General features: G+C 33.4%; 3 protein-coding genes and 2 pseudogenes across 4 annotated transcripts; 1 reads left to right on the top strand and 4 right to left on the bottom strand.

Moving 5' to 3' along the window:
* Positions 1 to 11,457: 11,457 nt before the first annotated feature.
* Positions 11,458 to 34,406, bottom strand: LOC120201030 (annotated as a pseudogene).
* A 9,053-nt stretch (positions 34,407 to 43,459) lies between these two features.
* LOC120201018 (signal peptide peptidase-like 3) lies at positions 43,460 to 46,808 on the bottom strand. Its single transcript, XM_039201716.1, has 5 exons — positions 46,803 to 46,808; positions 44,800 to 44,853; positions 44,633 to 44,725; positions 43,879 to 44,021; positions 43,460 to 43,638 (listed from the first exon to the last, which is right to left on the bottom strand). The coding sequence occupies exons 2-5, from the start codon at positions 44,839 to 44,841 to the stop codon at positions 43,539 to 43,541; spliced, it is 378 nt and encodes a 125-aa protein (XP_039057647.1). The 5' UTR covers positions 44,842 to 44,853; positions 46,803 to 46,808; the 3' UTR covers positions 43,460 to 43,538.
* A 15,355-nt stretch (positions 46,809 to 62,163) lies between these two features.
* LOC120201053 lies at positions 62,164 to 67,855 on the top strand (annotated as a pseudogene).
* An 11,068-nt stretch (positions 67,856 to 78,923) lies between these two features.
* Positions 78,924 to 86,215, bottom strand: LOC120201052 (protein FAR1-RELATED SEQUENCE 12-like). Of its 2 annotated transcripts, XM_039201740.1 has the most exons (3): positions 86,162 to 86,215; positions 84,593 to 85,137; positions 78,924 to 79,175 (listed from the first exon to the last, which is right to left on the bottom strand). In XM_039201740.1, coding segments are annotated over exons 1-3 (741 nt in total). In that variant the 5' UTR covers positions 86,163 to 86,215; the 3' UTR covers positions 78,924 to 78,980. The 2 variants fall into 2 exon arrangements, with proteins under 2 accessions (XP_039057671.1, XP_039057672.1); XM_039201741.1 differs by lacking the exon at positions 86,162 to 86,215 and having other exon boundaries at positions 84,593 to 85,155.
* Positions 86,216 to 122,968: 36,753 nt separating this feature from the next.
* LOC120201020 (60S ribosomal protein L38-like) lies at positions 122,969 to 124,681 on the bottom strand. The gene is made up of 3 exons (XM_039201717.1): positions 124,549 to 124,681; positions 123,143 to 123,327; positions 122,969 to 122,992 (listed from the first exon to the last, which is right to left on the bottom strand). Coding segments are annotated over exons 1-3 (210 nt in total). The 5' UTR covers positions 124,551 to 124,681; the 3' UTR covers position 122,969.
* Between the last annotated feature and the right edge of the window lie 19,498 nt (positions 124,682 to 144,179).

Consider the following 144,179-nt stretch of genomic DNA (forward strand, 5'->3'; position numbering starts at 1 on the left):
CAAACAATACAACTTGCGCTTATAATGAAATCTATCATTTTCTATAATAACTATACTTAATTATTTTCTAACCCAACACATCCTTCAACTCATTTACCTCTAAGATTGTTATGCACCCTTTGAGGCATGTCTAGCTTCGACCTTTCTGAAAGATAATTATTGATTCAATTAATTTATCATGTCAGCCTAATTCAATTCACCTTTCAACCCTTCATCGTAAATTAACTTGATATTGTCCTTGCTCGGGGATGTATCACCTATTGGACAATGAAAGATTCTGACAAGGTACAATTGTATCCAGGCCTTCAGGTTATCCCCGTCATAAGCTCCGCTTTTAATTTCCTCCTCAAGTCTAGCATATATCACCTTGGGCTTTAAATCATATTTTTCTTGGCAAGTGCTTTCCAGTTCTTTGTCTTAATAACTTCTTCAATACTATTGCCTTTATCTTCTAGCCTTACAACACATGAGACCCCCAGAGGAAATGAATAATCACCATATTGAACTCTATATTTTTGTAACACCCCAATTTAGGGGCTAAATTTTAGGAATTATAAAGTGGTGAATTTAATTTGGTATTTTGGAAGAAAATTAAGGATTAAATTGTAAAATCGTAAAGTTGGTAGACCATTTTAAGAAGTGTAGGAAGTTCAATGACTAAACTCATGGTTTCCCTATTTTTTATAGGATGAATTATAACCCCCATTTCTCGTATGTTTATTCAGAAATTCCCAGTTTCCTTCCCCCTTCAACCCTTCTTTCAACTCCGATCTACTCGCCGTCTGACCTCTGATCGACGAACCTAAACCACCATCGTGTTTGTTGTCGACCAATGAACAAAACCCCTCAAACCTTTCATTGTGAATCATCGTCGTTCTTCGTTAATTTCAGTTGGAAGTATCATCGGTTTTAACTCGATTTCAATTGGTTTTTCGTTGATTCACGACGATCCGGTCATCCATTTTCGACAGTTCCGAGTCCACCGATGTCCTCCGTTTCTCCGTCGTCGCCGACACGTGGAGGGGTGAGAAAATCAAAGTTTTCGATGTTTCAGAATCGATCTCTCTGCCGTTTAAAATTGTGAACCAAGCTCGGTATTATTAGGAATTTTTCCGAGAATTTTTGACACCGTATCACTGTTCACGCCGCCACTACGCGTAGGGGTGTTAGTTTTGTAATTAATTTTTGTTAGGGTGATATTTGTGTAAAATTCGAGTGTTAGTTTTGTAAATATTTGTAGAAGGTGGCTAATTTTATAATTAATTTCTGTTAGGATGATATTTGTGTAAAATGGTCGACTGTTGACCTGCGTTGAACGTTGACCACTGTTGACCAGAACTTTGACCGGCGTTGACCGGGCATTAAACGACCTTTCACTTTGACCGGGTATACCTATCTAACGTTTTTCGACGTTTTGAGTCCGATTTCGCAGTCCGTTTTTCAAAATTCAAGGCCTTGAAATTGCCAGTCAAACCCATTGACTTTGCCTTTGACCGAAAAGTCAAAATTTTTTAAAGTCATATTTTATATTTTCAACGTCCTGAATCTATTTTTGGGGTCTGTTTCGCTAAATTCGAATCCAGTAAGTTGGTTTTCACTGATTAATCACCCGATTCGATCCATTTTTCAGAATTAAGCCCCGCTTTTTGATGAAAAGTTTATTGTTATGTATCTGAGGAATTACTAGAAGATGATTTCAAGATCAAGGGTGTTTGAATGGAATTTAATGGTCGATCAGTATGGCACAAAAATTGAGGTAATACATTACTACCTCTTTATGCTTTATAGAACATGTTAGTATTGGTAAATGCATGAATGAAAATGTTTGGTCTCATATGTGTAATTAATGAAGTTCTACACTCGATATGAATGCGATAGAAAGTAGGTAACTGAATATGGCTCAGATGACTATTATAAGAATTGGAGGACAGTTGGAATTAAATTACAAGTTCTGTAATTAAGTGATAAAGGAATCAACCATGGATATGTAGATTATAATTTATCTCATTAAAGGTACTTGGATGATAAATTATGAGAATATTTCTATTAAGTAAAATTATGAAAATACCCCTATGTTGTAAAATTATAAGAATTATTCCTGGAAGTTGATTAATAACTCTGAAAAGACTTATTGATCTGAGAAAACTACAGATGTGTATAAGAAATGCTAGTTTGCTTAGAAAATTTGGATAATCAGTTTTAACCCCATGAGGGTTTGTGCAAGATGCTAGAAGTCTGTTAAGGGAATCATTTCAAGATCAGAGAATGTTCAGAAAGTAATTAACCATAAGATCTTTAAATTATAGTTATTTTGTAAAGAGTTAATACCGAAACTATTTGGTTAAGAAATTACGAAAATGCCCTTGAAAGGTAAAAATAGTCCGAGTTGACCCGAATGAGAAAGTACTTTGAGGATTTGTACTTAACTCGATAAATTACGGATTTAATTGTTATGATCCTGTCTTTATACAGAAAAATTCATGATATTCCGTTTGTAAAATCTGAGAAGGCACTTGACCCGAAAATATTCGAGTTATGAGTAAATACCTGAGGAACAATTTATCAGGGTTGTTCTTTTGTCAGAATGGTTAGAAATGACTGAAATAAATGATAAGATTGAATTTAATAGTAAGATCGGACGGAAGGAAAGGATTGAAATACACTAAATTTATAAAATGACCAAAATACCCCTGGAATAGAAATGACTCAAGAATATCACCAAACCCAGGAATGAATGAACATCCTCAAGCTTTGAAATGAATGGAAAAATATTGAGCATCAAAATGACCAAAATACCCTTATGACCTATACTAAGTAGATGTCTTGGATTAATTAAGGAATTCAAATGAACATGGGTGTTGTACAACCCTTAAAAGTTATGGAACTCAACTTAAGTGAGTTGACCAACGCTAATGCTATTTCAATACCTGAATAACATACATACCACTTGAATGCTTGTTCGTTTCCTCAAGTTTGGATTGATGATAATTATTGTAGTACTCGGCTCAGCTCAACACTAGAGCACCTTCGATATTAAGAAGTGGATATTCGTGAGATAAATCAACCACGAATACCAAAATGATTTTATTATATGACCAAAGTGAACTGAACAGAAGTACAACATGTATCCGAAACTCAGAAGCGTCTGAATTACTCGGGAATACTCTGAAGTAAATGAGATAGATTTGACTACTAAATGAACTAAGTAACCTTAATGATGGAGAATTTAGTAAGTGATTGGAAGAGTCTGGGAACACCAATGAATTTGTATGATTTACGGTCCATATGGGTTATGAACCAAGAAATCAAATACATCGATAATTCTTGATATTGTTGCAATGTGGAAAGGAAGTAAAAAATATTGGGATATCTGTTCGATTCCTTAAGGTATATTTAGCGATGATTCTGAAGATGATATATGGACAATAATTTTGGTATTAAAGAGTGAATACCCTGGAAGGGCAAGGAATTGACCAGTTAATAAACATCAGTTTTGGGAGTTGTTCGATAATCCAATCGATAAATAATAAATGGTGAATGTCCTGAATCTTCGTTCTTCCCTTATCAGCTCAAATCACTTTCAGTAAATTTGAATTTAGAATTATTCTGTATAAATGTTCTTGAACACTTTCTTGGTGCACATTAATCATAGTGTGATTCTAAAGTATCAACCTTAAATGTCGGATTAGATCAGTTAGCAATCGATTCCCTTCAATAGAACCTCGTTCCTGAAATCCGATCAAATTTCATCAGTTTCATGTTATCCATTATGATAACTATCAAATGTCTCTGAGAAATACTTGGATATCCTATTGTGTTTCACATGTACTATATGACGATGTTATACGTTTTTAAATGAGTTTCACCGAAATTGATTTATTTATTGGTTTATGAACCATGGAAACATGTTATATGTTTTTCGATTACGATTTTCATCTAAAAATATGAATTATTCCTGATCTACGACATCATGGAATCTATTGGTTTTATGATCTATGGTTACCTGAAATATGTTATCAGGTTTCCTATTTTCACTTGAATATGTGATTTTGATAAAGCACATACTGAATATTTTTATGAGACAATAACCGATGTTCTGAATACAGTTTATTTTGATATCTGATTTACCACATATTTCTGATATGGTTTCTAGTTACGGTATTTTTGTACATGATTTCTAAATATTGAACATTTTCATATTTTAATGGATTAATTACCGTTAGAGTAGGTCCCTTTGCTGTGTCCAAGGGTAAGCCTTACAGTTTACCCCAGGTCCATTTGTTGTGTGCAAGGGTAAGCCTTACAGTTTCCCCAGGTCCCTTTGCTGTGTGCAAGGATAAGCCTTACAGTTTCCCTCAGTTCCCTTTGCATTGTGCAAGGATAAGCCTTACAGTTTTCCCCAGGTCCCTTTGTTGTGTGCAAGGATAAGCCTTACAGTTTCCCCCAAGTCCCTTTGTTGTGTGCAAGGATAAGCCTTACAGTTTCCCCCAAGTCCCTTTGTTGTGTGCAAGGGTAAGCCTTACAGTTTCCCCAGGCTCTTTTGCTATGTGCAAGGAAAGACCTTATCGTTTTTGCATGCTCATCTGCTTTGTGCACATGGTAAATATGTTTTAAACTGCTACTGTTTTAAAAGATATGTATCTTTTCACTGTTTTACGAGAACACACTAGATAACTTATTTTGATCTCCTGAACTCAGTCATTCAAAATATTTATCTAAACTGAAAGCTCATTGTCCGTTACCATCTGAAATATCAGTAGGATCTCCGATCAGCATAAAAATCTGTAGATGTTCAAAACAATAAGGAAATATATGTTTATCTGTATCTGCACGTTCTTCAGCATCATCTGGTAGTTTGTGTTATTGAGCTTTCCGAAGCTCACTCTATTACTCACCATTGTAGGTTAAAAGAATTGTACCAGTGCAGTTAATAACATCAAAAAGGAAGTTCTTCCGGCGTTGTTGCAAGTATGGTACATGTGATTAGGGGGCATGTAATTGTATTTTGTTTTATATACGATTCTGAAAATCTGTTTTATTTATGTATACTGATAAATCATTTTATAAGTTACATGTTTGATAAAAAGTTTAAAATTTTCGCTATTTTTACAGTGGGTCGCTCCGGTGGCCCAAATGTGTAACTCCAGATCGGATCGGGTTACCCGCATCCGTCTGAGGGGGTTACAATTTTTCTACATCAAATTCCTCAATCAACGATCAACACAATTCCCTATGAATCGGTCAATCCCTCACTCCTATCAAAGATCCAAACCCCATTTCTTCCAGCACATGAACTTTATTATTCTCCTTTAAGTGTTCAATTATAGAGTTCACTCTTTTGATGCTACATCACTTCCTACATTTTTAAAAATATATAATGCTAGTGTTTTTATATATCGTTTATCATAGTATTTACAAGTTTAATGAATATCTTCTTTTTATGTGCTTTCCTCCAAGCTTTATATTGTTGTCTATCCTTTTTGGACAGTTCACATACAGTTCCTTCTCAGCATCACTCATTGGCTTCCATTTCTCCAACACCTCATGTTTCACATGAAATTAAGCATAAACTTTTCTTAATTAATAAATTAACACTATTAATACTCAATGTCAATTTCAGTTTACATACCGAATCGATGTTATAATTACCAGCTTCTTTCATCCTTTGGCATTCAGTCATACTGTCAAGATTTACAATTTGTAATCAATTTAAAGTTCTTAAATACTTTAATCTAATTACCATTTCAACAACAATTACACAAATGTATTTATACTTACTATAAGTACATATATCCACCAGTGGTTGCTTTCAATTTTCTTCATTGTTGATACTCTCGGCCTCTATTTCAATGTCATCTTTGCGAATAACAATTGCAAGATCCATTGACTTCATTTTTCCTTCATATATCAGTTTATGAACATTCAAGAATTAAATTAAATCAAATCAAATCAAATACAAGTTACATACAATTTATTCAATATACAAGTATCGATAATTAATCCTATAGTAATCGAGTTTCCTTCAAAGGAATGGGAATACTCTCTACTATAAGCATCAGTATCTTTTATACAACCTACAATATCAATTTCTACCTATAATATTATATAAAAGTATTGATATTTATTTTCTATCTAGAATATCACTTTCAATTTGTAATCAGTCACAAATCCTTCTTTACTTCGAAACCCCTAAACCCATAAATCTAACCCCTATTTCTAAATATTGTAATACTAAAAAACTAGGGTTTTGAAAACATACTTTCGATTCAATTGAAGAAACAAACAAACAACTACTCTTTCAAAAACACCTTGTTTCTATTTTATAGCAACTAATACGCTTCGATTTCAAAAACTACGACCATTTTTATCTATTTCTCTGTTAGCAACGCCTTTGATATTTTAACTGGTTATGTTATTTATATTTAATCGATACCATTACCCAAGTCTCGATACTTTTGTGTAAGGTATCGATACTTTTGTGTAAGGTATCGATACTTTCGAGACATTTTCTTTTTTTAATTTCTTTTTAATTCCTAAAGTATCGATCCTATGGTACATATACTTATAAAAATATCGATACCGTCAACATATCCGGTAGCTCTTTACCGGTTTTGTCAAATTTAAACATGTTATATTATCATGTATTGATACATTTGTTTAAGGTATCGATACTTTATAGCTGATATTATTGCAATTCTTTTAAATTCCTAAAGTACGATACTTTGGTGCATATACTTATAAAAGTATCGATACAAATGTCAACTATTCCGATATCTCTTTACCGATTTTGTCAAATTGAAATCGATTTTGTCAAATTTCAACATGTTATTTTGTCATGTATCGATACATGTGTGTAAGGTATCGATACTTTCGAGATATTTTCCTTTTTTCATTTCTTTTAAATTTCTACAGTATTGATAGTTTGGTACATATACCTATAAACATATCGATACAAATTTCAACAATTCCAGTATCTCTTTAACGATTTTCTCAAATTGAAACTGGTTTTGTCAATTTTTAATCGGTTTAGTCAAATTCGTTACTTGTTTTGTCAAATTGTTATAGTATTTGTCAAATTTCAACCTGTTATATTGTCATGTATCGATACATGTGTGTAAGGTATCGATACTTTGTAGGCACTTTTATTGCAATTCTTTTAAATTATTAAAGTACCAATACTTCTATGCATATTATTATAAAGGTATCGATACATGTATACTTTTAACCGGTTTTCATCACTTTCTTATATATTACTATATATATCGATACTTCTGTGCACGATATCGATACCTACCGATAATCTAAGTTTGTCAGTTACCAAATTTTTTAATTTTCTTCATGTTTTCCACCTACAACATTATTATTAGTCAACATTTCCGGTAGCGCTTAACAGACTTTGTTAAGTATCTTATTAAATTTTCGGTCACACCGTTTCTTAGTTGTATATTTGTCCACCTTTCCTGAGACAAACCGTAAGATAGTGAGGAAGAATATGAGATGTAAAGAGAGAATAACCCATTTTTCTGATATATAAGGATTAAAAAATCTTTTAATTTTGACATGTCATAACCCTTTAAAAAATTAATGACGGGTGAACAAAAAATTCAATGTATAAAATTTAATGATTAAATTAAAAAAGATTAAAACTACAGTGAATAAAATATGAGAGAGAATAAAATTTAATTACTAAATTTGTAATTTACCCAAAAAAATCATTATGGTATTTTTTATATTTTTTCTTTGTATAAATAGGTGTTGTTAGTTTGAGGTTATAAGAAGAGAAAAAATTGTGAGAGATTACACACATATATATATATATATATATATATATATATATATATATAGAAGAAATAGATCCAAGACAACAATTTGTTTATGTACAATTTAATATTAGTTTCAACTTTACATTTTACGGTTGTTTTAATTCATTCTATGTGTTGTTTAATTTATTTAAATTTCATGTTTGTATAACTTAATCTTAATTATTAGTTTATAATACTTTTTCTATATATTTAGATATGATTATTATAATGTCTATTTATATTTCTTCAATTACATAACTATAACCTAAGGTTATGGTTATAAGACTATGACTAGAAGCATATAATATATATCTATAAGTATATATATATATATATATATATATGATACAATTACAATTAGATGTTTGTGAAATGTGGAAATAATTTACTTGAAAATGATATTACCTGAACTGAATTTTATTCGTTAAATATGTGACTCGATATGAACAAGACTTGACCAGAAGTTCATCTGAACCTGAATCAACTGATATTTAAATGATTCAGACCTCATCCATTTTGATCTGAATTGATATTGACTCGACCTGAAATTAACTCGATTGAACTCGAACTGAGTCTAATTTGAAATCAACCTGACAATAAAACAAACCCGAGTCAATCGGGATCCGATCTGACTTGATTTAATCTGATTGGCATGACTTAACTTGAAATCTTAACTATTACTTGATTTCACATCCTTAACAATGATAAAGCTTAGAAACTTGAGTCAATTTTAGTGAAGTGTATAGCGCATAACATTGAAACGAAGGACAAATCTATGTCTCTACAGTTTTGAGCTATAAATGTTAATTCAATAGGCGAGGCATTACGGTAAAGCTCAAGGTTGGGGTGTTGGACATTTTAAGCTAGGTGCGGGTGGTTTGCTTGATATCGTTGGATTTGGATTAAAATTTTAAAAGCCTATTTTTTTTTCAAAATTTAGAATAATTTGAAATTAAATTTTAATTGATATGCATTTTATTCATTTAGTGGATATCTAATTAAGTTATCTGAAAATTAAAGGTAGATCAGATATCTTAATTTTCAGAATGAATCAATAGATCAATTTTTTTACATCAACCTTGATTTGACAACAAGATACACCTTACTCATCCAAGTTGTACTAAATATTTCATAATTTTCAGAATAATCTTTTAAAGTTTATGCATCAAACCAGAAACTTATACGCACATAACATTACATAACGTATCATTCATGTGAGGATCATGCATGTGTTCAACATACTACCAATGCAAGATATTATGTAAATAGATATCATTTAAATAGTTAAGTGAACTGATAAATAAAATTAATAAATCGATAATTAAATTAAAATTTCTTGATAATTAAATAATTTATCCTTTATGATTTTACATTATAATACAAACTATTACTTGTTAGTTTTTGAGAGAGAAAAAGTGAAAATGAACATCACACATGCATATAAACATCGAGAGTATAGACAAATAAGAAAAAGATTAGCATAAAATGAAAATAGAGGATAATTAAAAATAAGAAAAATATGAAAGTTTTTTTAATATATTAGTTTAACAATTAAAAACTAAAGGAGTATTTAATCTCTAAATCAACATAAATCTATGAAGCATCTGTACAAAAGAAAAGGGGGATAAGACTCAATTTACTTAATTTTGAAATTGATGGTATTAAGAGATGATTAAACCCAAAAAGTAGAAAGGAGTCGAGACTCAATTTGGTTAAATTTTAAATTGGCCGGGACAAAGAGATAATTAAACTCACGAAAGTTGGGTTGGGTCGTTCTGTCACTATATATATAAAGTTCGTGTTAATACACTGTGACTAAATTGTCATATTTCTCTGTTTCTTTTAATAGTACGAAGAGATTATAAAGTATTAATTGTTTATAATATTTCTTAATTATTGACAATATAGACGCACCACAGATACAACTGTTTGAATCTAAAACCTCAAGGAAGAACAACATTACTTTTTACCACTGAGTTCCATTTTTCTATCTTTTTTAATGACATAATGCCAAGATTAGCCACTAACGTTTACCAATCTATTCTATATTTTTGGAATATTTTGGCCCCCAACGTTTCATTGTAGGGTAAAAAGACCCCTAATATTTGATAGAACAATCACTTTGTTCCCCATTCTTTTTTTTCTAGAGCATTTTAGCCCTCAACATTCTATTTTAAGTTAAAAAAGATTCATATTTTAGAGCATTAGTCGTGTATTAGCTAATAGTTTTTATCTGTAAAAGAAGCTTTTTGTCCCAAAGTGAAAAGTTGGGGCCAAAATGTTCCAAAAAAGAGTAGTAGTAGCCAAAATGATATTTTAATAAATGTTGGAGTTATTTTTGAGATTTTGCCTTTTTTAATATATCTGAAAAGCTATTTAAAAAATAATAATATATCTGAAAAATATTATGCTAATTCTGTACAGAAAATTAAAATATTTCAGCGAAGATAAATCATATAATTTATATTCAAAAATAATAATATAATAATATACCTAAAAATATTTTTTATTTTAAAGAAATTCAAGTCTTTCTTAAAAATAAAAATATTTCTAAGCTTTTTTAAATAAAAATATTAAGAAAATATATATAAACGCAACCTATGATATTTTTTAACGACCATTACGATATTGACACTTATTTTTGTATTAAGTTATTTTTTTAATATATATGAAAAAAAGCATGCTAATTCGTTATAGAAAATCAAAATATTTCAACGAAATGATAAACCAAATAATTTATAGGATAAACTATACATTTGGTATTTAAACTATCAATTTTATTTCATTTTAGTACATAATCTTTCATTTGTTTCAAAATCATACATAATGTTTATTTTTTGTTTCGTTTTGGAATCTCGTTGTTAAAAACTTAGCGAAACTATTACAACATGACACTTTTATGGGTAAATTACATCATTCATCGCTCAACTATCTTCTCACTACTATTTTGGTCACTAAAATTTATTTAGTTTTAATTTAATTACTTAACTTTTAAATTACTCTTAACTTAATCACTCTAACTTTCAAATTTAATTTTTTTATTTTCATTATATATTAATAAAATAATAATAAAAATGTCATTTCGCAAAAATAATTAGTAAAATAAATTAGAATGATTAAAACATAAGCAATTTGAAAGTTGAGTAGTTAAATTGAAAATTTTTTAACTTTAGTAACCTAAAAGTGAGTAAGATGATAGTTAAGTGATGAATGATATAATTTACCGATAAAAAAGCGTTATGTTATTACAATTCCGGTAAGTTTTCTTATGGTGAAATAACAAAACGAAACAAAAAATAAACGTTATGTATGATTTTGAAATAAATGAAAGTTTAGGTACTAAAACGAAATAAAACTTATATTATATGGAAAAAATGAGAAGAGAAGAAGAATGGATAATCTCACAGCTGAAACCATTTCACAACAGCGGAAACCAGCAATGAACCAAACGACTATTGTGGGCCGAAAATTTCAATAGCTTAAGAAAGAACGAAAAAATAATGGACGTGAATGTAAAAACACATGGATCATATCAGGCAACCGGCAAGAGAATAGGTGGCTAAATAATTACAGCTTTGATTCGGATATTCAATGGTCGCACCTGGGTTTGCTCTCCGCCTACACTCGAGGATGTATCCGGTGAGGCAACAAGCTCTCACCAATACAGTTGTTGAGAATAGCTCATTATAGGGTTATAACTGCCTGTTTGTGGTGGCATATTGGGTGGTCCTTGCCTCATAACCATATTCATCCCCATAGGTGGTTGGTTCATACTACCATAGCTTCCTATTCGGATGCCTCCAACAGGACCACCAGCCATTCCCATGCCAGAAGCTACCATAGGGTTTGCTGGAGGTCGAAGAACGGTAGCACCAGCATGACCGATCCCAGACCCTGATCCCTTAGCTTTACCCATGGTCTCTGTAGATGTTACTGCTGACAGTGCTGCTTGTTTTTCCATCCTCTTCTCCTTCCGGTTAATAGCATCAAAGTCAACTCCGATATCAGCTAATGGATTTGTTTTGGCAACATATGTAAAATAAAATAAAGTTAATCCTTCCGGAAAGGGCATAACTTGTAACATATTTTATCGACAGAGAAGTAATTACTTACATCCAGATATTTCAAATTGTCAGTCCTCTACTCAATGTATCTGCCCAAACTGCTGATTTAGGCTCAACTCTGTCATTTGATGGTTGCGGAACTATAGCAAGTGCTCCTGTTGATGAGGGAGGAGGAGTTTGTGGTACCACTGAAGTGGTTTGTTCCTGGTGAAAATGAGCCACAGGAAACTGTGGTCCGATGAGCACTTAGTGGCGCAACGGAACCCAGAGGTGAAAGGAAGTTACCAGCATTAAACTGGACAGCTGGTCTAGCAGGAATTTGAGGTTGAGCAGCCATGTGCGTATTGACTCCAGTATCAGGACCTCGTGGAAAGATGACACTCCCATTGGTTCTCTGTGCAGCATATCCCGGAATTTGAGCAGCCATAGACACTGTCTGTGAACTAAAATTACCATAAGTATAATCTGAACCTGGTTACATGGATTGGGCATATGGATTAGCATGTCTCTGTGCAGGTTGGCCATAGGGATTAGAATTTGGCTGTACGTGTTGACCATAGGGATTAGCGCCTGGATGTGCCGATTGCCCATATGCATTAGAAATTGGCTGTCTAGGTTGGACATATAGATTAGCACTTGGCTCTGCAGATTGACCATATGGATTAGCACTTGGCTCTGCAGATTAGCACCCGATTGTGCCTGTTGACTGCAGATACCTGGCAGTGCTGATTGGCAAAATGTAGCATCAAGTGGTGCACATTGGCTAATTGGTGCTGAAAAGGTTGGTGCATGTGAAGCTACAACATCTGCAGGTCCAGAAGGTGGAAGGATACCTGCCAATACATCACTTTCTCGATTAGGTGCCGACACTTCTTGAGGCAAATATTGAGAGTGTGTTGAGGGATGTTCAACGCTGGGGACATTGGGTGCACAGCAAGGGTTGGCAGAGAATGAGTCCCCGAAGTTGAAATCTCTGACTGACTCAGGCTTCACTGAAGTTGGATGATGAATGTTTGCATTTTGATTCACCGTAGGAAGTGTCGGAACCATCCTTGAGCTTTTTAGGGCTATGGCGCGGAGCGATCCAACTTAATTTTGAAAAAAAATGTTCTTTAAATAAATAAATAAATTTTGTAGTCACCATCGACCTTTGAGTTAGGTAAGTCGAATACCTAAAAAAATATTCTTTAAAATAATTTTAAGAAAAATAATTTTAAAAGATAAAAAGTTATATGCGTTTAACCATAAACTAATTTTGAAAAGGGTTCGGGAGTCGATTACACTTGGGGAAAGATTAACACCCCCACAACGCCCAAAATTAATACCTAAGCGATTATACGCCATCTAAATATTGAAATTTGCAAATTTGAATATACTTTTAAATTATGATCTTATTAGAAAAAATTTCGAAAAGGGTACTACTTCGTACGTACCATCTTCAAAAACACACTTATTGCCAGTTAAGGCGTGTTTTTATAGATTCTCCATATCGAAGACTATTACCATGTTTTTCTTAAATTATTTTTTATAAAAAAATTGAAATAAAATAAAATAATAAAACAAAACAAAAGATAATCATTTGAGTATAAAAAAGATATTATTACGCACGAATAATTTTTGAAAACACTCTTTGTTAGTCAAGGTGCGTTTACATGAACTCTCCTCACAAAGTAATATCCTAAAGATATTTAAGATTGAATCTAACAATACATACTTACGTTAAATAGGCTAAAATCAAAAATAAAATTCTAATTAAAACTAATAATCATGAATAATTTTTTAACAAACTAATTAGCAAAAAGGTTAATCATTAATATAATTAATCTAAGGAGTAAAATATAATAAAAACAACAAATCATGGATCAAAATTAAAACAGAAACATTTAAATAAGGAACTAAATTAAAACTAGTAGAATTATTCAGGGACCTAATTTTAATACAAAGAAACAATCCAGCATGGTGACCAAATTAGCATAAATCAAAATTAATCGTAAATAAATTAGAAATATGAGAGGGACCAAAATGTGAAAAATACCTAAATCAGAAGGACTAGAGCACAATTGTTCGTTTTTTAAAACCCTAGTGATTAAAATGTAAAAACAATGAAATCAATATGAAAATTTGAAATAAAAAAAAATAGACAAAATGAAGACCAAGATGCAAATATGTGCTAAAATTATAGGGATCAAAGAGATATTCTTCCTAAATTTCTAAATAAACTATAGACCAAAAAGGTAAAATTTACAATAAGGACTTAAAAATTGAAATAATAGAAAATAAGCATAGAATCAGTGACCATAATGTAAATCTGTGGCAAAATTTTGATGACCTAAGGGTAATTAGACCAGAAATATATAGTATAAATAACACATTTTTCTATTTCAGGTAACTTCCTAAAACCTAGCTTCCCTTCTTTATTTCTTTTCTCAAAAGCTCTCCCCAAACTCGCATGCAGGCAGCCGAAACTCAAGGTGTTAAGGCCACTCCAACGGTCGCATTTCGATAGTCTCGTCCACTTCGAACGTCGGTCAAGGCACGGACCATTAAATGGCCACCCAAACGAACCCAACAAAGAACCTTTCTCACCTCTACACTCTTCTCTAGCTTTGGCCGAAAAGGCCATAGCCTCAACTCAACGCCATAGCTCGACAGATCACCCTCACTGGCCACCATCGATGGAGGACATTGATCCCTAGTCCTAACCACCACCAAAACCCAAGCCTTCTTCCTAAAAGATCGTTGAACCAAGACCCTAAAAAGTTTTCCCTTTTGAATGGTCAAAATGGCCTTGGACTTCTCGATTACCTCACCATAACGGCCATCGCTCCCAAAGGTAACGGGTTACTCTCCCTCCTCTTTATTTTGCTTTCTCTAAAATAACCATGCACAAAGAAAAAACGAGAAGGAAGAAAAAAGCTTTCAAAACATAACTTATATTTTTGGTTTTGCGTTAGATATATTTTTTTGAATCTGCTTTTTCTTCTTTCAAATCTATTGTTTCATTGCTTGTTGAAAAGAGGGGAGAGACCTCTGTTATAGGGGATTTTTTGAGAAAAAATGGGAAAACCCCTTTACAATGCTTAGTATTTTTTGAATGGGGGAGAAAGACCCCAGTTTCCTTTTTTCTTTCCTTTTTTTCTTTGGTGTTGTTGTTCTGTTTTTGTATTGCTTGCAGGTGGGCTTCTTGACCGAGAGGAGAAAAGTTCGGCGGAGATCACGGTCAAAGCTGGTGGCGTCATCGGCGTGGATTGCTCGGCGGTTCAATTGGTGATCGTGTTTGGTGTCGAGGAGCTACAGGGGCATGCAACAGAGGGGCAAAGCAGGGATATTTTTTTGTCCTTTTTTCTTTTGTATTTTTATATATTTTTTTAAAAATTAATATAAATAAAACATAATAAATAATAATATTATTAAATAATAATAAATAATATTATTAATAATATTAAGCCATACAAAATGAATATTTACAGCTGCCCTCTTTGCTCATTAACGTGCAACGAGAATAGAGCAAAGATCAAAGGATGGTCATATTCGTCCGGTTATGAGGAAATTGAAAGGTTAATCCGCTCCACTACAACATCAGGGTAGCCCGGACTTGATATGCCCCACTTTTTCAGGTAATCCAATCTTGAAAGGTTTTTATTCACTTTGCTGCTCTTCAGGGACACTTGAATCGAACTTGACTTGCTTCAATGCTCTTCAGGAAGACCAAACCTGAAAGAGGACAAATCTACCCCACTTTTTGGGTAATCAGATCTTGACAAATTTTGATTCACTTCACTACTCTTTAGGGAAGGTTGAATCGAAGTCGATTTGTTTCTCTTATCTTCAAGAAGGTCGAATCTGAAAATTAAACATTACCACATGTTAGTGTATGTCTGAGAATTTAGAAACATCAAGCCCGAAAGTTTAGAATCTGGGAGAATCTTTGAAAATCAATTTCTCTTGTGGAAACTTGTCTCGCAACCACCAGATATGGGAATTTGCCTTGACTCGAGTGCCATTTGAACATCTCCCTTCTTGGGACTTTGAATTGGTTGATGACTTTTGTGTTTCATAAATCTTTAGTTTTCTTGAAAAACCTATAAAATATTCATCTTGAAAGTGAAACGTATCTGAATAATGAATGCAATGATGTAATTCATTTATTATTAATCTTTTGAGAAAGTGAAAAAGGTCTTTAAGAAAGACAAAATTAAAACTTTCACCGAAACGACCCAAAATAGACCAAGTTAATTTCTGGAGTCTAGGGGAACAATATTTAGGAAGACTAAACTGAACTTTCTAGGACACAAGTTCTAAGAATGTCAGGATTGAAGACAACATTATAGAAAGATTGACTCTCTATACGAGAAAGTAAAGTTGAGGAAGGATACTACTGAAAGTGATGTAAGGTACTTGTACCTTTTCAAATGATTGTGGATCTAGGAAGGAAGCAAAACAACCTGCAAAGTGAATGGCTCAAAATAGAATGGTTAAGGGTGGTAGACATATGGGTGAATTGGTAGGCTATTTAAATAATGAGTAATGGAAGCGGAAGATAGTTGATAAGGCTATGGTTATGGAGATGAAATAAAGGGATGGTTGTGAGGATAGTATCTTGAAGAAATCTCAAAGAAGAACCAATGCTATAGAGAGCAGAGACCCAATCTTTATATTGCTTCTTCAAGGGGTGGTGTTAAGTACTTTGACCCACTAGTTATATGAACTAGGAACTAGAAGTATCAAGATGAAAGAAAAGGGGTTGACGCCACAAGTATAAAATACTTGATAAGTCGATAAAAAGTCACCAGGACTTAAGAAGAGAATAATCTCACTTTAATTGAATAAAAGGTGTAGTTACAAATGATGGAATGTTTTCCTATTTATAGGAAATGGAGAGACATGGCCGAATAAATACAAGATGATTCGGCCAGCCTATGTATCTCCCTATAAAGACATAATTTAAATGCTAAAAGAGAGGATGGTTCGACCCTAGATGGAGGGAAATGATCCTTGGCCGAATAGTTCTTGTGTCTCCTCAAGTTGGCGCCAATTTGGATGGGAGATGATGCTTGGCCGAATAGGGAGAGGGCTCTTCATCTTGGCGCCTAAATGAGTTCACATGCAAGGCACATGGTGGCTGGTCATATGCACGGCACATGGGTGTTCTAGGAAGCCTTGTGGTGCACCCATGTGCATGGGATGATGGCTGGTCATGTGCTTCTTCTTACGCGTGCATGTGTCTCCTCCAAGCTAGCTTGAGTGTTGAGCTAGCTAGCAAGCATGGGGCTGTTTGTGAATGATCTTCCTAGCTGAGTCCTTTTGAGCTCCATAACAGCATGTTCAGCTACATTCAGCTACCTTTGTCATCACTTTTAGCAACTCAGCTTCAAATAGTCCAACTAGCTAAGTTTAGCTAGCCTGAAGCTTCTCCAGCTGAATCGAGCTTCCCTTAGCATTCCATGAGCTGCCTTGTACTTTGTGAGCTGTTTGTGAGCTATGTATGACGTCCAAATCATTCACCAAGCTACCTCAACGTGCATCACACTCCATTGTACCTATATGTGCAAGGAAACAAGGAAAGTTCATGATATTGAGCTAAAACGAGCTAAATACCTTGTTGCCATGTTTGTTTATGGTAATATGAGCTAAGTATGATGGTCATGAGCTAAGTACATCATCTCCTAATATGTGTAAGATAATGTATAAAGCCTAAGAGTTAATATGAATGCAAATAAACTAATGAAATGCATTATAAGTATGCTGCCTTGATGTATATATAATAATCATGCTTAATATGATAATAAAACTATCCTAACATGCTTAACATATTAAAATAACAATGTGTAATATGAATTCATACTAAGTTACTTAACTAATATTCTTATCATAAAATGTATTATAATAGCATATATTATAAAGCTAATAATAAGTAAATTCAATATAAAGATGTTCAAAAGTACTCCCTTTGTAGATGAAAACGTGATGATATCAGAAAGGTTGACACTTTTTCGTGAGAGAGTCAAGAATAACACCACTAAAAGGTTGACTCTTCTTCGTGAGAAAGTCAAGAAGGACAACACTAAAAGATCGACTTCTCTTTACGAGAAAGTCAAGAATGACAACACTGAAAATTGACTTCTCTTCACAAGAAAATCAAGAATGACAATACTGAAAGATTGATTTTTCTTCACGAGAAAGTCAAGAATAATATCACTAAAAGGCTGATTTCTCTTCACGAGAAAGTCAAGGAAGACAACACTAAAAGATAGACTCCTCTTCAAGAGAAAGTCAAGAATATCATCACGAAAAGGTTGTTTTTTTTCACGAGAAAATCAAGAATGACAATACTGAAAGATTGACTTCTCTTCACGATAAAGTCAAAAATAATATTGAAAGATTGACTCCTCTTCACGAGGAAATCAAAAATGACAACACTGAAAGATTGACTTCTCTTCACGAGAAAGACAAGAATAATATTGAAAGATTGACTCCTCTTCACGAGGGAGTCAAGTTGAAACTTCAAGGGAAAATGATTTTAAGTAAGATAAAATTAAGTTTTCTAGAAGACATGTTCTAAGAAGGTCCCGATTGAAGTTTCTAGGGAAACCATCTTAAGAGAGACAAAAAAAATTCAAAAGAGATTTTACAGACATCCTCATTAGAGAGATCAAAATTTATTATGTATGTATGAAATGATGTATGATGCAATGACACAAATTCATGTATCACGTATAAGTCCATGTTTTCTTGAGCTTTGGTGGGAATGGCTGCAAGAGCGATCTTCATTCACTTTCTGATTAAGTTGTCTTCACTTTTTGTTTGCACCAGCGTGCACTCTTGCAATTCTTGACTTGTGTCAATTTCTTCTTACCCTAGCAAATTTTTCCCCTGATAAGATTAACTTTCTTCGCCTGAACTAGTTTAAAAATCTAATAGAGCTTTCATCTTTGAAAAGAGGATATACCATTTTAGGCTTTGAAGGTCGTGTATGTGTTGTTGCCCCGTAGCGGGAAATCAAAGGCCACTGCCTGGAGCTGACCACTGCAGTAAATGATGGAATATCAGACTTTCCGGGAGAACCGTGAAACACATCCATGCCAAGGATGATGGTTGGAACCTTAGAAATAACTGGAATGGAAGGTGCTTGCTCAATTGCTAATATCAAATTCAGTCCTCCAAGCTTTGCATTGTTTTTTAGAAGTAAATTCGTAAGATACTGCCATACACTTGTGTGACTATGCCAAACTCAGAAAGATTCATAAAGATTAGAATTTTTCTTATCAGGTAAAACACAAAAGAGGAACTGTGGAGCTCCAGGAAGTTTAGATTGAATGTCCTCAAACATTTTATCCAATATATCAACAGGAAAGCATCGTCTATTCTGATTTGACTCTTGAAACACATCAAAAGGAGGGCCTATCCTAATTGCTTTTTGTTTCCACATCTAATCAAATCTTGAATAAGGTTATTTGTATCACATCATGCTGATAAGTTTTAACAGCCCATCGTTCAATATTAGTTGGCTCCACTAGTTTTTTGTTGTTAAATTCCATCGCCCATTCCGTGGAAAAAAAATGTTCGCCATTCCTCACTTTTAATCTCGAGGGTTGTACAAGACAACATTCATCTTGGGTAAAATTAGAATTTATGAACACAACATTGCTTCAGCGCCATATTTACTGGTTCGTAAAATATTTGATAACTTATTCATCCTTCCATGTGGCTTATGCCTAGATTTTTTAACCAAGGAAGCTCTTTGCATGGTGTTCAGAGCTTTTGTATAGCGTTACAAGGACACAAAAGAACAAATCTCAGTGGGAATATAAGTGGACGCTTTGGATTGCCAACATTAATGCATGGGAAATCACCAGAATAATACAACTGTATGTTGTAATGATGGACAAAACAATCATATATAGTCAGCTCCACTGTCCCTATTTCACCATTTTCACTCTTCACACCTTTCTGTCTCATTGAAAATATTGTTTGCTCAATTCAATTATCTTGTATTCCTGGATGATATGGGCCTTCAAAAATACCCAACATTCCAAGTTGTAAGGCTCATTCTCAATTTATGTTTGATTTGAATCTTATGATCCCTGCGAGGCCTGGTTTTGGTAATGCCCCAATATGGGTACTCGTGGCTCTCTACATGCCCAACTATCTTAATCTTGAATGGTCTCATTCTGGTGTCACTAAACAACAATGTTATCTAATAGCTTAAGGGCTTCTCTTCATGATGTCATGGAAACTTAAGAAGTGACCAATTCTTCTAACAAATGTCTTGCATTTTTGCTTTGAGCTAGGATATGCGCCTATTCCGAATAAGATGATTATTTGCTTCTTGCGGGTTACCGAAGATGTCACAAGGGAGTGTTACAAATTCTATCCTCAAGTCCTTCTGATCTCTCAAACTATTTGCTTTCAAGATTTGGAATGCTTCATTATTCTGGCATCGCTTATCCTTTTTCTCCAATAGAGGCAGAATGAGCCTCACCAACTTCAAGGAAATTTTCAATTGAGATTGTCATGTTTGAAAATGTATTTCTCCTTTCTTTTATTTTAGAAATCAAATAATGAAAGAATTTTGTAATGTATTGCTCCTTAATTCAGGCTCACAATTGAAGCAAATCATAAACATGAGTTCACAGAATATCAAAAGAATCAAAAAATCTTTTAATATTTTCAAAGTTATAGCTCTTTGACAATTGTCAAAATTGATGGGTTGGCTTCCTATTTTCTAAGGTATCGGTCACCAAAGATGTCCTTTCTTTCTCGGTCCTTGTGAACATTATAACATGCCTCTCTTTCTTGGCTTGGTATTTTAATCGATGCGGATAAAATGATGCAACTAGCATAATCAATTACTAGACTTTCTAGAATACTTCTATTTCGGTTATTTGAAATCTTCCATTTGTTCAAGCTTCATAGACTATATAGTAAAGGTAGTGTAGAGACATCAGTCTAAATATAAAATTCCTGAGTGCTTGTGTGAGGTCGACTATAACAGGTGTTCCTCAACTCCCTTAGTCCACTTTACTGAAACTCATTATTAGATTAACCATAGGAATTAGAACCTTTATTTATTAGAATTTATTTAGTTTGCCTTTATTCGGGCATAGCTGAAGGGTTCATCTCATCACAAAATCTTTGACTTGACAATAGCAGTGGAGCAAACACCAAACTGTCGAGTACCTGAGAAATGTCATGGTTTAAATGTAATATATTCATAAAGTCCGGGCTTTTGAGTTTCCTCTATAACCAATTTCTTTAGCGGAATAACTCAGCTTTATTGTATAATCTATAATAATAATAATAATAATAATAATAATTTATTAACCTTTTGAGTATTCAAATTTAGAATTTCTTAAGCTCATCGAGAAGAACCTATTATAGTCTAGGTGTCCTTGATGCTAAAAAATCTCATATTTAGATTTTAGTTCCCAAACAACTGACCTATACTAAATTCATCTAATCTACCATTCCATTTGTGGAGATTAAGATCATCACGAACGTCCTCAATATAAGTGTAGTCTAGTCAGTTTTGCAATGTTATACACAAGAGATACCACATGTTGTCTGCTCTTATGCATACATGAATGCCACATCTTGATCATTTCTGCATTAGAGTATAAGACTATATTGGTCCCTGTAAGAGAAGGGTATAGTGTTTGAGTGCATATTTTGGGGTAAGGTCAAAGGTCATTGTTTTATTAGTTTTCAATCTTGTCACTTTGTCAAAGATCTATAACCCTAATTATTCAAAGAAACTTTAATCCCATTGATATTTAGAGAATTTAAAGATTAAAATTTACTCATTGCTCATAACCTCAAAAGGTATAAGTTCAATCAACAAGCATTTTTAAAAAATATTTAGGTAGATAAAGAAAGAAATAACAAAAACACACTCAAACAAGACAATGCAACTGAAAAAAGAAAAAATAGATTCATAATGGATGAAATGGTCTCTTCCTAATTAGGATGCCCCATTACTCGTCAGACATGTGGGTGCACGACTGGATCTTCAGGGTTGTTACAATCTAATGCCTCACTTGCTTATTAAAAGACCATGCCCCCAAATCGATCAGATTATATAACTTGCTCTTTGGTACCCCACAGTTCTTAGTGGCATGCCCCAAGTTTCATATCCATGACTCTCAATTCTTTTCTAGGTACGAACAGGGTGTTCCAAGGTAGGTTGTCATTCTCGACACATTACTCTGATAACACTGATATCCTTTATCAACTATTTTATCTTCTATAGTAGCCTTGGTTGCGAACACCCAGATCATTTGATTCAATACATCTTGTAGAGAACTCAATGCTTGATTCCTCATATCTTGTTGTAACACGGTCAACTGCTCTTGCAACTGATCTTGTGATTCCTTATGAGATTGATCTATTGTTTCTATTTGTTTGTTCATGATGATGAGGAAATAGTATAAATGAATTATCATGGTATTATTGTCATATAACCCTTCATAATTTATTTTAATTTTTCACAACTAATGCATGTAAAATGCTTAAATAAATAGATGTGATGCAAATGCACGTCTGCAAAAGGTGTCATTCCAAAGTGGCCATCTTAAAACAACTTTCATTGAACATAAAGGTTTTGGTACATCAAACAAACTTTACATATAAGGGATAGCTTTAACTCCTAACTTCTATATCTCTTTCAAAATAAAAATTAACTTCCACTCAAACTCGGGTGCTGAGTTATCAATCTGGTTCAATTCTCTTGCAAAGCTAGCTAAATCGATCAATTTGTGACCCACATTACTTGCTTGGGTGACAGCTTCTTTCATGATGTCATTTTTTCCTCTATCTTACGTGCCAATTCTCGGAGCTGTAGGCAATGTTGTTCATTCTTCCTTGTAAGAAACCCTTTGTGATTACAAAATTCTGTACAAGATCTCCATAATCATCTAAAATCTTCATCAATGTCTTGTTCTTGGCTCTAGTGACTTCTAGCTCAGTATCATTCTCACGCTTTTGGCACTGATATGAAGTTTCCATATTGGCTATGGACATATTCAACATCTAATTTTTAGCTTGACATCTTCCTAAATCATACAACTCTCCATTGTAATTCTTTCTCCATTGTTCATCATCGTTTTTAAATTTAATGACCCTTTTTGCCTACTCCTCTAGGGCATTTCCTATACTAGCATTTTTAAAGGCTTGATTGATCCTTTGAAAACCATCACACATGGATTCCATCTCCCTATTCAATCTATATTTTCAATCCTCAAATGACGCACTTGAGCTTCGTACTTTAGCAAACATTCTTCATCCAAGATGTCCCCACAGATACCGTTACCTTTGAACACTTTTGACTCCAACCTAATAGGACAATCAACTATCAAACTAGGTCAACCTTTCATCTCGAACTCCAATATTCCATGATCCAAAAGATGTTGGACTCGGTGCTTGAAGGCGGTGCAATTCTCAATGGAATGTCCTTGAGCTCTGGCATGATATTTACGATGAACATTGACGTCATACCAACTTGGATATGGAGGTTGTCAAGGTTTCACATAATGCGAGGCCACCTCTCAGGATTCTAAAAGTTTATCATACAACTCCTTATATGATATAAGGATTGAATCAAAATGAGTGCCACCTTTCAACTTGGATTGAACTGGAGTCCTCAGGTTTATTTCTCCTGACATTGAAAGTAGACTCTCAAATACCAACAAGTTCTAACCGCATGGCTTCTTTTTATCTTTATGAACTTTTACAATTGTCACCATTTCCTTGGTGTCTCCATACAACTTATTGATACGAATGGTGATTGTGCGTGATTTCTCATATTAGCTAGGATCAACTTGTTCTAAAGTAGTCCCTTGTGTATTTGACAATGCGAGATTATTTTTACGGAGCTCTTTCTTCCCTCTTGTAGAAGTCTCTCTTCCTTTATCCAAATAAGTTATTCTATCCATCATCTTGAACATTTGCTCTCTCATGTCTCTTATCTCCTTTTGCTCTTCGTGGGACATACGATTTTGGGTGCATAGTTCTCCACTATTCTCAGAGCTTCCTCAAGATGTCACTCCCTAGCTATGTTATAGTCTACTTGATCATGAAGCCCTTTGTCCATCATGAAAACCTTTTACTCTGATGACCACTCACAAATCAACACCTTCTGATTATGTCATGATCATGTGATGCAAGTAAAAAGAAAAGCAACATAAAAACAAGTTAGTACAAATAAGATAAGAAAATGACAAGAATTATTATAAAAACAATCATAGCAAAATAAATAAATTAATAAGCTAATGCAAAACAAGAATGCAAATGCAAAAGAAAATGCACAATGTGTTAATTCCAAAAGCGACCACCATAGAACAATCTTCAGCAGACCATAATATTTCCTTACACTGGACAGACGAGCTTCATTTTCTTCATTTACACTAGACAGATGAGCTTTGTTTTAATTCACCTACTGTGATTGTTGGATCTCTAGATCTCCATTTTCGTGGGATTCTCCAAGAGGAAAGCGGACTTGATATCTCGTGAAGGGTCTTCTCATTCTTGACTCAAATAGCATCTGGCTATTTGGTACCATCTCGATCTTTGTTCATTTAATAGGATTTGTAAGTCATCGCTCTTACGGATTTGACTACCTAGTTATGAAACTCTTATGACAATATGAAAACCTTCTAATTTGGTAAATCACTTGTGAATTAACACCTTGTTTGGTTGATGTGAAAATGAAAATGCAAACATGTAATACCCAAAAATTTAGATAATGACCAAAATGAAAATTTGGAAAGTTTGATGGTCAAAGTAGAAAATTGGAAAAAGTTTAGGGAATTAAGTGATAATTTACTAAAAAGAATTTTATTCCATAAATAGATGGTTTACTCTTGAGAATGGAGTTTTTATAGAAATCATATTTTTGGATTTGGAATTTTGGTAAAGAAAAATTAAAAGGGATAAAGCCGTTAAGAAAATCGGTATTTCAGATCGAGTTGAAATTTTACGAAAATTTGAAGGATGTTATAATATGGCTGGAAATATTATTTTAATATTTTGGATTAGAGAAATTTGGTTTGGAAATATGCAATTTTTCAGATTTAATCGAAACAGTGGAATTTAGTGACTTAAACACAAATTTTGAAAATTCAAGGTGAATTTCGGAAATAAAAGTCAAAATAATTCATGTGTGACTTTTTAATATGATAATGATCAGATGGCTTGGTTTTATGGTGATTATGGAGATTCATTAAGGGCAAAAATGGAATTTCCTATAGTGTTGAATAAAAAAATTCCATTATGATATATTATTAAGCATGTGTTAAACTATTATATCATAAAATATCAATAATGGAAGAGAAATTTCAGCTTCTTCTTCATCCAAGACCGACATCTCCAAGCTTGCAAGGTAGGTATTATTGTTTTCAATTTTGAAGCAATCTTGTTGAGAATTACACTTAGGTGTGATTAGAAAAATATTCTACTTTCAATTCTCTACATTTTGACATGAATATTACTAGGGTTTCACGTTCAAGTTCATCTTGAGTTGATGAAGGGGATTTTGATTCTTGTGTTTTATGGGTTTTGAAGAGTTAAGTGATTTTAAAGAATTGGTTGTAAGAAATGATGAAGGACCTAAGAATGAAATTAAAGAAAACAGTTTGGATTTTGAATCTGGCAGTAGTTTCGAAAATTCACCAGAAATTATATAAAAATAATTTGGAGATTTTTTTATATATGATGTTCATATATCGATCTAGTTTCGTTTAAAATAAACGGGGATCAATTTCAAGTTGTATACAAAAAGATATGAATTTTTAACCAAGGTAAGGTCAGAAAAATCGGATAGCAGATTCTGCAAAACAGATTATGTTGGTCAACTTTGAAAATTCACTATAAATTGTAAAGAACGAATTAGAAGGAGTTATTTATATGATATATTCGTATTCGAGTCTAGTTTTCAACGGAAGAAACAGAACTGCATTCAGTGTGTATATCAATACAGAGTATTGATTATTTGAAGGTAGTGCGAATTGTCTGAATATGGAAAATTGATGGGTTGTTGTATAAGTGTAGTATAATTGATATACTATGCTGAAAAATGTTGTTTTGGAATTAAAATGAGAGTTATATGTGATATATGAATGTTTTGGAAGTTTGAAAAGATTTATGGTTTATTTACAACATTTGTAGAGTTGGGGTACTTAAAGATAATTATGCCTTTGTAAAGCATTTGAATGATAGTAATTTCAATGCTGGAATTTTTGATATTAAGAATCTAAGTGATAAAATGGTGAAGGACCATTTTGTGTAAATTGGAAAAACTTGGTTCCAATGTTAAAAGGAATTATTAAGTATTGAGTATTTGGATAGAAAATGAGTTCAAATATATTTTGGAGTTATTTTGGAATGTGTTTATGTTAGTACAATACTAACATATGAAATCATGATTGTGATTGAATTGTAATCGAAGCAAATCGAATATAAAAAGGGCTTATGGTGGACAATAGTGAGGCTCATATATTTTGAAAGACAAAGTGTCAAGGTGAGTACAATACATGCATGAAATTATACATGGATGTTTTATACATCATAAGGAAGACTTGCGATAAGTCGACCTTGTTTATATCAGCATGATATTATGCCATATTTTTATAAATTGACATGACATTGAAATTCATGGTATGAAATCAAAATGCATTGATTATGAAAAATGTGATATTTTACCATGAATGTTTTCGGGTATGAACTGCCCAATGTTAAATATTGATAATATACTTTGACATGGATGAATTGAATAAAATAGACTATATGCCCAAGTAAGCCATTGAGGGACAGGGTATAGTTGGCATGCCATAGAGTATAGCAGCTGCAGGTTTATATTAGCACTATAGTGTGTAAGGACACTAAGTGCAGGTTTATGTCCGGATTAGCACTATAGCGAAAGCTTAGTGTAGGTGGTGGGCACGACCTTATGTGTATTGTCGGATTAGCACTATGGCATAAGCTTAGTGCAGGTTTAGCACTGCGGTGCAGGTATTTTACTCGTATACCCAGGGTCCTCAAGGTTTAATATGGGCTATTGGCTATGGATTATGTTTTATTGGTTAATAAATGGCAACCATGAAAATAAGCTTATGAGCTTACGGAATAATGGCACGTATATTGAAAAAATAAGCTTACGAGCTTATGGGATAAATGGTAAGAGATTTTATATTATTTTGATCATGGTAAAATATTGTATATGTTAGTAAAATGATTTTATGGAAATTTGGTTTTTGATATTGAAAATCATGCATGAATTGTATTGCACTATTAAATGTTTTAATTGCCTCACTAAGTTTATACTTAGCGTGTGATGATTTTCACGTAGGTAAAAAGTCAATAGTGGATTAAAGAGTTCAAAGTGACATCAAGCATCGAGAGGTATATTTCAATATCAGTAAGACATCCTACGATAGAATTTGATATTAGATAGTGGCATGTAATTTGAAAATGTTCAATTTATTTGTTGAATAAATTTTAGAAATTTTTATAGTGATGAAAGGTTAATTTTTTTTATGAATTTATATATATTTTCGGAAGTTACTGTAGCATGAACAGTAACGACGGTTTTAAGAAAAAATTTCCAGAATGCATTTGGGGTACCGATTCCCCCACTGTTCATCGCACTGCACACTGTACACTATTCACTATATATAAAAAACGTTTTAATTAAATTTGTTACAACGAAACATGATTTATATGATATGATATTTTTATAATATCAATTACCATTTTAAGAAAATAAATTTTATATCACTTGGAAAAAGTGGAAATGGTTTTAAGAAATTCGGGTAACATCTATAATCTGTATAGGTATAATTATACGGGTTATGGGTGTTACAAAACAAGACAGAGAAAAATAAGATAAAACAAAAGAAATTATTAATATCACTCAACCAAAAAAATAGAAAAGATATTTACGAAAAGAAAAGAGCCTACCCAACATGGTATCTACCCTGACATGCTTTTATAACAGTTCTACTCAGACATGTTTTCTACCCCCATGCTTTGTTTGACATATAAGTCCTAACCTCATGACATCTAGTTCACAAGATTCGTACGGAAATATAAAACCTAACTGCATACTCTTCTAGTTCTCATGCTTTTGCAAAATAAATAAATCGAGGAAAGGTTAGAGTGAGTTTCACCTTTATGATTTTTGAAGAACCACGAACATACATTCAATACAAAACGGGTAGAGTTTCGGTACTAATAAAAGGGTCCTGAATTATCCTTTGCTGGTACCCTTTTGGGCCTGCCAGACCCTCGTCCTCACCCGTTATAGGCTTAAATAGATCAAGTTAAATTCGAGAGGATGCATTTCCCCATATCCATGCGAGGAAACTCAATGTTTCGCTCGTAAACACAAGGCATATGCACCCCAGAGGTTAATTGCTAAAGCCCATGCGGAGAAAAATAATTTTTCTAACGTAAGCGTATCATTAACCCCTACCTAACGGGAAAGAGCACATTTAGAAGGCTCTAAATATTCATGGTTTTAGCGTGTGTAAGGGAAACTCACAATCCTTTGCCTCGATCCAAAAAATAATCAGACTAAAAAGGTCAGAAATCTAAAACACGGAAATTACACATTAGTACAACTAATAAATAAATAAAAGATGTATGATGTGATGAGATGAAAACAAAAATATAAGGATCAAAATTTAAATATCATTCATATTTACCATTTTCAAATAAAAAGATGACGTATAATCGATTACGACTTGACACTCTAATTTCCCTAACAGAGTCGACAAGCTGTCAAAATTGTCCTTGAACTTTTAGGGCTATGGCAGGGAGCGTCCAACTTAATTTTGGAAAAGATTGGTTCTTTAAATAAATAAATAAATTTTGGAGTCTCCATCGACCTTTGGGTTAGTTAGGTCGAATACCTAAAAAAATATCCTTTAAAATAATTTTAAGAAAAATAATTTGAAAAGATAAAAAGTGATATGTGTTTAACCAAAAACTCATTTTAAAAAGGGTTTGGGAGTCGATTATGCGTGGGGAAGGATTAGCACCCCCACAATGCCCAAAATTAGTACCTAAGCGATTATATGTCATCTAAATATTGAAATTTGCAAATTTGAATATTCATTTAAATTATGATTCTATTAGAAAAAATTTTGAAAAAGGTATTCTTCGTACGGACCATCTTCAAAAACACACTCCTTGCCAGTTAAGGCGTGTTTTTATAGATTCTCCATATCGAAGACCATTACCATATTTTCTTAAATTATTTTTTTATAAAAAATGAAATAAATAAAATAAAATAATAAAATAAAACAAAAGATAATCATTTGAGTATAAAAAGGATTGAAAACACACTCTTTGTCAGTCAAGGCGCATTTACATGAACTCTCCTCAAAAAATAATATCCTAAAGATATTTAAGATCGAATCTAACAAAACAGACTTACATTAAATAGGCTAAAATCAAAAATACAATTCTAATTAAAACTAATAATCATGAATAAAATTTTAACAGATTAATTAGCAAAAAGGTTAATCATTAGTATAATTAATCTGAGTAAAATATAATAAAAACAACAAATCAGGGATCAAAATTAAAATAGAAACATTTAAATAAGAGACTGAATTAATACTAATAGAATAATTCAGGGACCAAATATTAATACAAAGAAACAATCCAGCTTGGTGACCAAATTAGCATAAATCAAAATTAATCGTAAATAAATTAGAAATATGATATGGACCAGAATGTGAAAATTGCCTAAATTAGAAGGACTAGAGCAAAATTGTTCATGTTTTAAAACCCTGGTGATTAAAATGTAAAAACAATGAAATTAATATGAAAAATTCGAAATAAAACAAAAATAGACAAAATGATGACCAAGATGCAAATATGCGCTAAAATTACAGGGATCAAAGAGATATTCTTCCTAAAATTTTGAATAAATTATAGAAAAAGGTAAATTTTACAATTAGGACATAAAAATCTGAAATAATATAAAATAAGCATAAGATCAGTGACTATAATGTAAATTTGTGGCAAATTTACATGACCTAAGGATGATTAGACCAGAAATATATGGTATAAATAAAATATTTTGCTATTTCAGGTAACTTCCTAAAACCTATCTTCCCTTTTTTGTTTCGTTTCTCAAAAGCTCTCCCCAAACTCACACGCAGGCAGCCGAAACTCGAGGTGTTAAGGACACTCCGGCGATCGTATTTTGATAGTCTCGTCCTCTCCGAACGCCAGCCAAGGCACGTGCCACTGGCCACCCAAATGAACCCCACAAAGAACTTTGCTCACCTCTTCCCTCCTCTCTAGCTTTGGCCGAAAAGGCCATAGCCTCAACCCAACACTATAGCTCAACAGATCGCCCTCACCGACCACCACCGATGGAGGACATCGATCCCTAGTCCTAACCACGATTAAAACCCAAGCCTTTCTCTTAAAATATTGCTGAAACAAGACCCTAAAAAAAGTTTTCCCTTTTGAATGGCCGAAATGGCCTTGGATTTCTCGACTACCTCGCCAAAACGGCCATCGCTCCCCTAAGGTAACGGGTTACTCTCCCCCTCTCTATTTTGCGTTGGATATATTTTTTTCGAATCTGTTTTTTCTTCTTTCAAATCTATTGATTCATTGCTTGTTGAAAAGAGGGGAGAGACCTCTGTTACAAGTGATTTTTGAGAGAAATAGGAAAGCCCCTTTACAATGCTTAGTATTTTTTGAATGGGGGAGGAAGACCCAATTTCCTTTTTTTCTTTCCTTTTTTTTCTTTGGTGTTGCTACTTCTGCTTTTGTATTGCTTGCAGGTGGTCTTCTTGGCGAGGGATGCGAAATTCAGCAGAGATCACGGTCAGTGTTGTTGGTGTCATCAGCGTGGAGTGTTCGACGGTTCAATTATTGAGCGTGTTTGGTGCTGGGGAGTTACAGGGGCGTGCAACAGAGGGGCAAAGTAGGGGCAGTTTTTTTATTTTTTGTCCTTTTTTGCTTTTGTATTTTTGTATTTTTTTTGTGAAATTAATATAAGGGTAAAGTATAGTAATTGTCACTGAACTTTTCTAAAATTTTTATTTAGGTCCCCCAACTTTTAAAACTTACAATACAGTCCCCTAACATTTAGTCCGTTTGCATTATGGTCCCCGACGTTACACTGTCGTTAGTATGTTTGCAATATAGTCACTAAACATTTAGGTTCCCCAACTTTTAATACTTGCAACACAATCCTCAATTTCATTTTAAACCCCAAATTCATTTTCGATCTCGAATTTCCTTTTTTGATTCTCTCTTCTAATTTCCAACGTAACTAAGTTTTGTTAGAAATGCAGAGTTGACAAATACTACTAAAATGAACTAAGTATCATTGTTGAAAGTCACCAACAAAGCTGGAATTATTTTGTATATATGGCATATAATAATTTCTTTATTTAATCCTTGTGGTTAAAGATTTTCCAACAGATGATCAAATATAATGAAATCCCAAATAGCGCATTCACCTATCTGTCTCTTTCGCAACTCGAAAGGCATCATGACAGGGTCAAGTAGCTACTCCAAATATACTACCCTGTCATGATGTCTTTCAAGTTGCGTGCATGCAAAATTATCTTCTAAAGCTATAATTCAATATAATTCAACTGTAAAATTTCCAAAACATGTAAAGAAATCCAATTCGTTCACGATATATCAGTCTCATAATCAACATGAACTTATTAAAAAGAATACGAGCTCACATGACACCGAAAACCACAAGTCAGATCAATACAATTCCTAGTAAACTAGTATCAACAGTATCTCGGATTGAGCCTGGCGATTTCACTATGTCGATACTCACAACCAATTCCCTGATTTAAAGAAAAACCAAACAAGAAGATAAAAAAATTTAGCCTAGGACCTATTTCACTTCTATTGGATGGACTGAATATCTTTCATAAGGAATACTAAAAGTTTTGATTAAGAAGAAATAAAGAAAATTAGATGTTTTGGTTTAAAACTAACACTGAATATCCAGATCATTGACATGCAGATCCAGAAGCATAAAAATTTCAACAAAAAACACACAATGCGAGCTAAAAATGGGAAAGTACGAAAGAGGAAAAGCTTACTTTCGGATAGTCCAAAAGAGAAAATAAATACCTTCTTGCAAGTGAGTGGAGAGGATAAGAAATAAATGCAATCGGTGTTGCGTTCCAACAATTCTTCCTCCATTTTTTCTTTGTAAATAAAAAGCTAAAAGACAGAACACTGCTTGGGTTTACAATTTACATAGCGGAAAATTGAAGAAAAAAAACCAAACAAGAGTGTATGTGAGCGAAAGAGACTCAGAGGTGAATGAGTTGTTTGGGATTTCATTATATTTGATCATCTGTTGGAAAATCTTTAACCACAAGGATTAAACGAACAAATTATTATATGTCATTTATTCAAAATAATTTCAGCTTTGTTGTTGACTTTCAATAATGATACTTAGTTCATCTTAGTAATATTTGTCAACTCTGCATTTCTAACCATATTTTTTTCTCACAATCATTTCATCGAACATCTGTGCTTCACCTGAGATGACATGTATCTAACATTACACCTTGAATTGTTGATGGTCCCAATAGTCCCTTGGTCGGGTCTTCTCTTAATGGACCCTTATTCAAGTCAACACCTCCACATAATTCAAAGTTAGATTAGAATTTCTCATGCATCCCCGACTAAAAAGTTACACTGGAAATGAGAAGAGAGAAGCGAAAAAAGAAATTCGAGATCGAAAAAGGAATTTGGGGTTTAGAATAAAATTGAGGACTGTGTTGTAAGTTTTAAAAGTTGGGGGACCTAAATGCAAGTTCCTGAAAAGTTCAGTGACCATATTGCAAATGTACTAACGGCAGTATAATATCGGGGATCATATTGCAAACGGACTAAATGTTGGGGGACTGTATTGCAAGTTTTAAAAGTTGGGGGACCTAAATGAAAGCTTTAGAAAAGTTCAGTGATCATTACTATATTTTACCCTTAATATAAATAAAACATAAATAATAATAAATAATAATAATATTAACTCGGACAAAATGAGTATCTACAAGCAAGAGAGAAGGCATGGAAGATGAACTTTATTGCTCAGCAGGGGCATCATCATGTGAATAGAGAGCTTTAAAAGGACCATCATCAAATGGATCATCCAAACCCAACATTGAGAACAAAACTTACTCCATAGAAACAGAATTACGTCAACAAATTATTTAGAAAAACATGGATTTCCACAGGAACCGAAAATAAGGGAAGAGGGACGAAATCAAGCAAAATACGGCATCTGGTTATGCTTATAATCAGTTACTGGTACACTTCTAAACTAAAATCTCACCCCAATAGTTCTTGAAGTTCATCCTGAAACCTTTATATGTTTACCCTTTTTATAGTAAGCATTCAAATGATCAAAGAGATTCTGCAAAATTGCTTCATTTTTAACTATCAAAGCTACTTGTTTAGCAATACACAACACAACAATAAAATCAACTTTGGTGTCAAGTGTTAGACATGTGCATGTATTTGACATAAGTATCGTTCAATTGTTTCCAAGATTTTCATGTACTTTGAGTGTCCTTGGAGATCATGGCCACCCATACATATGTCTGGATGACATGAACACTAAGAAAACTGAAGAATTGAAGAAACATATCACGGGTTGCCAATAGGCATGTTGTAAGCAGGTGCAATGAAATCCATGATGTATATGAAACAACGAAAATGGACTTCAAAAAAGACCTTCAGTTAAATAAATCATGTGTACCTGACTTCCAATGTTAGACGCTGGTATGGCACCGGGGGTTGCATTTTCATCAGTAGCGGCAGCAAGGGTTTGGGTGTAGTTGGCACAATGGCCAATGACTCTGAAAATGCGCCAATCAAGTCCACTTCAACACTGGTCAAAGCAGTCAGTTGTAGGATGAAAAATAAGTCCCAGTCATAAGGGACGAATGCAATCACATCAGCCAGAATACAATCTAAGCTCCTCAAAACTACGAGTTCTATTCCACACAACTAAAAGAAATAAAAAATTGAATGTGAAGCAACAGAATGTATTAAACTTGATACTTGGACGATTCAGAAATTTACATTTTATGCAGTGATTGGTTAAGTTAAAAGACCACCACATCAACTAATATTCATATTGGATGAGAAATAAAAATAACAGATTCCTCATGAAATAAAACTATGTTCATATATGTATGCTATTACAGCATATGAACCATGGAATTTATACATTAACTTCAAACCTGAAAATGAATTACATGGATCGGATCCATCCAAAGCCTCCACTTTTTGATTAGGTGAAGATGCTGAATCACCAAAATCAGAGGCTGCTTGGTTAAGATTATTGCTGGCGGGCGGTGAAACCTTGGGAACAGCTGCTACTGAAGTTTCTGCATCCCTATCATCAAAGATTTTTTTTCAATATGAAACAACTAGAAAAACACAATTGCAAACAACATGCCTCCAAAAAGTTGTGGTACAAAGCAATACCTTTCACTATGGACAGGACCTTGGATTTCAGTTGCTGCTTCTTCATTACTAGGAGGAGCACCAATAAGTTATTCAGAAAACTTTCGCTCAAGCAGATTTCATTTAGAAATTGATACAATTTTTAACGTGATCGGCTCAGTTTTAATTTATTTTATAGCAGATTTCATTTTTAGTACATAATTTTAGAATGATTAATCAAATGAAGATTAAATGTTTAAATTATTTTTTTTGTTACCATGTAAGTGGAAAATTTTATTTTATGAATGTTATTTGCCACTTCATTCATAATATCTATCCAATTAAATGACTATAAATCACATTTATTTTTTATATTATATTTCTTTATGAATAAAAAATTTCAAATTATTATCTTCTTTTATCAAATCCTTTTGTTTTCCCAATCTTCAAACATTAAATCTTTATTTTTTTTAGGAAGGCAGCCATGTCTTTGAAAAAATTTAGCTGAAATATAAAATTCTAGGGTAAATTATAAATTCGGTAACTGAATTTTACTCTTTCTCCTATTTCACTCATTGTACTTTAATCTTTTCAATTTCATCACTGAACTTAATACATTGAGTTTTTTTTGTCACTCAACCATTTTCTCACTAACGACGTTATAAATGGGTTGTTATATAGATACAAAATGACATCGTTTTGGTAAAAGTTTTTTAAAACAATGTCAATTTTAACGCTGTTAGCTATTTAAAGGAGGAGTGAAAAAAATCTAATGTATTAAGTTTATTGAAAAAATTGAAAACTTTTAAAGTTCAGTGAATAAAATAAGATAGAGTAAAGTTCAGTGATGAAATTTGTAATTTACCTAATAATGAAAAGGTAGCCAAATTTTTGAAAAATCGCTCATATTTTTTAATTGTTTTTATTTAATGGAAAATCTGTTTTTTTTTTCTCTTTTTAATTTTGATTAATAATTTTATACTTTGATATCTTACAAATGAAAATTTTATTTGCACTAATGTTTAATGGTCACTATTGTTTAAGTAAGTTTTTATTTTTTCCACTAAAATTTTAAAAGTAATAAATTGATCACTAACTTTATTGATTTATAACAAATCGGTAACTCACAGTTAACAACCGTAAATGCAGCAACAAAAAACTAAACTAGCTTGTTAAACAAACTGAATTAGCATGTTTTACCTGTAAGACACCCTTTGACCGATCGTTTGATGCATGGACACATTGAGATTGGTGATTCAAAAGTAAGTAACAACAGGATAAACGGAACAAATTGATAGCAAAAGAGTCTAATAATACTTTTCCGGAAACTCCGTGGATGAATGAATGCCCTTTTCTTGAAGGACCCGTTATTGATGCAAATATTTTAGAATCAAATTCTATTAGAAGATCCGATTGGCTCATACATCCTGTAAATAGGATCAATGCCTTGGGAATTGGGAAGAAATGTTTGAAGGACCAACGAAAATGCTCAAGGCCTAAGATGATCTCTATAGGAAAACAAAAAATAACAAGAGCAGGAGAATAATAGCTCCACCTTCATTCATAGGAGCATAAAATATTAAATGTCCAGTAAGATAAATGGAGTCTGTTGTTGAAGAAATTATTACTTTGGCATTAGTTGAGCCAGAGCAACCCTACCTCGCAAAAATACTTTCTGACCACAATATTTACAAATATTAATCTTATATAAAATATCAACACTACATTTATTTTTTATTTTCATGTTTTGCTATATTTTCTTAACTAAAATATATTTGAGAATCTACAACTAAAAATAGAATAATAAAATAAAATTTCACTAAAAACCTCTTTAAAAAGTTGTTTACCAAACACCCCATAGTCTTTTAAACTACTAAAATACTTTTATGTATTTTTACTACTTTGTCTACAACTTTTATATCGGAGTGTAGAGTATTGATATTTAAGGTCCTAAAACATTAAATTTACCTATTTTGAGTTGATTTTTGTTCGTATAAACTTAAGGATTCATAAGTATGTTTGGGGTTCTTTTAGGGTGTGACTGATGATAAAAATAGTTTTGTTGTCGAAAACAATTAGGATTTAAACCTATCAAATCATCAAGAATAAAATGTAAAATGCGAAAGCGTATATGAATTAATCGGCTGAAATCTTTGAATCTCTCTTGATTGTGATCTTACAAGAAAATATAATTTTCTTGAGAATAAACTCTCTCTAATGGAGATAAGAGAAAATACGAGGATGATCTATGTCTTGGGATCATAACCCCTTTATATAGCCGATTTAAGAATCAATTATTGTTTATATTTATAATTTTACCCCTCATTAAATTATAAATTCAACTTTAATAATATTTTTATTTTTATTTTCATGATATTTATAATACCTTATAAATTTATAACATAATTGGTCACTTAATTTATGTCATATTTTATAATAACAATATACATTACAAATATGTGTCCATAATTATGAATTTTAATCCAATAATTTCTCACTTGGGCAACATATGTTTCTTGATAAATGTATAACCTTGTGAGTTCAAAATTTATTATCATGCAATAGGTATTATACAACAATCTCGTCCATCAATTATATCCATATAGAATCAAAGTGGCATTTGTCATATCAATCATGACTAGACCCATAAATGGTCATGTATACGAACACATCCAATAACATAGATTAATTATGGAGCATAGCATAGAAATTACATGCAGTGTGAACCGCACATATCTATTTCCAACCAGTCCTCTTTAAATATTAGTGAGATTAAATTTTACCAAAACTAGAGTATGAATAAACCAAAACAAACTTTATTTTTGTAAAAAATAACCTTAAAATATCTTTAAACTGAAGTAATTGAAATTGTGTTTATAACAAACGAGTACTTTTTAAAGTTACAAACCCTCACTATAACTTAATATCTTTAAATGATAAACTCTCACTATATCTGAATATCCTTAAAATAAGTATCTTTAAACTGAAGTAATTGAAACTGTGCCTAACCTTCCAGAAATGTTGCAACATTTGGTGGCAACCTTAACTGCTTAATCAAATTTTAACACCAATTCGTCCTCTGTCCTTGCAAAGATCCAATGTTTTATACGCCATTAGCTTATGAGGATCAGCAAATCCATCTTTTACGAAAAAGTTACCTGCTTCAAGCTTCTCCAGGGAGATTCATCGTGGTCCACGGTGACTCGGGGCTGTAGTTCCGTAGCTCTTTCAGCTCTCCTCTTACCAAACCTAATAAAACCATAACACCTTCAAAACAGGAGAAAAAGCATGAGGACGGAGAAACGGAAAGAGGAAGCACATGAGAGCCTTTTACTATGTGGACTGTCTGGGTGGAGTCGAGAGTGCTTTGTTACCTAGTGTACAAGGAACGAGGTAGAGGAGTTTCGGTTGACCATGCCCATTCATCAGATATAACCCTAGGTATGTAAATAAGAGGCCTGCAGTATGTGGAATTTCAAACAATTAAGCATATTCACTATAGCTTCATCATAGATCTTTCCTCGTTTTCGAACTCAGATTGTAATAGCATTTCAACCAAACTAAATACAATAATAAACAAATTAGAAAAGAATGAAGAAATAACATGTATCTTATTTCTTGAATGAGTACAAGGCTCCTTTTATACATAGGGAAATTACAACAAAAAAAGGAAACTAATTAGAGCCAATATTTGACAGCTTCTACTTTCCTACTTTTTCTTGATTTACATCTTTTACTTTCTATATTTACATAGAAAACAGATCCTAGAATATCTCACAGATTATAGAATATCTCACAGATTATGACTAAATCAAGGCTTTCAATGATCAAATTTCCAATACTCCCCCTCAAGCTGGTTTAAAGATATCTTCCATAGCCAGCTTGCTAGTCAGCTTACCAAATTGCTTCTTGTGTAGTCCCTTCGTTAGTACATCAGCTAATTGTTCATCAGTTGGAAGATATGTCATGCATAGTATTCCCGCATTGACTTTCTCCTTGATGAAATGTTTATTCACTTCTATATGTTTCGTGTGATCATGAAGAACTGGATTATGAGCGATAGCAATAGCAGCTTTGTTATCACAATAGACCTTCATTGGAGTCGAGTAAGAAAACTTCAATTCTTCAAGAATTCTTTTTATCCACATAGCCTCGCAGATTCCATGGGCAACGGGTCTGAATTCTGCTTCAACACTACTTCTAGCTACCACATTTTGTTTTTTACTCCGCCATGTAACTAGGTTTCCTCCAACAAAGGAACAATATCCAGACGTTGATCTTCTGTCTGTAACACTTCCTGCCCAATCTGCGTCTGTATAGACTTCAACTTGAAGATGTCCATGTTTCTTGAACAATAAGCCTCTTCCTGGAGTTCCTTTCAAATATCTTAAGATCCTATAGACGGCCTCAAAATGCTCCACCCCTGGTGAGTGCATGAATTGACTTACCATGCTAACTGCAAAAGAAATATCAAGCCGTGTATGAGACAAGTAAATCAACTTCCCTACAAGTCTCTGATATTGTTCCCTGTCCTTTACTTTTTCAACCTTAGCAACTTGTAACTTCAAGTTTGGCTCAACCGGAGTTTCAACCATCTTACAACTAAGTAGACATGTTTCTCCAAGAGATCAAGAACATATTTTCTCTAATTGACAAATATGTCTTCCTTAGATCTTGCAAATTCCATTCCAAGGAAATACTTAAGAGCTCCAAGGTCCTTAATTTGGAACTCCTTAGCTAATCTTTTCTTCAGAATAGCTAATTTTGTTTCATCATCACCAGTGAGTATAATATCATCAACATAAACAATCAAAATTGTAGCTTTACCATCTTTTGAATGTTTATAAAATATTGTGTGATCAGCTTGACTATGCAAGAAGCCATAATTGATAACTGTCTTTCCAAAGCGGTCAAACCAAGCACTTGGTGACTGTTTGAGTCCATATAGTGACTTATGTAATCTGCATACTTTGTTACTGCCAAATTTCTTCTCAAATCCTGGCGGTAGGCTCATATACACCTCCTCTTCCAAATCACCATTGAGAAATGCATTTTTAACATCAAGTTGATGTAGAGGCCAATCGGAGTTCACTGCAACAGATAACAACACTCTAATAGAATTTATTTTAGCAACAGGAGCAAAAGTCTCTTGGTAGTCAATCCTATATGTCTGAGTAAAGCCTTTAGCCACCAATCTCGTCTTGTATCTCTCAATGCTTCCATCAGCTTTAATTTTATTGTAAACACCCATTTACACCAGACTATTTTCTTTCCTTTGGGTAGATCGACAATCTCCCATATACCACTTCTCCTTAGTGCATTCATCTCTTCCATGACTACTAATTTCCAATTTGGATCATCCAATGCTTCCTGTATATTCTTTGGAACAAACAAATGTGAAATCCTAGATGTGAAAGCTTTATGGTTTTTTGATAGTCTGTGATAGGAAAGATATTTTGCAATGGGATGTTGAGTGCAATTTCGGACACCTTTCCTAAGTGCTATAGGGACATCAAGATCAGAATACTAGGTGAATTGTTGGACAAAGTGGAGTAAATCAAAGGTGTAGTAGGGATAGGATTACCTGAAGTTTCGACACCAGAACTCAGATCTTCATATTGGCTTCGTGCAGGGTTGATATATGAGTCTTTTTCTCAGATGAAATTTCTTCCTAGTATAAAACTGAAGCTCAGAATTCAAATCACGTTGATTAGTTTGTAGTACTTCTCCCCCTGAACGAGAATCTCCTTCATTAGGCACCAACAAACCTGGTTCTCCTAGGCAATCATTATTAGAAACACTTGAATTTAGATTTTCAAAGCGACCACTCTCAGAAATGCGTGGTTTTTGTGTAGGATAAATGACATTGGGTAGTGGGATAGAAATGTCCCAAAAATTGTCTTCTACATCACTTGTCTCCCCCTGAAGAGAATTTTTTGTGAAATAAGGTTTTGTTTCCAAAAACGATACATCCATACTCACAAGAAATTTTTTTGTTTGAGGATCAAAACACTTATACCCTTTTTTATTTGAAGAGTACCCTAAAATAACACATTTAATAGCACGTGGGTCAAGTTTTGAACGAAATTGGCATGGAACATGAACGTAGACAGTACATCCAAAAACTTTGACAGGTAAATCAGAAAACAACCTTGTTCCAGGAAAAGATGATTTTAGGCAATCGAGTGGTGTTTTGTATGTTAACACTTTAGTAAGCATCCTATTTATCAAGTAAGTGGTTGTTAAAACTGCTTCACCCCATAAGTATTTGGGAACATGCATGTAAAACATTATGGCACGTGCTACTTCAAGTAAATGTTTATTTTTTCGTTCTGTGATGCCATTTTGTTGAGGGGTATCGCGATATGTAGAGTGATGAAAAATCCCTTTCTCTTTCAAAAAATCACCTAAGTGCTCATTAAAATATTATGTTCCATTGTCAGAATGTAAAATATTAATTTTGGTTTGAAATTGGTTTTCAATCAGAGTGTAAAATTTTTTGAATAAATCTTTCATGTCAGACTTTTTATTCATTAGATAAATCCAACATAACCGTGTGTGGTCATCAATAAAAGTAACAAACCACCTTTTACCAGAAATAGTAGTAACTTTAGAAGGGCCCCAAACATCACTATGAATCAGATAAAAAGGTTTGGAGGCCTGATAATCTTTTGGTAAATAAGGGGAACGACGGTTTTTTGAAAAAATGCAATTTTCACAATGAAAAGAACAATCAATCCCTTTAAATAATTCTGGAAATAAGTGTTTCAAATAAAGAAAACTAGGATGTCCTAGTCTATAGTGCCACAACATTATTTTTTCTCGAACAGAAATTGAACCAGTACCACTAAAGCTCTGAACTTTTTTATTACTGATAGATATTTCATCAAAAAAATAAAGACCTTCAATCATCCTAGCACGTCCAATCATCATCCCCGAGTTTCGATCCTGAAATTCACAATGTGATTCAAAGAAGGTAATGCAACAATTAGAATCTCTAGATAGTTTACTGACAGACAAAAGATTGCAGGCTAATTTAGGAACATGAAGAACATTATTGAGATTAATTTTCTCTATCAGTTTAATGAGTCCTTTTCCTGCAATAGGTGAAAAACTACCATCGGCAATTCTAATTTTTTTCATTTCCAGGGCAAGGTGAATAGGTATTAAATAAATGAGAAAAACTAGTCATGTGATATGAGGCTCCGAAATCTATTATCCACGGAGAGGAATTTGGACAAGAAAGGGCTTTAGGATTACTACTTGTTTGTGCCAAAAAAACACTAGGTATACCGGATGAGAAATTGGATTTTATTAGTTTCAAGAGTTGATCAATCTGCTCTTTGTTGAAGGGACCTGAGTCAGCTTCACTTGCAGTAGGAATTCCACGATTCTTCTCTCCTTGCTTGTTGCTTTTCCAGTTAGTAGGTTTGCTATGAATTTTCCAACATGTCTCACGTGTATGGCGGGGTTTGTTGCAAAAATCGCACCAGACCCGTGGTTTATCATCAGACCTGCGCTGGTAGTTTGCTGCCTTGTAGGCTGCAACATCACTCAATAAGGCAGAATTTTCAATTAACTCACCAGTACTCCTCTTTTTGACTTTTTGAGCATGACATTCCTTCGGCTTTCTTCTCTTCTAACTTCGGCAAATACTTCGCCAATGGATGAAAGAGGAGGTCTGCCAATAATCCTTCCTCGTACTTCATCAAACTCAACATTGAGGCCGGCAAGAAATTTGTAAATACGGTTATCTTCTATAGTTTTCTTATGGTGATTACAGTCGTCAGTATTTTTCCATTCGTACGTGTTGAAGAGATCAATATCCTGCCACAGCCTTTTCAACGAATGAAAATATGTGGTGACAGAGCTATCTCCTTGACGAATCTCCTCCAATTTTAAAGTCAACTCAAAATCCTGAGATTGGTTGCCCAGGTCAGAATACATCTAACTAACATTATCCCACAATTCTTTTGTAGTAGGATAGCACATGTAATTGGAGCTTATGTTCTCCTCCATGGAATTGACCAGCCATGTCATAACCATGGAATTTTCAGCATTCCAAGTGGCGTACAGCGGATCATCAACAGTAGGAGTCTTCTTGTCACCAGTGATGTAACTGATTTTCCCTTGCCCACGAATATACATCCGGAATGATTGTAACCATCGGAGGAAGTTGTCACCATTTAAGCGGATGGTGGTGATTTGGACGGAATGAGAATTGGAGTGGTGCTCCGGAGTGGCCGCAGTAGGGGTTGAGGTGATTTCCGATGCGACTTCGGACATGACTACGGTGATTTTGGAACTGCTGTGTTTTAGGGTTAAGACACGATTATGGCTCTGACACCAAATTAGAAAAGAATGAAGAAATAATGTGTCTTATTTCTTGAATGAGTACAAGGCTCCTTTTATACATAGGGAAATTACAACAAAAAGAGGAAACTAATTAGAGCCAATATTTGACAGCTTCTACTTTCCTACTTTTTCTTGATTTACATCTTTTACTTTCTATATTTACATAGAAAACAGATCCTAGAATATCTCACAGATTATGACTAAATCAAGGCTTTCAATGACTAAATTTCCAACAAACAACGATCTTTATGACATGTAATTCAATATTCAATTTGTTTCCCAAGAGCAAGAACTGCATTTCAGAATCTAGAACCTAAAGGCAATTCTAAATTAATATCAACCTGAAACAATCAAGCAGTATTCCATGAGCCATTTAAGTTCGGGTCTTAACATGCACAGTTGCACCGGACAGAATTCCTATTATTTGAGATCTGTTGTATTAGATTTAATAAAAGTACTTTTCATCTTATTTGAAATATGTTGGATATTTGAAATTTTTGAATGAATAATTATAAAATATAATTAAGATTTGATATGCTTGTTGAATATTGGGTGAATCCTGCCTCTAAATATTTTAAATTTTAAATTAAAATCTTGGATATTATCTAAATATAATTAATTAATTTAAATTTTTATTAAAAATTGTTGATGTGTCAATTAATAAACTTATCCACATACACACACCATGTCAGTCCAACTCTTCCTTTTATGTCCAATACAATATTCAGACATGAGTGTGGAGATATGGCCTCTAAAGACCCACGGAATATATGGAAAAACATAGAATGAGTTGAATATACCCACATATAACACTCATACGAGTCTGAATAACATGGTATGCGTACATAGGCTATGTATGCATGTATTAACGTTTGATGATGCATGAACACTTACCAAATCCATAACCAATTATCAACCACACAAAGTACCCATTGGCAAGGTGATTCTTGTTCGCTTTATCGTATCTGAGACAACCAAACAGGGAATATAATCTTAAACCCACAAACAGGGAAAAGACGAAAACCATTCATAAACAAGGGCATAATAAAGGCAACAGACCAGTATGCAGTATCATCATTAAAACCCGAAATTGACACTAAAAACAAATCAAATACTGAATGAAGCAACTTGACAAACACCCGGTTCAGTGAACCAGGTATTTGCATCTTGGTGATGGAAACCAACACAATAAACGAATGAAGTACCTGAAAGCAAATGCAACAAGCAAACCAGGAAAGAGAATGTCACCGAATCCAATCATATCATAACCACCCCATGGATCAAAAGCTTGTGGAACTCTCAAAAGCATGGGAATTGACTCTCCACCACTATTGTCACCCCGAGCCACCTATTAATAGGAGCAAAAAGAAAGAGATAAAGGTTCATCCTTGAACGGTCACCTTATATTATGTCTTTAGGTTGCCATACGTCAAAACTACTTTTATTAAAATGGATTAGAAGCAAGATTTTACATTTTACTGTAAGTATAAACTAGTGTCAATTTCTACACACACACAGTTGGACCGACCAACCAGTCGAACCAGTTTACATATGAAGTAACCCCTCATACACAGAGGCATCTAAAAACTTTTACTAGCTGTTAAGAGTTTAAAATAATAAACAAACTTCAGTATAAGTGAGGGATCAGCTTGGCTTACACTTCATCAGACTCATTCATAGGAATTTTCAAGTTTAGAAACTTGTTTTAGGGCCTTAATCAAATACCATAGGCTAACTAGTGTTAAGACAGGAGATTATATGTTGACAACATGATTTCAGATGAGAGATGTTGTCTAGTACACAAAAGTGAGAGAACAAAGACCATGGTTTTTCCATATAAACAAATTTGCATGACCGATGATAATGAATTGAGTAAAAAAGATACGGTTGTTCTATTAGATGCAAAAAGCCAATACTTTAAATGGAGTCAAACCAAAATATTTGGGATGAAATGCTGACTGCAATCATCACACTCTCATGGAATATAAGTGGTGATAGGAAAACCCAGAAGATGTCATAAACGAATGCACAACAGAGAAGCACTGTAGCAACCTGGTCCATGAAGAATTATCAGGACATGGAATGAAATATATTTAAGATATACATGATAAATGAAACCACTGTACATTGATATTAGGCAGTCGAGTCAACTGTAATACTGTTATCATCAAGCAGATACCCTTTAGAAAAACAAAAAGGTAGTTAACAAATGCAAAGAAAAAGGCATCTGAACAATGTTGGAACCACCTTCGATGCAGAAACAAGCAATCAAAGTTAATACTAACCTCAAGTTACTTAAAACAACAGGGAAATGAGTAGGTGAAACAAACAGCAACTGACATTAAAAGGAATAACAATGGATATCGTAGGAATTCAAATGAGATACTAGATAACATTTCTTTCAAAACCAGATTATGCCTCTACTTAAATTAGCAATTTCAATTCAGCTGTGTTCCAGTACTGTTCACATTATTAACACCTCTTGTAAACAATTTTCTAACTCTGATTTAATAACCTGGATCTCAATCCTATTCCAAAAACCTTGTAATACGCTTATAATTTCCAATCCTCATAACATCGTTCACCATAAAATTTAATCTCAAAACACCACTTGTTTCCCTGAAATAGAATCAGTTCATTGCCAATTTTATACAACCATACTATTCTTTCTTCAACTACTCTACCTGAGCTAGCAACAACCGACTAAGACTGTTTTATTTTCTGTGAAATCACTGCAGAACCCTCTTTGTCTGAATCTCTCGAACTTGAGCCCTTGCCTCTCTTAACATAATGGGGAATTGAAGGCGTTCTAACCCTTTTTCCCCATCTGTAAACTATGTTCCGTTACTAATGTCTCCTCTTGTGCTCTCTTGATAGCTTTGGCTCGATTAATAACTTCTTGCAAGTTAGGCAAACTCAAAGCCAAAATCATTTCTTTTAATTTTGACCTTAACCCCTCAATAAACCAATTGCGTCGGGCATTATCATTTTGAACTACCTCCGTAGAAAAATGGTTCAACTTATTATAATCACCCTCATACTCGTGTATTTCTCGATCACCTTATTTCAAATTTAGAACTTTAACAGCATTGCCCGTTTGAACTGTTCACCTACATACTTGTTCTTAAATTCTTCCAGGAAGAATTGTCAAATGACTTGCTCCGGTGGTGCATACTTCGTAGTGTTGGACCACCATACTCGAGCTGATCCTCTAAGTAAAGATATAGCTCCTCCCAACTTTTCCTGATCTAAGCATTGTAGGCTTTCAAGCATTAATATCACATAATTTAACCATATATCAACCTCTGTAGGACCCTTAACTTCATCTCCTCGAAACTCTAGAGCTCTCAAACTCTTCAGCTCCTTTGGGATCAACATTCTAGGTACTGGAGGAGTAGGTGGAGGTTGAAAATGAGTCAACATAGCATTGAGATCTTGCATAAAAACTCCATACTCTGGTACCGACATCCCTTGATGTACAGGCGCACTAGCATTTTCAGATGGAATCAATTGCTCACTATTAGCTTCGTAACTTTCGCTATCAGTTCCTTCTCTCATCTCTTGTTCCCCCGCTCTACGCGAGTTAGAGGATTTTGACATCTTTTAGAACATACATAGTAATAACATTTCAATTAGTAAGGAGTGTCATCAATTACACTTTAATGACACCATATCAGTAACTTTGACAATCTTAATGGCATGTAATCCCCTTTATCTAATTTCAATTGAACTAAGTTTTTGCTGAGAATCGGCTAAACCTGTAGCTCTAGTACCAATAAATGTAACAATCATATCCCGTATACCTTTACGTACAAGAGATACAGAGGTCACATCACGTTATAAAACTTTATGTCATTTGAAAACATGATATTTATAAAGATAATATACTAAAACTTTCACATTAGTACATTACAAAGTATTTACTATAGTTTAATTACATGCCAACTAAGTTCTCAAAATGTGTAAGATTATCATAATGTTACTGGTGAGTCAACCTTTAATTGATGAAAGCTGCTGCAACAGCTACACTCCTTACGCAGCTAATCATTGCCTTTACCTAGCATGAAATAAACACACGTTAAGTAATTACTTAGTGATACATAATATTGCAATGATATTATAATTATACAACAATATCTTATGAATACTGAATAAAGAATTTAATTTCGTCATTTATAAGGACCAGTTGAGCCATTCTTGATTCAACCAAAATTCTTTCATACCATCATACTCATCCTTTTGTATATCTTTCCCTTTTTATTCTTTATTTACCCTGTATACTTTAAATATGAAGGTACTATACATGTATTGCACTAAGGTGCTAATTGATCATGTATCTTTTGTACTCATTAAGGCAACACCTTAAGTACTTTTAATACACCTTTTTTATATTTTCATTTGGGTATCATTCCATGCCCATTATGTTCTGTTTATGCTTTTCTTTATAACATCCCTTTATACTAGTTAGGCATTGTTGTACCTTATATATATATATATATCATCCCTTCATATCACTTATATGTCATTCATATCACATTTCAATTTCTTTATTCTTCTTCCCCAAAGTATTTAGATTTTCATTTAACTTTCATATTTGACACTTTTCTGTCAAATGCACAGCTAATCCATTATTCTTTTATTCAACAGTGTTTAACATTTCATCTAACTGACATAATTGGCAGCTTTCTACCAATTGCACAGTTAGGCCATTATTCTTTTACTCAACACTATCTAACTGAATAATTGGCACCTTTCTACCAATTACACAGTTAGACCATTATTATTTTACTCAACGGTATTTAATCGTTCATCTAACATAATTGGCACATTTCTACCAATTCTATAGTTAGACCATTATTATTTTACTCAACGGTAATTAACCGTTCATCTAACTAGAATAATTGGCACCTTTATACCAATTGCATAGTTAGGCCATTATTCTTTTACTCAACGTTATTTAACCGTTCATCTAACTGGCATAATTGGCACATTTCTACCAATTGCACAGTTAGGCCATTATTCTTTCTCAACGGTATTTAACCATTCATCTAATTTACATAATTGGCACATTTCTACCAATTGCACAGTTAGGCCATTATTCTTTTACTCAACGTTATTTAACGTTCATCTAACTGCCATAATTGGTACATTTCTACCAATTGCACAGTTAGGCCTCAAAGGCACTTAGCCTTTTATCTAACTGGCATAATTGACACCTTTCTGTCATAAGCACAGTTAGGCCTCAAAGGCACTTAGGCGTTCATCTAACTGGCATAAAATGACACCTTTCTGTCATAAGCACATTTAGGCCTATTAATCTTTTATTTTAGAGCAGTCTCTACTATAGTAATCATTCATAATATCAAACCCCTTTCAATCATTATACATTCTACGATTTATAATCATAATGCCAATGCAGTAATACCAATTTTTTCTATAATTTACATGGATTACTCATTCACTACAATTACGACAATTCACCTTTCTATTATAAACTTCTAACAATTTCACATATATTTTCCCATACGAACATTCATACACTTGGTAAGAATTTCTTAGTTTGCACATATAGTGCCCATACGAAAATTCATACACTTAGTATGAATATCTTACAATTTTTGTACTCTTAGTGTCGTTTGGTAATCACCATACTTCCATTAATAGATCATACAACTATGCCTACAGTAACATATACATACATAATTAAATGTACTCACCTGAATTTCCTCTCTAAGTATCCAAAACGTAAGGCTGATTACTCTGGTACTTTGTCTTTGCCCTTAGTTTTACTTGTCTTGAGAGCTTGGTTCTGATCTACTTAAGCATCCATTAAAACAGGTACCATACCTAAAGTTAGTTTTTTTTTCTCTAACCATTAAACTTAAACAATACTCAAAAGGATATATCATTAACTTTCTATAACAATATCAACCTATTTTTAAAATTTTTGGCTCTATAGTATCGATACTACTACCCTAGTACCTATACTTCTATACTATGGTATCGATACCCCCTTCTGGTATCGATACTGATTTTAGGTTCGATGTTGCCTAGTATCGATTCTCTTACCATGGTATCGATACTACCATACTATGGTACTAATACCCCTTTACGGTATCGATACAGGTTTTTAATTCGATGTTGCTTAGTATCGATACCCTTATCATGGTATCAATATTACCTCTTCGGTATCGATACTGATTGAATCAGTATCGATACTACTCAGTTAATTCATCTCATTTTAGCCTATAGTATCAGTATTGTTCTATCAGTATCGTTACCCTTGCCCATATTTTTTAGTTTTTAACTTGATTTTTAACCAAATTGGGTTAAATTTCTTTATATTTACACCCCACAATGTGTTGAGTTAATCGATCGATGGAATTGGCCAAGAGGGGGGTGAATTGGCAATTAAAATTTTGGTAGAAGCTTTTGCAGAAAATTGAAAAGATTTGCACAGCGATTTAGAGTGGTTCGACTTTCTCAACCAAAGTCTACGTCCATTACCTTAGCTATCCACACTAAGGATTTTCCAACAAATTCACTAATTTGTTCTTTCTTTTGAGGCCAAAGAGATAACCTTACAACTCCCTCAAGAATATACCTCAATTCTTGAGAACACTCTTTCTCAAAGAGAAGATTACAAATTTGCAAACTTACAAGGAAAACCTCACAAGGTAGATTGTTTGCACAATTCTAGAACAAAGAAAAGAACACTCAAAAATGAATACAATTGAGTACAAGTAGTGTTCTTGAAAGCAAAATGAATATTGAATGAAAAATAGGCTTGAAATGCTCAAACTTGAGGTTTGATGCTTTCTCTTTGATTCTCTCTTGATTCTTGTTTCTTGTGTTTTCTTGTTTTTGATCAATGGCTTCTAAGCTTGTTTAAATACTCCTTCAAATGATTCTGAACGTTGGGGATGATTAGTGGAGTCAATAGAGTCGTTTAAGTGTGAAAACAATTAATTAAATTAGTTGGGAGCGTCTGTGCATCGATGCATACCCAAGGTGCATCGGTGCATCAAGTGTAAAATTCAAATATTTTGACTGTTGGACCCTTAATGCATTCAATATTTCAAAATAGCATGAGTGCATCGATGCATGGCTGGTGCATCGATGCATCAAATGCATTCGATGTTTTCATAAAACCCTGAGTGCATCGATGCATGATATGTGCATCGATGCATGAAATGCATTCGATGTTCAATTTATTCCATGGTGCATCGATGCATGGATTGGTGCATCACGTTGAAAAATGATTTTGGGCTTGATTTTTGTTCAAAATACTTTGTGAAAATTGTTTCAAAAATATATTAAGTATAAAACACAATTTTACACATTTAGTACGGTTTGAAATTGATCTTGAAGACTTGGAGTAATAATTTGATATTCGAGTAATTAAATCGAATATACTTAGAAAATAATTTGTAAAATCTTAAAATTCATTTATACTTAATTTGTTATATCAAAACATCAAAATGTTTTCAACACAATGCCATTTAACACTTCTCTACTTATCCATACTAACTTTCCTTCATATAGCCTCTTAACACCTCTAAAATCTTTCAAGAACTTTTAATTCTAAGAATCAAACCACTTTTGTTAATATGTTCTTAATCCTATCTAATGGTTATATTCTCTCATTTACCTCTTTGACAAGTCAAATCTACCAGTAATCATCAATAAAACCAATATACTAACATATCATTTCAAAAACCCATTTTCTAAAATCTACCATATTTCATTCATTTCATAGTTTTAACCTCATTTAATCATTCCTTAAGCTTATATATCACTTAAGGTTACAAGAACTACCCATAATCGAAAGGAAAATCAAATAATTAAAGTTTACCTTTAGAGCTATGGAGGATAGCAACACCCACGGGAAAGAAGGAAGAAGAAGAAAAATAACTTATTTGACTTATTTTCCCCTTTTTATTTAAATCCCTAGAATTTAAATGGGATTTAAATTCATTTTACTTAAAAGGACCAAAATGCCCTTTCATTATTCTATCTCTTACACATTGGTCTTACTTAAGTCATTTCTTATACTTTATCTTTTATTCAATTTAGTCCTCTAAATTTTTAATTCCTTTCAAATTAGTCACTGACCTACTATTTGGGGTATTACAATTCTCCCCCTTAAGAAAATTCATCCTCGAATTTTAAAAACTTTATGTGTTTACCACAATACTACAATTATCTGTCGAACCTGACCTCCCAAAAGTCCTTAATTTCTTCACTTTCTACTTATAACATTCTTATCCAAATTTTTTTCGTCTTTACTTATAACATTCTTATCCAAATTTTTTTCGTCTTTCGTTTGTAATATAATCAATGATCACCTCATACACCTTTAGAGGTTCTGAATATCTTTTCTATCTTATGTTCCCTCTCTTCAATTCCACAATTAATTAAGGCTCATGTGATTAGCACCACTATAGTACCACTCACTATACCAATAATGACGTCAAATCTTTTAAGGCAACTATACTACTGCCGACTCTAAATCACACGTAGATAATTCCTCTTGATTTTGTGATACTAAATCATAGAAACATGTTCAATACTATAATAACCAACTACCTTGAATTTCATCTCTCGATCTAGAGGTAACCCAAGATATTGATCTAAAAAGACATCTCTAATTTTCCCAATTTGATTAAATTATCAGACAATCATACTTTTCTTATTTGAGTATCTATTACATTACCCAAACATCATTCTCTTCACAATCATTATCAATGTCACTTTAAGCAATAATATTAACTCATCAATTTGCAATTCCATAAGATTCACTCAAAACATAGTCCCTGGAATCTTTATTAATTGTCTACTACCTTTCTATTCATACTTTTACCATGACCTATTAAGGTTTACAGCTATCCTTTTACTCAAAATTGGTTCTACAGAAATTCATCTAGCTCTAGCCAACCTTATACTAATATATAGATGCATAGATCAATGGTCAATGGTCAACTAATACCAATACAGGTTTATCAAAAGATGAAAAATACCTTTTACAATTTTCGGATCATCCAAATCCTCAATGATCGTAACATTATAGATTCTGGCGAGTCCCTGAGTCTCTAGTCGCTGCAATGATTCATCTCGTCCCCTTGATCTTCCACTTCCTCTATTTCTATTAGAGGTTGCCACAGATCTTTCAGATTACATTAAATTGTCCCCATATCTCTTTGGACAATTTCGGGCAAAGGGACCGGTTTCACCACATTGGAAACAAGCTCTACTAAGAATTCTGCATATTCCCCGGTGCACTCTTACACATGTCTGACATACTATTCTTTCTCCAACTGCTCTACCTGAGCTAGCAGTAACCGACTGAGACTGTTTTGTTTTCTATGAAATTGCTGCAGAACCCTCTTTGTCTAAATCTCTCGATCTTGATCCCTTGCCTCTCTTAACATAATGGGGAATTGAAGGCGATCCAACCCTTTTCACTATCTATAAACTATGTTCCACTGCTAATGTCTCCTCTTATACTCTCTCGATATATTTGGCTCGATTAATAACTTCTTGCAAGTTAGGAAAACTCAAAGCCAACATCATTTCTTTTAATTTTGGCCTCAACCCCTCAATAAACGAATCACGTCGGGCCTTATCATTTGGAACTACCTCCATAGCAAAATGAATCAACTTATTATACTCAGCCTCGTACTCGTGTACTTCTCGATCACCTTATTTCAAATTTAGAAACTTTAATAGCATTGCCTGTTTGAACTGTTCACCTACATACTTGTTCTTAAATTCTTTCAGGAAGAATTGCCAAGTGACTTGCTCCGGTGGTGCATACATCGTAGTGTTGGGCCACCATACTTGAGTTAATCCTCTAAGTAAAGATACAGCGCCTCCCAACTTTTCTTGATCTGAGCATTGCAGGCTTTCAAGCATTAATATCACATCATTTAACCACATGTCAACCTCCATAGGACTCTCACATTCATCTCCTCGAAACTCTGGAGCTCCCAAACTCTTCAGCTCCCTTGGGATCAATATTCTAGGTATTAGACGAGTAGGGGGAGGTTGAAAACGAGTCAACATAGCGTTGAGAACTTGCATAAAAACTCCATACTCAGGTACCAATATCCTTTGATGTGCAGATGCACTAGCATTTTCAAAGGGAACCGGTTGCTCACTATTAGCTTTGTAACTTTCGCTATCAGTCCCTTCTCCCATCTCTTGTTCCCCCGCTGTACGCGAGTTAGAGGATTATGATATCTTTTAGAATATACATAGTAATAACATTTCAGTTAGTAAGGAGTGTCATCAATTACACTTTAATGACACCATATTAGTAACCTTGACAATCTTAATGGCATGTAATACCCTTTCTCTAATTTCAATTGAACTCAGTTTTGGCTGAGAATCGGCTAAACTTGTAGCTTTGATACCAATAAATGTAACAACCATATCCTATATAGCTTTCTGTACATAAGCTACAAAGGTTACATCACATTATAAAACTTTTTGTCATTGAAAAACCCATAAAAATTTGTTTCATTTTGATCAACTACAAAACATGATATTTATTAGGACAATATACTAAAACATTCACTTTAGTACATTACAAAATATTCACTATAGTTTAATTACATGCCAACTAAGTTCTCAAAATGTATATGATTGTCATAATGTTACTGGTGAGTCAACATTTAATTGATGAAATCTGTTGCAATAGCTACACTCCTTATGCAGCTAATCCTTGCCTTTACATATGCGTGAAATAAACACACATTAAGTAATTACTTAGTGAGACATAATACTGCAATGATATTACAATTATATAATAGTATCTTATAAATATTGAATAAGGAATTTAATTTCGTCATTTATAAGGACCAGTTGAACCATTCTCAGTTCAACCAAAATTCTTTCATACCATCATACTTATCCTTTTGTATATCTTTCCCTTTTTATTCTTTATTTGCCCTGTATACTTAAAATGTGAAAGTATTATACATGTATTGCACCGAGGTGCTAATTGATCATGTATCTTTTGTACTCATTAAGGCAACACCTTAAGTACTATTAATACACCTTTTTATATTTTCATTTGGGTATCCTTTCATGCCCATTATGTTCTGTTTATGCTTTTCTTTATAACATCCCCTCATACTAGTTAGGCATTGTTGTACCTTATATATATATCATCCCTTCATATCACTTATATGTCATTCATATCACATTTCAATTTATTTATTCTTCTTCCCCAGAGTATTTAGCTTTTCATTTAACTTGCATATTTGACAATTTTCTATCAAATGCACAGCTAATCCATTATTCTTTTATTCAACAGTGTTTAACCTTTTGTCTAACTGGCATAATTGGCACCTTTCTACCAATTGCACAGTTATGCCATTATTCTTTTACTCAACGGTATTTAGCAATTCCTCTAACTGGCATAATTGACACATTTCTACTAATTGCACAGTTAGGCCATTATTCTTTTACTCAACGGTATTTAACCGTTCATCTAACTGGCATAATTGACACCTTTATACCAATTGCACAGTTAGGCCATTATTCTTTTACTCAACGGTAATTAACCGTTCATCTAACTGACATAATTGGCACCTTTCTACCAATTGAACAGTTAGGCCATTATTCTTTTACTTAAATGTATTTAACCATTCATCTAACTGGCATAATTGGCACTTTTCTTCCAATTTCATAGTTAGGCCATTATTCTTTTACTCAATGGTATTTAATCGTTCATCTAACTATTATAATTGGCACCTTTCTACTAATTGCACAGTTAGGCCATTATTCTTTTACTCATCAGTATTTAACCGTTCATCTAACTTGCATAATTGCCACCTTTCTACCAATTTCACAGTTAGGCCTCAAAGGCACTTAGCCTTTCATCTAACTGGCATAAATGACACCTTTCTATCATAAGCACAGTTAGGCCTCAAAGACACTTAGCCTTTCATCTAACTGGCATAAATGACACCTTTCTGTCATAAGCACAGTTAGGCATATTAATCTTTTACTTTAGAGCAGTCTCCTCTATAGTAATCATTCATAATATCACTTAACCCCTTTCAATCATTATACATTCTGTGATTTATAATCATAATTCCAATGTAGTAATACCAAAATTTTCTATAATTTACATGGATTACTCATTCACTACAATTACGATAATTCACCTTTCTATTATAAACTTCTGACAATTTCACATATATTTTTCAATACGAACATTCATACACTTGGTAAGAATTTCTTAGTTCGCACATATAGTGCCCATACGGAAATTCATACACTTAGTATGAATTTCCTTATTTTTCCACACAAAGTGCCCATACAGAAATTCATACACTTAGCATGAATATCTTACAATTTTTGCACTCTTAGTGTCATTTGGTAATCACCATACTTCCATTAATAGATCATACAACTATGCCTACCGTAACATATACATACATAATTAAATGTACTCACCTGACTTTCCTCTCTAAGTATCCAAAACGTAAGGCTGATTACTACGGTACTTTGCATTTGCCCTTAGTTTTGCTTGTCTCGGAAGTTTGGTTCTGATCTACTCAAGCATCCATTAAAACAAGCACCATACCTAAAGTTAGTATTTTTTTTCTTTAACCATTGAACTTAAACAATACTCAAAAGGATATATCATTAACTTTCTATAACAATATCAACCTATTTTAAAATTTTTGGCTCTATAGTATCGATACTACTACCCTAGTACCTATACTTCTATATTATGGTATCAATACCCTTTTCTGGTATCGATATTGATTTTAGGTTCGATGTTGCCTAGTATCGATTCTCTTACCATGGTATCGATACTACCATACTATGGTATCGATACCCCTTTACGGTATCGATACAGGTTTTTGATTCGATGTTGCTTATTATTGATACCCTTATCATGGTATTGATACTGATTGAATCAGTATGGCTACTACTCAGTTAATTCATCTCATTTTAGCCTATAGTATCGGTACTGTTAAATCAATATTGATACCCTTGCCCAAATTTTCCAATTTTTGACCTGATTTTTAGCCAAATAGGGTCAAATTTCTTTATATTTACACCCAACAATGCCATTTAACTCGTCTCTACTTATCCATACTAACTTTCCTTCATTTAGCCTCTTAAAACCTCTAAAATCTTTCAAGAACATTTAATTCTAAGAATCAAACCACTTTTGTTAATATGTTCTTAATCCTATCTAATGCTTCTATTCTCTTATTTACCTCTTTGACAAGTCAAATCTACCAGTAACCATCAATAAAAACCAATATACTAACATATCATTTCAAAATTCATTTCTAAAATCTACCATATTTCATTTATTTCATAGTTTTAACCCCATTTAATCCTTCCTTAAGCATATATATCACTTAAGGTTACAAGAACTATCCATAATCGAAAGGAAAATCAAATAATTAAAGTTTACCTTTAGAGCTATAGAGGATAACAACACCTACGGGAAAGAAGGAAGAAGAAGAAAAATAGCTTCTTTGACTTACTTTTCCCTTTTTTTTATTTAAATCCCTAGAACTTAAATGGGATTTAAATTCATTTTACTTAAATAGACCAAAATGCCCTTTCATTATTCTATCTCTTACACATTGGTCTTACTTGAGTCATTTCTTATACTTTACCTTTTATTCAATTTAGTCCTCCAATATAATACCTCAAAATTTTGACCAGTGACAAAAATATAAGTTTTGAAAGTTTAATGGCTAAATTTATAAACTTTGAAAAGTTTAGGGACTGAAATTTTAATATTTAAAAGTTACATATTTTAGCCTGTAAATGAAAAGTTTGGATTAAAACAGAGATTTTAGTGGGAATCAGATTTTTGGTACATGATTTCTGTTAAAAGCTATAAAGTAGTAAAGTTCAGTATTGAAATCGAATATTCGGATCGAATCGGAAATTTACGAAAATTTGATGGATGTTAGGAAATTGTTGGAAGTATTATTTTCATATTTTAGATCAGAGAAATTTTGCTCAAACAGTGCAATTTTTAAAATTTGTCCGAAACAGTGGAATTTTAGTGACTAAAATGCAATTTTTGAAAATTGCATGGCCAATTTCTAAAGTCAAAGTCAAGTTGATTCATCTTTGACCAAGGAATATTTTGCTGGAAAAGATGATAATGGCAATTGGTAATTTTTAAGTTTCATTAATGGAAAAAATGGAATTTCTTAATAATTGAATAAAAAAATCCATTTTAATGGTATTTAGTCATGTGTTAAGGCTAATTAACATTAGAATATTCAAGACACTTGAGCATTATCTGCTTCTTTCTTCATTTGGCCGGAAGTTCAAGTCCTAACAAGGTAAGTATTTTTATTTTGATTTTTGAAGCTATTTTCTTGAGAATTAGACTTCGGTGTAGTTAGGAAAAATGTTGTACGTTCAATTCACTACGTTTTGACATGAATATCAGTAGGGTTTATGTTCAAGTTCATCTTGAGTTTACGAAGGGGGTTGATTTCTTGTGTTTTAGGGGTTATGAAGAGTTAAGTGATTTTAAGAATTGGTTGTAAGAATTGATGAAGAACCTAAGGATGAAGTTATTGAAAACAATTTAGATTTTGAATCTGGCAGTGAGTTTGAAAATTCACCAGAAATTATATAAAAAATATTTGGAGGTGATTTTATATATTATGTTAATATATCAATATAATTTTGTTTAAAACAAACGGGGATTAATTTCAAGGTGTATACAAAAAGATATGAATTTTTAACCGAGGAAAGGTCAGAAAAACGGGCAGCAGATTCTACACAAAATAGATTCTGTCGATCAACTTTGAAAATTCACCATAAATTGCACAGAAGGAGTTCTTTATATGGATAGATTTATATTCGAGTACAATTTTCAATGGAAGAAATGGAATTCAATTCCAGTGTGTATATCAATACAGAATACTGATTCTTTAAAGGTAGTACAAGTTGTCTGAATATGGAAATTTTAGAATTTAAGTTGAAATGGATTAGAAGATGAAGAGTAATGTTTAAATGTTGAGTATATTTTTGGATGCTTGGAATTGAAGTTAAATGGCAAGAGACCATTTTGAATAAATTGGAAATATTGAGAAGAATTTTAAAAGAATTTATTTTAATGGTTAGATGGTGGAATTTGAAAGGTTCCAAAACTTTGGGGACTTGTTTGCAAGTTCTTAAATGAAGAAGTATTATTTGAGTAAATTATTGAATGCATGAAAATTTATTAGTATGCTGAATTTTGAATTAAATATTGAGTTGAGGTTGAATTATAAATTTATAAGTTTAAGTGTTGAAAATCGAAAGTTTAGGAAAGTTTGGGTTGAAATTTATAATATTTTGAATATTGAAGAATTGATTTGGGTATTTTATTCAAGTCCTGGAATTTTAGTAATTAATGTACAACTATCATAATGGTGAAGGACCATTATGAATTAAAGGAAAAGTTGAGTTGAATTCTAGAAAGAATTTAAAATATGTGGTTTAATTTTATAATTGGTAAAAGTTGAAGAATCATGTTGGGAATAATTATTTATGGAATTGAATAAGTGTTTCGATAAGTTTGAAGTTATAATGGAGTTATGAGTATGGTTGATAACGATTTAGCTATCAATTTTATTTTATATATTTTTAAATGTTAAAATGAGCTTATATTAGTACGATACTAATATGTAGTTCGAACAATTTTTGTGTTATAATTTGAAATTGTCAGACTACGTTAAATCTAGCAATCCGAACGATTCGAAAGGAAAGGACAAAGCTCGTGACTAGGATTATTATATACAAGTTCTGTAGTGAGGCAAATGTAAGTGCAATTTATTTATTTAATTATTATAACTGAGGACAACTTGTGATAAGTCAACCTCACCTTATTTATTTTAAAGATATGAATTATGTTTTGATTATGGAATTATATCCATAATATTTTTAATAAGTTTTATGATTGATTTTGGGTATGAAATGCCCATGTCACATTTTACGAATATGAATTAAATATATTTCTAATTCTGATATGATTTTTATCAAATGATTACGAAATGAACTAAAAAGCCCACTGTATGTTATATGGAGAGTCAAATGTACAATTGACATGCCATGAGGTGGAGTGATTATCAGTTATGATTCTGATATACTGTGGTGTACCTGAGTGTACACTAATATATATATTCTGATCTGAATGCACTTTGTGTGCATATTGTTATTTCTGATGTGATAGCACTGTGTGTGCTTATCTGTTCCAACTCTGATGATCTGAGATCTGTATTACGCACACTCGTCTGACTCACATACCTTATATTCTCTTAAAATATACTTTGAACTATAAAAATGAAATAAGAAAGTTCTGAAAAGTGTCTGGCTACAAAGGAATATGGACTGATTATTCTGTCTGATCTGATTTATTATGATCTTGTGAAAATTATCAGATGATTATTTTCAGGTTTATGATAAAGTTCAGCATGAGATATATGGTTTGAACGTTCTGAAAAAAAATTAGTCTATTTTATTTTAATGATTTTATATATTTCAATATTTTATTTATTTCTTTTCACCTTTAGTATTATTGCCTCACTAAGTTATACTTAGCGCGTGATGATTTTCATGCGTAAGTTCTAATAAGGATAAGTACGATCAGTAAGGAGCTATTGGAGAATCTTTTTGGAAAGACATACATATCATCAATATCAGTAAGACATCTATGATGTTTCTTTTGACTTATAGTGGCATGTATAATTATGTCAGTAGTTTCTATTAGTCGTATTTATTTTAAATAATTTGTAATAGTAAAATAGAACTATTTTAGTTTATTTTACTTATTTTAGTTTTATCGGTATTTATGCATGACAAGAATTTATTACATTATTATGTTTTTAAAAGATTTTACGAAAAACATGATTTAGTAAAATTACTAATTAACAAATGATTTTATTTTCATGTAACAAAGAAATAAATTATAAGTTGAGATATACTTTAAAATAGATTTTTAAAGTTAGAATAAGAGTGTTTTCAAAGGAAACAAATTCTTAGGGAAATTTCAGTTCAGTAAATGTTTTCAATTTGATGTGACATCTTGAACTCGTATATCGAGACATATACGAGTTAGGGGTGTTACATCCAAATTTTAATTCCTTTCAAATTAGTCGCTGACCTACTATTTGGGGTATTACATCATGTATATTGCTGATTTATGGTTGATTTAATGCATTTGTGTATAATATGTGATTGTGGTCCTTCATGTTTTCTAATGTATATAAAATTGTGTATTTATTTTTTGAATATTATATTTAATCCCTAAAGTCACAGTCTTTATTATTTTGATCCATTATTTGCAATTTTGTTAATTTCTTACTAATTGTAATATTTTCAAATATTATTTTACTCGAGGAATTTATAAAATCACACATTAACTGACAAGGAGTGTGTTTCCAAGAATTATTCGAATAAATTAATACATTTTATATTCGAATGGGTTCATTTTTTTATATAATTAATATATGTATTTGGGTAATATTATTTTGTATGGGGAATCCATGGAAATGGCCCCTTAACTGACAAGGAAGGTATTTCGAGAATTATTCATGCAAAATAACAACCTTTATATTTTTCTAAAAAGGATCATAATTTAAATGTTATTCAAATTTGCCAATTTCAATATTTAGATGACGTATCACTTAGGTACCGATTTTGGGCGTTGTGGGGGTGCTAATTCTTTCCCACACGTAATCGACTCCCAAACCCTTTTCAAAGTGTGTTTCTGGTTAAACACATATCATTTTTTATCTTTTAAAATTATTTTTCTTAAAATTATTTTAAAAGGTATTTTTAGGTATTCGATCTACCTAACCCAAAGGTCGATGGTGACTCCAAATTCGTTTATTTATGTATTTATTTTAAAACTCAACCTTTTCCATGATTAAGTTGTATTGATCCTTGCCATGGCCCTAAAAAGCTCGAGGATCGTTCCGACAGTAGGTACTTAAAATAGTAACAGAAAAATGTTACATATCTACATTGAGTGAAAAATACTTTAGGCACCTAAAGTGAGCAGAGTTTGGACACTTTTTTTTGGCTTAAGGGCTACTTTTGTCATTGTAGTAGACCAAATTTATCATTTTCACCTCTATGGTATTTTCGCACCAAGTTAGTCCTCAAAGTTGTTTAGGGACATCATCCTAACCCTTGAAGTTATTTAGGGGCACCATTTTAGCCATCGAAGTCCATTGACCATTTTGACTAATAGAATCATTAGTCTTCTGTATCTATGAATTAAGAGATTATGTTAAAATATTTACTAAACACAATAGTTAGAAATTTTTTTCAAAATTTTATTATTTATTTAAGTGAGATTAAGGGATTAGGTTAAAATTTTGAATATTTTTCTAACCATTGTGTTTAGTAATTATTATTATTATTATTATATAATAAATGTCATGTCATCATCAAGTCACTTAAATAATATTGGCTGGCGTGAAAATTGTTGACATCAACAGACGCATAAGACTAACAATTATGTTAGTTAAAACGAACTTCAAGGACTAGGATGATGGCCCTAAACAACTTCGAGGGCTAAATTGATGCGAAAGTATTATAGGGGTGAAAATAATAAATTAATTCTATTACATGGGCAAAAGTAGCCTTTAATTCTAACAAACAAGACATGATATTTATTTTTTAAAATATTTTATATATTTTATGTATGCTTTATTTTAAAATTTGTGATTGTTCTTTCTAATAATATCGTCTTCAATCATTTCCTTAAGAGCACAATGTACCTTACCATTGCATCAACACTTGGTGTAATTATGGGTGAGCAAATTTCAATTTAACTAAAATTTTTTGGTTTTATTTAGTTTATAGTTCGGGATATGATTTGTGTAATCACCCATTTTTAGCCGAGCATTATTATTATTATTATTATTATTATTATTATTATAAACCCAAAATAAATAGACTCAAATCCACTAAATCCACGTCCACAAATAAATTCAACACAGTTATGATTGTAGGCTGGAATTGTTTAAAATGAAGATTCTTTCAAAGTGAAAAATAACGGTCCAATTATCATTGCGGGCTGAGATTTGGGAATATATCCCATGAAATACAAGGTTACTGGATTCAGGGTTAAGTGGTCCATTATTTTTTTGATAATTCAAAATTGAGATTTTATCTACTTGTATCTAATTCGATTATTTAATATTTTATTAGATATTTAATTCGAATTATTCGAAATTTATTTTTAGATCAAATCACAGGGATTGTATGATTCCGATTGAATACATTTCACTCCTAACATTGACATTGAAAGGTCAATTTTAAATTCCGATGGTCAAATGGTCAATTTTTTGTTCAGGTACCATTAAACCAATAAATAAATGGAAAAATGCCTCTAAAGTTATACGTGGCATCAACAGGTTCTCTCCACCATCGAAATCGTTTTATATCTCAAGCTTTCTCCAAAATTACCTTTAGAGCGCACCCACAAAGGAGTGTCGCGTCATTTCTCTACATCTGATACAAAGATCTACCACTAAATTTTCCTTCTTCGATCTTCTCAATCAAGTAATTCTCTCAATTTCCCGCTGTTTTTGTTTTCCCCCTTCCTCTTTTTCATTGATTCTTTTATTAATTTTGCTTAATTTTCCATATATGTTCATGAGTGATGATAACACTGTGAATTTAGTGTTAGAACAGCTTTGATTTTATGGGTTTGATTTATTTTGAGTTTCCCCCCCTGTTTTTTCCCCTTTCTTCTCGGTTTCATTGATTATTTTGTTAATTTTGGTTCTGTGATTATAAACATAGTGAATTTAGTTTTAGGATAGCTTTGGTTTTGATGGGTGTGATTTATTTTGAATGTTTCTTTTTTTTTTCCACCACATTTTTTTCTTCTCTGTTTCATTGATCCTTTCGTTAATTTTTTTTTTGATTTTACATTTTATATAAGTTGACGAGTGATGATAAATACTGTGAATTCTGCTTAAGGACAGCTTTCATTTTAACTGTGTTAATTTCTTTTGGTTGTTTCTTTTTTTTCTTTATAGCTTAAATATAAAATGTCAGTTGTTTGATTGGTTTAACAGGAAAGCTGTCGTTTATTGAATAATATTATAAAACTATATCTGCTAGACCTTATTTGATGAATTATTTGAGATGACTTGAGAAGAAATATATTTTTGCATTTTCTTTTCGGTATAGATTGAGATGGCTTGCCAATCCGCATATCCGTATTAATTTCATATCATAAATTGTTTCAAGGTGTTATATTCATAAAAAATTAACTTGCAATAATTCATGTTATAGGAACTTTATACATTTTTGTATTGGTATCATGTTCATGTTATTTGTTATAATACCATGTTTTTGTTTTTTCCATATCATAAGAGCTCATCACGCCACGCCCAAACTTCACAGTTTTACTATACCATACCACATAACTTCTGATTTCACTCATTAAGGCTCAAACCTGGAAATTCAAGTTTGAGTCTTGTGTTTTAATTCTTGAAGTGTCCCCCTGAAGGCATTCATGTTAGTTTCTTTGGTCCATGTTGCTATGACTTTTTATTTTTCTCCAAGCACCCTGTCTTTAACGCTCATATCTGATTCATTTCTGGACAGTCGTACTGGGATATGACCTTCAAAAACATGAAAAAACATAGAAAATTTTGAACGTACCTATGCCACACACATTCGTATTTGACATTCACATCCGAGTTGGAGTAATATAGGATTTTGTCCCTTAGAGTTTTAAATTTTTTGATATAATGTGATCCATATTGCCCCTTAGTTTTTTTATGGCTTCTGTTTTAATTCCGATTATCTAATGGTCAATTTTTTTTTTCAGCTACCATTAAACCAATAAATAAATGGAAAAATGCCTCTAAAGTGTATACGTGGCATCAACAGGTTCTCTCCACCATCGAAACCCTTTTATATCTCAAGCTTTCTCCAAAATTACCTTTAGAGCGCACCCACAAAGGAGTGTCGCGTCCTTTCTCTTCATCTGATACAAAGATCTACCACTAAATTTTCATTCTTCGATCTTCTCAATCAAGTAATTCTCTCAATTTCCCGCTGTTTCTGTTTTCCCCCTCCCTCTTTTTCATTGAATCTTTTATTAATTTTGATTAATTTTCCATATATGTTCATGAGTGATGATAACACTGAATTTAGTGTTAGAACAGCTTTGATTTTATGGGTTTGATTTATTTTGAGTTTTCCCCCCTGTTTTTTCCCCTTTCTTCTCGGTTTCATTGATTATTTTGTTAATTTTGGTTCTGTGATTATAAACATAGTGAATTTAGTTTTAGGATAGCTTTGGTTTTGATGGGTGTGATTTATTTTGAATGTTTCTTTTTTTTTCCACCACATTTTTTTCTTCTCTGTTTCATTGATCCTTTCGTTAATTTTTCTTGATTTTACATTTTATATAAGTTGATGAGTGATGATAAATACTGTGAATTCTGCTTAAGGACGGCTTTCATTTTAACTGTGTTAATTTCTTTTGGTTGTTTCTTTTTTTTTTCTTTATAGCTTAAATATAAAATGTCAGTTGTTTGATTGGTCTAACAGGAAAGCTGTCGTTTATTGAATAATATTATAAAAGTGTATCTGCTAGACCTTATTTGATGAATTATTTGAGATGACTTGAGAAGAAATATATTTTTGCATTTTTTTTTCGGTATAGATTGAGATGGCTTGCCAATCCGCATATCCGTATTAATTTCATATCATAAATTGTTTCAAGGTATTATATGCATAAAAAATTAACTTGCAATAATTCATGCTATAGGAGTTTTATACATTTTTGTATTGGTATCATGTTCATTTTATTTGTTATAATACCATGTTTTTGTTTTTTCCATATCATAAGAGCTCATCACGCCCAAACTTCACAGGTTTACTCTACCATACCACATAACTTCTGATTTCACTCAATGAGGCTCAAACCTGGAAATTCAAGTTTGAGTCTTGTGTTTTAATTCTTGAAGTGTACCCCTGAAGGCATTCATGTTAGTTTCTTTGGTCCATGTTGCTATGACTTTTTATTTTTCTCCAAGCACCCTGTCTTTAACGCTCATATCTGATTCATTTCTGGACAGTCGTACTGGGATATGACCTTCAAAAACATGAAAACGCATAGAAAATTTTGAACGTACCTATGCCATACACATTCGTATTTGACATTCACATCCGAGTTGGAGTAATATAGGATTTTGTCCCTTAGGGGGTGTTTGGATGGGGGAATGTGGGATTCCCATGGGAATGGAATCCACATTCCCCCGTTTGGTTAGCCCGGGAATCCTATTCCCGGTAATGTAAGATTACCAATAGTGGATTTTTTGGGGTATATTACCGGGAATGTCATTACCTCCCTTTCCTTAGGTATTGTTGGATTACCGACGTTTTGGACTAAAATGCCCTTAAATTTTTATTTTTTTTCAAAAATATATTTATTCTGTAATCGAATAATAAAAATTTTACGAAGGTTAAATTACAAATTTATCCTTAAATTATTTTAGATTTACAAAAAAAAAATCTATAATTAAAATTTTATATGAAGTTCAAGGGTTAAAATAAAATTTTACCATTTCATTAAATTTTTTTTTATTTTTAATTTTGTAAAAAATATATAAATATTATGAATTTAATTTTTTTAAAGAAAATATATAAATATTTTCCAACTTGTAATATTACACAAATATATAATTAGGACAATTTGGTCAAATATACATTCCAATAATCTTTTATTCCTTTAACCAAACACGGTAATCTTACATTCCTGCTAAGCCAACCAAACACAAAATACAACATTCCCAGTAATGCTATTCCTTGGTAATCTTACATTCCCACTGGTAATCTTATATTCCGTGAACCAAACGCACCCTTAGAGTTTTCATTTTTGTGATATAATGTGATCCATGTTGTGGGCTTCACATAGTAGGAAAAAGGCTTCTGTTTTTTATGGCTTTTAGTGTAGGAACTTTATTAACTGTTTAAAAGGTTTTTTTTTTCAATTTTCTCCTTTGAATTGTATTTGCATAATTTCATTTATAAGCAATTATTCTCATTTCACTCTTGTAGAGGATATGGATTTTTATTTTATATACTTTTTTTTAAAAAAAAGAAAGTTTATGAGTAATGTCAATATTTATGTGGGGCAGTGGATTTGGACGAGGGTGCAGAAGCCATCGAGAGCTTCACAGGAGGTGAGATATGGACAGTCCCATGTGATGCAGATTTAATTGTAGAACCTCATGAAGGTATGGAGCTTGAGTCTGAAGATGCTGCCAAAATATTTTATGATGAATATGCACGGCAAGTAGGCTTTTTCATGCATGTGATGTCTTGTCGTCGATCCGAAAGAGACGGAAGGATTCTTGCTCGCCGACTTGGATGTAATAAGGAGGGATATTGTGTTAGCATTCGAGGTAAATTTGGCCCTGTTAGAAAGCCGCGGCCAAGCACTAGGAAAGGCTGCAAGGCAATGATTCATATTAAGTTAAATAAGTCCGGAAGATGGGTGATAACGAGATTCGTAAAGGAGCATAATCATCCACTTGTAGTTTCTCCACGTGAGGCTCGTCAAACAATGGTCAGTTCACTTTTCTCCCCTCCTTTTACCTCTTGTTTCAGAGTATTATCTGCTTTGTGGTTAATGTACCTGTATGGTTTATTTATTCTTTGTAAGGCGCGATGTCTCACTTCGAATGGCCTGTTTTCGTTCATTTCTCTATAAAAGTCTAAATATAGTGCAATTTTAGAGACATCACATCCATATGGCGATTTTAATGCTCAAATGAGGATATCGAGATGGTGATTACTCTTTCATGAAAACAAATTGAATAAAAATGTTGTTTATGAGAAGGCAGAGGTTGGACCTAGCAACTTTGTTACTCTGGCTCGAGGGTTGGTGTTGGATATGAATATGCAGTCAAAATGGGAATCATCAATTTTTTAAGCTGTTTCATATATTTTGGTTGTAGTTTAACATGGCTAACCTAATTATGAAAACAAGTTCATGTGGCTAGCCTAATTCAAGCTTGTTAATTTGAGTATTTCAGAAGTAATTATAGGTAGAAAAATTACTCCATTTGGTTGTAGTTTCATTTTATGTTACTCTGACTCCATTTTTCTTGAAGAATCCTTCAAAGATCCTCCAAGAAAATGAAAAATCTTAGAAAAAATTGAACATACTTGTATTTTGACACTCACACAGTCTTAGTAACATCGTTTTATAATATTGAGAAGAAAATTTGAGCCAATTTATTTTCGAAATATTCAAAATTCAAATAAGCTAACTCCTCCTTTGTGCTTTCTTGGGGGTTTAATGTTCCATCTCGATGTCAGGTTTTACTTTTTTATTTTATCTAATACATTCAACAGATGGAACATTTTATTGTTTTGATCTGTTTATATAGGCATTTTTATTTTGTTTTCTGAGTGTTTCTAAATGATGTTCTTTCCGTATGCAACACCAAAGGATGAAAAGGACAAGAAAATTCAAGAACTAACTGTTGAACTGCGTAACAAGAAAAGACTATGTGCAGCATATCAAGAGCAGCTGACCGCATTTATGAAAATCGTTGAAGAGCACAGTAACCAACTATCGAAGAAAGTCCAAAGTCCAAAGTGTAGTCAACAACTTGAAGGAATACGAGTCAATAGAGCCCCAGCTGTTGCAGCATTGATAACCTCAAACTGTTGGTGTTTGTTTGGCATCTCCTGCTCAAAACCTTGTTATCTCATCTTTCTGATAATTAGATCAGCAGATTGAAATGAGTTGTATAAACTGTTAGATTTTTGTTTTCCGTTTCCTGTTCTTCATTTCTTTCGTGGATGTAGGTCCAGTGTATCCGAGTTAAAACAGGTTTCCAAGTGCAAATACACGGAAGAGATGAGCTAAACTCAAAGATAATGAGGGGTTAAGGTTGCAATGGCAATCCGAGAGGAAGGAACTGGCATATTTCGGAGTAAATAACATTCTTGAATATTTGAATGAAGGATGAAGCTGGTAACAGGTGCGCGCATTCTCTCATGACTTCCTCTGACGTATCGAATACAAATAGTTTTCTTTAGAAGCTTTGAATAATGCTTTGGCTACCATTGGCTGCAATGCCCTAAATCCTGAATTTTCTTTGGTACATATCCTCCAGTTCCAACCTGATTGTGTAAAATAGTGTAAATGATATACTGATGATGTTTCATCGAATGCATTATCTTGGCTGTTTAAATTTGTTATTCATTTGTCATGTGGACACTCATACACCAATATTCAATATGATGGTTTTAGTTGAAAGACTTTTTTTTGTACATTGTAAATCTAATCCTAATTTTACCTAGAGAGGAGGGGAAGAGGGGATTCTAGGGGAAGAAAAGAGAGTGCTCCTAGTAGGTCTAGAATTCATGACCTAAGGGAATATGAGGGAACATACCAAATGTGCTTGCTCGGAAGACTTGTGTTATTATTGCACAAGTTTGATTAAAAAACAAAAATTGAATTCCATTTGATATTTAAGTCAAGACCAAGCTATCGTTCCAGAGCTTGTCAGACTAATTTAACTTTTATATTTTTAATTAATTTTAAGAAGTTTCAATTTATGTATATTAATACTTGAAATCGTGATGCTAAGAACCATATGTACTAAAATTATGTTTATAAATAAACTAGGGAAAAGAACACCAACCCCTCAAATTTGATGGAAATTTCTCATTTCACTTTTAGGACTGATATTTTTTGGATGTAAGATTATTTGAGATATTATCGCTAATGTTACACTAACTTATTTGGTTTATATGATAAGAATATTAAATTATTATGTTTGGTTGAAGCTCAGGCGTTATCGGTTCATACCCATGACATTTATCTTTTATTCAGATCCATAAAGTAGATGTTACTTTCAACCTTTTTTAATAATTTGATATAATATAGATATTATTCAGATCCATAAATTAGAAAATCTTGAGCGTTTAAACATACAATATCTCATATCCTCGAACGACAATACCTATATCGGAAACTAACCAATTCCGAGTAACGTAGGAAGTGGGAAATATATCCATCTACCAAGACTTATTGACTCTGAGTTGAGAATGTGGAATATATAGCAAGGTTTAAGATTAGATGACATGACACACGTAAACAAGTTGTCTCCAGGGAGTACGTCAGAGGATAGACAGACAACGCAATCTCTAGACGACAGATAAATACAGATTTCAAACACAAGCACCTTTAAAGTTTTTGTGCACAGATGCAGATAAAAAATGTCGACGAAGTCTTGAAATGATAGTGTTTTAAGGCTCCAGGTCTTGCCACCTGTTAAGCTAAAGATGGTTTTGATGGCTCCATGATAGAGCTTGAGATGATCAACTCAGCTGACAAAAAAGAAATACCTTCTGGAATTACCGGTAAATCTGTAAAATAATTGAAAGCAGGCAATTAACAGTCATAGAAAATGATAAAGGGAGAAATTACCATTAGAAGAATTTCATCAGATTTCATTGAGAGGCCTCTGTAATAGGTTCTCATTCTGTTATGAGAGTCAGTTTGCAGAAGTTAGTTAGTTAAGCTTCTGTTATGAATCAGTTAGTCTTCTGTTACAATTGGTTATGCGTGTACTTAGAGCTATAAATAAGCTCACTTGTAACAGCAGATACATGATGAATTTTAAAGGTTTTCAGAGAGCCTATTCTCTCTTGTTTTTTGTTTCCTTTCTCTTGTGTGTAGTTCTGCTACTCTTGACATGGTATCATTCGCCAATCCTGGTGGTTGTTTCTTCCGCTGTTAATTCGTTTCTTGATTCATCTTGCTCATCATGATTGATCTAACCACAGATCCAGTTCGAGGCTCTGAAAATGTGTCACAGAATACCTCTCCTGTAAGCTCCATGTCAGTACCGTTAGGAATTAATGGGATTCAACATATTCCTAAGCATGACACTGTCAAGCTTACCGAAAGCACCTATCTTTTGGAAACATCAAGTTGCGTTGATTGTTGATGTTTATGGGTTAACAAATTTTCTTTCCAGTAATGCAGTTATACCAGATGAGTATGTTGCAAGTGTGTCTGGCCAGACTGAGGTTAATCCGGCTTTCTTGATTCATAGACAACAAGACAAATTGCTAGCCTCTTGGTTACTTACCACGATTGGGACTGATGTTCTTCCTCATCTCACTGGACTCACAATAACCTTCTCCATATGGTCTACAGTTTCTCGGCTGTTCGGTGCTCGGTCGACTGCCAAGATTTCAGCACTTAGGCATAGTCTGCATACTCAAAGAAAGTCTGGGTTGACTGTTAGTGAGTATCTTGCAAAGATTAAATCTATCTGTGATTTACTTAATGCGTCTGGTAGTGTTGTTACTGAAAAAGAGCATGTTAGTGTTGTTCTTGCCGGTCTTTCGATGGAATTTGAGTCGATCATTGCCATTGCATCTCGTGAAAGTCTATCTTTAGACATTCTAACTGATATGTTAATGGATTGTGAGGCTCGACAGAAAGTATTCTTGAATGAAGGTGCTATGGCTAATTTGACCTGTTTACCTAAGGAGGTAAACAACGTTGAAGTGGATACAAAAGAAAGTAATACATCACAGTTGCGTTCTAGTCAAAATCGGGATCAGCAAGGTGGTGGTTATCGTGGTCGAGGCCGTGGACGGGGTTCAAACAGGCCTCAATGTCAGTTGTGCGTCAAGTTTAGTTACGTGGTGCAAAAATGCTACCACCGCTTTGATCGAGATTTTACTGGCGTAGCTGGAAGTGAGGAGCGTACTGGTGATGACCAGAAACAATTTGCTCGAATAAATTCTGTTAAACAACAATCTGGAGGGCAAGTGTTTGCTCATACGTTTCATCCTTTCTCGATCGTTCCACATGCATTTGTTCTTTATTCACACTCGCCCATGTTTTACTCGGCTGGCCCAGGTATTCCAGGAATAACTGGTATGTCTCAGACTTCAGGATATTATCAATTTCCTGTATCTTCTGGGCATCCATCATTTACTTCCATGGCTCCTACGGTATTCAACTCCTCTGTTGCTGATAGTTCAACTCGTTCCTCGGTACCCCCAGAAAATAATTGGTATCCGGATACAGGTGCCACGCATCATGTCTCAAACGATTTATCTATTTTTGACTCAGGTACTGTCTATACTGGTGTGAATACGTTACTCATGGGAAACAGTGAAGGAATCAAAATCGATCATGTTGGTCGAGGTTTCTTACCCACGAGACAGAAATCCTTAGTTTTACAAAACATGTTACATGTTCCTAATATTAAGAAGAAGTTATTATCTGTATCGCAGTTCATACGTGATAATAACGTTTTTCTTGAGTTTCATGCTTCTGAGTGCTTTGCGAAGGATGCTCAGACCAAAATGCTTCTTCTTCGGGGAAGCTCACGGATGAGGGACTATATCAGCTACTGCCATATGATGGTCAACCTTCGTGTGCCAAGCAGGAGGCAGCTTTTCAAGTCAACACTGTTGCTGGTTCGCAGGATGCGTTGGAGCTGTGGCATAGAAGGCTAGGTCATCCTTCGTTAGAAGTGGTTCTTTCTGTTATGAGATCTTGTAATGTTCTTTTGAATAAGCCTAAATTCACTCATGTTTGTACGGCTTGCATGCAAGGCAAAGCACACAAATTACCCTTTTGTAAGTCTTTGACTGAATACACTGAGCCCTTTCAATTGGTCGTGTCTGATGTTTGGGGACCTGCACCGGTTATATCTTCAGATGGCTTTGCTTACTACGTTTCATTCATCGATGTTTTTAGTCGATACACGTGGGTTTATTTACTCAAGCGTAAGTCTGAAGTCATGCAATGTTTCATTGATTTTGTTAAAATGATTGAAGTACAGTTCGGATATAAAATCAAGATGCTGCAGTCTGATGGGGGTGGAGAATATCAGGCCTTGAGGTCTTGGTTCAAAACAAATGGGGTTCTGTATCGTATTTCCTGCCCTGGTACATCTGAACAGAATGGCAAGGCTGAGAGGAAGCATAGGCATATGGTTGAAATGGGTTTTTCTATGTTGTCTCAAGCTTCTTTGCCATTAAAGTTCTGGAGCTATGCTTTTGTATCAGCAGTATACTTGATAAACAGGCTTCCTACGAGTGTTCTGGGTGGTCGATCTCCATTTGAAATTCTCTATAAAGAATCTCCAGATTACTCCCTTCTTCGTGTATTTGGCAGTGCTTGTTTTCCTTGTTTACGCTCCTTTAATCAGCATAAATTGCAAGATCGCTCTAAAAATGTGTGTTTCTTGGTTATAGTTCCTCTTATAAAGATTACAAGTGCTTGGATGATTCGGGCAAGATCATTCTTTCTCGGCATGTTGTCTTTGATGAGGAAGAGTTTCCTTATGCGAAAGTGAGGTGTGTCAATTGCTTGGATACACGAGGTACGTTGCTGTAACCACTAGCGTACTGCCTGTTGTTGTTCCTCGTATTGCCAATGATTCTGCTTGTGATGCTGGTCATAGCACTGATGTTGTTCTTCCTTCGAACAATGAAGAGATGATTCATGGTAATACTGTTAATTCTCCTGCAGTCTTTGTGGCTCTAGAATTTGTGGAACCACATGTGCAATCTGTTGTTGTTCCTCGTATTGCTAATGATTCTGCTTATGATGGCACTGAAGTTGTTGCTCTTTTGAACAATGAAGAGATAATTCATGGTAATGCTGTTAATTCTCATGTTGTCTCTGTGGCTCCAGAATTTGTGGAACCACCTAGTACACTTCTTCCTACAGTTTTTGAATTTTCAGACCATGTTGAGCGGTCCTCTGCTATGGATGAATCTGCTCCCTCAGCTGTTGAGCCTATGTCAAGTATAGTGCCTGACCCAGAAGATAGTATACATGTCTTAGGTGGTCCTCAGTCTATTCTTCAAAATTTGCATCCCATGCTTACGAGAGGAAAGAATAGGATTCGCAAGCCAAAAGCGCTTTAGGTTGCCTGTCTTGATAAGGAACCTTATTCCATCAAGGAGGCTATGCGCAGCCCTCACTGGGCTAAAGCGATCTAAGAAGAATATGAAGCCTTGGTGAATAATGGAACGTGGTCATTAGTCCCTCTTCCAAAGGGACGACAAGCAGTTCATTGTAAGTGGATCTTCAAGGTGAAAAGAAATCCAGATGGGACCGTGTCTCGTTACAAGGCGCGTCTCGTAGCCAAAGGGTTTATTCAGCAGGCTGGAGTGGACTTTCATGAAGTGTTCAGTCCAGTTGTTAAGCCAACCACCGTTCGTATAATTATCTCACTCGCCTTGTCCAAGGGATGGCAGCTTCACCAAGTTGACATCAACAATCCGTTCTTGAATGGGGTGCTGACTGAAGAAGTTTACATGAAGCAGCCCCTGGGTATGAACAAGGAAATGAAGGATTGGTATGCAAGCTTAATAAAGCCATCTATGGCTTGAAACAAGCACCTCGAGCCTGGTTTGATAGTCTTCGAGGATATTTGATTTCAGTAGGATTTGTTTTGGCACGATCAGATTCGTCGTTGTTTGTTCGAAAGACTGATGATGGTATAGTATATATACTAGTTTATGTTGATGACATAATCTTAACAGGGAATGATGCGAATGAGGTTCAAAGAGTGATCAATGATTTAAAAAAACAATTTGCATTGAAAGACCTTGGTTCTCTTAGTTTTTTCTTGGGCATTGAGGTAGGCCGTGATGCTGATGGTTTAGTTTTGAGTCAAAAGAAATACATTCGTGAACTGTTAGAGAGGTTTGGCTTTGTTAATGCGAAAAAACTCCCCACTCCCATGGTCTCTACAAGCAGGCTTTCAGCAAATGGGGGTGAACTCGTTACAAATGTTGCTGAGTATCGCAGTATAGTGGGTGCTCTTCAATATGTGGTAGTGACTCGTCCGGACATTGCTTACTCGGTGAATAGGGTCTGTCAATTTATGCAGGCACCATGTGATATTCACTTTCAAGCAGTCAATAGGATCTTGCGTTATCTTCAAGGCACTGCTAACTATGGGTTACGATTCACTTCATCATCAACACTGTCGTTAACCGGCTTTGCTGATGCCACGTGGGCTTCCGATGTTGATGATAGGCGATCCACTTCGAGGTTCTGTATCTATTTTGGTGGGAATCTTATTGCATGGAGTTCTCGTAAGCAGCAAGTCGTTGCACGTTCTACTGCTGAAGCTGAGTATAGGAGCGTTGCCTCTGCTGCTGTTGATCTGGTATGGATTATGGCCTTGCTTAAGGAGCTACATGTTGTCTTGCATGGACGAGCAACCTTGTGGTGTGACAATAGGAGTGATGTGGCTGTCTGTGATAATCCTGTGCTTCATTCGAAATTCAAGCATGTCGAGCTCGATTTATTCTTTGTGCGTGAAATGGTGGCTGCTGGAAAACTGCAAGTGCATGAAGTTGCAGCCTATGAACAGGTTGCTGATGTGTTAAACAAAGCCACTCTCAGCACCTATGTTTGTAAAGCATCGTCAAAAACTCTTGGTCACTCAATTGTTTAGAAAGTTAAGCATGGGGAATGTTGGTTTCTAATCTGCTGCTTAGAAAGTTAGAAAGCATGGGGAATGTTGAGTTTAAATCATTATGCTGTATAGAAGTCCGAAAGCATTGAAAAAGAAGACGGGTGAATGTAATAGGTTCTCATTCTGTTATGAGAGTCAGTTTGCAGAAGTTAGTTAGTTAAGCTTCTGTTATGAATCAGTTAGTCTTCTGTTATAATTGGTTATGCGTGTACTTAGAGCTATAAATAAGCTCACTTGTAACAGCAGATACATGATGAATTTTAAAGGTTTTCAGAGAGCATATTCTCTCTTGTTTTTTGTTTCCTTTCTCTTGTGTGTAGTTATGCTACTCTTGACAGCCTCAACCTCAGCTGCTCCACCATTTGATGCGTTCTCACAAGTATCTAAGCAATGGCTGTCAAATTGATCCAGATGTTGGGAATCCATCAATGAGGAATGAACTTCTGATACCCGTTGTGAAAGATTTTGTTTAACTGTGGATTGTCTGATATGCAACCCATCGTTGAAATCATTAAACCCACAAATTTAGGTTCAATTGAGAACTTTGCGGAAGCAGGTGATTCAGGTGTCTCCGTATACTTTCTCGACAACTCCAGAAGCCGATGGAAGAGTAAATGAGCAACAGTACGGTCAATGGGATTGGTCTCAGTTTCTTTTGTAATCTTATTCTCAAAGGTAATCTTTTATTCCATAAGCCAAACGCCCCCTTAAGATCGTGATATTCGAATGATACAAACCCTTTTGTGCTTTCCGGATTCTGTTATAAAACTTTTGCTACAGTCAATTTTTCTTAACTCGGGTGAAATTGTTATCGGCAAATATAGAAAATGTGAGATATTGGGAACACCCAGAGACTGCACGATAGCGGTAGCAGTGGTGATGATGATTGGTCGGTGGAGGCGGTGGTAGCAACGGTGGTGATCGGTGACAGCTGTTATTGGGGCTTTGGAAGCCTTTAGTTGTGAAGTGGGGTACACTTTGTATTCCCCTTGATAGAGATGGTTTAGGCTTGGCAACCGCAACACTGCCCTTTTGATGAAAATATGCTTTGTTTTAGTGTGTAAACCTGATTGGTTTTGGATTCAACTTGTACGACAGCTCTTTGAACACCTTCCTGGTACTATCCATCGCAATATTTGGAATTGTTTCTTAGATGGACTGTGGGAAATGGGGAGAACACCTGCAAATGCTTGTGGTGATTTAGACTTAATCATTAGGGTTTTAATGTACGATGTGCTTACAAAGCTTTAGTTGAAGACATCAAAACCCAAAATGGAGTAGTATATGGAAAATGCAAGTGACACTTGAATGGATGTGCTGCTACGCCGACAAGTCTTCTAGTTCAGCCACCATTGTTTGTGCAGTGAGTGAAACCACCGACCGATTGGTTCTGTCTGAATGTTGTGGAGTTGTTGGCACTGCCGAGGAGTAATCTACAGGCACTTGGATTCAACAAATTCCTTGGCTACACAACTTTGGAGTATGCTCATTGGATTGAAGCAATTATTAATTCAATCCGACTGCCTAAATGCTACTAAAATTATATTAGCCAGGATGGTGCTGCAACAAATCCACAAGCTACCAACTCACAGCTAGGAAACCACCATTCAATGGGTACCCAGAGAAGTCAAGACTTGCTGATGACCATGCACTTTTTACCAACACAGTATATGCTCACCCTCCACCCACACAGCAAGTGTTGTTTGAAAGTGATGAAATTACATATGAATCAATATTTAACATTTAATGATAAAAACATATTTAATTAAAAGTGGTTTTAAAAAGTATAATTGGTTTAACGTACATTTTTCGTTTAATCAAAAACTAATATTTTTTTAGTTTTTAGTTTTTAAGTGTTATTTAGATAAATTAGTACGTTCTCTGATCTTTTCATAGTCATTTTTATGAAATTAAAGCCTTAATTAATATTTGTTTTATGTTATTTAGAAGTTTTTCTTCTTACACGATTTACATAATCTTCATTTTTAATCCTTTTTTTTTATTTTGATTTTTTAATCTTACAATTTTTTTTACTTTCACGTTTGTTTTGCACTATATGTATAAAAATGTATAGTTATGTGATGTCAGTTTATTTAACTTTTATACAAACTCATATTATAGGTAGAAAATATTTAATATATATATATGTAAATAATATATTGTTAAAATAATAAAAATATATAATAAGTGTTATACATTACATTTAAAAAAATAATTTTTCATATATTATTTCTAAAAAATAGATTATGTTTAGCATGTGTTTATATTAAAATAGAATACAATTCCTAATTTAATAATAATACAATCATTTAATATATAATACAATTCATAATAATTAAAAGATACTTTTAAAAAACAAAAATTAATATTTAAATGTTATTGTCACGCCCTCAGAACCTTCAAGCCCCAAACCGTTGGAATGTCAGAGTTAAGGTCTGACGGGTCATGCGACCTTAGACGCTTCTTGGTCTTCTCTGCGACTAAGTAAGACTTACTCAAGCCTAGTGAGCATGCAAACTCACAAAGGTTGAAACCAAGCCCTCAAGACTTCTAGGATTGCGAAAGCTTTAACATCAACGTAGCTACTCCAAGCCACCAAGGTTGGACTATCGTATGAAAGTGCAAACAAAAGTGGACTACTCCTGGCCACCAAGATAGGCAACAACACAAAGAGAATGGAGAACAAAGAACACTGAAAGTATATAGTAAATGCTTCAGAGCTTTATTACTCTCCAAAGAGAATGAATGGAATGGATGATACAAATGAGGAGGAGAGACTCTCTATTTATAGTTGAGCTCTCTCTCAATCAATGGCCCAAATCATTTTACATCAACGGCTAAGATCTGCCCAATTAATAACAAATCCCTTATTTCATGGAATTACAACAAAATCCTACCTAATTACATCCATGAGTAGGATTCTTTCCTTGGATAGGTGTTCACACCGGATATGGTAAGATTCTCCCATAATATCTTCATGATTTTGTTGTCTCTTGCCATATTTACCGAGCTTCTGTGATCATATTCAAATTTGATGCCACTTTCCTTTTCTGCACAGCCAATGTTAACGGGCTCCGCATCATTCTCCAAGTGATGGGCCAAGTCTGGTGATCTTAGCTAGCCCGATACTATATCTTGAATCTCCTTGTCGGACACTTGCACCAATGTCTCGGGCCTAAGTATTACAGCCCGTGACAATATCGTGTAAATGTTATTTGATAAGTTTCTCAAAAATTAATCATTATGAATATTAAATAGGGTAAATTACAAGTTTAATACTTAAACTATCGATTTCAGTACTTAAATTTTCAATTTTTTTCAAAATCATACCTAACGTTTAGTTTTTGTTTTATTTTAGTACCTTACCATTAAAAACTTAACGGTTGATTTGCACATCACTTTTTTTTATGGGTAAATTACAAATAAAAATACAAAATCTCAATATATAGTTTGATAAAGTACACAAATGATACTCTGACTATATAGTGTTACTTTGTAAAGTCTCTCAACTATTAAAAGTTACAAAATGATTCCCAAACTATAAGACATTATTTGGTTGATCCTCCAACTATTAAAAGTTACGAAATGATCATCTGACTATTCATATGTTTCAAAATCATATTTTTTGATTAAAAAATTGACATTCGTCTAAGCTTAACTTTAACCTACTTAATGAGATATGATAAAATTATATTTTAATGATATATATTGGTGTCATTGTTGTTTTTAAACATTGACTCGCCAACATAATGTAAACAAAAATCCAATCCATAAAATACAACTAAAACAATTTTGAGATTAAATTTTATCATATCCTAGTCAACAAGTTAACATCCATCTAAAACGACCGTCAATTTTTTAATAGAAATAACAAGTTTGAAATATATGAATATTCATATGACCATTTTGTAACTTTTAAAAGTCAAATGACTCAACAAAACAACACCTAAAGTTGGATGACCATTTTATAACTTTTAATAATCAAGGGACTCAACAAAACAATACTCTATAATCATAATACCATTTGTTTACTTACCCTATATAGTTTAACTGAATACATACAAAATCATTTGAATCCTACCCAAAGATTGATCAAATAATCAAATTGTTAAAAAACGACAAAAAAAGTATTTGTAAATACATAAAAGTTTGAAATATAATTTAATCAACTAAATTAAAAAAACCCCAATGGCAATTATATTTGCACCCTTCACACAAACTGCTGCAAGACTTGGCTCCAAGAACTGTACATTGATTGACCTAATTTGTTTTGGTATAGACCCTAATTCTGATGTGGAAGCAACATCTTGACGAATTGGTATAAACCCTAGATTTTACTCCCAAAGGACCTCACTAAATTTTCTCAAAAACGTTAAAAAAATATGGTAAACCACATGTTTAATATCTAAACTATTACTTTTGTTCTATTTTGGTACTTAAAACTTTTTTTTTCCAAAATTTTACATAACATTTAGTTTAAGTTTCATTTTAGTATCCCGCTGTTAAAAATTTAATGGTGACATATTACCATAAGAAAATACTACGTCATCAATGAAAAAAATAAAAAATAACACGACAACAATTCTGTTAATCTTTTAACAGCGGAATACCAAATTAAACATAAACTAAACGTTAGGTATGATTTTTCTAAAAAAAATAAAATACCAAAACGGAACAAAAATAATAGTCTAAGTATTAAATATGTAGCTTAACCAAAAAATAAACACCTCATTGTACCCAACATCACGACTGGATAACAATATTTCAAGGATGTATAAAGAAAACAGGAACTATACACGGCTCTGGTTCTCTTTGTTCTCCATTTCGTGCACATGGTCCACTATGTGTTGGATCTTCTTTGATAGACTCTCATTGTGCTCCTCAATTTCCTCGAAAATCAACTCCAGATGTCTTTTATAAGTCGCGGCTCTTTTCTTCTCCATCACCAGCTGCTGTGTTAATTCTCGGATTTTATTATGTTCATTCTGCAACAAAAACAAGAAGTTTCATTACATATAATATTTTGGGTAAAGAACACAAATAACCATAGAATTTTGTTTTGTTGAATGATGCGACTATTAAAAGTTACAAAATAGTCCATCGACTATAGTGTATTACTTTGTTGAGCCTTCTGATTATTAAAAGTTACAAAACGATCCCGACTATTCATATGCTTCAAACTCATATTTTTCTGTTAAAAAAATGATGACAGTCTGAGCTGGACGGTAGCCTGCTGATTGTATAATAACGACAACAACAACCTTGGTCTTAAGTCTCCATACTTTCCTATAAGAGGTCATGTCCTCGGTAAGGGCTAAATCTTTCAAATCAGATCTCAAACAGTCTTCCCACTTCCGCCTTGGTCGTCCTCTCCTTCTGGCACCGTCGACTATAATCGACTCTACCCTCATGACCGCATCCGACGATTGTTGCCTAAGGACATGCCTAAACTACCGTAGTCTTTCCTCCTACAATTTTTCGGATACAACCACCACCCCCAAGGACATCCTAATAGCAGAGTTTGGTGTCATGTCCCACAGAGTCCTACCACATGCCCATCAAAGCATTCTCATTTCTGCGGCCTCCATCCTCCTTACGTGATTCTTCTTGATTGTCCAACATTCTGAACCATACATCAGCGCTGGTCTTATTGCCATTCTATAAAATTTTCCCTTAAGTTTTAGAGGCACCTTCTTGTCACACAAAACTTCAGTAGCAGCCCTCCACTTTAGCCATCCCGCCTTTATACGGTGTGTAACGTCATAATCCACACCCCAATCTTTATGTATAATAAACCCTAGGTACTTGAAACAATCCTTTGAGGGGAGAACGTGTCTTTCTATGCATACTTCTACATCTTCATCGTTTTGTTCCCACTGAAGTTTGAACATAAATACTCTGTCTTTTCAATATTGATCCTTAAACATTTTTCTTCCAAAGCATTCTTCCAGGTAGCTAGTCTACTATTCAGCTCAGTTTTTGTTTCAGCAACTAGGACAATGTCGTCAGCGAAAAGCATACACCATGGAACATCGTCTGGTGTCGCACAATAGATGTCGTCCATAATCAAGGCGAAGATGAAAAGGCTAAGAGCCGACCCCTGGTGGAGTCTGATTTCCACCGGGAATGCCTCGGTGTCGCCAACTGTAGTCATGACGTATGTAGTAGATCTACAATACATATCACGAATCGCCCGGATATAAGCAGTTGGGATCCATCTCGTTTCCAAGGTCTTCCAGATCGTATCGCGGGGAACACTATCATACGCCTTCTCAAGGTCAATGAACGCCATGTGAAGATCTCTATTTTTTCCCCTATATTTCTTTATAAGTCGTCAAAGTAGATGAATCGCCCGTAATAGACCTTCCTGGCATAAAACCAAATTGGTTTTCCGAAACCCTAGTAACTTGTCTCAATCTAGCCTCTATCACCCTTTCCCATAACTTCATGGTATGGCTGAGTAGTTTAATACTTCTGTAGTTGCCACAACGTTGGGGACCTCCTTTATTCTTATAGATTGGTATCACCGTAGACTTTCTCCACTCTTCTGGCATCTTGGCAGTCTCTAAAATAATATTAAAAATATTGGTCAACCACTTAACTCCCTCTTCTCCTAGGGCCAACCACATAGTGATATGAATTTGATCTGGACCGACAGCTTTGTCCCTCCCCATCTTTCTAAGAACCATTTTGACTTCCTCAAACCCAATCCTACTTGTAGGGAAGTCATTGGCCGTAGTATGATGGTCGACTGACCCATCAACGGTACTATCTCTATAGGAAGAGGCACCACCATTAAATAAGCCAAAGAAGTAACTAACCCAAACCCTCTTAATATCATGATCTTTCACTAAAAGAACGCCATTGTTGTCCTTAATAAACCTAATGTTACCTAGATCTTTTTTCCTATTCTCCCTGGATTTTGCTAGCTTGAAGATGCCTTTTGTCCTTCCTTGGTGTCTAATCTCTTGTACATTTCCTCGTATGCCTTATCCTTTGCTTTAGCCATCGTTTTCTTGGCTTCCAGCTTTGTCTCCTTGTATCTTTGTTTAGCTCTCGATCTTTCTTCGTCGTCATTGCAACCCAAGGGTGTTTTTGCCACCTCTCTAATGAATTTGCCATATTTTTCCATACTATCTGTATTTTTTGAGTTTGTAGTTCCAAAACCTGTATTAGACAAAACCTTACTCCTAAAGTCATCAGTTGTCGCTCCATGTAAGTTCTTCCAAAGGATCCTAGGTTTACCAAGTTTAGCCCTCCTATAAGTGCTCCGCCCGTGGTGTGCGCGGAACACAAAATCCAACAATTTGTGTTGTGATGCACATGCCTCGTCAGGAAATACCTTACCGTCAATGCAATCCCATCGATCCTGATTTCACACCAGGATGTAGTCGATTTGGGTACAATGTCCCCCGCTATAGAACGTAATCAAGTTCACATCTCTCTTGTTAAAGAAGGAATTAGTGACTACCATATCGTGTGCAGTAGCAAATTCAAGCAACGTACGCCCCTCCCCGTTCCTACTACCAAAACCGAAACCCCCATGAACACCGTCATACCCGTCGGTTGCACTACCTATATGGCCATTGAAGTCTCCCCCTATGAAAACTCTTTGGTCTTCTGGAATGCTCCTAAGTACATCATCTAACTGATTCCAAAAACAACGTTTCTCCCCTTCCCCTAGGCCAACGTGTGGGGCGTACACTGAAAGGACATTCACCACTTCCGCTTCTATAATAACCTTAATCATCATGATCTTATCCCGGTATCTACAAACTTCAACTACATTTTCCTTGAGCCTAGAGGATACCAAGATACCCACCCCATTTCTAGCGTTATCTACGCCTGAATACCACAACTTGTAACCCATTACTCTCTCTGGCACGAGCCCCTTTCCACCTAGTCTCCTGAATAAATGCAAAATCTATTTTCCTATTACTAAGTACGTTGGTCAGCTCCAGCAACCTACATTCAACGAACAAACTCTAAGTCTAGTCTTCTTAACACCACACTGTCGAGCCCTTCCCCTATACGCCCTATGGGATCTAAAAGAAGGATATGACCTCAAGTAATCATCTATAGCCGAAGCTATGAGGAACTATAATTTTCAAGAACCAAAATACTGAGAAACTCCAAAAATTAACAGATCAGAGAGCAATTCTGTCAAGATTCACTAAAAGAAAACTAATTTCCCACTGCTACTACAAACAACAGAGCTAAATATACGAACGAAAACTACGGAGCAAAAGTAACTAAAAGAAGAAGGAATACAGAGGGTAGAAAAGGGATCTTCAAAAATTGAAAAATGGGATTTCAAATCCCCGAATGAAAAAAAAGGAAAAAAATAAAGCCACAAATCACAAATTCACGATACAGAGTTCAACCTGAAGAAAAATAGGAAGATAAAAAATAAATTGAAATTAAAAAATATGGTATTAATCTGTGAGAAAAAGGCACGACTTGCTGGAAAGTAGGGATAGATCGAGAAGAATATGCAGAGAAGAGAAACGTACAGCTAATAACGATTCAAGTTAATTTAATGTAAACTGTTAAAAGGTAGATGAAAGGCGGTGTGATTTTCACTCAATTAGCTAAGACAAGAATCTTGCCAATCAGATCAATCGGAACATCTAAAAAAACAGTTGAGAAGTTTAGATCGCGATTAGCTAGATCTAGAAAATATAGATCCGGTTAACCCAACTAAAATCACTAGATCTGAATACTAGATTTCAACCGAGAGTTGTTTAAGTAAAGGATCTAATTAGTGGAACCATAACAGTACCTGCAGCTCCAGTAAGGAGGACACGAACTGGTTCTTTAACCGGAAGATAGGGAGAGCCCGGATATTACCAATTTTATTTGTGATAGCCTGTTGAATTTTTTTTCTCTGATCTAAATCAACGGAAATCCATACGAAAGAATCATATTTGCTTTCCAATGCAAAATCTAAAGAAAGAAAAGGGTGAGTAAGATTTGAATGCCATTAAACGTTTAGTTCTAACCTGTTGATTGTGATATAATAAAATCTGATCCTAAAATTTAAAACAATTATCATATCTCAGTCAACAAGTTAACGTCCAACTCAAACTGTCGTCAATTTTTTAACAGAAAATGATGTGTTTGAAAGATATCAATAGTTGGGAGACCATTTTGTAACTTTTAATAGTGGGGACTCAACAAAGCAATGCACTATAGTCGATGGACCATTTTATAACTACTAATAGTCAAGGGATTCCACAAAGTTATAATCTATAATCGGGAGACCATTTGTGTATTTTACCCTAATATTTTATTTTATTACGTCCATGGCCTTCTATTCCCTTCCTAACATAATTTTAAGATGCCCTGAAACGTGTCATCTAACAAAAATCAAAGCTTGCTTTACCAAAGAAACCTACACTATCGTCTACCAAGAAAAGAGGGCAAAATTATCATCACAGGGACCTTTGTAGACTCAAAGTTATGTGGCAGGACTATTGTGTTTTAAGTTATGAAAAAGAAAGACGTCTATTCCATGTTGCGGGATGGAGATTAATAACAATAAAGAACTTTGAGGCCATGCCTTCTAAGCAATTTCCCTCCATTACATTTCACTCTTCTAGTGCCATTCCCGACTCTACCTCAATAGTTTCAAAACACATGTTGTATGGAAGCCATATGCATCATCATCCATTGAACATCACAGTAATATATTCTACACATTTGTAAAAGATCGAGGCACCTATAATCACATTCTTCTCATTTTAATACAAGTTAATCATTACTAACTATTTAGCTAAATATTAGGAGTCTTTTTGTCATAAAATGAAACATTTGGGTCAAAATACTTCAAAAAAAGAAAGAAAGAAGAATAAAGGCTAAAGTAACTATTTAGTCAAACATTAGAGGTCTTTTTGCCCTAAAATGAAACATTATGAGTTAAAATGCTCCAAAAAGAGGGTAGATGTCAAAATGACTACTTAATCAAACATTAGAGGCCATTTTTTGATATTATGCCTAACCATAAAAGGCCAAATCAGAAACAACTTTCATTTGAATAATTTATCAAAGCATTCATCATTTCTTACCCTTAATCCCACTCAATATCACTTAACAACTGACCATGATTCATATTACGAGCACATTAATGCTCTCACGCCATGAAGAAAAGATAACCAGCTACTTAAGATACATTTTTCATGGTAAGTGTATATCTTTGCCAAAGCATTATTTAGCAAGAACATTTTTCAGATTGTTTCTAATTTCAAAGAAATATAAACTACGCTAAGAGAAAGAAGCACAGATGGTTATGATGGTAACCTACATCACCCAAACATGCATAAAGTATGACTTAAATAGAAAACTGCAATCACATTTTAATTTACTAGCCAAATGAATTTATGCCAATAGGGTAAATACTGACCGGATATTGATCATAAATGCAATCCCTCCGACCTTTTCCAGGCACCAGAGGATGAGTGTGCTCCTTCACAAATTTCGTGACAACCCATTTACCGGAACAAACTTTCCTCACCAAAATCATTGCCCTGCATCCAACCCTCGTCTCTGCCCTTTGCCTCACGATTTTTTCTCGCTTGTCGGGTATTCTAAAACCCTCTTTGTTACAAACAAGTGCCCTACCGATAGCAGATCCATCGCGTCTAGAACGGGAAAGTTTGCTTACCCGAATGACGAATCCCACCCTTGTAGCGTATGCATTATAGAAAGCATGTGCAGCTGCCTCGGATTCAAACTCCTGACCCACATAAGGCTCATTAGCTGGAATACTCCCTGGGATGTCTTCCTTTCCTGGAGAAGTTTGCTCCATTTTTTCATTCAATCCCTGTTGAAAAGTTCCTTCAACAGGAATGCCTCCTGTTTCATTTTCATTTTCCGTGCTACTAGTCTCCACTTGGACTGAGTTCAGTATCATGCCACCATTAACATCACCATGAACCCCAAACTCCATTGCAAGAGCACCTCTTTTTATAATTAGTTCTAGCAGATGAAGGATAAGCATGCAAAGATACAAAGTTAACCTTTGTATTTCCTATTAAAGTCCAAAAGTGCTTGCCACATTCAAATTAACAGTTACTGATAAACCATCTAGTCACAATCAAACTTTATATTAAAATGCAATAAAACATTATAACCTTTTTTTCTTCCAGATTCCAACCAATCATCTAGAGCACAGATTCACTCCAAGATGAAAATGAGGAAAAGGAAACACAAATAAAATTTACTGAACAGATTGCTCTCAAATAGAACCTACAATGAGTCTTACTTCCAAGAACTATCTTGCTACGACTCTTATTTTTTTCCGAAGTACATACATTGGCATCCGAGAAATATATAGACATGGGTATGGTGATATAATTCTCCAAAGACACTTCAAATACATGAAAAACTTACGAGGAAAAAACTGAACATGAGGCCGAAAAAGCTAAGGCAAAACGGAAGCATATTTCTTATTTCTAATGCTCAAGTATAAAACATAAACTTCTAAAGAATGAAATAATAAAAAGGAAAAGGAAAAAAAAATGAAAATACAAAGTTTATTTCTTGAGTCCTAGTTGGAGTGAACTCTGGAATAAGTCTGCTCCTTTTTCCTTTTTCTTTTAAAAAATAAAATTTCCTTTATTTTCCTATCCGCAAAACAGAGATTGATAACAGAATTCACTCGACATCATCAACTAATTCCACAACCTGAGGCGCTAATGCTATACTTTACTTACAAATTACAGTTTTAAAATGGGGGAATTTATAACCAGAATGAACAAAATAAAATCTAATTAAAAGTCAAACTCTAAACTTTTTCTCTTCTACTTGCACTTTCTCGGCTACCAAACAAAGAATAAATTAACAATTCAAGGGGGGGGGGGAAGGCATGTTCAACAATTGGCATTTTTCATCGAGCATTAACAAAAACATTTCAAAATGCTTCAATATATAACTTAAAACCATAAATTAAAATAAAATAGAAAAAACTTACTCGAAATTTTAGCCTTAATGAAATGAAATTGTGATGATCAATTAGGATTTAGGTAAGGGGGGAAATTGGGGTGCGAGATCAGGGTTGGGAATCATAACGCAAACAACGTGACATGGCAAGCGTTGATTGGTTTCAGGAAGTCAAAACGTTTTTATGGACTAATTAAATGTTGACACGACAATGCCTCACCTTTGCCTCCAAAGTCTAACCCGTTAATTTTTGGGTAAATTAAAAAATTATTTTTTAATTATTAAACTATCTCAAAATAATTTTTTAAGTATTAAACTTTTAAAAATCATAAAAGTATAAATCTATCACGCTCGACGAGTACCGTTAAATACTATTAATGATGAGTACCATTGAGCATTATTAATTTAATTTATAAAAATTAAAATTCTAAAGTACTTAACATACAATTATAAATTAGTTAAAAATTTAAAGTTAAATTATTTAAAATAAAATATTAATTACATTATTTAGGGGTTATATTTGATTCAATTTTTGTTAAAAAATATTATGAAAAATAATGTATTTAATATTCTATTTTAAATAATTTATCTTTAGATTTTTAATTAATTTATAATTATACGTTGAGTCTTTTAGAATTTTTAATTTTTATAAATTAAATTAATAATGCTTAACAGTGCTTGTCGTTAGTGATGCTCAACGATACTCGTCGAACGTTGTAGAATATTTCAATCATAAAATAAACATTAAACTTTAAGTTTTATTGCAAAATGAATATTGCATCATTAGTTATAACTAGTAGATGATACGGGATAACGCAATACATTCGCGATACATTAAAATTAAAATTAATATGTAATATTTCATTTGATCTTTTAAAATGTAATTAAAATATATTTTGGTGCCTTTTAATAATTTTAAGAAATAATTTTAATATATATATATATATTTAAATGTATGAAAAATAATAATTTATTTTAAAAATATTATTTAAAATTATAATTATAAGAAAACATTTTTACAAAATCATAAAACTTTAAATAATTTGATTCTTTTGTACTTTGGTTTCAAAATTTTATTGTTCAATTTCACATCCATATTTAAATTTATTTTGATATTGCCAACGGTTTGATAAGATCTTACTTACCCTAACCTCTCACTTATAATACCACTCCCCAACATATCAATAGAAACCCAGCAAGAAAAATCAGCGGAAAAATATGAAAATTATTTAAAAAAAACAGATCTATATATATATATATTATGTGTGTGAAGTAATTAAGCAAAATATGATCCTACGATTTTATCAAATACTTTCAACTCTTTGGCAATGAACGTTCATATCTTTATACAAGCAGTACTAAAATTTAGAACCTCAAAAAATAATAATAAATTTTTTAATTACTAAGATCTCTTAATTTGTGCACTAAAATAAGTTTCAAAATTTTTATATGCAAAATTAGATTATATTTTGTTATATTTCTCAAGAATTGCCCGTCCAACTCAGTTGGTAGAGCGCAAGGCTTTTAACCTTGTGGTCGTGGGATCGAGTCTTACGGTGGACAATTCATAATTCTGACTGCCGGAGGTCTTCCACGGAAGTTGCTCTTAACCTGGCGTTGGGGACAGCCTACTACCTTACCTTCCCCATTATAAAAGAACTCAACAGAAGTTTAAATATAAGAAAGATTGAGCAAATAAAATCATATCGCATCACTGATTCTTTTATACTTGCTTTTAATTTTAAAGAAGTGACATGAAATGAAGGCTGACCATCTTTCTATTTTTTCCTAAAAAAATCATCTTTCTATTTTGCTTTATATTTTGGATGTATATGATTCGGGCTTAAACGAATAATGTTGTGTTGATGTTTGTTTATACTTTGTATCGTTCCTCACTGCATCAAGCCAAACCTCGACTGGATTCCCGTGAGTTTACACAATTTTTGAGCTTTTCATAAGCTCTAACAAGCGAAGGCAATCAAACTCAAAAACTTGCAGTGACAAGTATTCGAGAAAAAAGTGCAAAAACCCAGCCACCATTTGTATAAACCAGGAAACCCTTCATTCCTGCAACAGAAGAACAACACATGGTCAATGGTTTCTTTTCCCTGTTCATATCGAGTTCAAATTCTAGAAGATTTCTTAAAGGGTGATTTTTGGTTAAAATTAGTGGCACGTCGTTGTTACACACTCGTGATAAGAAGGATTGAATTTTCAGAGGAGCTTTTAATCCCTATATCGATCTCCAAAGTTGTTTATTCTTCCTTGGGTCATTGCTAGAACTTGGATATGAGTCTTAGTTCTTATTTACATGCAAAACAATAACATCTTGTCGTTGAAAGAATTCCTGATAGAGATTGATAGGATTGCCTTTATCTCCTCTTCGGAGAAGAGTGCTCCAAGTTAAGATTGGTAGGACTTGCACTCCCTTGAGTCCTGGTTAATCAAGTGTCTTACGAGGAATTCATTTTGGGTGCGAAATTTCAGTAAGGATGATGTGTTATTACCAAATCATAATAAATATGAAATTAAATTCAAGAAAATAATATTAAATAGTAAAAGTGTACTCGAATATATTGTTAGAGATCACCCAAAAAGTGGTTGTGATATTCCAAGAAGATATGTTTTCTTGTGTATAAATTCTCTAACAGGATAAGAGAAAGTATAACTTCACATTTTTCTTGGGAATCACTACCTCTTTATATAAACTAAATATCAAGTCAGTCTTTTAAGTATTTATAATGTTATCCCTTACTATATTATAAATACAACTTATAGTATATACATTTTGTTTCAATGACACTTTAATATCTATAACACATATAACATAATTGGTTTTAATTCAACAATCTCTCACATGGGTAACATGTTTTCTAATAAATGTACAACTATAAACTATATTCATATAGAATCAAATTAGTCTTTTTCATATCAACCATGATTAGATCCATCAATAGTCGCATATACAAACACAATCAAATAACATAGATCAATCATGAAGCATAACATGAAAATTACATTACATGTAATGTGAATCAAAATGTTTATTTCCAATTGGTTATCTTTAAACATAAATGAATCAGTCTCCAAATAATAAAAGAGAGTAAATAAACTACATATTTTATTTAGGACTAGGAAATAAAAAAATACATACTGTCATAACCATTTAAAAAAACAATTAAGTTTAAAAAAACAGTTATGACTTTTATTTGAAAATTTGGGATTTTAAATTAATTTGAATTAAATTGAAGGGGAGTCGCCATCGACCTTTGAGATAGGTAGGTCGAATACCTAAAATGTCTTTTTAAAACAATTTTAAGAAAAATCGTTTTGTAAGACAAAAAAAAATTGGCCCGCGTTTACCAAAAATCTATTTTAACGGGACCGGGAGTCGATTACGCATGGGGAAGGATTAGCACCCCCACAACGCCCCAAAAATTGGTACTCAATCGCTTACATGTTGTCGTAAATGGTGGAAATTGTGAATTGAATATATAGTTAGAATGTGATTCATTTATTAAAGTTTGATTAATTTGCTTTGAATTATTTATTAGGGAAAATCCTTTAATTCGAAAAGAAATATTGAGATTTGCTCATCCTCCGACGGGAAGGCTATCTCTCCTATTTCTTGACCAAAAATAATATTCCCTTATCAATAAAAAACACGAATCGAATATAAATTAAAAAAATCGTCATTTACAAAAATTGCTATTTAAAACAACACTCATTGCATCATTTGAAAAGACGAATTGATTATCATTAAAATATAAATTTGATTTATTTAGAGTTTATATTTTGTTAGAATGTCGTATCATATCGCACTACTTCGATCAAACAATGTTTTCCACGCCCGTTCTATAAATAAGGTTCTTAAAAATAATTTCGAGTGTATATATATATGCATTAGGAAAACAGTGAATATCAAACGATTTAAAATGTAACTAAGTTTAGCAACCACGTCTTAAACTAATTAAAATTTATTATAATAATAAAATGCCTAAATAATATATATATATATATATATATATATATAATAATAATCCTATAAAAAAAATAAAGATGGAATAAAATAAAACCAAACTATCACATGGATCAAAGTAGCAAGCATATATTTAGCAAGAAAAAGGTTTAAACCGAAGGTAATTAAAATAACAGTGTCTAAACAAACAAATAAACCAACATAAATATAAACAATGACTAAAAGGTATATCAGAGTAACTTTAAGGACCTGTTGATTAAATTACCATTTTCATATAGTACAAATGAATGACTAAAAAGTAATGAAAGGAAAACATACAAGCAAGATTCAGTATTTAACCCAATATACAGAAACAGTGATCAAAATGTAATTTTCATAAACGCCGAGGACAATATCTAATATCCGCAAAGTATACATAATAACAGCAAGTTGACCCAGATACAAGTTTTACAAATGTAGGGAATAAAATATGAAACAAATAAATTACAACTAGTGACTAAAAAGAAAATTACACAAACCAGAGGCCCCATAACATAGTTTACCCACGCATTGAAATTACAACCCGACCCCTCGCTAAACGGCGTCATTTGGGACCTTGGATATAAGGTCAAACGAAAGGTCTAAAATCGACCAAACTCCTCATTTCTCTCATCTTCTTTGCCTCTCTCCCTCTGTCCTCCACTGAGGCTGGAAGCCCCAACTCCCCGACCACCATAGATCGGTGGCCATGGGAAAAAAACGTGTCAAAATGTAGGGGTGTTCAAAATTCGGTTTTAACCGAATTAACCGACTGAACTGAATTAGTTCGGTTAATTCCGTCGGGGAACGGTTAAGGATTTTTTTGGAATTCGGTTAACGGTTAATTCGGTTCGAAATCTGTTAATTAACCGAGTTAACCGAATTAACCTTTAAATATAATTATATTAAGAGGCCCAATCCATTTAAAACCCAAATCAATATTAATTAATTAAAATAATATCAAAACTAAATGCAAAATGTTTGAATCAAATTAATTTGATATTATTTATAATTAGATATTATCTAAATTAATTGTAAATTATTTTTTTAATTAAAAAAATATTAAATTCTAAAAAATTTCGGTTAATTCGAAAATTAACCGAATTAACCGAAATTTATTCGGTTCGGTTAATATTTTCGAAAAAAAGTTCGGTTCGATTAACGGTTAAAGAAAAAAAAAAGTTCGGTTAATTCGAAAATGGTAGTTCGGTCGGTTCGGCCACCGAATTAACCGAATGAACACCCCTATCAAAAAGCCTATATATCATCGGCGATGATGGGAGCGACAGTGGCGGTGATGAGAGCTTTGGCCTAGGCGACGACGGTAGTGGAGGGTAGCTAGGGCTTCAGGTCATATATATCATCGGGAATGTTGGATCTGGATAGATCCAACGGCTGAAACAAGTCGCGACTAATGGGTTATACCATAAATCCTAGTTTCAAGTGATCTGGACCATTGGATGGGTCCAGATCTGAGGGCTATCGTTGAGCGACGCTACAAAGCTACTAGAAATCCTAGGGTGTTTAGGGTTTTGATAAACTGGGTTAGGTTAGATTTTGGACTTCAGGTTTTGTTATTGGGCTCCGGGTCTTGTAACTGGGTTGGATCTTGTATCTGGGCTCCGGGTTTAGGCTGGGCCTGCACAAAATGTAAATAATAATAATAATAATAATAATTAATAATAATTTAAAATAACTTAAAAACTCGGACAAAAATGGGTGTCTACAACTGCCCCCTTTGCCCATTCTTGTGTTAACAAGGATAGGGCAAAGACGATAATACAACAAGTTTTTGTCTGATTCACTCTTTTATTTTGAAATTTGATTTTAAAGATAACGCTGCTCATCCGCGATGAAGAGTTCTGGTCGTTTTTAGGTAAATTTGGAGACAACAAGGTTCCTACACGATGAGAAAATCTGGTTATCTAAGGGTGACGCTGCTCCTAAGTGATGAAGAGATCTAGTCGGTGGATAACATTGTTCTTACGTGATGAGGATGTCTGGCCATCTTTAGGGGTAAATGAAGATAACACGGTTCCTACGCGATGAGGAACTTTGGCTATCTAAGGATGACGTGACTACTACGTGATGAGGAGATCAGGTCGGTGGATGACACGATTCCTAGTTGATGAGGATGTATGGCCATATTTAGGGATAATAGAGATAACACAGTTCCTACGTAATGACGAAGTCTGGCTATCTAAGGATGACGTTGCTCCTACGTGATGAGGAGATCTGGTCAGTGGATGACATTGTTCCTACGTGATGATGATGTCTGACCATCTTTAGGGATAATTTTGTTTCAAAGGAAACTGTCTCAAGAGAGACAAAACTTGTTTCAAGGGAAACAATCTCAATTGTCTTTATGTTTCAAGAGAAATGTCTCAAGCGAGACAAAATTTGTTTCAGGGAAACAATCTCAAAGGTTTATGTTTCAAGAGAAATTGTCTCAAGCGAGACAATTTGTTTCAAAGGAAACAATCTCAAAGGTTTTTTTTTTGTTTCAAGAGAAACTGTCTCAAGCGAGACAAGATTTGTTTCAAAAGAAACAATCTCAAAGGTTTATTAATTTTGTTCCAAATTTTGTGTTTTGAGGGAAAATTGTCTCAAGCGAGATGAAATTTGTTTTTAAGAAATACAATCTCAAATGTTATCAATTATGTTTCAAGTAAAACAATTTTAGAATTTGTGTTTCAAAGGAAAAATATCTCAAGAGAGATGAAATTTGTTTTGAGTAAAAACAATATCAAATGTTCGTGTCTTAAGGAAGATTATCTCAAGTGAGACAAAGTTTGTTTTGAGAAAAAACAATCTCAAGTGAGATCAACTTTGTTTCAAGTGAGACAAATTCGAAATTTGCATCTCAAAGAAAAAATGTCTCAAGCGAGATAAAATTTGTTTTTAAGAAAAATTGTCTCTAGTGAGACGACACTTTGTTTCGAGAGAAACAATCTCAAAGGCGACAGACAACATGCTTGTTCCTGCATGTTGAGGAAATTCCTTCAGAAAATCTAATCGTTCACTTCAGGATGTTGAATCATTAGATTACATTGTTTCTTCAGGTTAGAGACATCCGATCATTTCCGAACTTTTATTTCCTGAAAGATCAATAAATGATGCATTTATGAATGACTATCATGGATGTTATGATGAATACCAAGATGAAGTTTATTTTATGTGTTTGATTTGATGAATTTTTGAATTTGTCCTCATGAGAGGGGAAACTATCTTTAATAAAGACAAGATTTTAAGTGAAGTATCCTCACGAGAGGGAAAATCAAAGTCTTTATTGCACATGTGATGAATGTATGATGCAAAGATGCAAATTTCATGTAACATGTATATATGTGTTGATGTATGTTTCTTGATCAATAGTTGCATGGACAATCTTCATTCTTTGTTTGCACCAACGTGCATCATGGCAAATCTGGACTTGTGACAATTTCTTCTTGCCCCAACAAATTTTGCCCCTGATAAAAAATAGCTTTATTTGCCTGAACTTGTATAGAAATCCAACAGAGCTTCCCTTATGATGCCATCATCATCCTCGCCAGATGGTTTGAAAGGAGAATATATCATTTCAGGCTTCAGATATTGTGTATGTACAGCTTCCCTGTAGCGGAAAATCAAAGACCACTGCCTGAAGTTGGTTACCATAGTAATTGAAGGAATATCATATTGCCCCAGAGAACCCTGAGACAAATGTGTGCCAAGGATGATAGTCAGAACCTTATAAACATCTGGAATTGAAGATGTTTGCTCAATTGCTAACATAAAATTCAGTCTTCCAAGTTTTGCATTGATTTTTAGAAGCAACTTCATAAGGTGTTGATCATTGACCCTAGTTGGAGCCATATATTGTGTGACTCTGCCAAACTCAACAAGACTCATAGAGATCAGAATTTTCTTATCATGTTAAAACACAAAGGAGAAACTGTGGAGCTCCAGGAAGTTTGAATGTCCTTAAATATTCGGCAACTTATTCATCCTTTCCTGTGGCTTTTGTCTAGATTTTTCAACCAGAGAAGCTCTTTGCATGGTGTTCAAGGCTTTTGTATAGCGTTGCAAGGACACCAAAGGACAAATATCAGTAGGAATATAAATGGAATGCTTTGGCTTGCCAACATTAATGCATGGGAAATCACTATAACAATGTGTGACAATGGACAACACATTCATATAGTAAGCTTCATTATCTCTGCTTCACCGTTTTCTTTCTTCTCTCATTTACGTCTTATTGAAAATAAATGTCTGCTCAATTCAATGATATTGTATTCTTGGAAGATAATGGTCTTTAAAAATGCCCCAACATTTATCATTTCTTGCTTCAACATTGATTTTAAGCATGAGTTTTGTGTCTGAGAGCCACATGTCAGGTACCAAGATCTACTACAGAGAGATTGTCTTGTTTGAAAATGTTTTTCTTCTCCTTTTATTTTCAAAATTTTGAAAAATATCAATTAAAAGAATTTTGAAAAATGTTTAATAAATGTTTTTGAACAAATATTACCCCTTTCTAGGTTTCACAATTGAAACAAATCATAAAACAAGAGTTTATTGGATATCAAAGAATTAATTACACTTTTAATCCTTCAAAATAAATTATAGCTATTTGACAAGTGTCAAGATTAATGATATCTTTGAGGTATGGTTAAGTAAGGAGAGGATAAAATGTCTCAGGTTGTTGTCTTTGGTCAAAGGTATGACATTCTCATTTCTTTGATGTTCATTGATCTGGTGGAGTAGCTTTTATGCTCATATATTGAGATGTTCTCTGATTCTCAGCTCTCATGTGCACATTCGGGTTGTGCGATGTCGTGTCAAGTGATTTGTGAGATCTTCTCATATACAACAGCTGCACAGTCTTTATATTCGAGCCGTCTTTTCAGGTTTTCAACTCGAATCCTCCTTTGGTTTCAAGACATTATTCAAAATTTACGTTTTGAACCCCCTTTATTATTTTTCTCTATCATGCATTAAATATTTTAGAAAACCTTTCGTAAATAAAAGATTAATCCTGAAGGGCGATATGAAATCAGAAGATAGTCACTTCTGTTTAGAAATCCATGTATGATTAGAAGGGACTTTTTAGGAATGTAATGTAGGTTATAGTTCACGGTTATGAAAGAAAGGGTTAAATAGGCCCAAATAAGTGCTTAAGGGTAATTGAACGAATGATTAATTCATTATGATGCCTTCAATCTCTTCTTGCTCAATTTGAGTCCACTCGTATGTCTTTTATTTTCTCTTGATGTTCTATGATTTTCTGGTGAACTGATTCTGGACCTTTAAACCGGTTATACTTTATAAATCTTATGGCTTGAGGCTTAAAAAGTCACTCATCTTGAAGTGATCCATTTTTTTTCTTTTTTTTTTCTTTTTTTTCTTTGTTTTTTTCTTTGTTTATTTTCTCTTTGTTTTTTGTTTTTTTCTTTGCTTCTTTTCTCTTTATTTTTTGTTTTTTTCTTTGATTTGATCTTTTCACTTTGTATTTGATTCACCTTTCGGTATCTTATCAGGATTGATGGTTTTCACTCAAGCGAGCAAACTTCCTTCACCATGCCCCCCAATGTAGAGGGTGATCTTTGGTTAGGGTTGAATTAGAAGAAAATATAATTTAGGCTCAAATGAGGACACAATGGATATATATTTTCTTCTTTTGTGAAGGGATAATGAAAGAAAGCCGTTCATCATTTCATACACAGAAGTCTTGCAGAAGAGGTATCCCCAGAGAGATAAATTTTCAAGATTAATTTTATTCACATGAAAACAATGTAATTAATGTATGATAGATTTTTTTCGAATTAATTTCCTTTTTTCTGCTTCTTGCTTCTAGCATGGCTCAATTGTTCAGGTTCATCTTCAGAAAATTGATGTGACCAAGTTGTGTCTTCTTGTAGAAAGATTCACGTTCAAGTGAAAATCTTGTACTCATTGCCTTTAGGTTTTATTGGTAGAAAAAATGTTGGTTTTGCATTTAAGAAGATGATGGTGTGAATTTATTAGCTCAATGAAAGGTAAGGGTATGACTTTTTTGTGTCTAAAAAAAGATAAAGGTAACATTTCAAAGTCTCAAAGAAAGGTAATGTCAAAATTTGGTCCTTTGGTAGTGACCATGAGCTATTTTGGGTAAAGAATCAGGGTTTATTTTTTGGTTTTGGATTGGATAAAAAAGGTATAATCTTTTCATATGTTAAAAATCTATAATTCTTGAAGAACTAAAACAAATCTGTAATTCATTCGATATTCGAAGAACTACAAGATTAAAACTTGTTCAATTATTCAACCTTAGAAGGTAACATAAGTTTAATTATTAGAAGATTAAAAATATTTAAGCAAATATTAAAGACAAAACAAAAACAAGTTCAAACAAAACAATGCTCTTAATGCAAGTAGTAGATGCAATGACTTCTTGATCAACATCATAATGCCCCAACATTCTTCGAATGTCCATGCCCTTGAATTAAGCAGGTTCTAGACCTTGCTTCAATGCCCCACAGTTCTCAATGGAATGTCTGGAACTTCTATATGATAACTGCATACGGGATCAACATCGTAGCCCTCAGGATATGGGGACTCTTTTGGCTTGGACTGAATGTAAGTCACAATATTCTTCTCAACCAGTGTTGAAAGTAATCCTCATAGGTCATTGTAAATGGATCAATTTGTCACTTTTCTCAGATCATCCTAGAAGGCTTAACCCTATGCCCAGCTGAATATGCTCCCACCATACTGATTTCAGCTTCTTCATTTATTTTTTCGAATCTTGCTTCCATTCTCAATGTGGTGTCAATGATCAAGACCACTTCCATCAAATTCTCCATGAACTAATCCTCATGTTTTCATGAATGATGTATGTGAAAATGTTCAAATAAATGAAATGCAGGTGTGAAATGCAAAGATGCATATGTAAAATGTATTGATCCCAACGTTGAATATCATAGAATAATTTTCACTAGAGATAAAAGTCTTTACATTACAAGATAGTCCATCTTACAAGCATGTTGTTTGGATGCTAAGTCTGAAGTGGATCAATCCTTCATATTGGATCTTCGTCTTTGAAAATTATGCCCCTCAAATGCTTTGTAACCTAACTCCGTTAATACCCCGTGTGGTGCTGAAGTCACACGTCACTCCTTGGTAATTAGCGATGAAACGATCGTATATAAGACTCTACTACTGGATTCTTCCTTGGTTCAATGGATCATCTCTCCAGTCTCGAATGTTGCATGATCTTCGAGCAAGTTTGCTTCTTATACTCTCTGAATTTCTTTTAGCCCTTGGTGCATGTCTGCGTATGCGACTGCTTGATTGAAAACTTTTATTTCTATTTATGAAAATTTTCACTTAAATATTCCCTTGCAAATCAACACTTTCGCATTATGACATGTTGATGAAATGAAATGCAAAGAAAATAATCGATAGAATTATAAGATGCTATTTAAATATAAATCCTACCCAATCATGGTATCTACCCAAGCATGCTTTCATTAGATAACAATCATAACCGTACATGCTTTCTACCCAAAATGATTTATTTCAAGAAAATAATCCTAACCGCATATAATTTCTAGTTCACATGCTTTTATTCGAAAAGAATAAATATATTCTACAAACTTAAAGCAAAAGGTAAAGGTTTAGAGTCGTTCTTCCTTCGTGTACACCTATTTTGGCACTTAGTGACAGACAGAGGTTCGGTATGGCTATACATAGGGTGACCTTTCTACGGTTCTCTACATGCATGGTTTTGGCTCTATGAGGAAAGGGTACTCGAATTGTCCTTGACGTCGGTGCCCCCTTGGGCTGCCAAACCCTCAATCCTAACCCATTATAGATGTAAACAAATCAAGTTCAATTCGAGGGGATTCATTTCCTTATACCCATACGAGGAATAAATCCCTATGAAGGTATAAGGCATATGTATCCCAGGGGTTATTCTCTAAAACTCATACAAATAATAAATTCTTACAAGAGTAAAGCATTCACCCCGACTTACTTGGAACGAAGCTCAGGTCTAGAGCTTATGTCATGAAAATGCACGTGAGGTGGGTGAGGAGAAACATACAAACCTATGACTCTAAAGAAAAAAGAAAACTCTCAATAGAAACTTGGACACTACTGAAAATAAAGGTTAAAATATTAGTATGACAATTAAAAATGAAGAAATTAAAAACTTCAATAGATGGATCATAAGTTAACTATATACTTAAACCCATAATTTCCACCACAACGACAATGTATAAGCGACTTACAACCCGACTCTCTAAAAAAAGTCTCTAGCAGAGTCGCCAAGCTGTCATAACCATTTTAAAAAAACAATTAAGTTTAAAAAAAATAGTTATGACTTTTATTTGAAAACTCGATATTTTGAATTAATTTGAAATTAATTGAAAAGGAGTCACCATCGACCTTTGAGATAGGTAGGTTGAATACCTAAAATTTCTTTTAAAACAATTTTAAGAAAAATCATTTTGTAAGAAAAAAATTGGTCTGTGTTTACCAAAAATCGTTTTTAACGGGTCCGGGAGTCGATTGTACGTGGGAAAGGATTATCACACCCACAGCGCCCCAAAAATTTGTACAATCACTTACATATTGTCGTAAATGGTGGAAATTGTGAATCGAATATATTGCTAGAATATGATTCATTTATTAAAGTTTGATTAATTTGCTTCGAATTATTTATTAGGGAAAATCCTTTAATTCAAAAAGAAATATTGAGATTTGCTCATCCTCCGACGGGAAGGCTATCTCTCTTATTTCTTGACCAAAAAGAATATTCCCTCATCGATAAAAACACGAATCGAATATAAATTAAAAAAAATTCATTTAAAAAAATCTATTTAAAATAACACTCATTGCATCATTTGAAAATAAGAATTGATTATCATTAAAACATAAATTTGATTTATATAGAGTTCACATTTCGTTAGAACGTCATATTAGATCGCACTACTTCGATCAAGCAATGCTTTCCACGACCGTTTTATAAATAAGGTTCTTGAAAATAATTTCAAGTTTATATACATATGCATTAGGGAAACAATGAATATCAAACGATTTAAAACGTAACTAAGTTTAGCAACCACGTCTTAAACTAATTAAAATTTATTATAATAATAAAATGCCTAAATAATATATATACATACATATATATATATATATATATATATATATGAATATAGTATAATAATAATCCCTATAAAAATCAAGATGGAATAAAATAAAACTAAACTATCACATGGATTAAAGTAGCAAGCATACATTTAGCAAGAAAAAGGTTTAAACCGAAGGTAATTAAAATAACAGTGTCTAAACAAGCAATTAAACCAACATAAATATAAACAGTGACTAAAAGGTATATCAGAGTAACTTTAAGGACATGGTGATTAAATTACCATTTTCATATAGTACAAATGAAGGACTAAAAAGTAATGAAAGGAAAACATACATGTAAGATTCAATATTTAACCCACAATACAAAAACAATGATCAAAATGTAATTTTCATAAACACCGAGGATGATGTCTAATATCCACAATGTATACATAATAACAACAAGGTGACCCAGATACAAGTTTTACAAATGCAGGGAATAAAATATGAAACAAATAAATTACAACAGTGACTAAAAAGAAAATTACACAAACCAGAGGCCCCATAACATAGTTTACCCATGCGCTAAAATTACAACCCGACCCCTCTCCAAACGGCGTCGTTTGGGACCTTGGATATAATGTCAAACGAAAGGCCTAAAACCGACCAAACTTTTAACACCCCTAACCCGTAGCCGACCCGGATACGAGTCCGAGATGTCACATTAACATTTCAAATCATATACTTGTACAAAATTGTAAAAAATTCAACTTATATTAAATAAAACAAAATTATTTACATAAATTTAAACAAAAAGTTTACAAACCCGATCAAAGCTTATTCGATTGAAATCTTTAATTACATGTCAACTACATATTATTCAAATTCTTTTCTGATCTAATCTTCGAAAAGGAGGAGCTGACTTGACTTGCTTAACCTTTCTTCTCTTGCTTCTCAGACCCTACATGTGAAACACTCACACGCTAAGTCACAGACTTAGTGAGGCATATAAACCGTATAATAGAAACTTAAGTACTTAACAATGCATGAACATTTCATACAATGATGTCACACAAAACCATAGAGCATTTCATATAACAAAATGCATACATGTACGTATATCATCATTATCAATATTATCATTTATTCATTTAATCATATAATCTTGTACTTAACATTTGTGAACGTCATATCATACCTTTCACAAAACAAAACACACCACACCACCTACAATTATTTATGTTATCTTTATTTAATAGCCCATGGTATACTTCTAAGAACTAAAGATATGTGAGTGCCTTGAGGTTGTGCACAAATGTTGTCACCACATCTCTTATAAATTGCACTGAGTACCATATAAAATTGTCTCAAAGAACCATATATATATCCCGAAGGACCACATGTATATCCTGAAGGACCTCGTAGAACCCTCGACTCTTGGCATGCCAATTATACCCCTAGCTCTCATATCAAATAACATGAGCTTTACCGTTTATCACAATTCACATAACTTATATCACATAGGCATGTAATCTTATAGCTTATTATCACGCAGCTCATGTAACATTCTTGTATGGTATCATAAATAATTGTCATATAACACATATCACATATGTTCATATCACATAACATGTAATGCAAGCAAGGTATATTCACATATACATGTAATCACATAGCTTGTATCATATCATTTATCATTTACTCTCTTATGTTCACATATCAACCCATATAACTTAAACATGTATTCAAGTACACATTTTAATATAGTCTGTATATCAATGCAATATAGCTTATCTCACAGTTTTACATAATCACTTTTATCACATTAATTATAAACTAGTTTCATATATTTACTTTGTTCAGCTCCACATAGTTTATTACCTAGACATGTATTCTCATATGGTTTCATATATATTTATCATATAAGTCAGCTTACATGTTCGTATAATTACTTATATCAGTATCTTCTAGATTATATCCTATTATCATATTATCATATATGTCAATGATACTTAACTTATCTCTCTCTTGATTTAATCATATAAGTCAATTATATCAGTTCACATAGGTCTAATTCATATGACTTATACTTTGTTATCATATATTCACCTAGATCATTATCACACAATATAACATATGTCACATAGTTCACTTAAACTTAAAACATTTTCATATGATTCATATTCACATGTCACATGTTCACATAATCACTTAGGTCGATAACACATAGATCCTCATCACCTAACTTATATTACATGTTCATATAATCATTTATACATATACCACATAGTTTATATAACTTTCTCTTGTTATTACGTAAGTCATTGTTATTTAAATAGTTCATGATCATATAACTTATATCACAGGGTCACATCATTACATAAATCATATAACATATCAAAGAACATAGAAATACATATTTACATACTAACAGCTACCAACTATACTTATATTCATGCATTCATAAAATCCGAACATGGAAATAGACTCCTCGCAAGTCTAATTTCCATATAATCATACACTATAGTAATATACATTGACCTTAGCCTCACTAGTCCAAGCAATATACCTATCTCTTTCTTGATCGATCTTATCTCGTTGACTCATCCGATGCTTGCTTTGTTCGATATCTACATGATACATATAGTCGATATGAATATCTTAATTCGTGTCACTTTTAATCAGTCGTATATAACATAAGCTATACAAAATACTTAATACATAATTAACATATGAGTAGTATCGGTACCATAGGTACATATCGATACTTCTATACTATGGTATCGATACTATACTTCAGTATCGATACCCAAATTCGATTCTTGATTTCATCTTCAAAATGGTACCAATAATTTCTCAATGGTATTGATACTCCTAGTATCGATACTACTCCTTCGGTATCGATACTTCTTAAAGATTCAATCCATATTTACCTTATGGTATTGATACTGTTCTTACAGTATCGATACCCCAAACCCAAAATTACCTATTTTCACTTTGAAGTATCGGTATTGGATAAGCAGTACCGATACCCCTTGCCCAGAACTTACTTATATTACCCGAAAAGTTTCCAAAACTTACTTAACTTCCACTCTTTTAACTCCTTTCAAGTAATTAAACTCAAATATACTTATTAAAACTAACTTATATCACTTAAACACACTTAAACATCTAAAATCCTCATAGAACACTTGGAAACAAAAAATCACACCAATTATTCAACATGTTCTAAATTATTTCTAACACTTTAAATTTCTTATTTTGACTTATGTCAAGTCAAATTTCATTTCAAAACTCATTTACTAACTCTTTCTCAATAATTCACTTAAAAACTCCTTACTCTTAACATTTATAACTTCTTCATCCTTTGGTTCTTAACATTTATAACTTCTTCATCCTTTGGTTTTAAGAAATCTTAAGCTTTCCTTAATCTTTCTTAACACTCCAAGAATCAAAACCAACTTTCAAATGAAATGAATAATCAACTTGGAATCAACTTACCTTACTCATGGAGTAATGAGAAGAGAAGAAGAAGGAGATAGCTGAACCCAAAGCTCTCCAGGATTTTCTTTCTCTTTTCCTCCTCTATCCCCACGTGTATATATCTCCAACAATATAATTTTAATTATATTCTTATCAAATAACCATTATAACCTTTCTACTTTCCAACTTTGCTATTAAATCCAACACCAAAATACTTCAATTAAGTCCTTGAACTTTTCAATTTTGTGAAATTGATCACAAAGTTTCAAAAACTTACGTTTTAGTCACTAACCCGATTTTTGGGATGTTACAATTCTCCCCTTAAGAAAATTCATCCTCGAATTTTCAATGCACATATAGATGAGAATACTATCTACACATCTCTTCTAATGTTCTCTTGTTGCTTCCTTTACTTAATCTTTCATGTTTATCATTAATAAACTTGCCTTTTCACTCCTTCAATTCATTAGCTACATCCGACCTTTATAAATCCATATAATGTCATTCATCATATAGATAGTAATCTCAATTCTGACCACTCAAGATCATGAGTCAGTGGATTTATTTCATCATTCTCTAATTGCTTTGCAACATAAACCAAACCTTTATTCATGTACCATCTTAATCGGAATTATAATATACACTTTCCTTCTAAATTTTACTTATACTAATCTTGAAGTTGATGTCAATATTCCTTTTTATCATCTCAAAAGTAACAATGATTACCTTTAACAACTTGATCAGAGAGAATATAATCTTTTGAATATATCTCAAACTTCCTTCATACATATAAATACACGTCACACTTAGTTAACTTATTCTGGCATGTTTTTCTTCTGATCTTTTAAACTCTATTCCACTCACCCTTACAAACCTTTTTAAAATCTAAATCATCTGCTTAAACTAATTATCTGTCTATACATAGATATAAATGCTACAACAATTCGAATTCCAGAAACCTTGATCAAAGCTTTCCACAACTTTGAGGTAACCTTAAATCTTCATCAGATATAATTGAGACATATACTTTACAACATCAAACAATCTTTTCATATAATCTTACATACTTATCCAAGTAATATTCACCTCCTTAAAATAAAGGGTGCTAACTTAATCCCTTTCTTCTTAGAAGTCAAAATTTAGTCTCCAAAGAAATTCTGATATAAAATTCATAACAACTCTTTATTGTTTCCACTAAAAATAAAAAATTTCTTACTTCTATACCAACTTATAATATGTACCTCATCATAACCCTTGTCATACTTGATCCTTTAAACTCCATCATTTAATTTCCTTAGCTATTTATTTCTTCACCAGTTACAATCTCCTTGCAACATAGATCATATCTTTTTCTTCATACTCCAATACTCTTTCCATATAACTTATACTTGTCTCTGATTACCAATCTTTATCACATCTTCATAACTTTGGTAGTCAACATTACTTGCACATAACTTTATTCTTTATCATTTCTTATACTTGCATTTTCTCCACATGATTCATCAAGTACTAGATTCAAATACTCACCTAATCCATTTAAAATACTTCTTCTACTTCAATTTACATAATTTCTAACAGAACTTTTAATCCAATTCCTCAAGTTTGTCTTTAAACTTGACTTCATATCAATTAGCCATTCTTAGCTTCTTATTAATCTTCTAGCATCAGACCCTACTAATTGAGTCTATCTGACTCTCATCAAATTTGATCTTTTGACAGAGGGTACAGCTAATTCAGACCTAGTCTGAAGTTGTAAACTAAAATCTCTGCCTCTATTTGATGGTGTTGAACTCTATGAAGCACCCATTCTCTTAATCATATAATATTTTTGTTCTAAAACCTCTTATTCTGAGCTCTCTCTAGATATTTAGCGCGATTAACCACTTCTTGAAAAAGAAACAGTTCCAAAACTAGTAACACTCTTTTAGTTTATACGCAACCCTTAATAATCACTCACATGAATCCTTTCCAGTCGGAATTAACTCAACGACAATTTACTAACTTATCAAACCCACACTCTTACTCATACATACGATTCCCCTATTTCAAACTCATAAACTCTAGCTTCATTTGTATTATAAATTTGTCGCCTATGTACTTATTCTTGAACTCTTCTAAAATAATAACCACATCACTTGATCTTTTAACATTCTCATGATAACATCTATTCGCTATACTCTAGCTTGTCTGCGTAATAACTAGACTACTCTATCTAACTTATCCACTTCAGAATAGTGGAGACCCTCCAACAATATCTTCACATCATTTAACCAAAGGTCCGTAATAACATGATCTTCCTCAATTTTATTCTTGAACTCGGGTGTTTCTAACCCTTTAACTCCTTTTACAGGCACTCCTTAAGGTATTCATTCTTCATCATGCCTGACCAGGGTAGGTGAATTGCTACTACCTTCAGGTATATCACCTCCCGCTTCACTTAGGAAGCTCTCATGGCCAGACATCTAATTTAACCTAATAATTCAACTATATTAACAAGATAACACACTCCTTACAATATCATATCAGAAATTTGCCACTTTATGTTGGCATGTATACTTTTAAAACTTATTGAACTTCGATTTAAGCCTATAATTGGCTAAACCTTGGCTCTGATACTATTAAATGTAACACCCCCAACCCGTAACTGACCTGGATACGAGCCCGAGATGTCACATTAACATTTCAAATCATATACTTGTACAAAATCGTAAAAAAAATCAACTTATATTAAATAAAACAACATTATTTACATAAACTTAAACAAAAAGTTTACAAACCTGATCAAAGCATATTTGATTAAAATCTTTAATTACATGCCAACTACATACTATTCAAATTCTTTTCTGATATGATCTTCGGAAAGGAGGAGCTGACTGACTTGCTTAACCTTACTTCTTTTGCTTCTCAGAACCTACGTGTGAAACACTCACATGCTAAGTCATATACTTAGTGAGGCATATAAACCATATAATAGAAACTTAAGTACTTAACAATGCATGAACATTTCATACAATGATGTCACACAAAACCATAGAGCATTTCATATAACAAAATGCATACATGTTCGTATATCATCATTATCAATATTATCATTTATTCCTTTAATCATATAATCTTGTACTTAACATTTGTGAACGTCATATCATACCTTTCACAAAACAAAACACACCACACCACCTACAATTATTTATGTTATCTTTATTTAATAGCCCATGGTATACTTCTGAGAACTAAAGATATGTGAGTGCCTTGAGGTTGTGCACAAATGTTGTCACCACCACTCGTATAAATTGCACTGAGTGCCATATAAAATTATCCCGGAAGACCATATATATGTCCCGAAGGACCTCGTAGAATTGTTCCGAAGGACTACATATATATCCCAAAGTACCTTGTAGAACCCTCATTCTTGGCATGCCAATTATACCCCTAGCTCTTATATCAAATAACATGGGCTTTACAATTTATCACAATTCACATAACTTATATCACATAGGCATGTAATTTTATAGCTTATTATCAAGTAGCTCATGTAACATTCTTGTATGGTCTCATAAATAATTGTCATATAACACATATCACATATGTTCACATCACATAGCATGTAATGCAAGCAAGGTATATTCACATATACATGTAATCACATAGCTTGTATCATATCACTTATCATTTATTCTCTTATGTTCATTTATCAACCCATATAACTTAAGCATGTATTCATGTACACATATTAATATAGTCTGTATATCAATGCAATATAGCTTATCTCACAGTTTTACATAATCACCATTATCACATTAATTATATACTAGTTTCATATATTTACTTTGTTCAACTCCACATAGTTTGTTACCTAGACATGTATTCTCATATGTTTTATATATATTTACCGTATAAGTCAGCTTACATGTTCGTATAATCACTTATATCAATATATTCTAGCTTATATCCTATTATCATATTATAATATATGTCAATGGTACTTAACTTATCTCACTCTTCATTTAATCATATAAGTCAATTATATCAGTTCACATAGGTCTAGTTCATATGACTTATACTTTGTTATCATATTCACCTAGATCATTATCACACAATATAACATATGTCACATAGTTCACTTAAACTTAAAACATTTCATATGATTCATATTCACATGTCACATGTTCACATAAGCACTTAGGTCGATAACAAATAGATCCTCATCACCTAAATTATATTACATGTTCATATAATCATTTATACCTATACAACATAGTTTATATCACTTTCTCTTGTTATTACATAAGTCATTGTTATTTACAGAGTTCATGATCATATAACTTATATCACAGAGTCACATCATCACATAAATCATATCACATATCAAAGAACATAACAATACATATTTACATACTAACAACTACCAATTATACTTATATTCATGCATTCATAAAATTAGAACATGGAAATAGACTCCTCGCAAGTCTAATTTCCATATAATCATATACTATTATAATATGCACTCACCTTAGCCTCACTAGTCCAGGCAATACACTTATCTCTTTCTTGATCGATCTTATCTCGTTGACTCATCCGGTACTTACTTTCCTTCGATATCTACACGATACATATAGTCGATATGAATGTCTTAATTCGAGTCATTGTTAATCAATCGTATATAACTTAAGCTATACAAAGTACTTAATACACAATTACGAAATGAGTAGTATCGGTACCATAGGTACATTACCGATACTTCTATACTATGGTATCGATACTATACTTCAGTATCGATACCCAATTTCGATTCTGGATTTCATCTTCAAAATGACACCGATACTTGCTCAATGGTATTGATACCCCTAGTATCGATATTACTCATTCGATATCGATACTTCTTAAAGATTCAGTCTATATTTACTAGTATCGATACCCCAAACCCAAAATTACCTATTTTCACTCTAAAGTATCGGTACTGGATGAACAATACCGATACCCCTTGCCCATAACTTATATTACCTGAAAATTTTCCAAAACTTACTTAACTTCCACTCTTTTAACTCCTTTCAAGTCATTAAACTCAAATATACTTATTAAAACCAACTTATATCACTTAAACACGCTTAAACATCCAAAATCCTCATAGAACACTTGGAAACAAAAAATCACACCAATTATTCAACATGTTCTAAATTATTTCTAACACTTTAAATTTCTTATTTTGACTTATGACAAGTCAAATTTCATTTCAAAACTCATTTACTAACTCTTTCTCAACAATTCACTTAAAAACTCCTAACTCTTAATCATTCATAACTTCTTCATCCTTTGGTTTTAAGAAATCTTAAGCTTTCCTTAATCTTTCTTAACACTCCAAGAATCAAAACCAACTTTCAAATAAAAGGAATAATCAACTTGGAATCAACTTACCTTACTCATGGAGTCATAGGAAGAGAAGAAGAAAGAGATAGCTGAACCCAAAGCTCTCTAGATTTTTCTTTCTCTTTTCCTCCTCAATCCCTACATGTATATATCTCTACCAATATAATTTTTAATTATATTCTTATAAAATAACCACTATACCCTTTATACTTTCAAACTTTGCTATTAAATCCAACACCAAAATACTTCAATTAAATCCTTAAACTTTTTAATTTTTTGAAATTGATCATAAAGTTTCAAAATCTTACGTTTTAGTCACAAACCTGATTTTTGGGATGTTAAAAACTCCTCATTTTCTCATTTCCTCCTATCTCTTCAAGAATCAGAGAGCAAAATGCTCTCGTTTCTCTCCTCTCCTCTGCCCCTCTCTCTCCTTCCTCCACCGAGGATGGAAGCCCTAACTCCCCGACCACCGTAGATCGGTGGCCACAGGGAGAAAAACGTGTCAAAAAGCCTTCTCTTTTACTTCTTATCTTTTTTTTCTTCTGAAACAACCCTCTTAACATACTTAAAACCCAAAAACCCACCGTATTTCGAACCTTAACAGACCCTAGAAAAGAGAAAATATTTTACCTTCAAGGATGGTCTTTCCTAGTTCACATGAGGTCGCTAATAATCAGATCTACAAGGTAAGTTTCAGTTTCGTTTTCTCTCATTCCTTTCTTTTTTTAATTATTTTTCTCTTCTTTTTTCTCTCTATTTTTTCTTCGAAAAAATGAATCCCCCTTTCTTTCTCTTTCCCCCCATTTTATGTTGCATGCATTGGTTGTGGTGATCCTTATGTTTCCGAGATGAGAGGATATGATTGCCTTAAAAAATCTATCTAGATTTGTTTTCACTTTTTTATTTGGGGCTTTTTTGACGTGATTAATCTGATGATGGATTGATTTGGTACAGGCGGCCGATTGAGATGACTCTGGCAGGAGCGACAGTGATGGGAGCTTTGGCCTAGGCGACGGCGGCAGTGGAGGGCAACTAGGGCTTCATGCCCTATATATCATCAGGATCGTTGGATGTGGATATATCCAACGACTGAAACAACTGATGGGTCATACCAGAAACCCTAGCTTCAAGTGATCTGGTCCGTTGAATTGGTCCATATCTGAGGGTTGTAGTTGAGCGGCGCTGGAAAGCTACCAGAAACCTTAATGTGTTTAGGGTTTTGGTAAACTGGGTCAAGTCGAATCTTGGACTTTGGGTCGTGCTATTGGGCTCCAGGTCTTGTAATTGGGTTGGATCTTGTATCTGAGCTATGGGTTTAGGCTGGGTCTGCACAAAATGTAAATAATAATAATAATAATAATAATAATAATAATGATAATAATAATAATAATTAATAATAATTTAAAATAACTTAAAAACCCGGACAAAAATGGGTGTCTACATATACATGTATTAAAACAAACATAAGCAAACAAATTACAAACTCGCACACAAACAATGATATCTTCAAGTGATATAACATCCATATGAGTATTGTGCTATGAAATTCCTTAAGTGTTAAACCTTTTATGAGGATCCATTATCCTGGAGTTTTTTTGATGTTCTCTATGAATATTTGTCTACTTTGGACTCTGTTTTACAACTGAGAACTTTTATATCAATATGATTTTACTTATATGAGCTTCTATTGTTGTTGGAATATAATATTACTAACTTATTGTCACAAAATAATTTAAGTGGTATTTTTACATTCTTCAAAATACAAAATCTACGATAAAGTTTTGCAACCATATTCCATGGTTTGATGTCTCACATTATGCTACGAACTTTCCTACCATTTTAAAAGAAAGTACAAGTGTATATTTTGAACTTTTTCAGGATATAGCTCCCTAAGCTAGCATGTAATTATAGCCTGATGTAGATTTACAACTATCTTATTACCTAGTGAAATCAAAATCAAAATACCTTATGATCTCCAAATGATTTGATCTCTTATAAGTGAGCATGTAATCTTTTGTTTTCCGAAGATATCTCATAACCCTTTTAACTACTATATGATGGTTCATACCAGAGTTGTTTGAGTATTTTGTTATATCAAACCTTTTGATTACTTTATCGATATAGTTCTTTTGTGACAATCCAAGAATACTTTGAGATAAATCTCGATGTATCTAGATTACTAAAATAGAAGAGGCATCCCCAAAATCTTTCATCTTAGAATGCTTAGCTAAAAACCTCTTGATTTCATGTAATAAACCTACATCATTGGTGGCAAGCAAAATGTCATCAACATATAGAACCATAAATATAATATAATCATCTGAAATAATATTTCTTGAAAGGCGTCAATCTACTTGTCATGCCCTAAAATTAGGTTAATATTTTAGTTTTGATAAATCTAAATTTTTATTTGTTTTAATTTTGATTTTGTGATTAAATTGAATAAATATCTATTTTCAAATATTTTCTTAAGACCTTAAGAAGTCTACGGACGTTGCCTTGTAATTAAGCCAACTCAATCTTAACAATTTCATATTTTCTAAATCACTGAATTTAATATTCGACTTAATAAGTTTTTCTTAAGTTATTTTAAAGAGAAAATAACCTCAGTGACCGAAAATTCCTTATAATATACGATTTTGACCAACTTTTTTTTTATTTGCCAAAATGACCAACAAAATCGCAATGCGATCTCTAAATCGCAACGCGATCTCCATTATCGCAAATCAGTTTCCAGATTCGCAATGCGATTTTGACTATCGCAACGCGATAATACATAATCGCAACGAGATTCTGACTATCGTAATGCGATTCTGACTGTCGCAACGCTGAATTTCAAATTTGCAACAGGTTTTAGTTTCGCAACACAAATGTTTTGGGTATATAACTACGCAGTAGCAACAACTCATAACCTAAATCCTTAAATTGCAACTCATTCCATCTCCATCTATCACTCTCTCCGGCGACATCCGTTCCTATATCCAACGACATCCTTCCCCATCTGGTAACAAGTTTTAGTTTCGCAGCTTTTTGTTTAGCAAATTAATTTACAATAATGAAATCATCTAATGTTGATCATGTTTGGATAGATTTGTGTTTTGGAGGGTCATGGGATAATGTTCATGGTGTTTTACAATATATGCCTTTACCCATGAATCTTCAACTAAAACTGTCATTAAAAAAGTTAACTTATGAAACTATAATGTTACGTGTTGCAAATAAATTGAATTTAGAGCCCTTAAGTGGATTTAGGCTATCTTATCAGAGAAAAGGTAAAGTTTATTTGTTAACCGACAATGAAGATGTTGAACGATTCATTGCTTACATTAGTGTTTCGCAAGATGATGCTACATTGTATGTTGTTGAACCTAGAAGTAGTGAAGTTGGGTCAGTAGCGGGTAGTAATCAACTAAGTTTTTCAACCCCAGTTTATGGTGCTCAAAATTTAATGGTTCCACCACAATTTCATCACCAAGCAAATTTTGTTTCACCACATTTCCAATACCAAACACAATCTCAAAACCCACAACCTTTCCCTATCCAAATCTCAATCAACTTTCAGCACCAAATTTCGGTTTTTGTATTGACCAGTTAGACGATGATGAGCCAACAGAAAAAATTGTGAGTACTAGTCAGTATTCGAAATTTGATCTTGGTCAATACCCGGACTTTGATCTTGGTCAATACTCGGATTTTGATGATGTTTCAGAAGAAGAAACAGACCCTGCGTGTAATGATTTTGATATTGGTCAATACCCGAATTTTGATGATGAAACAGCCGCTGCCGAGGAAGATGTTGTTGATGATAATGAGGAGGAAGTTACGACTGTGAATGAACATGTTGAACATCCATTCTGTAATTCATATAACCCTGAACAAGAAAAAGAAGAAGAAAAAATCCCCGAAGAAAATGCCACGGGAGTATAACTGGAATATGCCAGAATTACTTCAGATACCGGAAGAAGAGTTGGTAAAGATAGCAGTTGATTATTACACAAAAATTATTCGTATCAAGAAAGATGATTGTTTTGATACAATGGAAGACTCGAAGATAGCTTTGTATACGAAATGTGTGGAAGATGGCTATCAACTAAAAGTTAACAAATCAAGCAAAGATCATTTCGAAACAAGGTGTATGATTGACAAAAACTGTACGTGGTGTATGATTGCAAAGAGGATAAAAGATTGCGAAATGTTTCAAGTTAGGACTTTTATTGATAAACATACATGTTCAAGAACCCAAGTTTTTCCACACCATAGACAGACAAACAAAAAGGTGTTGGGTGGTTTTTTGGTTGAGTTAATGTTTTTGAATGGCAGGGTATATCGGGGACATGAAATTATGACTGACATGAATGCTCGGTTCAAGATTAGTATCTCATATTCTCAAGCTTGGAGAGCCAAATGTTATGCCTTGGAATTGTTGAGGGGGTCGCCAGAAGCATCGTTTGCCCAACTGCCGACTTATTGTCACAATTTAAAGCTGAATAATCCTGGGTCGGTAACTCATATCAAAACAGATAGAGATGGACGCTTTAAGTTGCTGTTTATCGCCATTGGTACTGCGGTTAGTAAATCAATATAATTTTGTTGACTCATTTTTGTTAGTTACATGCATTTCACATTTAAATAATTATATTTCTTGTATATATGATTTTGTAGATTTGTTCGTTTATTACTTGCATGCACCCATTTATTATAGTTGACGAAGCACATTTAAAAGGTCGATACCTTGGAGTAAACTTATTAGCAGTAGCCATGGATGCTAACAATGGGATACTGCCAATAGCTTACGGGGTTGGCAAATCTGAAACCTCTGATTCATGGATATGGTTTATGGGGCATCTTAGGGATTGCATAGGTCCTATTAACAATCTGAAAATCATATCCGATAGGGCAAACTCAATTGACAACGCTGTTAGAAGGTGTTTCCTAGATGCTTTTCATGGACTTTGTGGTGTTCATTTGTATAGAAATGTAAAATCAACGTCTGCTGGTATAAAAAATCACAAATGGACATACTGGAAGGCTGTAAAAGCTTATCGGGAAGTGGATTTTAATAAGCATATAAATTGTTTAAGACGTGTTTTGCCTCAGTGTGCTTAAACACTAGAAGATGTCGGGTTTGAAAGATGGTCAAGAGTACATCAACTTGGAGCAAGATATGGTTTCATGACGTCTAATAGTGCAGAATCAATCAACGCTCTAAGTCGTCATTCCCGGAAATTACCCATTACTATGTTAATGGAGGTCTGTAATCAACAGTGGTACTACAAGAAAAGAAACCATGCAGTATTATTTCTTAAAATTCGTAACTTATCATATATTTTACTAAGTATTATTTATTTAAATTTACAGGAACATTGGAACATCGTGTTACACCATGGACTGAAAAAAAGATAACGAAACGTGTTGTGAAGTCAACGTCATGGAGAGTTGAACCATGTTCAAACACTTTGTTTGAAGTAATGGATAATAACTTAAATGGGCTTGTCGATCTAAATGCAAAGACATGTAGTTGTATGAAATGACAAACATCTGGTTATTCATGTGGCCATGTTATAAAAGTTACTCTTCATCTAAACCAAGATGATTCAAGCGCATACGCTATGGATTGCTACACTACAGAAGTATATCGACAGACTTATGCCGAGATTATCTACCCTATTCCACATCTTTCTGAGTGTGACATACCAGATGACTTACAAACAGTTTTGCCACCAGCCATGGACAGAAGGCTACCTGGCTGACCAAAAAGTACGATCGTATACCGTCTAAGGGTGAATAGAAGAAGAGATCGATATGTAGTCGGTGCAAGAAAAGTGGTCATACAAGGTTGATATGTGGATCACCAGTGCCATCACAATCATCTTTTCCTCTTCCAAAATATGGATCCTTATCAAAATTCAAAGCTCATATGGTGTCAAGAAAAAGGCAATCAAAATCGCAATCAAAATAAAAATCCCAATCACAACCTGTTTCACCTTTTGGGACTATTAACTTAGGTGATTTTTAAATGCAAACGTTGTATTATGTGTATTTTATGTGTAAACTTTTAACATTTTCAGTTAGGCATGTATTAGTAACTTGAGTTTGAACATTGCTATGATCTGTTCAGTTGTTATCACTTATTACACATTCATTTGAATATCGCAACGCGAATTTGACTATTATGTGTATTTTATGTGTAAACTTTTAACATTTTCAGTTAGGCATGTATTAGTAACTTGAGTTTGAATATTGCTATGATCTGTTCAGTTGTTATCACTTATTACACATTCATTTGAATATCACAACGCGAATTTGACCATCGCAACGCAAATTTGACTATCGCAACGCGAATATGACTATCGCAACACAAAAAGCGCAATGCGAATTTGACTATCGCAACGCGAATTTGACTATCGCAACGTGAATTTGATTATCGCAACGGGAATTTGACTATCGCAACGGGAATTTGACTATCGCAACGAGAAAATCACAAAGCATATTAGACTATCGCAACGCGAATTGACTTTCGCGTTGCGATTTTGACTTTCGTATTGCGATTTTGAGTTTAGCGTTGCGAAAGTGTACCTTCAACGGGTCTTTTGCCTTCAATATGATGCAGATTGAAATCAACAAATCAACTTTTACATTTCAATCAATTAAATAAGCACAAATAAGAATTATTTACACATCAATTAAACAAATCAACTTTTACAAATCAATTAAACAAGCACAAATAAGAATTATTTACACATCAATTAAACAAATCAACTTTTACAAATCAATTAAACAAGCAAAAATGCTAATAATTCTTATTTTCCTCATCAATTAAACAAATCAGACTTTTAAGAATCAATTAAACAATAAAAAAAAGTGTACCCCAGACAGTTGTTTATGCACCAATACATTAATTTCACGCAGCTCACTTCAGGATTAACCTGTAGAAACCAAACATTTCCTCAAACAACACTTTCTACACATCTAAAACCAACAAACAACAAATTATTATTGAATTCTAGGTACTTAACAACACTTGCATTTGACTTACAAATTGTTTATGGACACTTTCATAACGCGGATGCAGGTAGGCAGCGTCTCGCATATATCGCTCTAGCCATAAAATGCCGAAACCACAAGCCTACTGCACCTCTATCTCTATCGGTGGGAGGTAGAAACTATGTACTTCCTATCGTCAAACGCTCCAAGCACATGCATACGAGAGGACCACAATCCCCTCTGGCTTCCTACGTTTGTTGTGGCGTGGTCTCGTCTCTGATAACTGTAACATTGAACTTCTTTGGCTTCTTGTTTCCAAAATAAGTCCAATAATTAATCGCATCCAAGAATTTAGCCAAATGAGAGCTCCATCCCTTAATAATATCTCTCAAATCGGACAATGATATATAATTTATCATGCTGTCATATACTATTCTCTTCAGGGATGGGAGCTGAAGCTCAACGAGAAGCCAATGAGTACGTTCCAAAATAGGGATAAACACCTACAATCATAAGTAATAATTCAAATTGCGCACTTATTTATGAACACCTTTAAAATATTTAAAAAATAAATACTAACCTTATCGACCTCCCACCATGCAGGATAAAGTTTAGCTTGTTCATTAGCCAACACATATGATTCTTGTCGTTGATTCTTCAAGTGAACTACGTGAAAAGACGTCGGCATAATTGTATATCGTGTATTTTTTTATTTTTCCTCAATTTCCTTACTATTAGAAGACGTGACACCCATACATCAATATGCTGTTTTACAAAAAAGACATATATTAGTGAATTACATAAATTTAAAAAAAATTAATCAAAATGAAATATAAGAAGAAATATAAGACTTATCCCCCATCGAAATAGCCTTTGTCTTCAACCCCTAATAACACACCCCACTAAGACCGATCAATCAACAAATGCATATCATCGTTGAGTTTGTATATGTCAGCGTAACACCCCTGGCTCCGCTCATGTAGATAAAAATCAACTGCGGTCTTAGCCCAAAGGGTATTATCCAGAATTGTTTCTGGTAGTTGTCTCCTCTCCACTTCATCTGCCGGAATGGTACTGGTCGGTAACTCATACGAAAGCCAACAATCATCCATCATGTCCGGCACGCGAGGGGGTTTCTCAATAATTCGACATATTACGCCGTGTGAATCGGGCTCTTGAATGGTGGGAGGGACCTCTTCAACGATGACAGGGGCCTCTTGAACGGTGGGAGGGGACTCTTGAGGGATGATAGGGGCCTCTTGAACGATAGGAGAGGCCTTTTGAACGATGAAAGGTGAGTTGAGCTTCTTCTTACGGAGTCTTCGCACTATTGGGGTGAACGGAGACGTAATGGCACATGCACGCCGTCTGATTCGTGAACCCCGTCGTGCAAGGAAAACCCGACGTAAAGCATCCACCTTATCAGGCCGCTAAAAATAAATTAATACATAAATCAGTAAATAAACAGACATGATATTAAACAGTGAAAACAAAGACAAATATGTTTCAAACTTGCACGGTATTCACCCAAGTCATTATTCTATCATAGTTCACAAAATGCATCAGATAACATTCCAGAAGTAAGCACTTATATAAACATTTAAAAGGACAGCATATAGGTTTAGTGCATGTTCAAGGACAACATAAAGAGTAGTAGTTTATTCTTGAAACTTAAATTTGCAACACTGTGAAGTTAGTATTTGTCTTTGTCTTTAGGTTGAAGTAATGCAATCCATTCAAGTTTCAATTTGCAGAAGAAGAATAGTTTCTGAAACTTAAAATCGCAACACGAAACTTCAAATCGCAACGCGAATTTGACTATCGCAACGGGATAATCGCAATGCGAAATAAAAATCGCAACGAGAAACCAAAATCGCAACGCGAAGCTAAATTCGCGTTGCGATTTTCATTTTCGCATTGCGATTTTCACGTTGCGATTTTTATTTCGCATTGCGATTATCCCGTTGCGATAGTCAAATTCACGTTGCGATAGTCATTTCTGCGTTGCGATAGTCATTTTCGCGTTACGATTTTTAAGTTTTGTGTTGCGACTATTCTTCTTCTGCAAATTGAAACTTGAATGGATTGCATTACTTCAACCAAAAGACAAAACAAAGACAAATACTAACTTCACAGGGTTATTTTAGAACTGTTTAGCAGTATTGGAAGCAACCGAATGAATTTACTAAGCAATCTAAGTGAAATGGTTAATCTAAGTGAAATTACGAGTAAATAAAGTTAAATATGAAAAATATTAAACTTACCTGGTTGCGTAGAGTATGAACCTCATTCTACAACGATGCTACCATCTCACGTAGAGCCGCTACCCCACCACGTAAAGTAGATACCTCGTCACGCCATGCACCATTGTCATCGCGTAAAGTACCGACCTCCTCACGCAAGGCATTGACCTCATCTCGTGGAGGTGGAGAACAGGGAGATAAATATCGTGGCATCTTTGTCGGTCGCCTATCATGAGGTGATGGTGGAGAAGAGGCTCGATGATGTGACGGAATAGGTGATGGCTCTCGTTGTAGAGGTATATAGTGTGGTCGATCAGGTGATGGCTCTGGGTGAGGTGATGGCTCTCGAAGTGGAGGCTGCTCATCATCCGTGCCATAAAAAAAATGCTTACTAGCTTGCCACCAATCAGTGGCAAGCTCAGCCTCCGTGGGTGTCAACCTCTGTAATGGAGTGTTGGCCTCCTAACAATATAAAAGCTCAAACAAAGTTAAACGTGTACTAGTAATAACTTGTTTATATATGGTAATATTTGTGTTAACTTACATCATTTATTATCGTATACCGTAGTAACTCTTCCCAAATCAACAGCCGCCGTTTCCTCTTCAGGAAATAGCTCTAGGAATATCATTTGAAGTTTTTAATGCATATGTCTGCATGTCAGGAAAAGGCTCAAATATCCAAATCTACAAAAACAATATAATACACAAACATTAGTAATTATTAAATAATTAATTATAATTTTGGAAACATTATATAGAAATTCTTACCTTAAAGGCCCTAATAAAGCCTGACAAAGTGTATTTAGAACCATCGCCACGCAAACTTTTGCGGTCATCAAAGGCAGACGACAACTTATTTAGGTATCTTTCCATAGATACGAACCCCATGGAAACAGGTTCCATGCATTTAGGTCCTCTACCAATAATATTAGGTCCTTAGGAATAGGTTGTCTGGCCTCTCTGCCTAAAAAGTTGGCATGAAAAAGTACTAAAAGGCATACTCGGACAACATCGACATCATCCATCCAAGTAAAACCATCTTTCTTATTCAATAATCTCGTCAAGTCGTCGACGTGTAAATTCGGCTTCTCCATTGACAGCTCAGGAAAAACCCGGGATAACCATGATGGGCGAGTAATATGACTAGTGTATCGACCTACATCATCGTGTCCGAAGCGTAGATCAGTGATTAAGCAAAACTCCTCCCGCCCAAAACACGTATACGCGCGGTGTAAAATGAAACCATATCTCTTTATTACCACGTTTTATACTCTCGGGTAGATTGCTAGTCATGGTCTGAAGCCACAAATGGGTCAACATAGCATCTCCACCCGGATGTTGTACTTTCAACCATGGCCCGAAGCAAGTATCCTCAAACAATTTTCTTTGTACAGTGAAAGCTTCGACGCAATTGTAGTGACTAGGCTTATTTTATTCCTTAAGGTCAATTGAGCCGAAAAAAAGTTCTACAAAAACAATAAACATACCATGTTAGATTAAAAACTACACTGTGAAGATATACCAAAAAGAATAATAAATATAAAGAGTAGTAGTAGTTTATTCTTCAAACTTAAATTTGCAACACTGTGAATTTCGTATTTGTCTTTGTTTTTTGGTTGAAGTAATGCAATTCATTCAAGTTTCAATTTACAGAAGAATAATAGTTTCTGAAACTTAAAATCGTAACACGAAAATGAAAATCGTAACACGAAAATGACTATCGCAACGCGAATTTGACTATCGCAACGCGATATGAAAATCGCAACGCGAAACTAAAATCGCGTTGCGATTTTGTCGTTGCGATTTTCATTTCACGTTGCGATCCTCGGTTTCAAATAGTCATTGTCTAAAATTGAAACTTGAATGAATTGCATTACTTCAACCAAAGGACAAAATAAAGACAAATACTAACTTTACAGGGTTAAAGACTAAACAATTTAGCAGTATTGGCAGCAATCGAATGAATTTAATAAGCAATCTAAGTGAAATGGTTAATCTATTATTGAAATTACCAGTAAACTTATCATCAATTTCAATATGAAAAACCTAATAATAATGCAAAAATTTCAAAATAAAAATAATTAAAAAAACTAACCCTCGGTGGTTGATTTGGTTGATTTTCCATTTCTGATCGTGAATGATTGTGAGGGTGGCTCTGAGAGATGGAGATAGATGGATTTTGCTGGAGATGGGGACAAATTTCATCGGAGATGGGGATGGATGTCGTCGTAGAGAGTGAGAATGGAGAAGATGGGATTGAGTTGTGACTTAGGGTTTTAGGTTAAGAGTTGCGATTACGGGATGTATTAATATTCTTGTTTGGAATTTGAAAATAAAATACGTTTTGCGATACTAATGGCGCTTTGAAAATCGCATTGCGATTTTGTATTATCGCAACGCGATAGTCAGAATCACGTTGCGATAGTAAGAATCGCGTTGCGATTATGTATTATCGCGTTGTGATAGTCAGAATCTCGTTGCGATTATGTATTATCGCGTTGCGATAGTCAAAATCGCATTGCGATAGTCAAAATCGCGTTGCGATTTACATATTCACATTGCGATAGTCAAAATCGCGTTGCGAATCTGGAAACTGATTTGCGATACTGGAGATCGCGTTGCGATTTAGAGATCGCATTGCGATTTTGTTGGTCATTTTGGCAAATCGAAAAAACGTTGGTCAAAATCGTATATTATAAGGAATTTTCGGTCACTGAGGTTATTTTCTCTATTTTAAATTCTAATTTATCATTGCATATTACCTTAGTTTTTAAAATATATTTTTATTAGATATTATTATCATTAGATAAAGCTAAAAATAAAAGAAAAGGAAAGCATAATCATGTTTTGGGGTTAAACCCTCCTAAACTTATTGATTTGAGCCTTAGTTTTGTTTTTCAACCGCTCTTCAACATCAACCGCTTAATCACTTGTTTTTGATGTTATTGAGTTTTTTCTTTTGGAATAATTACCTTATATTAAATATGGAGTTGGTCAACATTGTCTTGTTGAGGTTCTGGATTCACTTCTTAATCAACGATAGGTATATAGATCTCAACACAATAAAAAGTGATAGTAAGAACTGAATTAGAATTCAAATCAACCTCAAAAGCAATGTCTATAACCTTATTTCTCTCTTCAAACTCAACATCCTCAAAAAATGTTACATTTTACGTTTATTTTTTTTAATCATAGGATAATAAAATATATAGTCGTTAGGTGGCTCAGAATAACCAATAAAGTAGTTATTTCATGTTCTGAAGTCTAATTTAATTTTATGTGGTCTATAAGGCCTTGCCTCAGTTGGACATTCTCAAATGTAAAGGTTCTTTAAACTAGGCTTTGACTTTACAAATCTCATAAGATGTTTTTACAATTGCTTTAGTGAGATTCTATCCAGAATGTAAGTTGCTGTCTTTAATGTTTCTCTCCAAAGAGACTTATGTACTGTTTACTATTTCCTTAAAAGTCATATAATGTCTCTCAAATCTACCATTTTTACTAGGTGATCTTGGCATGATTTATTGTGGCACAATATCATATTCTTCGAGGAATTTTGTAAATAGTCTCGGAAGTTGTTCACCTAAAACATTATATCTATCGTAGTACACATCATCACGATCAATTCAAACCTTCTTAATTCTTTTGTTAAATTGATTCTCAACTTTAGCTTTATAAGTTTTGACCACATCCAAAGACTGATATTTCTCATGAATGAGATATAGGTACCCATAACATGAGTAGTTGTATATTAATGTTTGAAATATTATTAATCATTCTAGGATGACGTAGGGAATAATCCAGAAATATTCATATCAATTAATTCTAAGATGTCTAAAGTTTTGTTGGCACTTAGTTTCTTAGATTTTGTCTTTTTCTTCTTGATACAGTCAACACAGACATCAAAATCTGTAAAGGATCCTAAAATACCATTAGACACTAAACATTAAACTTTACCTTTTAAGATATGACCTAAGTGCTTGTGTATAATGATGTTTAATTTTTCTTATTTAATTTGTGTTAGGATCATGTGATTCCACGTGTAAGATTTCATTATAGTATGCAATTATATCTAGTAAATAAATGTTTTCATAAGCATTTAAATAATCGCTTCCAACAATATATGAATTTAAAGACAAAGTAAAGTAATTATTTCTAAATGAACAATAATATCCATATTTGTCCAATGAAGAAATGAAAACTAAATTCTACCTAAAAGACGATACAACGAATGTCTTTTAAATCCAAATAAAAATCGGTTCCTAATAACAACCTAAAATTCTCAAGCAACCTTGCATACACTTTTGTTAGTAGTAGTATCATAATCTATACAGCAAATGTTTTTAGTACTAAAGTTAAATTAACATCAGAACATGCCAAAGTAAAAATGATATCTTACTTTGCACTTCAAACATGATATTTTACATATTCTCACTTCATGTGTCCAAGCTTATTACAAAAGAAATAACTTTCTTTAACAATTTTTTTTTAGCAGAACCTTTAACTATTTCATTATAATGTTTTTCTTTCTCTTATCTTTAAATGTATTAGCCAAGTGAGAACTTTCCTATTTATCTTGCTTCAACCTTTCTTCCTTTTGTACACAATAAAAAATGAGTTCATCAGTGTCTGTTTCTTCTTTTGGTGCTTATAAATCTTCAATGTGATCTTAAGTGCTTTAAGTTTTAAAGTAATATGATACATTTTCATAATGCACTTGACATTTTCTTGACATTTATATTTCATAAACATCAAAGTAATATGAAGTTTTATTTTTCTCTCCTGCTGCATTCGTCTCATAAATTGCGTCACATGTTGATTATATACATGGTTCAGGAAATAAATTTGACATGTCAAGTTTTTAAAAATAAGTTTGATAAATTTATTTTGATAAGTGTAAAAAGTTAAAGGTTAAAGAAATATACAAGTGTTGATACTATTGCTATTTGTTGCTTTTTCTAATAGAACATTTTAAATGAGACAATTTTAAAATCCAAAAAGTTTTCTCTTTCTATCTTCTCTATTGCTGTAACTTTTTGTTCCTCGATAAGGTTAGAACATCATAAGTAATAACTCAGAACAAACCATAGAAAAACAAAGACTAACAAGAACTAATCAACTTCAATCAGCTCATGGTTTCTATTCGTTGGATCACCATTCGTAGCATCTACATATAACATCTCTTGTACCACTTGAGGGTGCTGGAGGTAAGTGTCGGTATCCAAATTATCAAAACATGCAAGCTTAGCAAATTGATCTGCAATACTATTTCCGGCTCGTTGGACGTGAACAAACTTTAGTTCCCACTGCTTTTTCGGTAGTTCTTTGACAAAATATAGAATTGTTGGAGCACCCGGCCAATCTTCAAGTTAATCACCAATTGAATGCCCCTCAAGCTATCCGTTTCATATTTTTATCAATAATGAACTTTAAATAATAATGAGTCAGACGTTGGTTGCAGCACAAAAGGAAAAAGAAAACATATCAAGAATCATAAAGGAAATGAGGCAACCAATCACAAACACATTCAATAACCATCAAAATGTGTATATAATTGCCCTACTAATATCCACTAAAACACCATAACAAAATCCATTACCTACATTTCAAATTTCAAAGTAGCAAAATGGCATAAAATAGATAAAACCAAAATCAAAGCAGCTCTATGTTCACAGGTCTTGGACACTCAAACCTGCAAACACGAGACAAATGAGAAACGCAGTCAAGACCAATAGTTCATTTTAGCTACTAATCTACCATTAAAACATTTCATTTGTTCATTACTGCTGGTTTTGATCGAAAAATTCAAAAAGAGGCTCCAAAACATGTATGATGGTTTTACCTGGAGGAAGAGACTGCTTCAACTTATCCGCCTTCTCAGCATCAGAGACGCAAAGTGTGTACAAGTACTTCGAGCAGCGAACTTTGAACTTGACAAAATCTCTGCTCTTCTTGATTTTTACAGAGCGTGCATCTTTCCTTCTGGCAGTTAGAAGGAAGTCCTTGATCTCATGAATTTGCTTAGGCTGCACATAAAAACAAAAAGAAACATTCATTTAACACAGAACCATATAAATTAAAGCAAAAATAACCTATGTACTCAGTCACAGATACAGGATAGCGAAAGAATGTGCAAATATTTTAACTTTTATAGCAGGTTCACACACTTTGTTTCCACTAACCACTGGCTATAAAAACTTTTTTTCCTCAGTATTTAAATAAGTCCTTTGTCGACATCACAATCAAGTATTAAACCAACACAATTGATTCAATCATTAAATGCATCCTATCTTGTCCTTAAAGTACATATCTTATAACAATCAGTACAAGCATCCTATCTTGTCCTTAAAGTACATGCATCGTATCTTGTCCTTAAAGCACATATCTTATAACAATGCTAGAAAGTATATATATGCAAACGCTCTGCATCCTATCCTACTGATGAAGTGCCAGACACAAACACAGAAATCATTATTGAAGAGTATATAACAAAAATTCCTACGCATAGTATTAAATTGTGGAAGAAACACAATGTAACGGCTGCATAGTAACATTTTCCAAGTTCACCACAACAATGCAACAACATCCGCTATATAAAATCATAGTTATTTTTAGGAAATAAATCAGTCATAGCGTCCACAACACCAACAGTGACCACAATTTAGTACCATGTTCCTAAGAACTAAATGATAAGGAGAAAAACAAAGACAAAAACAATTAAACCTTCAATGGAAGACAAGAGATTCATGTTAAATACAAGAAATGGTGCAATGATTAAAATTTCTTACATAATCATTGTCCTAAAAAATTTAGAACCTCAAAACAACATGATCTTCTAATACAAAGGTGTTAACTTAAAAAGTTCCAGCAAAACACTTGAATAAAAATCTGAGATAAAACGTACATATTCCTTGTGAATGAACAAATTTGCACATTAATTCATCCAAAAACATTGCAATAATGCAAATCAGGAAATCCCATAAACTGAAAGTGATAGTAATTACAGTTCTGCAATCTCTAGAAAACATAAAGCCAAATCAAACCCTCAGTTATCTCTATAAACACAATTTCAGAAGAAAATTTGAAAAATCTAAAAAAAGCAGGCAGAAATAGAACAATTGGAAACAAGAACAAAGATCTGAAGCATGAATCATCATCAGAAAATACAAACATGGCATTTGGAGCATTGAAAGAAGAATATATTCAGAGATCTAAGGAGAAAATAGAAGAGAGAAATCTGGGTTTTACATTTTCGATCGAAGTTTGTGGAGAGCTTCTTGACTGCAAAAACACAAACACAGATTGCTCCGAACCCTAACTTTTCTTATATTCGATTAAGTATACAGACCACAATAAAAACCACAGAAAAGATTTCTGTGTTAAAACAGGGCCCAGCCCGAATTGGACCAGATTTTGGACAACTCTTTTAAAGTTCAGATCCGGTCTTCTTTTAGAAATAATTATGAAATATAAAATAAAATTTCTAGAAATATCTTTTAACAAAAATTAAAAACCCTTATTATTAGAAAACATGTAATAAAAAGAAAAATAAATAAATATGACTAAACAAGATTTTAGTCCCATAATTATGATTTTTTAACCCTCGGTAGTTTAATATGATTTATTCTCTCTCAACGATTCAGGTTTAAATAAAGATATTCACATGAGTGAGGGAAGATGAAATTAGCTTAAGATATTTTAAAAAAATATGAGATTTTTCATTTTATTTTTTACTCTAAACTTTTAAAAATTATAATATAATTATTAAAATAAAAAAAAATATTTTAATCACTTATCATTTTATTAGCATTAATTTATATGTTATGCTTTCCTCTTATTATTCTTGAAATACTTTATATATTTTCTATGAATTCTAATCGCTAAGAGTCGTTGGAAAAGCGTTATAATTATTAGCAACAAAGAAAACTGACATTTAATGCACGACAGATCGATTTTTTAATTAAAAAGATCGTCTATTCTTAAAATTTTGATCGTTTCCGGAAGATATCAATCATTTTGGAGAAAGACGTAGATCCTTTTATAATGGGATCAATTATTTGAGCCAAAAGAATCTTAAAAATTCATCTTTAGAAAACAAAAACGATTGAATATTCTGATTAAAAACAATTAAAAGAACATAGAGGAAAGTTTATAAAACGCAATAAGCTATTTAATTAAAGTAATTATAAGCCTGGGCCAAGCAAAAACCCTTTAATAAATGCTTAAGCCTAAGAAACCCTCGTCAACTGTAAAACTATATGGTATGCAATATTAATATTACCAAATACTATATATATATATATATATATATATATCGTAATCATCCTTCGGGTGATCCCGGAATCGAGTTTTGACATAAATTGATGTGATGGAGCCACCATCAATCATTTCAAAATAGGTTGATCAAACACCTTAACCTACCGTTTGTCTAATCTATGACTTACCAGAAATTAGTCGGATTCGAGAGTCGATTACAGACAACGAAGGATTAACACCCTTGAACTGCCCTTTCGATACCAATTTCAAATTTATGGGTCAAATTATGCTAGATGAGAGCTGCAAAAAAATAAAAAGGTTAGGGGGCAATTTATAAAATATGGAAAATATAAACAATGATTAAATTGAATTAATTCAAAATTCAAAGGCAAAATTACAACAGGTGACCAAAATGAACTACGCATCAAAACTTTAGGGACTGCGGAAATAATTTAAAATTTTAGTAATTACACAGAGGTCCCCTCTATAAATAGTCCAAAAATCACAAATTTCATTCATTTTCAACCATTTCTCAAAACTCACCTTTCTAAACTCTCTAAAAACTCTCTACATTCTCCCTTCACCGGTTGAAAACCGGCCACCCACCGACAAGGCTCCACCACCCGAACCACCGCTCCGGCCACTACCTCTGGTTGCCGGAATCCTAATAGCCAGCCTAAATCTCTCCTCTCAACACCCCAAAACTGAAAACAAAGCCCAATCACCCTAAAACGAAACCACCTACGTAGATCTAAAACATAAAGTCTTGGGTTTACCTTTTCCGACGAGTCCCTTAAACTTTCGAAGACTTTCCTTTCCCCACGAAGCTTATACGCGTTCCCGACAACCTTTGACGAAAACTCTTTTTTTATGATTTTTTAAAATATTCGAATGTTTTTGCTTTTGGCTCTTGCTCGGTTGCTCGATGCTTTCTTTCGTGTGGTATTTCGATGGCGTTCGGTGTGTGGTTCTCGTTTGATTTGCAGGTATATATATAGCCCCTCGATGGGGTTATTCCCGACTTTGATAGGGATTGTTTCCCACATCCCCGATTCACTCGGGCCTGTTGTTGTTCGTGGTGGCCGGGAATCTCAGGAAAATATTTGTTCCCGAATTGTTTCTATTTTGATACTTTGAAATCATTCTCCGATTTGCTCTTTGGTTTTTGGTTTGGTGACCTTGCTGGCACGTGTTCTCCATGCGCCATTGAACAGTAATTGTTGGGTCCCTGATGCGTTTTCAACTGTTGGATCGAAGAGCCAGATCCAACGGCCCTGGCTGATGCGACGTTGATGCTTAAGTACGAAACCCTAATGATTCTTCCCCACTGGGCTTGCTCCTTGTTGTTGAGCAGAATTACGAATGACTCCTTCGTCATGAAGTTGAGTCAATCTTGGATGACTTTGAGCATGATATCATTTGTCATGAAGTTGAAATCATGGTTGACCCCTTTGTCGTGAAGTTGAGTTAATCTTGGATGATTCGAACATGATATCCTTTGTTGTGAAGTTAAAATCTAGCTCGATGCCTGGGCTGGGTGGTAACTCCTTACTATTGAGTTAAGATAAATCGTAGTTGATCTTATGTCTTCTTGTAGTCCAATATCCTTCATCGTGAATTGAAATTTGACTTGAATACCTTAGTTGTCATTGAGTTGAATTATGTTGTAAATGACCCATTCGCCTTGAAGTTAAGTCGATTTCGGGTGTCTTAGGCACGATATCCTTCGTTGTGAAGTTGAAATTGTGGGTGACTCCTTTATTGCGAAGTTGAGTCAAGATTGAATATTCATCTGAGTCATATATCCTTCGTCGTGAAGTTAGAACCTTACTCGGATAAGTTGTTTTAATTTAATCTCAAGTATTCTTTGAGTTCAATATCCTTCATTGTGAAGTTGAAATTGATTCTGACAAAAATCTGCAAAATTGTACACATGTGTGCAATTCTATAGATGTGATGTCCTTATGCATGCCTAAAATGTATATGCAAATATGTTATTTTAGGATTTTCTGCCTTAGAGAGAAGTCTCGATCTCTTTCTGTTAGTCTTGATTTTTCTGATACTCTGATATCTCTTGATCCTTAATCAATGCTTTTCCTTTCCTCAGTGGATTTTGAACTGTACCCATGCCATTCTTCCGAGTATCGTGCAAGAACCTTTATAAGCTTCCAAACACCTGTACTTTTCAGAAAATCTTTGTATAATAATACACAATGATCTTTTTTAAAGTGAATAAATTATTCTTATTTAAATTCAATGCAAGATGCTAAGGAATCAGATTCTCTAAAAAATGATCATATTTATTTATGAGGAATAAGAATAAATAAATGTCAAACATTTGGGAGAGAGAATATTCAAAGGAACAAATAGGTGCCCTAAATATTAGTGGTGTGGACTCCTTTGAACTGGCACACTGTTAGATGACTTGAGTGTAGCTTATGTTAAGGGGACTTCAAGATTATGGCAGTGCTTGAAGGGTGCAAAGTTCCTTCAAAATTATTGAGTCTCTGGTGACTTGGATGTCGTGATGTTTTATCGCCTTGATCTAGGACCTCCCCGTGCTTGAATCTTGGATCGTTACCTAAGCCGCCCTTTTGGGTTTTCAACTTGGATTCTCCCTTGGTTTCAAGACGCCCTTTGCGGGTTTTCATCTTGGACCCTCTTTTTTTGTTTAAAGCACCCTTTTCGGGTTTTCACTCTAAACATCACTCAAAAAAGTTCAAGCGAAATATCTTTTGACTACATCAGAATTAACTAGGTTAATAGGCAAAATCATTTTCACCATGAGATATCCCTCATGAAATATTCTTGGGCATACTTTCTTGTTGTGTGCTCAAATCATTCGTTTTTTATATATTTGACCATAGTGAATGGCTTTCAACCTCTTTTCCTCTATTAAGTTCAATTGATCATACGAGTTTGTGCTCACTCCACATCATCCAACTTTACCTCTAACAAAACTCGGAGTGATAAGATTTCCACCTCAATGGGTAACACCGCCTCTATTTCGTAAGCTAATGAAAATGGGGTTGCCCCAGTCAAAATCGTACCAAAGTTTGATAGGAAAACAAAGCAAAAGATAATTTCTCGTGCCATTCTTTGTATGTTTCAGTCATTTTCTCCATTATTTTTGTAACACCCCGACCCGTACCTAACCTGGATACAAATATAAGGTATCACATTGACTTTTCAAAATTTTGTCTATTTGAAAATCCGACTAAAAATTTGACAATGAAAACAAATAATGAATATTTTTACAAAACATAACATAGTATTTGCTATTTACACGTTTATAGTATATGCAAACCAAATTTCAAATACCAAATCATATACTATGCAAATCATTCTGATCCGATATTCTTCAAAGATATGATGTCCTGCCCTTGCTTACTCCACTGACTCCTCTGAACCTACGTGTGAAAACACTCACACGCTAAGTCATTGTATTAGTGAGGCTTAAATGAGCATAATAAAAATAAAGCATTTACTTAAACATTTACAAAGAAACATTTAATACGGTAAAAAATATACATTTCAGTAAAATAACATATTCTATTATACAATGTTAAATTCATATTAATTTGTTTAAATAGCCCAACGTATATCACTGAGAACTCAAGGTATGCGAGTGTTTTAAGGCTGTGCACTATAATTGCATTCGAAACTGCCGCGTAGAATTTGCACCGAAGTGCCATGTAGAATATGCACTGAAGTGCCACATAGATTTTTCCCGAAGGACCGCATAGAATTGTCCCGAATGACCTCGTAGAATTGTCTCGAATGACAACATGGAATTGTCTTGAAGGACCGCGTAGAACCCTCGACTCTTAGCATGCCAACTATACCTCTAATTCTCATATCATATACTTTGGGCTTTAACCATATAATTATTTCACATCGTATTAAACAAATTGTCATTTGCTCACATAAAACATATATTCATAGTACTTCATATAGCATTACTCAATTTATCATTTATTCACATAAAACAATTACTTATCTCATTTTACATAGCATTACTCAATTTATAATTTATTCACATAGATCATATACTTATAGTTTTTCATATAGCATTATTCGAATTATCATTTATTCTATAGAACATATTCACATAGATCATATACTTATAATATATTTAACATAGGATATATATATATATATATATATATATATATATATATATATGAAATAAAACAATGTTTTTAAAATAAGATTTAGCTAAAACCATAACATAATACAAATTATTTTGTTCAAAAACATTTGAGGTTGGCTCATCGCAAGCCGTCCTCAATCGTATATAAAAGAAATAAATAGCACTCACCTTTGCCTCACTCAAGCCCTAAGCAACTCATTTTCACTTTCACTCTATCTTTATATGTCAATTCGTTCAACACTTGCTTTCAATCGAATATACATATTAACATTACCACGATGAATATCGGAGATCAATTAATTGTTAACCAATCAACATTTACAGAACTAAATAAAAGCCTAATTCACAATTTTAGACTGAACAATATCGGTACTCTACACCCAGTACCGATACTTCCCTTCTATGGTACCAATACCTACTTTAGTATCGATACCCAATTTGCATTTTGGAATTCCCTTTTTCATTATAGTATCGATACCCCCAGTATCGATACTACCCTTTTTGTACTGATGTTGTTCATCCGATTCATATGGTATCGATATTGTTCTTCCAGTACCGATACCCTTGCCCATATTTCCCTTGTTTTACTTCGAATTTAACCCAAATTTAACCTAAATCTCATAATTTTAACTCCATTCATGCCCTTAAATTCATTAACACTTATCTTAACTAACTTACATCCATTAATTCCCTTTTAACACCTAAATTTCTCTATATAACACTTAAAACTAAAAATCTTACTCAATATTCAACCATGTTTCTAATTCTTTCTAACACTTCAAATTCCTTATTCACACCTTTGACAAGTCAAATATACCTTTAAAATCCAATAACTACTCAAATTTCATCAATTCTTTTAACAACCCATTTTGCTAATTTATCATTAACTCATCATTCTTATAGTTTTTAGTCATCTATAAACTTTCTTAAGCTTCTATACCCCCAAAGATTTAAAACCAATTCAAAATTGAAAGAAACAACCAACTTTAAAAATACTTACCTTAGTTTGGAGGTTCACGGTGGAGAAAGGAAGAAGAGAAGATGAAGAGAAAAGTTCTAGGCTTTTCTTTCCTTTTCCTCACATGTTATATAACTTTAAAATGAATATTAAATTCATTTCATGCAAAAGGCTATTTTTCCCTTCCATAAATCAATCTTTGATAAATAATCCTAAACAAAAATTTCCAAATCAATCCTTGAACATTTTAATTTATCAAAATCAAACCAATAAATTTCAAATTCTTACACTTTAGTCACAGACCCGTTGTCTGGGATATTACAATTCTCCCCTCTTAAGAAAATTCTTCCTTGAATTTTCATTGTACAAAGAGACGAGAAATGTAATATCCCAATCATTCGGGTCAGTGACCAAAATATAAGAATTTTAAAATTTGGTGGTTTAATTAGAATAGTTTGAAAAATTCAAGGATTTATTGTGGTTTTTTATGTAGGGTTTGATAGAAAATTTGGATTAGTGGAAAGGGCATTATGGTATTTTCATTTTAAAGGATATTTATCTCTTTTATTAAGGGATAAGCACGTGGATATTTGAGAGATAATTTGGAAATCCTTTTCTTGTCTTCTTCCTCTACGTGAGCTCCACTTCACAGGTAAATTTTTGTAAATTATTGGTTCCTTTAATTTTTGGTTTGGTATTGAAAGTTTGAGGGTTATAAAAGCTTAAGGAAAGCTTGTAAGGGATTAAAACAACATGAGGAGTGAATTAAAAATGAAATTGTAAAATGGGTTTTGAAATGAATTGTTGGTAGGGTGAAGTTTTAGGAGTTTTGAGATGTAAGAGTTTTAGTGAGATTTTGTATGTTTAAGAGTAGTAAATGAAGACAAGTTGGTTTGGATGAATGAAGTTGAGTTTAAAGGTATAAAAGGAAGTAGATGAAGGAGATTTAGGTAAGTTTTGGTTAATTTTTGAGTTGGAAATAACAATTTTAGGCATGGGGTATCGGCATTGGAAGAACAATACCGATACTTCAAGGCAAAATCAGTTAAATTTGAAAAGTAGTATCAGTACTGGTTGAGGAAGGTATCGATACTGAAAGGGAGTATCGATACCATTTCCAACATAAATTTCCAGATGTCAAAATGGTATCGGTTCCGGAGGGGGGTATCGACACCATTGAAGGGAAGTATCGGTACTGTAGTGGGAGTACCAATACTATTGTGCATAAAATGAGAAATTAATTGTTTCTTTCAGCTTAATTTATTACGATTGGATATAAGTGATTCGAATTTCGATATTTATTTTCGATTGTTTTGTGTATACGTTAAACAAAATCAACTTCCGGTCACTTGATATTATAAGTTTCGATCAAAAGTTTTAAGAACTTTGTTTAGGACTTCAGTGAAGCAAAGGTGAGTGCAACTTCTCGGTTTTGTATTAGAATTGAGGAAGGCTTGCAATAAGCCAACCTTAGCGTTTTCGATGAAAACCTTTCAATTTCTTTTATGGTATATCTTTATAATGTTTTATTCAATTTCTATTATTTATGTTGTGAATGATGATTATGTGTATATGATTATGGAAATGTGACATGTGAACATGTTTATATGAAAATACTCAATGTGAAAGTGCCTATGTGAATAAAAGATAGTTCGAATAATGAATGACAAATAATTATGTGGTTAAAAGCCCAAGGTGTACGTATGAGGATTAGAGGTATAGTTGGCATGACAAGAGTCGAGGGTTCTATGTGGTCCTTCGGGACAAAACCTATGTGGTCATTCGGGAATAAATCTATGTGGTCCTTTGGGACAAATTATGTGGTCATTCGGGACAATTATGTGGCACTTCGGTGTAAATTACGAGTTGTGGTGACAACATTAGTGCACAACCTCAATGTACTCAAATACCTAGAGTTCTTAGTAGTATACGTTGGGCAATTGGAAACAAGTTATATAAAACAAATAATATACAAAAGTATACCTTCTTGTTATGGAAAATAATTTAGAATTCTTTATGAAATATTTCTATAAAATAAATAAAAATTTCGTTTGTAAAGTTAGTATTCTTTAGTATCTGCCTCAATAAGTCATCGACTTAGCGTGTGATTGTTTCACACGTAGGTTTGAAGAAATCAGAAGAGTAAAGCTAGGCGAGGATAGCGTACTCCATTGAAGATTAGATCAAGACAAATTGGATGTAGGTTTTCTGTAATTTTGTAAACTGTTAGCATGTATTACACATTTAATTTGAAATGCTCTAATTTATTTTTGTAAATATTTTTATATTTATGTAAATTATTAAAGGTTTTTATTAGGTATGAATACGAGATTTATATTTTTAAGTTAAAGAGTTCACCTTGTTAATCTAAATAAAAGTTAATTTTTTCTTTATTTGTTAGGAATCAATGTTTTGAAAAGTTAATTTGACACCTCAGATTCGTATATGGGTCGGGTACGGGTTAGGGGTGTTACATTTAATGGTATCAGAGATATAGTTTAATTGATTTTGGTTCGAAACGAAGTCGTTTTGGTTTTAAAAAGTATGTTAACTTTTAGTTAAGTCTTTTTTATCTATAAGGTGATTAGTATGTTATTCTTACTAATATAATAGTGAATTGATCTTATTAGATGTTGGATTTTGAGGGCTCCCTAAGTGAAGCTGGAGATAAAAATGAAGGAAGTAGTAATTCACCTGCCCGAGTGGGTAGGGTGAGGAACAGACACATCAAAGAGTGCATGTGTAAGATCAGGGAACCTTATTCCAAACGTTGGATGTGATTCTAGTGTGGTTCCAATCGTCGGCTGCCTCAGCTCCTAAGATGAATGTGGCTTAGGATCTTAGAAGCCTAAGAGCTCCTGAATTTAAAGGAGGAGCTGAGGAAGGTCCAGTTTCTGCCGATCTATGGCTCAATGACCTTAAGATAATGCTGGAGAATCTCCATTGTTCTGAAATGGAGAAGCTAGATGGGGTAGTTTCGTTACTTTGAAGCCAAGCTAGAATTTGAAGGTCTAATGTGACGATAAGAGCTGTAAGGGACCAGATGACATGGTCATTTTTCTTGGAAGAGTTTAAGAACAAATACATTGGAGATTAGTTTATTCGTCAGATTAAGAAAATATTCATGAACTTGAAGCAAGGGAATCACATTGTATATGAATTTGAGCGTGAATTCAACAAGCTGAGTAGATTTGCAGCAGAGTTAGTTCCTACAGAATAATAATCCTACGATTGGTTTGTGGAGGGTTTACGCCTTTGATTGAAAAAGTTGATATTGACACTCAACCTCTCTTTATTCTAAGAGGTTGTGAACAGAGTCAAAGCCCTGGAGTGAGCTCAAAATGAAAGGTTTGTGGAGCAAATGACACAATGAAATAAGAGAGCTGGTGCCTCGTCCAGTGCCTCTCAAGCAAAGAAGGGTAGAGGTTCAAGTTTTTAACCTCAGACTAGAGCAGAGTCAGCTGCATCCTCGGTTAGAGGATCAAATTCAGGAAGAGCCAGACAAACTCACTCAGTGGAGTCCGGAGTGGATAAGCCAAATCAATGTCAACACTTTGGAAACATCATAGTGGATAAGAAAAACCCATTGATGACGGGAGAGCCTGTCCAAACAGAAAGATCCACTACTGCACGGATGAGAGGTAGAGGTCGAGGTATATGAAGGAATCAGTTTGAGGCGACCACTCAACTTGAAGTGCGCTCCACCGTTTGAGTGTATAATTTAAAGACCAATGAAGATTGTAATGATCCTGAAATCATTACAGGTACTTTTCAGATAGTTGGTAAATCTGTTTTAGTTTTGATTGATCAGGGATTGAATTATTCTTATGTTAGTAGTAAGTTGGTAAAAGACTTGAAAATTTCGTTAGAACCAATCTGTAGTAAGGTGATTGTGACTAATCCATTAGGACATAGTGCTTGGGTGAGACAAATTTGTCGAGGGTGTCCTATATGGATTCAGGGAATTGAATTTCCTGCTAATCTAATAAAAATACCCATTGATGAGTTTAAGGTTATCCTTGGTATGGATTGGCTTTATCATTATCACACCAATGTGGATTGTCAACTTAAGCGAGTTATGTTAAAAAGTATTGACGGTTTGGAAGTTAGTGTGGTCAGCGAGAGAATCAATCCCTTAGAAAATGTGATATCAATGATGTCGACTCGAAAGTTAATGCTACAAGGATGCCAAGCGTATATCGCCAATGTAATCGATGTTAGAGCCAAAGAAAGAAAGTTTAAAGATATTCCGACAATCAAAGAATTTCAGAAGTATTTCCAAAAGAATTATTGGGATCACCTCCAGATAAAGAGGTTGAATTTCATATTGAAATGATGTCAGGATCAGCACCGATTTCAATGGCTCCTTATAGGATGGCCCCAAAAGAATTGAAAGATTTAAAGATTCAGTTTTTAGGTGTTTTTAGATAAAGGATTTATCAGACCCAGTGTGTAACCTTGGGGTGCTCCAATGCTATTCGTTAAGAAGAAAGATGGTTCGATGCGCCTTTGTATTGATTATCGACAACTCAACAAGGTGACCATAAAGAACAAGTATCCTCTCCCAAGGATCGACAATTTATTTGATCAACTCAGGGGAGTTGTAGTGTTTTATAAAATTGATTTACGCTCAGGGTATCATCAGTTGAAGATTCAAGAAAAAGATGTTCCAAAAATGGAGTTTAGGACTAATATGGTCATTACGAATTTGTAGTAATGCCATTTGGGTTAACTAATGCACCTGCAGCATTTATGGACCTTATGAACAGAGTTTTCCAACCGTACATTGATCAGCTCATGATCATTTTTATTGATGACATTTTAGTATACTCGAAGTCAATGGAGGAGCATGATGCTCACCTTCGTGTAATTCTTCAAACGTTATAATACAAGAAGCTTTATGCAAAGTTTTCTAAGTGCGAGTTTTCGTTAACTGAAGTGACAGTCTTTGGACACGTGGTTTTTGCAGAGGGAATTCGGGTAGATCCTCATAAGGTTAAAGCTGTGTTAGATTGGGAAATTTCGAAGAATGTGTCATAGGTTCAGAGTTTCTTGGGTCTCTCAGGTTATTATCGAAGGTTTCTCAAGAAATTTTTGATGATATCTCTATTTTTAACTAATTTTTTAAGAAAATCTGTGTCTTTTAATTGGACTCCTGATTGTCGGAAGAGTTTTGAAGCATTGAAGAAAGTTTTGACAGAAGCTCTGGTATTAGTATAACCGGAATTGAACAAAGATTTTACGATTTATAGCAACGCTTCTCATAATGGTTTGGGATGTGTATTAATGCAAGATGGAAAGGTAGTCGCGTATGCTTCAAGACAATTTAAGTACCATGAGAAGAACTATCCGACCCATGACTTTGAATTAACAGTGGTGTTCTTTGCATTGAAAATTTGGTGACACTATTTATATGGTGAACGTTGCTACATTTACACCGATCACAAAAGTTTGAAGTATTTGTTGAATCAAAAAGAGCTTAATTTGAGGCAAAGAAGATGGATTGAGTTTCTCAAGGACTACGATGCGATTATAGATTATTATCTTAGAAAAGCCAATGTAGTAGCTGATGCTCTTAGTCGGAAGACTTTTTCCGCTTTGTGTAGGTTAAATACCCGAATTGCATTAAAGGATAATGGTGTATTGATGACTTAGTTAATGTTGAAACCGTTATTGTTAGACAGGATTAAGAAGTTGCAAAAGAAGGATGAAAAGTGTTTAGTCTGGTTTGAATAATTAGAAAAGGGTGAACTCAAGGACTTTGATATAAAGTTGAATGGGTATTTATACTTTAAAAACCGAGTTTGTATCCCTAATGATGTCGAGCTGAAAAGAGAGATCTTGTATGAAGCATATTGTAGTCCCTTAACTATGCACTCAGGAGGAAACAAGATGTATCAAGATTTGAAAGGATGTTTTTGGTAGCCAGACATGAAAAGAGACATTACATAGTTTGTATCAAAATGTCTTAATTGCCAACAATTAAAAGGTGAACACCATGTGCCTTCGGGATTATTGCAACCGATTTTCATTCCTTAGTGGAAAAGAGAAATAATCTCGATGGATTTTGTAATAGGTTTGCCTTTATCACCAAACAAAAAGGATTTAGTTTGGGTAATTGTGGATCATCTCACAAAGGTTGCACATTTTATTCATGTACAAACGAATTTATCAATGGAAAAAACATGTTGAATTGTATATCAAGGAGATAGTGCGACTACATGGTGTTCCAATCTCAATAGTTTCTGATATAGATCCCAATTTACTTCGAGATTTTGTAAGTCTTTGCAAGGATCTTTAGGTACGTGATTGATTTTTTGCACTGTTTTTCATCCTCAAACCAATGGTCAATCAGAGCGAACGATTCTGATTCTGGAAGATATGTTGAGAGCGTCCGTGATTGATTTTTTTGGATCGTGGGAATAGTATTTTCCGCTTACGAAATTTGTATATAAAAGCAGTTACCAATCAAGTATTAAAATGGCATCGTATGAAACATTATATGGAAGGAAGTGGCGAACACCACTTAATTTGTATGGATTAAAAGATCAGGAAGTTCATTCCCAAACTTGATAAAAGAAGTTGAAGAAAATGTTCAGGTAATGCAGCACAACCTTAAAGTGGCATCAGACAGACAAAAGTCATATGCAGATTTAAAGAGGAAAGAAATTGAATTTCAAGTAGGGGACAAGGTTTTCCTAAAAGTATCACCTTGGAAGAAAGTACTTCGCTTTGGGCGTAAAACAAACTCAGTCCTAGGTTCATTGGACCCAACAAAGTTTTGAAAAGAGTTACACCAGTCGCATATCAGTTAAAATTGCCACTAGAAATGGAAAAGATCCACAATGTCTTCCACGTGTTTATGCTTCGGCGTTATCGATCAGATCATGTGCACATTATAACTCCGAACGAGATAGAAGTTTAATCTGACCTGACTTACGAGGAAGAGCTAGTACAGATTCTAGCATATGAAGAAATCGTAAAGTAGACGAAACTACTTGGGAGCGTAAAGAAGATATGAGAAAACAATATTCCCACCTCTTTGTACAATGAAAATTGAGGAAAAATTTTCTTCAGTGGGAGATTTGTAATATCCCAATCATTCGGGTCAGTGACCAAAATTTAAGAATTTTAAAACTTGGTGGTTTAATTAGAATAGTTTTAAAAATTCAAGGATTTATTATGGATTTTTGTGTAGGGCTTGATAGTAAATTTGGATTTATGGAAAGGGCATTATGGTCTTTTCATTTTAAAGGACATTTATCTCCTTTATTAAGGGATAAACACGTGGATATTGGGGAGATAATCTTGAAATCCTTTTCTTGTCTTCTTCCTCTGCCGTGAGCTCCATTTCAAAGGTAAGTTTTTGTAAATTGTTGGTTCCTTCAATTTCTGGTTTGGTATTGAAAGTTTTAGGGTTATAAAAGCTTAAGGAAAGCTTGTAAGGGATTAAAACAACATAAGGAGTAAATTAGAAATGAAATTGTAAAGCGGGTTTTGAAATGAATTGTTGGTAGGGTGTAGTTTTTGGATTTAGAGATATTTGACTTGTAAATGATCTAACTAAAGAGTTAGGAGTATTAGAAAGGATTAAGAAATTTTTTGAAATCATGGTATGATTTTGAGATGTAAGAGTTTTAGTGAGATTTTGTATGTTTAAGAGTAGTATATGAAGACAAGTTGGTTTGGATAAATGAAATTGAGTTTAAAGGTATAAAAGGAAGTAAAAATAGGAGATTTAGGTAAGTTTTGGTTAATTTTTGAATTGGAAATGGTAATTCTGGGCATAGGGAATCGATACTGGAAGAACATTACTGATATTTCAAGGCAAAATCAGTTGAATTCGAAGAGCAGTATCAGTATTGGTTGAGGAAGGTATCGATACTGAAAGGGGAGTATCGATACCAAGGGTATAGTATCGATACCATTTCCAAGATAAATTTCTAGAATGTCAAAATGGTATCGGTACTGGAGGGGGGTATCAATACCATTGAAGGGAAGTATCGGCATTGTAGTGGGAGTACCGATACTATTGTGCATAAAATGAGAAATTAAGTGTTTCTTTCAGCGTAAGTTATTACGATTGGATATAAGTGATTCAAATTTCGATATTTATTTTCGATTGTTTTGTGTAGACATTGAACAAAATCAACTTTCGGTAACTCGACATTATAAGTTTCGATAAAAATTTTAAGGACTTCGTTTAGGACTTCGGTGAGGCAAATGTGAGTGCAACTTCTAGGTTTTGCATTAGAATTGAGGAAGACTTGCGATAAGCTAACCTCAGTTTTTTTCGATTGAAAACCTTTCAATTTTTTTATGTTATATCTTTATAATGTTTTATTCAATTTCTATTATTTAAGCTATGAATGATGATTATTTGTATATGATTATGGAAATATGACATGTGAACATGTGTAGATGAAAATACTCAATGTGAAAGTGCCTATTTAAATAAGAGATACTTCAAATAATGAATGACAAATAATTATATGGTTAAAAGCCCAAGGTATATGTATGAGGATTAGAGGTATAATTAGCATGCCAAGAGTCGAGGGTTTAATGTGGTCATTCGGGATAAAACCTATGTGTCGTTCAGGACAAAACCTATGTGGTCATTCGGGACAATTACGTGGTACTTCGGTGAAAATTACGAGTTGTGGTGACATCATTTGTGCACAACATCAATGTACTCAAATACCTAGAGTTCTCAGTAGTATACGTTGGGCAATTGGAAACAAGTTATATAAAACAAATAATATACAAAAGTATACCTTCTTGTTTGGAAAACAATTTAGAATTCTTTATGAAATGTTTTGATAAAATAAATAAATATTTCGTTTGTAAAGTTAGTCCGCTTTAGTATCTGCCTCACTAAGTCATCGACTTAGCGTGTGATTATTTCACACGTAGGTTTGAAGAAATCAAAAGAGTAAAGCTAGGAGAGGATACCGTACTCCCTTGAAGATCAGATCAAGACAAATTGAATGTAGGTTTTCTGTGATTTTGTAAACTGTTGACATGTATTACACGTTTAATTTGAAATGCTCTGATCTATTTTGTAAACTCATATTTTTGTATTTATGTAAATTATTAAAAGTTTTTATTAAATATGAATATGAGATTTATATATTTTTTAAGTTAAAGAGCTCACCTTGTTAATATAAATAAAAGTTAATTTTTTCTTTATTTGTTAGGAATCAATGTTGTGAAAAGTCAATATGACACCTCAGATTCGTATCTGGGTTGGGTACAGGTTAGGGGTGTTACAAGGAACTTGTCTTCTAATGTCCTCTTCACATTTCCATGTCACTCTTTCCACTTTGTGATTTCTCAAAAACTACCGTTTTATTCCTTATCTTTGTTTGGCTTCATGTGCTAAAATATGCACTGATTCTTCCTCATAGTTCATGTCAGATTGGACTTCTATATTTTCTGGTGCTATGACGTGAGAAGGATCTGATTTATATCTTCTGAGTATCAAATCATGAAAAACATTATAAATCTTGAATAATCCTCATTTTCTCTTTGACTTCTTTGATTAAAACTAGCCCCACTATATCTCGATCTTTCAATTCAAACATATTTAATGATGTCATACACTTTTTTCTATATAAAATTTCATATAGAACTATCTTGATACTTTACTTTAACTCGTTGACATGCCAACCATTTAGAAACAAGCTCGGTGAAACTCATTTCATGTGTACTTTTAAACTCTCTCCTCGTAATATAAACATTCATATGACTTAAAGTCCTTAGTTTCTCCTTTTCCAACTTTTCTATATTTAACCAGTACGAAAATATTCATCTTTTCTCTTAAGATCCTTTAGTCGATCCAGAAATAAAGGCTTTAAATTTAATTATATAATCAAAACACCATCTTTTTTTAACGATAATCACATATTCAGAACTTTAAAAGTAGAAATGTCTTTCGACTTTGTCGTAACAGCCACCACACTAACTTTTCATATTTGCAGTTGATAAGAATGTTATCAATCTCCAAAAATTCAATCCATTTCCTTCATTTTCACTCATTCGACTTAACACATACTTTTGACTTTTGAGATCTGTAGGGATATAGAGTCATTCACCCTGTAGATAGTGGTGTTCTATTAACAAAGTAACCACAATCATTTCCAATTCGAAGTCGTGAGTCAAATGATTTCTTCCATAATTACCTAATTGCTTACAGTATAACCAAAACTTTTCCTCTTATACAAATACACATTCCAAATCATTATGAAATGCATTCCCATAATTCACATAATCCTTTCCAGATTCTAATTATACTGACCTTGGAGCTTATGTCAATATTCTTTTTAATATCTCAAAATTTTCTTGGCATTTAACAGTTCAAATAAATAAAAATTTTATCCTCAATAAATCGGTCTGAGGGAAAATAATCATTGGAAAATTCTTTATAAACATTCGATAACAATTAACAAACCTCAAGAACTTTGAAATTCGAAAATATTCTTTGGAATTTATCATTCTACTATATCTCATGCTTCCTTGATATATATATCCTTATCCCCTTAGCTGAGTCTACATAGCCAAAGAATACCACCTTAGAAAATCCACATTCACACTTGGTCAACATAGCATGAAATTTTTCTTCAATCCCTTTAAACTTAATCACACACAACCTTAGCATAATTGTCCATAGAATAGTCACCTCAAACTGTAATAAATTGTATTGACTTAGCCAATCTACCCACAATCGTCCAATTTGAGTCATTTTTACTGGGTGATAAAGGCGAACCTGATACAAAGTCCATAATAATTCTTTCTCATTCCCACTAAGAACTGATTTTTTTACTTTCATTCCAAATATATTTATTACCTTATTTTCAATTTTCCAGCATGCCAAACTTATAAGATACACCTATCTATATAAACCTTATCATACATGGTCCTTTAAACCATTCACCTTAATTTCTTATTTCTTTACTTTCTTAAACATATCCTATAATCCTCAATTTTATCCTCGTTTTCCTATTCTATCCATAACATGTACTTTTATAATATTCCTTTGATCTAACAAAATAAACTTTTAACTTTTATCTTTGCTCGTACATTCGTTGTGATATCTTCTTCTAAAAAAATTAACGTAACATATCAATTTTCACAACTCTCTTATAATCCTTAGAAAATCCTATCCTTTCTCTCTGTTTTAACTTCCACTTCTTAATTTGGCCAACACTTTCGGTTTTCCTTCTTTAAAGCCAATACAGTTGATCCAACACTTTATCACTATCTTCAAACAAGCATAATACTTGTTAACTGTACTCTTAACTCAGAAAATTTTCCTTCTTAAATCAAAAGCTTCCTGATAACATAGGTCATCCCTCTTCTTTTTACACCAATACACTTCTCATACTACTTGTAATCATTATTGATTTCAAAATTTTATTGCACTTTTCTAACTTTGATAATCCACACTACTAATAAAGAACACTACTCTTTATTATTCCTCATACTTAAAATTTCTCTACTTGATCCTTAAAATAGATTAAAATATGTATCTACCCATATAAAGTACTTTTTCCTATTCAACTTGTACAATTTCTGACGGATTTTCCAATCCTGTTTACCAAATTTTACTTTGAACAAGAATGACTGTTCTAATTTATGACCTAAAAAATTTCCTCTCTACACACATATTTCAAAATAATTTTTTCTTACTTCAAATGAAACCCGCTTGATTTGTCATCTTTACCATTTTAGAATCATTTTCAGATATCCTCTGTAACATTGCAATAACTTCCTAGACTTACTTTCTAAACTGTCAATTTCCAACCGATCTTATTATTACATATCTTGCATTTCCTTGTTTCTTACTAATCCAAATAAATATTGCCTCATTTAAAAAAAACTTACTTAGTGGGGAGGGGTCATTAAGAGTTTCTTTATGAATCGTTTGAATAATCATAGAATTCCAAAAGATTTCAAATTCAAAATAACTTTTCAAAATTCTACTCAATCACTGTTCATACATGTACTATATGTTTTACCATTCCACCCATATCTTCTTTAAGAAAGCTTAAACCATTAATCAAGATTCTACTTCATGTCATTCCTTTATCTTAATCAAATTAAAATATAATTCAGAAAAATACCATTATCGTTGACATTCGCGTATAATTAGGAATTCAATTCCCTTACTCAAAATATTAATGAAACCTAGTTCAACTTCTGAAATATTCCTTCAAAATAGCCTTAATATCTTCGTATTTTAATATTCGATTGAAAATTAAAAAGAAATGTTTCTATACCTTTAACTGTGAAGCTCGTCAATCCTTATTAAGCGATCTTTATCAATACAAATAGTTCTTGCATCCTAATCGTAGAAGTTAATCGTTCGTAGTTGTTTCCTATAAAATATTTCCTTTTCTCAACCCTCTATTTCAATCATCATAATCTTATAATCCTTTCGAGTCTTTTCGAATTGTTAACTTTGAACAACCATCTATAAGGGCTTAACAACAAAAATATCTAATATGTAACCAAAATTATTATAAACCCTCGATAATGACTTATGCTCTATTTATCCTTGCCTTTGTGGCCTAAAAACATGTAACTATCACTCTATGTTTTGAAATCAATTCTAATTCAACATCCCTTAGCTTCTTCCTGAGGCACCTGTTCTTTACCTTACCTAGCTAAGTAGGTGAATTGCTACTACCCCCATTAACTACATCTTCTGCTTCCCTTTGGGAGACCTCGTAGTCTGACATCTATTAATATATATTCACCTAACTATACTGAAAAGACAACATACTCATTACAATATCAAATCAAAGATTCTTGTTATTTCGTTGGTATATACAAACTATACATCTTTGACAGTCGACCAGTCGGTCTATTTAGAAAACTTGACTCAACCTAAGCTCTGATACCAAAAAATATAACACCACAGACCCATACCTGACCAGTATACGAATTTAAAGTGTCAAACTGAGTTTTCAAGACTTTGACTTTTTGAAAATCAGACTAAAAATTTGACAATGAAAACAAATAATGAATATTTTTACAAAACATATCAGAGCATTTTCTATTTACACGTTTATAGTACATGTCAACCAAATTTGAAATACCAAATCACATACTATGCAAATCATTCTGATATGATATTCTTCAAAGATATGTTGTCCAACCTTTGCTTACTCCGCTGACTCCTCTGAACCTACGTGTGAAAACACTCACACGCTAAGTCATTGACTTAGTGAGGCTTAAATAAGCATAATAAAACAATAAATCATTTACTTAAACATTTATAGAAGAAACATTTAATATGGTAAAAAAATAAACATTTCAGTAAAATAACATATTCTATTATACACTATTAGATTCATATTAATTTGTTTAAATAGGCCAACGTATATCACTAAGAACTCAAGGTACGTGAGTGCTTTGAGGTTGTGCACTATAATTATAGTAGAAAATGTCGCATAGAATTTGCACCGAAGTGCCACATAGAATATGCACCGAAGTGCCACATAGATTTGC

Source organism: Hibiscus syriacus, unplaced genomic scaffold (genome assembly GCF_006381635.1).
Source record: "Hibiscus syriacus cultivar Baekdansim isolate YM2019G1 unplaced genomic scaffold, ASM638163v2 tig00006753_pilon, whole genome shotgun sequence".
In the NCBI taxonomy this organism is placed as follows: Eukaryota; Viridiplantae; Streptophyta; class Magnoliopsida; order Malvales; family Malvaceae; genus Hibiscus; species Hibiscus syriacus.

Bases quoted from the DNA above. Each gene is read 5' to 3' on its own strand.
- LOC120201018 (XM_039201716.1), bottom strand. From the start codon at position 44,841: ATGATAACAGTATTACAGTTGACTCGACTGCCTAATATCAAT. The intron at 44,022-44,632 runs GTCAGCATTTCA...TCCTATTAATAG, and splicing joins ATGAGAGTGTGATGATTGCA to GTGGCTCGGGGTGACAATAG. The intron at 43,639-43,878 runs GTACTTCATTCG...TGGTTGTCTCAG, and splicing joins CTTGTTGCATTTGCTTTCAG to ATACGATAAAGCGAACAAGA.
- LOC120201052 (XM_039201740.1), bottom strand. The intron at 79,176-84,592 runs GTCAGTATTTAC...TTTTTGTTGCAG, and splicing joins GCATTTATGATCAATATCCG to AATGAACATAATAAAATCCG.
- LOC120201020 (XM_039201717.1), bottom strand. The intron at 122,993-123,142 runs GTAAAACCATCA...TCGTGTTTGCAG, and splicing joins GAAGCAGTCTCTTCCTCCAG to GTTTGAGTGTCCAAGACCTG.